At 45.4% G+C, this 114,930-nt stretch overlaps 2 protein-coding genes across 2 annotated transcripts; one reads left to right on the top strand and one right to left on the bottom strand.

Annotated features, from left to right (window-relative positions):
• The first annotated feature begins 18,581 nt into the window (after positions 1-18,581).
• On the top strand, positions 18,582-113,286 carry SYN1 (synapsin I). Its single transcript, XM_066613960.1, has 13 exons — positions 18,582-18,949; positions 41,400-41,457; positions 44,973-45,064; positions 45,942-46,098; positions 46,562-46,651; positions 91,263-91,325; positions 94,618-94,760; positions 99,804-99,878; positions 100,071-100,173; positions 103,271-103,420; positions 109,651-109,714; positions 110,485-111,139; positions 112,805-113,286. The coding sequence occupies exons 1-13, from the start codon at positions 18,582-18,584 to the stop codon at positions 112,938-112,940; spliced, it is 2,154 nt and encodes a 717-aa protein (XP_066470057.1). The 3' UTR covers positions 112,941-113,286.
• On the bottom strand, positions 49,673-57,938 carry TIMP1 (TIMP metallopeptidase inhibitor 1). Its single transcript, XM_066613961.1, has 6 exons — positions 57,851-57,938; positions 57,017-57,188; positions 54,837-54,910; positions 53,524-53,641; positions 51,150-51,271; positions 49,673-49,989 (listed from the first exon to the last, which is right to left on the bottom strand). Exons 2-6 carry the CDS (start codon positions 57,147-57,149, stop codon positions 49,780-49,782), a joined length of 657 nt encoding a protein of 218 aa, XP_066470058.1. The 5' UTR covers positions 57,150-57,188; positions 57,851-57,938; the 3' UTR covers positions 49,673-49,779.
• Positions 113,287-114,930: the final 1,644 nt, after the last annotated feature.

Raw genomic sequence — 114,930 nt, 5'->3', positions numbered from 1 at the left:
CTTTAAATAAAAAAAACAAAAACCCTACATTTTTATTGCCAGTCCTTCAGGATTGGCCTGGAGCTTCCAGGACACAGAATCAGTTTCTGAAAGCAACCCTGGATATTTTAATAGGTCCTCCAGCAAACCCTGTTAGAAAATGTCCAGGAATAGCTTCAGCCAGAGTTGGCCACCTTAGGTTGGAGAGGTAGGGCCAGGAAGGTGGACTCTTGCCTCTGTCACGAACCCGCAAAATGAACTTAAGAGTCACTCCTTCCTCTCAACCTCAGCCCCCTGCCAGCTGCAATGGGCAGATAATAATATTGACCTCTAGGAGTAAGAATTAACATTCCATATTGTAGGTGAAGCAATTTAAACTCTCTCTCCCCAAATGCCATATAAACACACTCAGGGTGCAATCCTAACCACTTTCCAGCACAGCGGTAAGGGCAATGCAGCTCCAAGGTAAGGGGACTAACATTGCCTTACCTTGAGGAGGCCTCCATGACTGCTCCCCAACTGCAGGATGCAACACACATCCCATTGCCACAGCTATGTCAGTGCTGGAAAAGTTGGTTAGGATTTGGACTTCAGTCATCCTGCAGTGCCCAAATGCAGCTCCTCACAGCACAGCGTTTTCTCCTAATTCCACAGTGCCCCCTAGCAAACCCTAGGGTTACTCACACAGCTACAGGTCCATATGATGGTCGCCTGATCTTTGACGCCTTCTGGCCCCCCAAGCCTCGGTCGGGGCTTCTGATATCGGTGCTGAGCTTGCGTTTGATTGAATAGACTGGCAGCCGGTGGGCTGGGAGGCGATGGAACCTCTGCTCGTTCTCGAAAGACGGCTGCCCTGGAAAGGAAAGAGAAACTCTGATAAAACCTCTTGGCACCCTGGCAGCTGGGGGTGGGAGGGGCAGGTGCTTGAGGTGACATGGGTGTATTTTGGTTATGGGAAATGGCACGGCTTAGACCTGAGCATTAGAGTTAGGATGGAGGTGCGGGAAATCTGATTGTGATCTTCACCTGATTGCTACCATTCTCTCCCGAGTTATGGATGCTGTTTGGAGGAGGAAACCAAGCTTGTCCAGTTACTATATTCTTGCCCTAAAGTGTGATCCAAACAGGGTGAACCAGATGTCATAACCGCAAAAGAGGACAAGGCATCCCAAATTATAAGACATCCAAGAAAAATGTACAACATGACAAAATAAAAGATAAATTTCATGTGGTTTCATTGATTTCATGTGGTTAATTTAAACGCTAATTTACTTATTAGTAAATTTAAAACTACATTACATAATTTTTTAATTACAAGAAGGCTATGCACTGCCTGCAGGGGCCTGCTCACAGAGAAAAAGGAAGACATTTAAGTTTTTGCCAGGGCACAAGGCTGAAAAAAAGGATGTCTGGTCAACCTGGATCCAAAATAGATGTACACGTTTGAAAGAAAATAGCCTCCCAAGCTGGCTTTCTCAGCCATCTGAAAAAGCTCACTGTTCCAAACATTTCATTCGAGTTCTGGACTGTAGATACATTTTTACACTTGTGGAACGTTTCATTTGAGCTCTGTTATCACAAGGGGTTTTGTCCCACAAAGGGCTCCTTCCTGCCCTTGCTTCTCTGCAGCGTAAAACTGGATTCCAGGACAGAAATTTGGGAAAACAGGAAGGAAGACAAAAGGAGCAATACCATTTACCTATTCCTATTTACCAGGGAAAGTTCTTTATTTTACCCCATTCTGTTAAATCACAATGTTTGTCAGGTAGGGGTCACCCCCAAACCTGAAATTCAGAAGGCTTCTAAATCAGTGGAATCTGCTGCATAGCAAATGCATACAGTATAGAGTAGAACTTTCAGTAAGATGTAATAACAGACAGTGGAGATGGTTGAGGCAGTGACCCTTGTTATGGAAACAGAAGCAATTACACAAGTATTTTGTAATTTCTTCCTTGACATGTTAGAGGATCTGTAGTTCCATAGGGAGTCCCACCAATAGCCATAGCTGTGTTCATGTGCCACAATGCTACAAAGAGTACAGAGCAGCTTTGGGTGCAGAATTCAGCTTTCTCTAAGCTGTCACTTAAAAAGCAAGTTTCCACCCATGTGACTGTGAAGATATGCTTGAAAATATGCAGGCAACACCTGCTGAAATCTCTAAAGCTGGGGGCGAGGGGAGCTTGAATTAGATTTCCAGTGCCTGGCAGGTGGGGTTTCAGTCGCCTGCATAGCTCCTTGGCTAATCCTCCCTGTGATGAGCAAAACCAGAATAAATTGTGCAAAAGAAAAGTGGTTGGCTACCTTCAGTCTCGAAAGACTATGGTATAAGCCTGGAGCACCAGGTGGTCTCCCATCCAAATACTAACCAGGCCTGACCTTGCTTAGCTTCTGAGATCAAACAAGATCAGGCATCTGCAGAACATTTAAACATTTACTCAATTTGACTCTACTGTAATGGGAGCATTTCGTGACTTGAACTGCCTGGCCCCAGAATTTGATTTCATATTATTCAGAACTGTACAGAGGACATGCAGCCCTTTCAAAGGGTCATCTGCCTTTCCAACCCTCAAGGAAGTTAGGGCAGTTGTGTATCAGATGCTTTCTGAAGCAAGACTTCTTTGCCCACGGGGTTCAGGAGCCATTCAGGAACTTGCTTGTTCATTTTATACAATTTTGGCCCCTTTATGTAGCTTTAACCAGAGGCACCAAGGACTGAACCTTGAGACTTCATTCATTCATTCTGTTCTGCTGCATGCCAAGGTTCAAGACTAACTCAAAATACAAAATAAATGTAATCAGAGGATTGTGCCAAATGTTCGCCTGAGCCACTGCTTCTTTCTCTCATGTGCAGCTTTGGAGACATTTTTAAAAATGGGGGGGGGAGGGGGGTTTGCTCTTCCTTAAGCCATCCCAATCAATCAGGGATCATGCAGGAATCATGATTCTGAGTAGGGGCCCAATCCTATCCAACTTTCCAGCACTGGTGCAGCCGCAACGCAGCCCCAAGGTAAGGGAACAAACATTCCCTACCTTGAGGAGGCCTCTGTGGCTGCCTTTCCACCACAGGATGCAGTGAAGGCCCCATTGGCATAGTTGCACCAGCATTGGAAAATTGGTTAGGATTTGGCCCTGGGTCTCCTGACAATGCTACACAGCCAATGATTTGATGGCATGATTATGTCACAGTGACTGACCAGAGAGAGGGTAATGCTTCCTGCCTCACCCTGAAGATTTTCTTCCAGTGTCACAATTTCCTTCTTCCAAATGGCTAAAAAAAGGGGTGGGTGTGCATTGCACAGGGTGCCAATAGAGTTTTTGTGAAACTTCAGCTCCACTTTTTTCAGCTGAAACATTTTTCAACTCAATTCTGAATAAAAACAAACGTATACCTAAAATGAAGAAACAAAAATCTCCCCACCTGCATAAAATAAGCAGAAGTGTTTGTTTCCTGTGAGTAAGATAGGATTACAGCCTTACTGAACATAGTGGGCTTACTTCTGAGTAAAATAAGTAACACCATTTTCAAACACCTCTAGTTATAAGATAACCCAAATGCTTAATACAGAGGGACTGCAAGAAAGACAGACCTGTGAACCAGGAAGTGTTATGTTCAAGTCTTGTCTCCGCCATGAGAAGTGATCTCAGGCAAGCCAATCTTTCCACCTCAACCCCCACTCCAGTAATCTGGGGATAATAATATTGACCAGCCTTACAGGGATTTTGGTAAGGTTAACTAAAATGCAATATGCAAAGCCATTTGAGCAATCATAAAACAACTTGCCTTATTAACATCAAATGTTGGAAGGCATATAAAAGCTTAGCCTTGGGTGAACCTCTAAGGGAATTTGACAGCCATGGGGCTTCTATCTGCAAAGCCTCACTTTGCTGAGCCACAGAACCTCAGCTGGGGGCCAAGGGAGATGTGAACAACAGCACAGTTCCACTGCACCCATGTGCCCGCCACGTGGACAAGATAAGTTGTCTGGATGGGGCACGTGGCTTGTAAGGTTTGCTAGCTCACTGAAGGCCTGTCACTTTAAACTTCACTTTACACAGCTCACTTTAGGCTCTTGTAGAAATATGACGTGGTCAGGGCCGGCCCACCCATGAGACCAATTGAAGCCTTTGCCTCAGGCAACAGATTGGTGGGGGCATCCATCTCTGTCCACCTGTTCGTTCGTTCATTCATTCATTCATTCATTCAAAACACCACTTTTCTGGTACTCAAAGTGATCTTGCTGTCACTATTCCTCTTTCTCTTTCCACTCCCTAGACTGGAGAAGGAAGAGTGGGATAGAGAGGAAGAGGAAATGGGGAGGGGAGGAAAGTGCTGAGCTGGAACGGCTGGCAAATCATTGGGTGAGGGGGCAGCTTTTGGTATGCTATCTCAGGCATCTGGAGTGTTGGCTCTGCACATGGTATAGTCCTTCTATGATTATACCACTTCACAATGGGGGGGGGGTAGCCTATTCTGAATGCTCCCTATGCATTAACAAATGTGTATGTAAGAGTTTGTGCCTAGCCATCTGTGCTGAGGAAGTTATCGTTTGTTTCTTTTTAATAAGGGGAAGCATTCAAAGGTGCAGCTTCCCCACCCACATTCTGAAGCGGTGCAGTTCTAGGATGGCTGTGCTGTATATATTTCCGAGCACATCCATTGGCCCTTAGGCCAAGGCCTGCTTTCCTGCGCTTGCTGATGTGGGTGGCAGAATGGGATTGACTAATGGTTCCTGTTCAGACAGGCATGGTGTGGCAGATGCAACACTTTCTGTGTCATAGACGCACATCTGGACCTGCATTTGTAAGTTGTCGTGCTGGATTAGCTCATTAGTGGTGAATCTTGTCTCATATTCACTCCAGCTCTGACTAGTTTGCTTGTTCCAGACAGACAGCACGGTTCATCTGTTGCACCAAAAACAAAGAGTCTTTCAGCACTTCAGAAGGCCAACAAGACTTATTGTGGTGTACGCATTTGTGGACTCGAGCCCACTTCATAAGATTCCTGAACCAAGTGAGGATAACACTGTGTGCATCTGAGGAAGTAGGCTGAAAGCCATGCAAGTTTATGCCACAATAAATCTGCTAGTCTTAAAGTGCCACATGACTCTTGGTTGTTTTAGTGCCCCTGTGTGTTATTTTATTCACACTTCTGAGATCAGTTAATCCTTAGTTTCCTTGCTGTTCTCCCTCTCTCTGTTGGAAGGGTAGGAAGAAGTTGGCTCATAGCTCCTGGAAAAACAAGGGAGAATTGATACAGGAAGGGCACTCCTATCCTTAAATTTCTGTCGTGACAGATCAATTAACCTTCATTGTAGTACAGTACTCACAAACATTATGGGGGGGGGGAACGACACACACACTAGGCTGCAGTAGAGAAGAAAAAGCACTTTGATTGTCCATACCAATTTCACCCAACCATTCAGTCCACACAAATTCATGATGCTTTACAGAACAACATTCAGAAATTCTGAAAAGAAAAACCGCTGCCCTGAGGAGCTTACAGTTCACCTTCAACAATGGGATGGGGACAGTGCAGGGAGGACAGAGACAAGAAAGACCTAAGAGCAACAAAGGACAAATGTGAACAAATCCAACAGGATCCATGATGGTGAATGTTGAATAGTAATAATTGGAATAATGCACATTTGAAATTTTGCAAGCAAATTCAGATGAGGACAATGTGGTTGAGAATTTTCTGTCCCCAAATTTGTGTCAGTGCTAAAATGCACTCATTGGTGGAGAAAGGTGGGCAGGTATTGTGGGAGAGGGGTGGTGAGAAGGTAGGAAGCTGGCTCTCTGTGCACAGCTGGAGCCTACAGTTGCTTTTCATGCCCTGGGGATATTACAAACAAGTTTTTATAGGTGTGTTATGGCAGGCGCTGCAGCTGCTGCAAGAACAGGGAACTGTACATGACTCTTCCATTCAAACCAGACTTTCCAGAGTTGATTTAGCCAGCATAGATTAAAGGAAACACGCTCACTTTAACCGTTACACCACACAGCCCTCCAGCTCCCACTGAAGATGTTGGAAAGGGGAACCCAGTGGTTCTTGTAGCTCCTCCATTAGACATGCCTGCTAGATGCACACAGAACCTTGACAGGCAGTTGCTAACCACTAGATGGGGGGGGGGGGTTCAAATTCCAACCTCTCCAAATAAAATGCTGACATTTCGCAACTAGCATTGCAGGCAGTAAGAGAAACAATTCAATAGCTGGGACTCACCTTCCAAGATGTAGACCTTGAAACCACTGCTTATGCCTGTGGTGTAGTGAAAATCAGCCAAGGCCATCTCTGCTGATGCTGTCTGGTTGGGAGAAGATTAAACGGTGTTGCTGAATTTTGGGTCCCAAAGAGACACCCAGAATCTAAGTGTGGGAGTTCTCTTTGTGCTCAGGATATGGGATCCAGTGGGGTGGGTGCTCTGAGAGTCCCCCCAGATCCTTTCTTCTTCTCCAGAGACAAGAAAGGGGCTCCCAATTCCCTGAACCCAACAGGTCGTTCTTGGAAAAGTTTAACTCTCCTGCGTGCAGCATCACTTCTTGAACTTTTGGGATTGTGCCTCTGGGGGTGGGGCTACAATTGGCCAGTCCCAACAGGCCTGACACCCTCCTCTCTCTCTCCTGTTAGCCCCCTGTGTGTGCGTGTGCACTGTATCACACCCCTCTGAGGGGACGGGTGCAGATGGCAAAGGGAAGGGAAAGCACTGAGGCTGAGAGGTGACATAGGAAGGAACTCAGGGAGATGATTTGCATTTAGGGGTCCCACTGAGGTAGATGACTAGGGCAGAAGGCAGCAGTCAGAGGGTTAAATTTTCATAATGTGGCAGGGCACATCAACTATACTGTATAACTATATACTATACTCTCAACTATACTGTTTTGTGCTATTGTTTAAATTGACTTTATTGCTGATTGGTATGTCACATTGGGTAATTGATTGAAGCAATCTACTCCCCCCCAATTATCTGTGTGTATGTATGAATGATGGATAAGGATGAAAGTATTAGATATACACCCAGTAATTGGGATGAATGAGGAACTGGAGAGGGCTTTGGGTTAAGGGATGGGGGATATTCAAAATACAGGCATGTGAGAATGTGATGGAAATCTTGCAGGGTGGGGAAAGGTATGAGGATTGCACAATTAAACTTTGTAAAGCTCTGAAGTATGTCTGGAGTAAGGAATAGTGTATTGCCTTAAAGGGACATGGTCATCCAGGCAATGCCCACAGAGCAGAGGTGAATTCTGGGGTAAAGGTTAGGATGGGATTGTTTAGGGCAGAGTTTCTCAAACTGTGGGTTGGGACCCACTAGGTGGGTCGCGAGCCAATTTCAGTGGGTCCCCATTCATTTCAATATTTTATTTTTAATATATTACACTTCATGCTACCATGGTATGTGACTGCATTTGAGCAAATGTTATAGATCCATACTTTTAACAAGCTGCTATGTATATTCTTTTAACAATGACAGTCAATGGAACTTACTCCTGGGCAAGTGTGGGTAGGATTGCAGCCTAGGATTGTTAAAAATTTTCCTGCTTGATGATGTCACTTCCAGTCATGATATCACTTCTGGTGGGTCCTGACAGATTCTCATTCTAAAAAGTGGGACCCAGTGCTAAATGTGTGAGAACCACTGGTTTAGGGGATAGTGGTGAGTGTGTGTGTGTGGAGACAATAGAAACTGGATATGGACTTGTGAAAAGCTTGAGGGCAAAAGAACATTTTCGGGAGGTCTGTGAGAATGACTGAATTTGCTGAAAGACTTTCTTAGCAGTGGCATGTACTTTAGAGCACTTCACTGATTTTATTTTGTTGTGATCCTTACAACAACCCTGTAAAGAAGGTCAGTGTTGCAGTTATCCCCCATTACAGCTGAAGAGCTGAGATTGAGAAATGATGGCTTGCTGAAGGCCACTGAGGGCCCAATCCTATCCAACTTTCCAGCTCCAGTGCAACCCCAAGGTAAGGGAACAAATGACTGCCTCCCCTCCACAGGATGCAGTGCATGCCCCATTGGCATGGCTGCACTGGCACTGGAAAATTGGATAGGATTGGGCCCTGAGTGAGTTCTTGGCAAAGGTGAGATTTGAACACAGGATTTCCTGATTCATAGTTCACTCGGTTAGCCACAAAACTACATGGGCTCTTAAAGAAAAGTTGGTGGCTAACTAATGGACGGGGTGGGGAGGAGTGTCAGCTTAAAGCTGAGGTCCCTTTACTTAGATACCTTAACTGAAACTTGCTCACTTATAAAACTTCTGCTTTTGGCCCCTATTTTAAGCTGTGAATTCTAAGAAACTGGAAAGATCTGGTACCTCAGAGGTTAAAGGGAGTGGCCCCACACAGTCCTGGCGTGAGGGGAGCCACGAGCCAAGTGACTGGGGGCGCGTGTCAGGGCTGGCTCTCCCCACACCCTGAAAAGCAGTTGAGCTGCATTCCACAGGTCTTCCCCACCCCAAATGCCTGAGGGAGGGAAGATCCCTAGCACAGCAAGGCTGGTAGGCCTGGGTTGGACCAGTGGGCCTGTCTCGCCCAATGCCTAGCACGCCCCGTCCTGCCTCAGAGGCAGCTGTTTTGGAGAAAGACATGGAGTCTAGTTGGTGAGGGCAAGGAGTCTGGAAGTCTGGACTTCTGAGTGGACTGGGAATGGGACCTGGCAAGTTCAAGCATAGGCAGAGCTGCGAGGTGGGATTCCTGGACTTGCCCAAGTCTGCCCCACAGTCAGTGTTCATACATTTTCTTCATCCAGCTTCCCTCCATGTGCACAATAATTTTCCTTTCTCTCACAAAATTTCCCTCCAGACATAGATGGCTAATAGCAAACCAGTGTTAGGGACCTAAGTGCACAACGAAAGCACATAAAGTGACCAGTGTGGCCCTCACCTCCAGCCAGCAATTATGCTAACCTGCTTGCCCTGCTAGTCAGAAGTGCCAACGTATTAGTCCCTGTACTATGATCTGCCAACAATAGCAGTTTACAATGGACCAGACTGAATGATGCCTCTCCTATAGAAAACTATATCAAGCTGTACATTATGACTTACATGCCAATCCAGCATGCGGGGCCTATGTCACATGATCTATTCCTGGATGATAAAATCTGGCAATCAACTGCACAATCTGGGCCTTTGGAGTGTACACAAATAAGCTTTGTTTAAACATTATACTTGTGTGGGATGTTAGAAAGGAGGCAGGTGTGCTAGTGGGGTAGGTGGGCAGACATGGTTGTACCTCCTTTTATGCATAAAGGCTGGATCCAGGAGAAATATTACCCCATGTTTATCACCACACTATGAAAAGCTTCATCTGCTGATTTCTCTACACCATAAAGAACAGACCAGGGACAGACTGCACTTGCTCCCAGTGTGGAAGGGATTGTCACTCCCGAATCGGCCTTTTCAGCCACACTAGACACTGTTCCAGAACCACCTTTCAGAGCGCGATACCATAGTCTTTCGAGACTGAAGGTTGCCAACAACAAAAAGAACAGGGAGGCTGGTTTTTTCTCTTATCAGTTGGTGCTGGGGTTGCCAGTTTGCGCAGAATGACTGCTTCTCCAGTGTTTTTCCTTCTTTCTCACATGGACAGGTGGCAAAGAGTGCCGTAATCTCATTTTGGGAGCTGCTCCTTTGCAGCTGGACTTTGCCCCTTTATCACTGTAGGTTCACCCCTTTACTGCTAAACTCCATGCCAGTACCTGATGTCCCTCCATTTTTCAAGTTTTAGTAGTCTTGTGACATCACTATGCTCCACCTCAGAAATCTCAGCTTTTTGGACAAATCTGACTTGGCAAATACAGTTGGCAATCCTATATTGTTACTAGATTAGTTGAAGAGTTCTCTGGTGCGGCATGGAGAAGTGAAAAGGAAAAATAATGTTTTGTCCATTGCAAATGCTTTTTGGAACCACTAGGAACAGACTCAGGAACAGGAAACACAGCTATACAGAACAGCAGAATTGGGTTGCCATCCACTTATTGTTCCATATGATCAAGAAAATCACTTCTTTCTCTCCTAATGAAATTTCACTCCATCTACAAACACTGCCCAGGGGCTGCTGCATTTCTTTTTCTTTTTGCACACCAGCTGGTGCTGGGATGTGCCTTTGAGCCACCTGGTGAGTCCTTGGTGTGTCTAGGCCAGGAGTTCATGCCAGGCCTGTTGGAACCTGCTGCTGTACTTTGTGTTCAGGCCTGCCTTGGCTCAGCCCAGGTAGAGCGACAATATAGGTGGAAGCTGGAAAAAAAAAGAAAAGACCTGCCTCTTTTGAGCTAAGTGTTTGGATTGCTTGTGGTAATGGTGGTTTTATCAACACTTGGATGGTGTCCCTTCAAGAGCTAATTTTCACATATTTTTACCCCCTCAATGTTTCACACATGAAAACAGGGAAATTCTTCTGTATTGATAACATGCCTATAATCTCAGTAACTTGGATTATGGCTAGAGTCCCTCCCCCTTTATACACTGCAGAAGGGTTTTTTTTTCCCACAGGCAGTACCTTGTTTTAATTGACTCTGCAGTAACTTGACCTTAATTGGATTCTGAAGCAATGAACATTGCTCAACAGAACATTGATTTTCTTTTTCAAAAATTAAGGCTTGGTCTATACATCCAGAATGAGGTTGTAGAATCCTGAGCTGGTAGGATGGACTGTATACTTCACACTTTAGGTGAGGGGAATCACATTTTTGTCAGAAAATCCTTGCAGTTGGAAAACTAGCATAAGGAGAGAAAAAATGGCAACTGTTCTCCCTGATTATTACCATGTTTTTACACAGAAGAACATTCAAAAACAGTTTGCAGCTGAACCTAGACCAAAAGTTTTTCTGGTAGGGCTCCTATGCCTTAAAAAGCTGCTGTGATGAGGACAGCTGGTGACATTCAGCAGGTCTTTCCCTGGCATGGAAATGTCCTGTCTAAGATCTGTTAAAGGTACAAACTAACAGTAAAGAAGGTGCCAAATTACCACTGAAATCACTGTGCTCCTTTTTCTACAGACCTGCCCCATTTAAACTGTTTTTCCTTGGATCTGGTTTAAACTGGTGTGAGTTTCCTAATTTGAAGTTGCCTAAGGGCACATTCCTATATATACTTGTATGGCAGCATGCCTAAGGGTGCAATCCTAACCAACTTTCCAGCACTGGCATAGTTATGCCAGTGGGGCATGTGCTGCATCCTGCAGTTGGGGGGCAGTTATGGAGGCCTCCTCAAGGTAGTACAATGTTTGTTCCCTTACCTTGGAGTTGCATTGCCCTTATGTCAGTGCTGGAAAATTGGTTAGGATTGTGGCCTAAGTAATGTTACTGACAGTTATGTAAGATAAGCTTTGTAAGAGAGGAACTGCTAAAATAAAGAGATCGCATTGCAAGAATTTCCCAATGGGTTGTCAAAAAAAGCTTGCATTGACTGCAGTCTTGTCAGTGCATTAAAAACTGACAAATATATTGTAGCAAAAACTTTCATGAACTAGAGCTTGATTGAATGAAGCGTGCAATGTTAACCTCAGGTGCAGATAGATGGGTATAGATGAAAAGATATAAACAGTCTACTCAGAAGTAAGTCCCATTATAGTCAATGGGGCTTACTCTCAGGAAAGCGTGGATAGGATTGTGGCCCAACACCCCTCCTCTGAAAGGCAAAGCAGGGAGGGTTGCTTTGGGGAGCTGCTGGCAACTGTGGCAAGGAAAAGGGACTTTCGTGGATCCTCAGCCAGCCCATTGGGGCTGGTGACCTCAGCAGACTCCCTGGCTTCCTACCTGCTTGCCTGCCCCTGACTTCCTCATTCTCACTCCACTTAGACCTCATCCAGGCTTTTCTGGTTGCCCAATCAGCAGGCAGGGCAGACAAGGGGCTTGATACCCAATCCTAAGCATGTCTACTCAGAAGTAAGCCCCATAATAGTCAATGGGGCTTTCTCCTAGGTAAAGGAGGATAGGGTTGCAGCCTTCCTCTTGCTCACAGCAGGAGATGCAAAGCAGCCAAGGCTGCTCCTTTTTCCGCTGCTGCCTCGTGAGGGTCAAAACAGTCGCTTCGCCCACCCATGGCTGCTGCCTGCCTCCTTTGGCCCCGTGGCCACAGCACAGAGGTTGAAAACCACTATAGACGATATAACCATTGTATAGAACCATTTTGGCAGGTGCAGCTCAGCATGGAAATGTTTAAAAAGCTGCACCTGCCAAAATTCCCTCTTCTGTACAATGGTTAGGCACTCTGTCCTCCAATGTATCTGGTCACCCTGGCAATATGGGACAAGTCTATTCATTTGACATCCTGTTGTAGGGAAATGAGATTTTGGAAATGGGCTATGTCAGAATGCCAGATGCAAGGGAGGGCACCAGGATGAGGTCTCTTGTTATCTGGTGTGCTCCCTGGGGCATTTGGTGGGCCGCTGTGAGATACAGGAAGCTGGACTAGATGGCCCTATGGCCTGATCCAGTGGGGCTGTTCTTATGTTCTTATGTATTCACAGACACACAAAGCCGAATTCAAAGCAGATTTGAATTAGGAATTTTCTGGTTCACAGTTTAACCTCTGTCCCAACAGCATTGATCTTTATTTTTTCATCTCAGATTGGAGAGAGAGGAGGAAAGTTAGGGGTTGGGGTTGGGGGAGAGAGAAAGTAAAAGGACAATGGGTGTGTGTGGAATTATAGTCACAGCAAAAGCATAAAACACGGCAAATATACCTGGTCAGTTTGCCACCTTTCTTTCTGATGAGATGGGCTGGAAAAAGCTGTACCTGGTTAATGTCTGTCACCTGGATGTGTCAGGCACAAACCCTGTCACAAAATGGTAGAGGTTGCAATAGCAGAGGAGGTGCTTGTGGATGGCTGGAGGGCTCCTGCTTATTTTCAGTATCTCTGTTTGATTCTAATGGAAAGGATTAACTGAGTACCAGCAGGGTATTTCCCCTCCTTGCCAGCTGAGTGCAATGTACAATTAAGACGGCAGCGACACCTAGTGGCCCACACTAATTAAATTGTTAGTACCAGAGTACTGGAGGGGAAATATACCCTCTCACCCCCTGCCTCCCACCTTTGTCCTGGCTGTCCCCTTGGGGACTGGAATAGCAAGAGTCATTGGTCCTTCTGTGTTTCCTTCATCACTACGCACTCTCTCCCCACTGCTGGGAAAAGCCTAGATTAGAGAATGGGATTTCTAGGGTTTCTTTCAGTGCTGTTGTCATGGTGATGCCTGAGCAGAAAATCCTCTCCCATTTCCATCCTCTTCCCCCCCCCCCCCCCGCACTGCAGCAGTATCCCTTAGTTTGTGAAGCAGCACATTTGGTCATATCCCCTATTGCCCCTAGTAGGAAGATGTGAGTGCAAAAGGCAGGGGCCCACGCAAACTAACACCCACATTCCTATGCAATTTTGTGTAGGTACCTATTTGCATAAATATACCAGTACACAGACCATGGGACCACATGCAGAAGTGTACAGTCATGCATACTGATGCACGCCTAAATGACGCATGACATGGTACAAAGTCACACATGCACTCTGCCTGGTGAAACATTGATCTGTCTATATTGACTTCATAGAGAGTTTATGTACCCCATCGACCACACTATGTGCACTTTCATGTGTACATCAAGGTGTTCATGTGTACATTCATGTCATGTACATTCATGTACAGAGTTATGCATTGAATGGCATGCGTGTGCATGGATACACACACACACACAGCACCATAGGATTTTGTTTTCTAAGCAACATAATTCAGTTCGCTGAGTCTATAACAGCATGATGAGGTGTAATTTAAAACACAGCCAGGCCCAGCAGACACACAACCAGCCAAGTGTGTTATTAACACCTAAAGGATCTCTGGTAGGTCTGGAACAGAGGCAGCCAATTACTGCACTTAGCATGGAGGGAGGAGACAATGCAAGAACAAGAGACTAATCCCACAGAGCCTGTGGGAAATGCAGTCAGATTTACTGACAACATGCACTTTCTTTTAGACACAAAACCGCAGTAGGTTCAGACACTTTATGACCCAGGCTTTTCACACTCTGTGCCTTTTAAAGAAAACGCAACAAAACAAAAACCCTCAATATTTGGGGTTGAGAAATTCACTATGCAGGACATCATGGGGAAATTTGTTCTTTTTAAAGCATGTCCTTTCTCCCCAAAGCAACCAAGAAGTGAAGGACTGATCTGGAATTTCAGTCAGGATCTGGTGTGATCAGCATGAACTGCTCCTCAGATATATGCTGAAAAAGAAGCTGGAGTGAATGGAAAATTTGAGGGAGTGAAAGCTAAATTTCTGCAATGGTGCTTTCTAAGTCACAGTCCAATTAGTCAGTAGCAAAGAGAGACAAAAAGATGCAAGTCTCCCCCTCCCCCACACAGGGGGGAGGGCACAGCCAGCTTATATTTGATGTCTCTGAGCTTAAACGGATCTCAGGGAAATGAGACATGAATAAGCATGATGAGGTGCATAGGTGTGAATGATCTTATGTATGGTGATCTCTGGTGCTTATATCTTAATAAGCAATGTTTTGGTGGATGGCATAATTTGCACAACACTGTGAAGTCTGTATGTGAAAACAGGGCCCCAAACAGTCAACCTTCTCCTGCTATACCCAGGATCATAATGCTGTATGGGGATCACCAAGTTTCAGGGATGGGCAAGATCTGGATTCTGGGAACCAACTTCCTAGGATCTTACATTTCTTTCTTGGAAACCCACTCCTACAAAGTTTTGTATACAAAGCATTCTCTGAACCTGCAAAGAGGACCAGTCTCAGCCTGGTTTGTTACACTAGTGTAGGAAAGTGTCACTGTTAGAGACTGGTACAGAGAAAAGGCATGGCTTGTCTGTTTTTCTGAACAAAGTAGAGTTTCTCTTGATTGTTGTGCTCAGTGCCATAGCTAGAGGGGTTGCAAAGCACTAAGTTTTGCAGGGAGCCTGACTGCAGTGTGCAAAGCACTAAGTTTTACAGGGAGCCTCACCGCAGTCAGGCTCCCTGCAAAACTTAGTGCTTTGCACCCCCTCTAGCTACGCCACTGGTTGTGCTGCTGACCAAAGAGTGTGGAGAGGAAGAGTATGGTTTAATCAGCACCATGGACAATGACACCAATATTTTCAGCACTACTAACAGCACAACCATCATCATCATAAGGTTGGCTGACTGGATCGAACAAACTTGTAGTTTATATCATTATCGTGACTCCAGTGGTGCACAATTCAGAGTAACTGAAGGAAAACCTACAACATTGTGATGTTGTTGAAACCCTCTGTTTTACTCCAGCAGCCCAATCCTATTCTCCCCCCTGCCAAAATGGCTACTGCTGCATCCTGCAGGGTTGCAGAGATCTCCTCTGGGTAAGGGAACATTTGTTGTGCAACATTTGTTCCCTTACCTGGGGGTAAACCACTGCAGTGCAGCGTGGCCTACTCATAAGCACACCTGTGAATTTGTTGGCACAGGTCCATATGAACCCACACCATGGGATTTTGCTGAGGAAGGGAGTTAAGATTGGGCAGCACCACTGCTGCTGAACCCACCTCCTTCCTGGGCCTGATCTGTCCCTCCTGTGCCCCAGTTGACATCAATTTTGATCAGTTGTTTAACTGAAGATCCTTCAGCACGTGTTCATTGCCAAATTAATGCATCCCAAATGGAACCTCTTCCCTGAAGAAAAGAAATTACTGTAACTGCCAGCTGCAGTTGTGGAAGAGAGAATTTGGAGGTTCAGACACTTTATATTGCCCCCCTCTCTCTGTGTGTGAATGTTGGTGTGTATATTTGCAAGTGTGTGTTTGCATGAGACATGCTACTGTGTGTTTTCCTGTGAAGTGCTGTTGTACATGTTTGTGTATGTGACAGGTGCTGCTGTGTGTGCAATGCTGGTGTTCAGGACCCTGGGGCAAATGGCTCCTCAATAATGGTGTTACCCACCCACCACCTGAAGGAATACTGGGTGTTACCACTGCCACCAGGATTAAGGGTTGGTCTAGCCAAATGGGTCCTCTGAAGGGTATGGGACATTGGCAGTGCCTAGTTGTCCCAACTCCTTGATGCCACACTCTGTGTGTGTGTGTGTGTCTGTGTGTGTGTGTGTGTGTGTGTGTGAGAGAGAGAGAGAGAGAGAGAGAGTCTTTGATTAGCTCGCTTCCTCTACTGAGCTGCTCTTTTTAGATCTCTACCATATTCACTTGATTTGCACCCTTGTGATCACAGTGGAAGAATACATTACAGGGTTGTTGGAAGCCACTATGCTTCAACTTTAGTTTTCTCCCTTTGTTGCAGTATCGGAATTACAACAATGCATGATATTGTATACCTAATATATTTCTTGAACCATGTCAGAGAAACCATGATGATGATAATAAAAACAAGAATCACACTGGACATTAATAAGCATGGCCTACCATCAGATTGATGAAAACAATATATGTAAAGTGTTTTGAACACCTTGAAGCTCAGAATAAATGCTACAGTTGCAGAATCTCAGTGAAGTTAAATGTTAGTGTTGTCCGATCTCCAATCCAAGAGAACTCACGTCATTAATATGTGAATTTCATTTTTAGAAAAACAGAAAACAAAATTTTTTGATTTAAGAGAAAAGTTAAGGCAGTTTCATTCATGCACCTATATGCACAGAAATTGTATGTTCAGGGGCCTGCCCTCATTTTCAGGCCTTATCAGTAGACACATTCTACAGTCCTTCATATTGTGCTTGCATACACTTTAGCACCCATGCATGCACTGTTTTCTTTGCGCTCTCTCTCTTCTCTCTCTCTCTCTCTCTCTCTCTCTCTGTGTGTAAATGACACATTGTTCTCTTTGACTCTACAATTCATGTCTCTAGTTTTCCTCTAGGGCTGTTTCATACATATACACACATTTTTTTTAGTATTTTGATCCCACATCTTTGTTGTAAAAATAAAAAAAATTCATGTCCATGTAACCTTCTTGTGTGCTGCTTATGCATGTCTCTGTTTTGCCACTTATATGCACTGTGCAAAGTTATTGCCAACCTCATTTTCCAAACATGCATGCCCAAGATAAAACAGAAACTGCACATTCTTCATGCGCAGTAGTGCAGACTTAAATTGCAAGCTACTTGGAGCTGAGATTTTTTTTTCGTTTACACTGTGCTGTAAAGCACCATGGATATTGACTGCATTAAATAAACATAGAATGATCTACACAGACAAATACCTTCCCACCATACTTTTGAATACTGTTGTCACATATAATGCACTTTCTCTCTCTCTCTGTCTGTCTGTCTCTCTCTGTGTGTGTGTAAATGACACATTGTTCTCTTTGACTCTACAATTCATGTCTCTAGTTTTCCTCTAGGGCTGTTTCATACATATACACACATTTTTTTTTTTAGTATTTTGATCCCACATCTTTGTTGTAAAAATAATTTTATTTTTATTTTTGCTGCACCTCTTTACACTTCTGCAGATAAAATGCTTTGTGCAAAGCAGAGCCCTCTTTCTTTGCTTTCTAAGGGATGAAGGCAGAGCTTGTGCCTATCCTGGTGACTGCCTCAGGAGCCCTGCTCTCATTTTGAGAGTCATTTAACATGCATCACAGTGCAACCTGTGGGTGTATCCCATGAAATACATATATTTATATATACACTGTATATTATATACAGTATATATGAAATATCCTTCAACCCAGCTCCATGAACTCATGACATCACTGTCATGACGTCAATATCAGCATTACGGGCAGTGGCACCACCAGCATCAATTCCAAGAGAGAACACAGCATCATGAGCGTCACCAGCATCCTTCTGTCTCTGTCCCTGCATCTCTGCTGCTGGGTACCAGGCTGTACCATTCTCACCTATCGGGGAGGGGAAGCTGAGGAAAGGGATGCTGAGTCTCACCCCTCCTGCTTTGGCTAATGGTACAGCTCTGAATTGGCTTTGCCGAGAACAAGGATCCACCACTGCAGCAGGAAGGGGGAGAAGGGAGAGAATTCAGAGAGTCCAAATGGGGAAACTGCTTAACTGGGTAGGGCAGCTTGCTGGTGATTGCAGAAGGCTTTGAGACTTGGGAGGAGCAGTGCCAGGCTAGCTCCTTCTCCTAGAAAGATTTCCACTTCCCAAAGCGAAGTGGTACAAGGGCACCTTCGCTCCTGTAGCCTCGCCCCATAGGAGACAGGCACTCCAATGAGCAGAATCTGCCAGAGTAGGGAAGGCAGAGCAAGGCAGACCCTTACAGGAACCTTGCCTTGCTGAGAGATTCCTTCTAAAATCCATCCCCTTCAGAAAGAGTCTCCCTTTCGTGGAGAGGACCCCGATAGAAGCCTCTGTCTGGCATCTTCAAGAGAACAGCCTCCTGCTGGAAGACCTGCTGTAGGAAGCCTTCCCTGTTAGAAAGCTGGGGAGCTGGATCCTCTTTTAGGCAGCAGCTCCCTGTAGGGCAAACCTTTCTAGAAGAAGAGACCTTCTTCAGCAGATCAGCCAGAGGAAGGCACCAGGGGGTGGGGGGGATCCCCTCTGGAAAATCGAGATCCTCCCGGAAACAGACTCCCCATAGGGGAATACCACATCCCTCAAGCGACATCCAAAGTCAAAGGTCTCATCAGTAGGAACCCCTCCCTGAAACTCACACCTTGTAGCCAAGATGAATTACCTGCGCAGACGACTCTCCGACAGCAACTTCATGGCCAACCTGCCCAACGGCTACATGACTGATCTTCAGCGCCCACAGCCACCGCCGCCACCCCCGAGTGCCACCTCGCCATCACCTGGCAGCATCTCACCGGCAGAAAGGCCACCGGCTGCCCCCAGCCCTGGGGCCGGAGGAGGTGGTGGTGGAGGAGGCAGTGGTGGAGCTGGAGGGTTTTTCTCTTCCCTCTCCAATGCTGTGAAGCAGACCACAGCAGCAGCAGCAGCCACCTTCAGTGAGCAAGTTGGGGGGGTCGCTGGCTCTGGAGGGTCCTCAGGGCGCACCAAAGTGTTACTGGTGGTTGATGAACCAGGGACAGACTGGTAAGGAGCCGGGAAGGGGAGCTGGTCACCCCATTCATTCATCCATGCTTAGATATCAATCCACTCACCCTTCCTTCCTTCCTTCCTTCCTTCCTTCCTTCCTTCCTTCACCTAAGCCCACATGTCTGCCTATGATTCCACTGCTCTCTCCGTTCACCCCATTATTGTCTCCTTTTTCTGTTGCACTCTAGGTTTCCCGCATATTCCATAAGTATCTCTGTTAAGTATCTGTTGCCTCTTGTGAGGAGGCTAAGAGAAGGGGCATGGACGGTATGGTGTTTAGAGGTTCTGATATTGATGACCCATCAGGTGATGGTTTTTGTCATTGGGTTGTACTGGGGCTCAGTTCAGCACAGGAACATGACATATCAGCGCATCATTAAGAAGCAAAATGTATTGGGGATTATTCCTGGGTGCATAAGGCTGGAAGGGATTGTAGCTATGGGAGGGCAGTATGAGATCCAAGGGTTTTGAAAGAAAAGGGTTTAGTAACTTAAGGGGCTTACAGAATTGCTAGCAGCTCAAAGCAGTGACAGGCTGAAAAGTCAAAATACCAGCTAGGTTGTTAATGGCAATTTGGCACTCCTCCCAGTACACATATTGGGCCTGCCTGCTTTCCTGTTTTCCTCTGGGGTACTGGGTAGTTTTAATAATTGAACAGTTGGTTTGGCAATTTGTTTGGGCAAAATGGAAGATTCCTTCCCCCTATTCATGAATGCTTGGGTTTGTTTTCTAGTTTATTGGTGTTCTAGTTTATTTGACTTCATTATTCAAATTGGTGGGGGAAGGCAAATCCTCCAGAAATGGTCAGCAACCAAAACCAGGGATTATTTGTGCACTGCATGGTAATACTTTGCTCTGAAACCTTCTGACTCCTTGGGATATCAAATTCTCCCTACCTCATATTTGCTAGAAATCCCAGTCTCTTCTTCTTGCTCTGATACACCTCAACCAGGTCCTCATCCTGTGTTGTCCCCACAACAGGCATGTGGGTCTCTGTGAGCCCAGGGTTCTTTTCCTTCTTTTGCCTCCTCTTCCAACATTTTTTTAATGCTGGCTCTCCTCCTCTCATATCTGTTGGGCTGTTCTGGCCTGCAAACTCATTGGTGTTTGGTCCCAGTTTCCCAGAAGTCAGACTTGTGGCTTCTTCATTGGAGGAATGAGAACTACCAATTAGGGAGCACAGATCTATAAGCATAAGTCCATCTCCTAATGCTGAAATCCTAGACTGGACAAGAAGTGGGGAAAGGCATGCTTAGATGGCAGGTAGCTAAATTGAGTAGATCAGCCTCATATCTCCTAGGTGAAGTGTGGTTCCCCATCTAGAAGGATCTTTCTCTTCTCTGTACGTGATGTCTCTGCCAGGACAACTGTACAGAGTGAGAAAAGAAGGCATGTGAATGTATCAAAGATGAGATCAAAGTGTAAGGATGCCTTGATGGCCTGGCATAACATGGCACATGTAATGGGGTAACAGAAGATGGGGACCTCAGACCCTCACCATTAATGGGATCAGCCTTTGTGTGTGGGATCTGATCTTCCTCTTTGATGAAATGAACACACACATAACATGCAATTCCCTTTGGAATTGAATGCCTCAGAATGTGGTAATGGCCAACTGTATAACTAGATTAGAAATTGAGCTAAACATTTATGGAAAGCGAGAACGTCAGGGACTATTAGCACAGCATCATTTCATTTTTTTAAATGCGGGGAAATCAACATGAACGGATTGAGCTAAGTCGTATGAGCTCAGCCTATCCCAAAACATTGATGAGGCCTGCCACTGAAGCAAAATCCCCTGAAAAAGGAGTCAGTTCATTGTGACTGAGAATTAAAGAATAATTGTGAGTCAGCACATCCTTCCACTGTACCACTCTGGTCACTGCCAGAGACAGGATACCAGACTAAAATGAATTATGTCTCTGGGGTCACTAAGTGTAAGGGTTGATTATTCACCATATTCATGTCCCAGTGGCATGCTTAAAGCTGTTTCTTCCCAGATCAGGCAACATTTCTCAGCTATTAATGCCTTTGAATGACAGATTGGGCTTGATTCACATGCTAGGGAAGAGACTAGGATCAGTCCCTATTGCTCTTCCTTCCCAGCAGTTGTGGGGCCACTCTGGCCTACAAACTCAGTGGTGCATAGCCCTCTATTATTGCAACAATCCCTAGACTGAGCAGATGCTACCTCTTTAGAGCTAGTTGCTGCCTGTTTGTGGATTTTATGGACTTTTCATGTTTTAAGAGCTCTGCCTATAATAAATAGCTTGCCTATCTGAGATGAAGTGCATTTGGGGTTTTTTTGGTGAAGGCAGAATTGGATATTCTAACCAGCTTCAATCGGTCCTACCTTCAGTTTCATAATCTGAGAGGAAAATAGGGCTTCTACATAAAAGTAGTCAAGACTAATAATGAATATATTTTAAAAAGTCCCTTTGAGTCCTTTTGGGGAGAAAGGCGGGGTAAAAATAAAGTATAATAATAATAATAATAATAATAATAATAATAATAATAATAATAATAATAAACCCAGACATTAAAGCTGTTTTATTAAATAAATAGGAGTCTTGTTTGTTTTTTCAACTTTGAAACTGAAATTGCTTTGAAAAAGTTTATTGTGTCTGTTAGATATTTTAAATCTGAGTTGTCCCCCCACATTTATTTTGACCAAGAAACAAAATTCAGGATGGGGTCAAAATCCAGGAGGAGGCATGATTTTTAATGGCTGTGATTACCAGAAGCAGGGAATAGGATTAACCTCCCCACTGCTACTGATGTTGCCTGCATCCCTTCCTTGCTTTCTTTTTTTCTCACATAAATGAATGAATGTAATTTGTATCTTTGAAGAAGTGAAGCACTGTACACTGGTGGGCGGGTGGGGGACAATGTTCTGGTGAGGGCAAAAACCTGCTTAGCACCCCAGACCCTGTAGTCACTATGGACAGGAATACCACTGAGAAGGGATGTCCTACTTCCTGCTTCTGAAGGCAAATTCAGGGTTGCGGAGAAGATGATCTTCCAGGCTCTGCCAGCTTTAGGATTAAGTTAGGACTGCCACTTTCTTTTCCTGACAGGACGCCTCTGCTTTTAACAACTACATCTCAGGTGGAAATTCAACAGGATATCTTTTTCTGGCATGGAAATACAATCATGTAGGGAAAAGCTTCAAGGACTGAGATTCTGCCTCTTATGGAGGATGCAGGGCTAAGTTGGGGGAAGCGATATCTGGAATCAGATCTGCTTCCTCACTTGGGGCTTTTTGCAGCTACTTGTTAGAGCCTGAAGCCTGGTAGAAGGGGCTCTGCTCTGTTGACCTATGAGGACAGTAGGCCAACCTCCAGATGTTTGTGCCTGGCCTGACCAATCTAGAAGCCTGCCATCATACTGCCTACCAATCACAGTACAGTTGATGTGGCACAGACCTTCTGTTCCCCTCTGTGGCCTCAGATGTCCTAGGTAGGCGGCAGGGTTCTAGCGGAGCTGGAGCGGGGGGGGGGGCAGGCGCCACCTACAGTGGGAGTGCTGATGTCATCAGCTGGAGCATGATGAAATGCTCTTCCATGCCCTCCATGTGCCCTGCATGTGAAAAACTTGATGGGAGAACTGTTCTGACCTAGCCTTCTACTAGCATGCTAGATTTCTATGTGGATGGATTTATATATGTATTATTATGGTGCAACCCAGATGCATCTGGGCCATGAAGCTTTCTGAGCTCAGATTTAGTGCTTCTGAGTCTGCACCTGTGTTCGGCTACAGCGATGCAGTATCTGCTCATGAGACCGTTCCAGGTGTAAACCTGGAGCCATCAGTGTCACTGTTTGCGTACATTTGTTCTCCTTAGTGGTTGATCTGCAGGTGCTTGTTTGGCTCTTTGAACTTAAGTACAAACTAGCTAGAGAGCTGAGCTCTTTAAAATTTTGGTTTTAATGGCACCAACAGAAGAACAACTCCCTTTTAACCATTTGGTTTCTAGGAGGAGGGTTTGGCTCCCATTGCAGATGAAATATGAGACACTATGTTATTACCAGATAGTGAGGATAGTACTTTCATGAATGGCTGTGGACTCCATCTGATTTCATGTCCAGCTCTGCCTTTTATAACACTCACAATAGGACTTTCATGGTTTGCTATCCATCTGTGACATTATGCTAGATTCAACATTGGCCCCTGTGCTTTGTAATTTATGTATGTGTGGAGGCCAGGATATGCAGTTACTTGCACTTGTTCCCCCTCTCTTCTCATCATGGTATAGTCCCACCCACTTGCTCTGTGGTTCCACTCCGCACCTTCTGTTCTCAGTCGGCTCAGGACCAAAAAATCCTTCACCCCAGCACTACACAGTTTGTACCAACTGCCACCCTGTAGTTCTTGGCATAGGGACACTAGCCCCTGAGTGGGTGGATGTGGAAGGCAATTGAGATGTGGGGACCGCCAAAGTGGCAGGTACTGGGGACTGCTGATTGTTGCTGAGAAACAGGGCGTCTATGAACGGGGGACCAGGAGATTGGATGCAGAGGACTATTAAAATGCATGTTGGCCAAGTTTATTCTGTAAATTAGCATGATGCAATTTCTCCAGCCTGCGTGTGTCAAATCCTGGCAAGCACTGCCAAGGTTGAAATTGTGACAGTTACAATTGGCCATCTGTTGTGGATATCCTTCCTTCCTTCCTTCCTTCCATCCATCCCTCCCTCCCTCCCTCTCACACACACTTGTGTCTCTAAACTTCAGAGCATTTATGATTAATCTAGTAATCCTTCAATTTAAATTCATCACAATATTCAGAATCCAATTGCCATAAAATGTGGTGATGGGTTCTCGCTTTGATGGCCTGGGGGGGAAAAAAGGTGTGAGGCAAATAAATGGAGGATAGATGTATCACTTGCCATGATAGCTAAATAGTATCTCCATGGCCCAAAACAGTGTACTTATAAATGGCAGGTGCTGGGAAAAGGTAACAGGGGAGAGGTGTTGTTTTCATTTCCTGCTTGTCAGGTTCCCAGAGGCATCAGGCTGCCTGCTGTTGGAAAACAGTCTGTTGGATGGAGATGGACTTTTGTCAGATTTAGCAGAGCTAATATTCTTAATGAATATATATCAAATTTGGGGTTGGATATGATTGAATTTGGTACCTGATTATCCAAACTCTTTTCACCTCGAGAGTCCTTAATCAAAGCAGAGAAGAGCATTCTGCCTTGTTGGAATGCCTTGTCCTCAGAGAGGCTCCCTGAATCTGTGGTTTGTGACTATACAGAGTGACTCAGAAACATCCCGCTGGCATCACCAGGGTTATAATAATAACACAAAGCTAAGTACATCAGCTTGGATTCAACTCCCAGTTGGACTGAGCGAGCTGGTGTGGTAGCCATAGGCACTGGGGGGGGGATGGAATTCAGGGATAACTCCTCTCTTGGGCACATCTGTGTAAAGAAGCAAGTGTGCCTGAGTGAGGCAGGGACAGTGTGCTGTGGTAGCATTGTGCCCCCAAAGTGCCTGCTTTGCCCCTCCACTTTATATTTCCCAGTGTTGCTCCTCCCCCATGTCCCCAAATGTGAGCACAGGGAATCTTGCTTTGTCCTGGAGACTGCAGCGCCTGGATGATTGCGCTACAGGGAGTGAGAAATGCCAGCATTTGTCACAGACGGCTTTGGATCCCTGCTGGGGATGATGTGTCAGGAAGCAAAGGCTGTTGTTTTACAGCAGGGCAAGACGGCGGGTGTCAGTGTCTTGAGGCAGCCCTGAGGAGGTGCAGCCAAGGCCTCTCTTCCCTGCGGTGTCCTGTTGGCTGTGCAGTGCTGTGTGGAACAGCAGATGATCAAAAGGCTGCCTTGTATGCCTTGGGGTCTCCCCTGCCTTTCCTGGGCCATACAGCCTTCACTGAATCATTTGGAGGGATTTGCCCAGCATTCCTGTGACCACTGGATTGCATCTTGGTTCTTGGGTAATAACAATTATCTTGCTCTAACTAGAATGTTGCCCTTTTTAGCCTTTTGCTAGATTGGAAGCTGTAAAACAATGAAAGGAAAATCCATCCAAGCCATTCATGCTGCCATAGTATATGCAATAAAGCAACACTTGGGATGGTGATAGTTGCATTAGTGCACATGTGTAGTGTGCAGGTATATGCTCTGACTACTGAGTCCTATGAATGTTCTAAACATGCATACCTCACTGAGCCACCAAATGGAGGTGTTGTGCTGTCTGGCACAGAAGCTTCAGCTGATACTGTTTACCAGGGACAGTCCTTCCTTTCTGGTGCCCATCCCAGGTAAATTACTGTCCCTATATTTGTGCCTTTTGGAGATCCTGCTTGAACTGTTCGTCTGTGTGAGATGCTATTAGGGTGAGCATTTTCCAGAGTTCATTGTCCTCTCTGGGGTCTCTAGAGGCAAAATGTCTGAGTGAGGATGGATGAATCTCATCTTAGTGCACAGACATGCGCATGAAGACTAAGGCACCATTCAGCATACAGCCTGCCATTTCACATACTGCAGCTGCTTAGGTGTATTTTGAACTGTGGATGACAGATTGTAGGACAATTATGTTGTTCTTGCGCATCTTTCACTGAAAGAACAAACACCATCTTGGCATTTAACAAGATGCCTCCTCTCTTCATCTAGGCAAGAGAGGAGAAGCCACTGCAGAGAAAACGAATATGTGTATAGTGGGCAGAGTAGAGCTTCTAGGGGTGTGTAATATTGGCATGGGGAGAGGGCTGAGTAGTGATTCATGTTTTGACAACTGGGGTGCTATACGCATGTTCCTGTCTTATCTGCACAGTGTTGGAATGTATGTTGACACCATTTAGCTGGAGACATTTGACCTTACCTGTAATTACAAATGTCTGTATTTTGGTCACCCAAGAGTAGAACCTGAGCTTCTCTCAGCAGAATGACTATCTTGATCTTACACTAGTAAGATCTCAGGCTGTGCTATGTCTTTGGGGTAAATTCTCCTGCCGTACAAGTATACTGGGACCCCAGATTCCTCAGAACACCCACACCAAATTTCAAAGGAAAGACACTCTGTATGTACCTAGGAGCAAATGATTCTTAGGCCATTTTTAACACAATTTTTTCAGGAGAAATTCTGCACATGCTCAAAGGCACTCAGATCTAGTCTAGTTGCCAGAATTTTTGTATGTAAAATGTAGCAACTCTGTTTTGTGGAACCTGATGCATGGATGGCCTTGCCTTTGAATACAAGCTGCCTTTGGGGTTGCTTGTCCATAATTATTGATCATCACACTGAGGAGTCACTGAGAAACTTTGAAGGAGTCCCATAAGAACACAGTTTGGAAACTGCTGGACTAGAGGGCTATGGGATTCTCGAACTTGCAAGTTATTTCCTTACACTTGATTGCAAATTCATTCTTTGAGAATATGTATAATCAGTGCATATCCCCCTGAATACATAGGAATACAAATACAGCGCATATTCCCATGATAGCACTTTGGGTGTGTACTGTTGGTTGTGTGGAAAAGGACCCCTGAGCTGCATTCCAGGAACTTGTGGTTTGTAGTGAGGGGGTCACCATGCATTACCAATTCTTGCCACATGCAGGATTTGGCTATCAGCATGCATTGGGGTTTAGGAGGTGCTGGAAAAATGATGCTTCCCAGAGCATACAAACTATTAGATCCTGCGTGTGTTGGCTTTCCAAAGGCTGGAAACTAACATGACTTTTCACATGCTGAAATAGTTGTGTGAACAGTCTTGACTATAAGGACGCTTAGAATGCTTGAGGAAACAAAGCAAAGGCACTGGGTCAGAAAGAGAAGAGATGGGGAGGTTGTGAGCCGTGCTTGAAATATGGGGGGCATTCATAAGTCCCACTCCTGACTCCCCCCCAATTTTAGTCAAATTATGGCTAAATTATTTTAGGTGTCACCTCCTAAAAATAATAGATAAGGGGCTGAGCCCCACAGGGACCCTTGTAATTTAAGCATTGGCTGCAAAAAAGAAAAAAAAGAAAACAAGGAACGTTGGGGATTTTATCGTCTGGTGTGCTCAAAAAGAAATCAGAGCTTCTAATGGTCATCCAGGTAGGGCGGTTGACTTTTTATTTCAATAGTTCTTGTGCCTGGGCAGTACTAGGGGGTGGAGCCTGATGGAAAATACTAGCTAATATCAAACATTTTCTTTTTACTCCTCTGGCTCATGGCAGCAAATGTAGTGGGTTGAACTTATACGATAATGCACAGTAACAGAACTGTGCAGGGAAGTGGCTGTAAGAACAATCTGCACAGTTGCAAAGTTGCCATCTTGTCCTGTGTCCACAACCCACCTGGTCTGTCTTGGCTGAACAGAACCACTGAAGGGTGTTTATGGGATAAAGAGGAAGCACACCTGGGCTTACCTGAGACATGTGTGTGAAATGGTGTACTGAGTTGAGCTCAGCAAACTTGCTCCCTTCATGCGCTTACATGGGCTACACGTTAATTTTTACTAAACAATACAGAGATTCTGGCAACTAACTTTAGACTTGGGCTGTGATGCATAACATTCTGGCAACTGACCCAGAGTTAAATAAATACTCTAAATAAAAACAATAATAATACAGCAAGACCAGTTTTTCCCCCCTTCTTTCTGACACCTGACCCTTTTGAGATCCCAGAAGCCCCCTCAAGTAGCCCCGCCGACTCCCACTGTGCTTCCTCTATCTCCTTCCTTCTCCTGCTGGAAAAGGCATTAGGAAGAATCACCTGTTGCCAGTTGATAATTTCTGAAAATAGAAGTTGTTGGGACTCAGACCAGTATCAGAAACTGGCAGGCCCAAATGGGCAGATATCAGAAGGATTTTCGGAGTGTGCGGGGAATGCACTTTGCACATGCTCAAAGGCACTGTCCTTGTTATTGGTATACAAATTCCATAGTTGAACGTGGCACTGGAAAATCCTTTTGAGGTCAACCATATGGAATTCGGACCATAATTAAGCCTCAGCAGAATGATTTGTGACAGACAACTTTGTGTTTTATTTTAAGGTGTGTGCACAGAGGAGTTTCTCGCTCTTCACAATCTGTTGTTCTGGCCTTGTCTGTACATTAAGCAGAGAAATGTGGTGTAAATATGATCGAGCCGATGGAGTAGAACCGCGGTTCTCAAACTTTTCAGTCTCTGGAGCCCTTTATACTCTCAAATGGAGTTTTGGGGAGCTCTGCTGGTGCACTCGTGGAGTCTTGGGGAACCCCAGATCACTGGCACATGTGCAGAGTGGCACAGTGCTGAGCTCAGTGCCAAATACTGGCGAAGAAAAAGATCAGGAGGGGAATGAGGAAGGAGAGTCACTAACAGAAGAGGGAGGGATGGACGAGGAAACTAGGCAGAGTGCAGATAGTGGCCAGTGCCATTATAGTGTGCTTGTTGAGCCCCCAGAGGGGTCTCAGGAAGCCCCAGGGCTCCTAGGAGCACACTTTGAGAAATGCTGGAGTACACTCTCCTGCAGGTGAGAGGAATTTCATTTTTGAATGTTCCCCCACATGATCCCCCCCTCAACTTCCTGCAACTAAAAAGCTAGCACAGCAGGGAAAACTATGCTGGCACAGCAGGTTCTAGCCTTGCCTTCTTGCTGCTGTGCTAGTTTTCTACTTGCAAGGACATTTTCATCTGTAAGAAATTAAAAATGACATCATCCACCTTTAAATGGAGCCATTTCCGTGTTATTCCCACCCCACTTTGCTGTATGTGTCATTGATGAATGTAAACCAGAAGGGTGAGAATCGACAATTCAAAAAGCAAAGCACCACACTCACAGCATTTGGTCATTGCACTCTGCTCTGCTTATATAGTATAGAGATACATATGTATTTTTTTTTTGACGGAGGTACTTCCTGTTTGACAGGCAAAAATAACAAGTGAACCTGGCAAGAAAAAATAAGATGAAGCAAGTTATTAGACCTGCAAAAAGACCCCTAGCAGAAGTGGTGTGTGTCTTAAACAAGAGCAGGGAGTGTGCTGAATTTTATGGGCTTCATCTGGTGCAGCATGGCCTGACAGGCCTGGCATGGCCTGACCTGGTCACCTGTGCCATCACCAGGGCCACCATTTGGAAAGAAAAAGAAAGAAGAGGAAAGTAATAAGTCTGCTGTCTGAATCAATTTAATCAGTAGATTCATCAGCTAGTGATATGCAGTACAAGTGTATAATTCATAAGTTTATTCATAAGTCAGTCTCACTTTATGAAGTGAGGCTTACTCCCAGGAAAGTATGTTTAGGAATGCATCCTGAGTTGATTAATTTGTGTGTGTTTGTCTGTGCATGTGTATCAATTTTAATTGGTGATGCAAAGAGTTAAAGGCATACAGGTGGGGCCTCTATATCTGCGGATTCTGCATCTGCGGATCTGGCTCAATTTGGGCCTCCTGGACCGGCATGGAGCCTGACTTGGCCCTACCTGAGCCCTCCCGAGGCTCTGGTTGCCTCCGGAGGGTTTTCAGATACCTGTAGCAGCAGCAAGTGTCCACCCACTGCCTCTGCAGGCTTCAGAATGGTCATTTCAGCCAAAAGAATGCAATTTCCAGTTTCCTCAAAATGCCTCATATGGTACAAAAACGTCACTTCCGGTTTCCCTCAGGAAACCAGACGTGTTCTTTTGGCCAAAACAGCCATTCTGAAGCCCACAGAGGCAGTGGGTGAACACATGCTGCCTTTGTGGGCTTCAGAAAGCCCTCTGGAGGGGACCGGAGCACAGCTTCAGTTCCCTTCTGAGGGCTTAAAGGGGCTGATCATGGTCTGAGAACAGATCCCCATTGGATACCAAAGCCCTACATGTACATTTATTTTTTCAAAGCCATTTTTGTTCAGGAATGTTACTGTAGTAGAGGGCTAAAAAATTTAAGTTCAACCTTTTCTTTTACAATGAAAGTAAAAAAGTGGTAAACCAAGTGGTAGCTTTGATTTATGAAATGATCTTTCATAACATTTTTTAAAGATTTGACAGCTGCATCATGCATTACTGTCTGCTTTGGTCCTATATATCTCTTTGTCTATTGTTCTCCTCCCTTCTCCTTTCTAAGCAGCCAATTAAATAATTTTTAGTTGTCTAATCTTCTGCCTAAATGACTAATCAATTCATTACTTGTAACTCATTAGTTGCATATCAACAAAACTTTATTAACCTTGTCAATATGCAACTTTTAAAAATGTCATTGAGTAATGAATTGATTAGTCACTTAAGAGGCAGATGATTAGTCAACTAAAAATTATTTAATTGGTCACTTAGAAAGGGAGGGGAGGAGAACTTTAATTCCCTTTATTAGTGAAAGGAAAAAATACATCAAAACACAATACAAACACAATTGACCAAACAAAAGAGAGACAGAAAAGGAAAAAAATAGTAATAATAAGATACATAATAGTACAAAAAATTTCAGGAATCTATACTATAAACCAGTAGTTCTTACCTCTGTGACCCACTTTGTCATCTGTGGTGGTTTGTGAGTCAGTGTTGGCTGTTGCACCACAAGACATTATGGGCCATTACACGGAAGCTGCTTCTGGGTACACGATCTGCTTCATTGCCATGTTGCACCCCAGAAGGCCTTGCAGCAAGGCCTTCTGAGGTGCGACGCAGTGTGATGCAGCCAATGAAGTGGGTCACGTGCCAGCGCTACACAGAAATCACAAGGCATTCTGGGGCGCATTCTTGCAACTTCCTTTCATGGTAGGCTCACAACCCATCAGAAATCAGGTTGCAACCACAGACTGAGAAATGCTGCTATAAACCATAATCCATAATCAACTATACCTATAGATCTAAAAAAGTTTCCAAATATCAAACAATACGTCAATTTGTCATTTTTGTCTGTAAGCCATTCGTTCAAATGTTGATCATGCAAAAATTTAATGCTTAATTTCTAAAAAGTAGGAAGGCCCTTTTCCTTCCAGAAGGAAGGAGAATGATGAAGAGGTAGAGGGCCAAAACAGATGTAATATGATGCAGGCTCCAGGTGTTTTTGTTTAACTGTAAAGAAGGTACAGGAGACTGCATCTTTAAATGTTGGTGAATATTTTGTTTTTCTTCTCAAAATTGAAATGTAGGACATTTTCAAATGTTAGGATTCAGCATTCAGTAACATACTTTGTGATGTCTAAACACTAGCACCCTAGTAAATTTCTAAAAAGAAAGGTGCTGTGTTCTACATCCTCAGTCCTGAGAGACTTTCCTTCTAGTTGCAGCTGTTAATACTCACAGTAAGATGGGAGCTTGATTCTGCACATGCACAGAGACTCTTTATTATTGCTCCCTGTGTTTCCAGGACAAGCTGTGACATTCAAGCTGCTGTCAGGACTGAAGTATCCTGTAGTATTGCTCTAAATACACCCTAAGCAGAGGGTTGATGTGTGTGTGCTTGTGACCATCTCCAGTCTCTCTTTTCCAAGGACAGTAAAATGCAGTGTGATATTGAGAATGCAAGGAAGTGGCATTTAGGAAGCCATTTGCTGCATTGTAAGCAGGCATGTGGTAATCCAGAAGGTGTTGATTTCCCTTCTTCTCTTTGGGGATGATGGATTATGCTCCCACAGCATCAGAGAGTATAGAATGACAGCCGTGGAGAATACAGGCTCCTTACAGTGAGGGAATGCTAGAAGGCAGAGCATTGACAGTAAGCTTGTAGGGTTGCCCCATTGAGCAGAAGCTGCCTTATATACCAAGGGCACAGTCCTAGAATGTATTTGGGCCGACACAAGTCCCTTTTGCTGGTGTGGAAGTGTCACAAAAGTGTTGTAAAGCACTTTTGCACCATTTGTTGGGGAGATAGGATGGCGCATGAATGTGCAGTGGCCTCCCTGCACTGCCGCGGGCCCTGGGGAGAAGTTGAGTTGAGTCAGCCAAGCTTGGGCGATGTAGCTGTATGGGGGGGCATGGGAAGGGCAGAGAAGAGGTGGGAGAAAGGCATTTTGGGGCAGGGAAGGGCAGGTGGTGGGTGTTCCCAGGGGGCGGGCAGGGAGTGGGAGGTGGGGCCAGAATCCTGCAGTTATGTCGGATCTGGACCCGGTTCCTAGGCAGCATGGCATGACTATGGGCAGCTTGGATCTGCACCACCTTATCATGTGGTGCAAATGCAAGAAGACCCATTGGGGCCGCTGCAGCGTGACACAGAGTAAGGGGAAATGTTTTCCCTTGCTTCAGGTTGCACTGCTTTTGGCCCCAAACTTGCACTGGCTGCAGCGCAGTTCTGGTGGCCTGCCTGCTTCCAGCACAAGTTAGGACTGTGCCCCAAGTTACACAATAGGTCCATTTAGGTTCATATTGCCTATACTGAATGACTCTAGGCCAGTGGTTCCCAAACTTTTTAGCACCAGGATCCACTTTTTAAAATACACTCTATCAGGACGCATCTAGGTTTACCAGACTTTTAAAAAGGGGATCTAGAAAGAAATATTTTATTTATTTATATTTAAGCAAAAAGACTTTCAAACTTTTATCGCCCTATATGTACGTATGCTTGCAAACTGCAGGAGCTGAGCTCTTTGCAGTGTAATTAGCAGCTATACTATCTGATTTTTGAATATCCTCAGGGCTTGAGGCAATTAGCTGTTGTCTTGTGTGCTCCCTGAAGCATTTGGTGGGCCACTGTGAGATACAGGAAGCTGGACTAAATGGGCTTTTGGCCTGATCCAGTTCTTATGCTTTTTCCATCACCCTTTGGCGACCTACCAAAAAAACAGGTCATGACCCACCAATGGGAGTTTTCCTGCACTCTGCCTGAATCTGCCAGGGCTTGAATTTGGGACTTTCTGAATGCAAAGTAGGTGTTCGTACATTGAGCTACAGCTGTATTCTAAGTAAAATGATGACAAAAATGAACCTAGTCTAGGTGTCTGTGCATGTGTCTTCAAAAGCAACTTGATCAGCAGGTGAAGTGTTTCACAGAATTGAGATAAGTGTTATCACCAACTAAAGTCTGCAACCCATAAAGTCTGCTGCTCAGTGGTAACCTTAGTGAAGGCAGCATCCTGCAGGAGATGATAGAAGCTGGCTTGAAGTCTTGCCTGTTGGTAGAGAACTTAATGAAAGTGGACCAGGGTGTTCTGTTGCTTGCTCATCACAGTGATAAAACAATGCAAGGGATTGCCTGACTTAGAGGATGGGGCTTGTAGGATCAGAGCGTAGGTGGGCCTTGGTGAAGCGGAGTTGCTCTTCAAAGACAACATATTCTGCAGAATCACATGGTAAAGTCTATGCTGGACTGTGCCATTGCAGGCAGGAGGATTTGTTTGTTTGCATGTTCCCCATAAAAAAAATAAGCTCTCAGCACATAGAAAACTAGTATATCAGGGCAATGGTGAACACTTTTTCTGAATAGCTGTTTTTCTATATGAAGGTAGGTTTTCCGCATGGAAGACCATATAAACATGTGACTCTCCCCCCACCCCGACTGAAGTGATATGATCCTTTATTCTTTGATTCAGATTCAGTTGACACAGAGTGCACTGTGAAGCAATAGCTTTGGTATTGCAGGGGGATAGTGTGCGGTTGCAGGTTTTTATGCTGTAGGAAGGCTGGTTCCTGGCTGCAAGCTAGGGAGTGCCTTCACTTTACTGGAGCAGGGCATCTTTTGAACTAAGAAAACCCTAATACCTTTTTGGGAGCCTCTGTACAGGAGATGTGGATGTGTAATCTCCTGGATTCCAGGCCAAGTTGTGGATTTAGGGGAGCACAGAAATGTTGCATTCTGTTGTGTAGGTGGTAGGCATGATAAGGTGTGTTGGAACTAAGGGAAATCTGGTTTGCAGCAATGCAGAAGCAAAGTCCAGTCTAATAGGAAAGTATTCGGTACGTGTTGTGCAGTGGATTCATGTACTGTATAAGTACAAGACTGCAGGGACAGTGTGGTGCATTGCAGAGGGCATTGGTCTCTAGCAAGTACAAATTGTTTAAAAAGAAGAAAGAAAAAGCAGTTGTATCATAGAAACTCAGGTTTGATAAACATATCAGGATAACTGCAGGGGAGGTTGCTTTGCAATTCTTTTCTTGAAGCTAGTTATTAATCGTTTCTCTTTTGCTGCAGAACTGCAGTAGCAAGGCAAGCAAGGAGTGTGTTTGAGTTTGAAAGTAAACACTGCTTATTGGCAGTGTGAAGTGCAGTGCCTTTCAGCAAGAAATCAGAGAGCACTGGGGTTGGTTTGCTGAAGCAGAAAAACCAAAGGCCCATGCCATGCCAGCCTGGGCAGGCCAACCTCTCAGCCTTCAGCATTGGTCACAGTGGTAGCACCCACTGTGTCATCAGGGGCATGGTGGGGGTGTTCAGAATAGGGCATCCAGAGCTTCCAGCAACCTGGTGGGGCTGTGCAGAAGAGCTGGGGGTTGCCGATCACTAGTAATCTTACTGGTCCTTCTGCAATGATCGCTTCTGGGCTAGTTGCCAGAACAGGAAGATAGGAAACCAAGGGAAAAATAAAACATTATGTAGTTAAGTGCTTTCTCTATTTTTGTACTTTGTATCAATTTTTTTTTGAATGAAGAAAAGATGGTACCCTTCAGCGCAGATGCTCTGACCTTGCATTGATTAAAAAAAGAGAAAACCTTCTTGTCCTAAGAGAACTTTGTGCATGTTTGAAGGGACTTTCTTCTCCCTTAAAAACAAAACCTATACACATCCTTTTTCTGTACAGGAAAGCATGTGGAAGGAAAGCATTCTACTCAGGTTCACAGGCATCCAACCTGTGGTGCCAGACTCATGTTGCTCTGTGTGGACCCAGTCCTATCCAAATTTTCAGGGTTGGTGTAGCTGTGCCAATGGAGCTGCATCCTTCAGTGGGGAGGCTGCATTGCTGCTGCACTGGTGCTGGAAAGTTGGATAGGATTGGGCCCTGTGTATGTTTCCAATTTAAAGCAGTGTTTCTCAAACTGTGGGTCGGGACCCACCAGGTGGGTTGCAAGCCAATTTCAGGTGGGTCCCCATTTAGTTCAATATTTTATTTTTAATATATTAGATTTGATGCTACAATGGGATGTGACTGCATCTGGGGAAATGTTACAGACCTGCACATTTAACAGGCTACTATGTATATTCTTTTAACAACGCTAGCCAATGGGACTTACTCCTGGGTAAGTGTTGGTAGGATTGCAGCCAAGGATTTTCTTGCTTGATGATGTCACTTCTGGTCATGACATCACTTTCTGTGGGCCCTGACAGATTCTCATTCTAGAAAGTGGGTCCCTGCGCGAGAACCACTGATTTAAAGGAAGGCTCCATACAGTCTGAAGTTCCAAGCAATGATGCTATCTTGAGGACTAGTTGGTCGGTGGCAGTGGAAGCAGCAGTACACATTGTGTGACAGTGCAGGGGCTTTTGATTTTGAGTAGCCCCCAAACTGCAGCCTGTGGAAGTGTGTTGCATTGCAGTAGGAGTAGCAACGCAAAGGGGGCAGATCTATAGCACAATGGTCTGCTGCATTCTGTAAGCAAACCATGTCCTATACAGGCAGGGAGGGATGCTCTAGGCTAGCGGAAGAACAGGGGTCACTGTCCTGCAGGGTAAAAATAGAATTGCATTTTAGGGTTTTGCAGAAATTCGAGGCAAAGGCTGCAGTGCTGTGCATGTTTACTTGGGAGTAAGCCGTACTGAACGCAGCGGGACCTACTTCTGAGTAAACGTGCAGGAGTGCACTGGAAAGGAACTGCAGTGCAGCTTGGGCTTCTGCAGTCTGCGAAGAGAATACTTGGCAGTGCCAAAAGGCTTTGCAGGGAGCCCCGCAAGCCTGGAGAATTCAGTTGTTCTCTCTCTGCAAATTTTTTTGAACGACGATGGCCAGCTCAGCAGGACAGACTGCAGTAGCTTTCTTCAAGAGGCTTGTATAGGCAGCGGATAGGCTGCGAAATCCGGAAGGGGCTTAAGTGGATTAGAAGGGCCGCAAAGAGAAGATTGCAGAAAATTGCAATATGCAGGGAAGGGCGGAGATCTGTAGCCCCAGGGCTGCAAAATCCGGAAGGTCCAAGCCCGCGCGAGGAGGTCTTTGAAATAAATCAACAATCAATAGGGAGACGGGCCTTTCGTGGCAGAGTCATTGCTAGAGAAGCGGCTGCGGAAATGCGGATCTGCTTCGCAGTGGCAGACCAGGCTGACTGTTCGCGTCGAAGACTTCGATCTTGCGATGCGGGGAACTGGTTGCTCTCAGCTGCAGCAATTGGCGATGATGGGCGGGCGAGGGAGGGTGGCAGTGCGGACTTTGGGCTTAAGAAGGAACCATTATTACAGCAGCAGAGCGGCCGCCTGGTTTGCAAACGCCCTGCGGGGAATGCCTTTCCACCCATTGCGATGCTCTCGCTTTTCTTTTAGCGGCCGTTTCAGGCTTCAGCTTAGGCTGCAATCCTATCCGCGTTTACCTGGGAGTAAGCCCCCTTGATTATAATGAGACTTACTTCTGAGTAGACGTTGCATAGCATTGGGCTCTTCGAGCCCGATCCTGTGCCTGTCTACTCAGAAGTAAGTTCTATTACAGTCAATGGAGCTTACTCTCAGGAAAGTGTGGATTGGATTGCAGCCTAAGGCTGCAATTCTATCCACAATTATGGGAGAGTAAGCCCCATTGATTATTATGGGGCTTACTTCTGAGTAGACATGCATGAGATTGGGCTGCCAGCTCGCTGTGGGTTTGCACCAGTCTGTGTGTGTGTGTGTGGGGGGGGAATCCAGAATCTTGTGACCCGCATTCCGCAGAGAGGAAGAAGCACTTAGCAACCCGCCTCCCTCCCCCAATTCTGCCGCATGGCTAAAGCATCCTTTTCTCCCCCCCCCCCCATTTATAAACGGATCCAAGTGAGTCAGAAGGTTGCGGGGGCGTCTCGGTGATGCTCTTGCACAGCAACGCAAAGCGGGGTGGGGGGGGACGCGGGCCGATAGCACCATCTAGTCAACACCATAGCATCGCAGCACGTGATGGGGTACCCTTATTATAACCCCCTCTGCAGATGGTTGCGAAGAGAAGAATATCATAAGGTTGAACCGCTAGAGCAGCGATTTTCAACCTTTTTCATCTCAGGGCACACTGAAAAGGCATTAAAATTCTCAAGGCACACCGTCAGTTTTTTAAACAAATGACAAGGCACACGGGACCGACTGCAGGGGCTCGTATCCCCCATGACCCTACTAACAAAAGATTCTCCCCCAAACTCCCGTGGCTCACCTGCAGTCCATCCGTGGCACACCAGTGTGCCACAGCACAGCGGCTGAAAATGGCTGCTCTAGAATCCCGCTCTTTACGAGGTGGTGGATCATTTCACTGCCTGCTCATTCAGAGACCCTGTTGTTGCCCCAAGGAGATATGTGAAGCTTTAGTTTTGTACAAATCTTTAATTTGTAATTAATTAAAAAGACATCCCTGGGCCAAGTTCTTCTGCAAGACCCCTAAACGTTCCCCCCTAAAACATTTGGGGGGGATGATGATCGCTATAGGCACCCTCTGGTGAGGACAAGTCTATCAGTATATGTTCTGAGGCATTGTCTTCTGTTTTAATGTGTCATGCATTACAGAGCTGACTCCTGGCACTGAAAAGAGGTTCTGGGACAGAGCCCAGGTAGGGGGCTGAAATACAGTATACGGAACATGCACAATGACACCCTTAACCAGGGCCATAGCTAGAGGGAGGCCAGGGTGGGCATTGCCAGTTTGCCAACCCTCATATTTACCGGTCACTGATGTTTCTCCATAACTTATCCTTTAATTTTGCACACCAATATATATACCTGACATAATTGTCCACCCTAAAAAAATTGTTGCCCACCCATCTCTAGAATCCTGACTATGGGCCTGCCCCTAACTGCTACATTTTCTAGGCAGAGCGATAGGGTGGAGCGGCTGGAGGAGTGGGGAAGTGTTTGTAGTGGGGCGAGGGGGATTCTTAAATCCCTCTCAGTGGTCCAGAGACACTTGGCGAACTTCCAGCTTTTGAAGCCCTTAGTCATGAAAATTTTGATTCTACAAAAAAAGTGTTTAAACAAAAAAAAGTGTTTAAATGTGAGCCCCCTATGAGCTTGAGGCACAGGCCAAATGGCCCTCACTGCTTTTGCCTGCAAAAGGTTGTAGCGGTGCATTTCTGAAGTAAAAATCACATGAAATACTGTGCAAGGAAAAGCAGCTGTGTGTGAGTCCTACTGGAAGAGCTTCTTCCCTGCAAAATGGCCCCTTTCTAAAGCTGCTTTGCCGAAAAGAATTAGCATTTTTGGGTTTATTATGTGCGTTTGTGTATAATACATAATCAGGTCCTAGATGCAGTCCTGCAAGTACTGGCTGCATGGGGGAACTGATATGCTCAGATTCTCTTCCAGATTGCCTGGGTCTTCCCTCCCCCACCCTCAGGCAGTTGGTGTGTGTGTGGGGGGGGGGGGAGGAGAGAATCTGTTTTGGTTTTGCCTTGTTCCTGTTAGGGGGGAATAAAATGAGGACCTGTGACTTAGAAAAGTGGATGAGAGGAGCAAGGACTGTGGGTTCAGCCTCCACTTCTGGGTGTTAAGGGCTAGAGGAGGGTTGTCAAACATAAGGCCCGAATGTGCCCCCAGAAGCATTTTATCCAGCCCCTGTTATAATTGGGTTCTCCCAGCGTGATAATGGGGCTTTCTCATATCTTGAAAATATGAAGATTTGCACATTTTCTCTTCTGCAGGTAATGAGTTTCTGTGTGAAAACAAAGTGCTTATTTCTGGCCATCATCTACTTCATGATGTCAATTTCTGCTTCATGATGTCACTTCTTGCCCTCAGCAGGCACCATTAATGCTTTGTCCCCCTGTATGAAACAAGTTTGACACTCCTGGGCTAGAGGAAAAGAGTGAAGGACTTCTGACTTCTGTCAGAAGAATTGAGGATGGGAGAGGAACTTGGAAGTAAGGATTCCTGGGTTTTCTTCCCAGTTTTGACTGAGGTGTGAGACCCAGTGCAGATGCTGGGGGACACAATCCTGGGGTCTCCCAAATTCTGACTATGGTGTGGGGCTTTGGGGTAAATGAACAGTGAGGGGAGCTAAACAGTGAGCCCCAATTACCTGGCCATGAGTGTTGGCCAAAAGATGAGTCCCTTGCTTCTCTGCAATTGTGTCAGGAATTCTGCAATTGCTTCTCTGCAATTGTGTCAGGAATTCTGCAATTGCTTCTCTGCAATTGTGTCAGGAATTCAGTGACAGAAACTTGTGGTTTGAGGAGCTGTCAGAGGGAGCTGAGAGGCAAGCTTTCTGAGGTTCTCTTTCTCCAATCTTGAAAAGGAAAGTGGAGTTAGTGAATTGAAGATTAGGGGAACTGTACTCCTGAGTTCTCCACTAATAGTGTCGGGGACGTGGGGTCTACTGGTTGATGTGGATGAAGAAATGGGCAACAATTCATTCAGTTCTTACTGGCATCACAGGTATACAGGTGTTGCTGGACTATATAGGGGAGATAAATCTCAGAAGTGTATGCTAGGGAATGTGTATAGGTGCCATCTTGCTTTAAAGCTGCCCTAACCCCTCAGCTGTGCTCTCATTCCCCTGCTGACACCTTGCCTTGGGTTCTTTCCTTAACTGTGTCTCTGCCTTGTCCTCTCTTTTTATGTCTCTCTTTGCTGCTGCAGCCAGTTTGTGCCTGTCCCTGCTGGGCATTTGGTTGCTGAGCTGAGTGAATTATAAATGGAGGAAACAACTCATTATTTTTATCTGCGATGTCTAGACTTCCTCAGGAAGCAGAATCCCAAACTGCCTGCCTGACTGACCTGCCTGCTCTGCACTGAGCTTGTGTGTCACCAGGGGGCACTGTCTTACAAGTATTGGAGTGTTTGCCAGAGGACATTATGTTTCAGTGAAAGGGATGAGAAGAATTGGCTGTCTGTGGGGCATTGTGTCCTGAAACCTGCCAGCAATTGAGAATTTAAAAGAGAGATGTAGTTAGTCTCCAAGGCAACCGCCACTGCCGTGACTTCACCTGTTTGCCGCATCATATAGGCTCAAGAGCATCTCATGACACACTTGCTTGTGGAATCCACATGCTTGTGGAATCACACCAATGCTCAAGGTGTGACTGATGGGCCAGTGGCTTCTTAGATGTCTTGAAAAGAAGATCAAGCAAATTCATAGTGGAAGGATCTATGGATCAAGGTGATCTATGTTCACCTTGATAGCTAAATACAGAGGAAGCTTGCCTCTGTATGGCAGGTGCTGGGGACCAGCAATGGGGAATAGCTCCTGATTTCACACTTTGCTTAAGAACTTCTCAGTTAATCTTCTGGCTCCTCTTGGAAATGGAAGATGAGACTGATTTGACTTTGGTCTGATCCAGCATGGCTGTTCTTATCATATAATGTTTTTAATTTTACTGTTGGAAGGCCAATAGGAGGAGGGATAGTGGACGGTGATGGTGGTTGATCTGAAAGGAAAATAGGACAAGGAAAGAGCACTGCGAAAACTGGTATTCTTTCCAGAATTGGCTGGTCTGTGACCTTTAAATGTGAGAGGATTTCCTTTAACTCCCACTTCCGTCCCCACATTCCAACACCCATGATGAACCTGACAGGTAGTGTAACTTGAAACTTCTTCATCACCCTTCCCCAAATACAAATCTTTATTTATTGACACTCTTCCAGCAACTAAACATTGAGATTTGACTTGTGGTAGGAAAATGCAACAATATCCTTATGACATAAGTGTTCCCTAAAGGTAAGGTGTATGGCTCCCTAAGCAAACAGCTATGGATTTCTTGCACCCAACCCTTGGAAGAGTCTGGAAAAGTCCTCTTTCCTTTGAAAGGGAGGACTACAGAGATGGAGGCTGTGTTAGATGTGTTTCACGGTTGGGGAACTAATCTGGTGGATAGACAGAAAAATTTAAATGGTAGTAAAATGCTATAAAGCAGGCAGGTAGGTATATTTGGGTTCAGAAATGGTACTGACCAGGGACAGGATATTCTTTGCTAAGGTGCAAGTGATATCCACACAAATTCCATGTTGCATGCTGGTTTGGCTTAGTTTAAATCCTGTGTCCAGGACTCGGGTTGTACAAGGAAGTGGAATCTATTTGGGAAAAATGGGTAGAGAACTGTAGAGTGCTGTTGGGCAAAGTGATATTTATTGACTGCCCAGCCCTGCTCAAATTAATCGTGCTTTTCTGGGCTGTGGTTTATACATGTGCATTTTTATTGACTCTTAATATGTATCATATCCTCAAAGATTAATCTGATCTTTGGATTCTCTAAGGGCCCAATTCTATCCAACTTTTAAGCACCGATGCAGCCGCAATGCAGTCCTGAATTAAGAGAACAAACATTCCCTTACCTTGAGGAGGCCTCCATGATTGCACCCCCATTGCAGGAAGCAGTGCATGCCCCATTGGCACAGCTGCATCAGCACTGGAAAGTTGGATAGATTGGGCCCTAAAGCTATTTCTAAGGAGACAGGGAATAGTACAGCAACTGTCAAATATTGTGCTGTTATAAACAGGGGAGTAAGACAATACGATTTCTAACTTCTTGTCTTCTTAGGGCAAAATATTTCAAGGGGAAGAAACTTCATGGAGAGATGGACATCAAAGTAGAACAGGTAAGTCTGTGCTTGGGTATAAGGGATTCAAAGCAGGAGGTGTATGGGCTGAGTCTAGCCTAGTGAGCTACTTACAGGCCAAATTATATGTGATTTAAAGCTATCATTAGAGCTGATGGGCTTATTTTTAATGGACTAAATAACAGCCAGATTGCTTCTACTCATAGATTGGGACTGTAGCAGAGGTATAGGGAAATTTTAGCCCTATCCTCAGACGTTACCCCAGTATAATCTGAATCTGAGTTGGCCTTTCCACACATAACAACTGAATCTGAGTTGGACTCTCCACTACATAGCAACTTTGTTAATTACCATAGCAGTCTGAGGTGAGTGGATCTGTTTTGGGGCGATGGTTGAAGGTAAGATGCAAGTTCTGCTATAGTTGTGAGAGGTGATCTGCTGCAGCTGTTAGTTAAAAACAAACCTGTCAGCCATAATCAATGGCTTAATGTAGTTTGGCCCTAAGACTATAGCTGTTCAGGACCTAGAATCCTCTTCAGGCTCTGAAAAGAACAGGTGTGTACAATATTATATGACTGACAGGCAGTTTCAAACTACTGAATGTGCCAGGCTCAGCAGCATCTGTCCTGAGAACCTTGCTTCTTGCCTTTGCCTAGTTGGCAGGGCAGAGTAGTCTGCTCACTGCAGTTCAGGCTCTGGTTTCTTCATTCAAAGGATATTGAGCAGCACACATCTCTGAGAATGGACTTTGGTTAGGTGTGGCTGCCCATGGTCTCAGCCTGTCCCCAGGGTTCATCATCTTTTACGCACACAGGCTTACACATACTCAGCCAATATTTGTCACTCAGGAAACTCAAATTCAGAACAACCCTGGAAATGCAAATTCTGCCTACAAAATTGTGAAAGATGCCACATAATTGCATTGCACTTTTGCCATGATGTTTATGGGGGAAATCCTGCCCTCAGGGTCACCTCAGCGTTGGCAAAAATTGCCATCACTTTCTCCTTTGACTTGTTGCTGAGCACAGGACAAGGTCATAAGGTGATTTTTGGGATTGAGGAGTTAGTACAAACCCTTCTGTGACTTGGGAACAGAATTTTGAGTAGTCCGCAAAATGGATACAACAGCAGCAGCAAAATTGGGAAATACAACTGAAAATAGAGCTAATAACTTAGGACGCAATCCTATCCTGCGCTGGAACAGGCAAACCAAGAGGCTTGCGCTGTATCCATCACAGGATAGGGGCCATAAGTGGCTCAGCCAGAGGCAAGGGGAAACATTTCCCCTTACCTCTGGGTAAGGGCCGCTGGCCCCTATGGGTCTCCTCGGACTTGTGCCACCTCTTGAGGATGCTTGGAACTGTTTTCCCCAGGAACAGGGGTTGGGATCCAGCATAATTGTGCCCCTAGGTTATCTTAATCACTTTTGGGCCTAGTCCTATCCAACTTCCCAGTCCTGAGATATGGGAACAATGTTCCTTTACCTTGAGAAAACTCTGTGACTGCCACCCCCACCACAGGACGCAGTGTGTTCCCCATTGACACAGCTGCATCAGTGCTGGAAAGGTGGATAGGACTGATCCATATACTTAAAAATGTAGTTTCCGAACTGTTTTCCAGACAAGTTGTGATGGCCTGACTCAAGGATGTTGACCATTTTTTCCTCTGTGACTGGCCAACAAATCAAGGTCTGTCCTGTAAGTTGTGTGGAAAAAGTGTAAATTTTGCCCCAAGTAAACTCTGTGTTCAAAATAATATATGGAGATCAGTAGTATCAGTATGCAAATGTTGTACATGCTCATGGATTATTTTGAGTTAACACAAAAATGTGAAATGTGTAGGTAATCATGGGTTAATATGAGGGTGAGTAGATTATCTGGTAAGGTTATACTATGGCTGGAGACAGGAAACAAACAGAGCAATGCATTTGGTGCAGATGTATCTCTTTCAGTAGAATATTTTATTGAAATATGCTGAAATATTCTTTGCTGAAATATTGCTTGTATATTTCCATACTTCCCTCTCCATTAGTGAGGGCTAGGAATATGTTTTTAAATGAGAGCCCAGTTCCTAGGGAATCCATTTTTTCATTGCATACTGTTTATTGGAATCTCAGAAGATTTGCTGATATTGTGACCCACCTTTCGGAAACTTTATAGTGGTATACATGTTTCATCGCGCTTCTTTCCCCAAACACACACTTTGTCATCACAGTCACTGGCGTTCCTGAAGGGGGGCAAAATGCTAAGTTTCTTCAGGCTCTTGACCACAGATGTAAAGTGGCCGCTCTCCCTTGCCTTTAGAGCCAGTTGCAAAAGCTTTTGCAGCCACAACTGGCTCTGAAGATGAGAGGGTGGGGCTGCTTTACAGCTGTGGTCAGAAGCCTGAAGAAACTTAAGTGTTTTGCCCCCCTCCCCCAGGAATGTCAGTGATCACAGCAACCTTGTAAGATTAGGCTGAATGTTTACAATAGGCTGTTCATGAGTTTCCTTCATATCTGAGTGAGGATTTGAGTCCGCTCCAGAACTCTGTTCACTGAACCAGTGAATTTTTTTCAGTTTTCTTCTTTAGGAAATACTTTTCTTATTGACTTAAGATGAGTTTAGGGCACTCTCAGGGCATTGGCCAGAGCAGTTACCTTGTGTGAACTGAAGGTATGCTCTACCAGTGGTACTCAGACTGATGGGTCGCAACCCCTCAGTTCATGTAAAGGTTCCCCCATCCCTTTAAGGGTCATAGGAGGGGCGAGGGCAGTGACATGATCCATTGCATCACTAAGAGGGACGAGGGGGTACTTTTACTCACTTAGGGCTACAGCAGGCTCCAGAAGGTGCAGGGAGCCCCTCGCAGCCCTCCTCAGGGCTCCCCGAGGCTTGGAATATTAAGAAAAAAGCAAGTACAAACTACTTCCAGTTTGCAAACGCAAGCAAGAGGTGGTTTGCACTTGCTTTTTTTCTCCAAGCTTCAGGGAGTCCTGTAGAGGGCTCTGTGGGGCTCCCCGCATCTTCTGGAGCCTGCTGCAGCTCCAAGTGAGTAAAAGCACCCCCCTTAGAGACACAATCCTGAGGATTGCATTGCTGCCCTTGCCCCTCCCCCGCAAAGTCTTACTTAGGGAGTAAATTTCCCAAAAAGATTGAGAAACACTGCTCTAGACTATACCTAGCATTCTCCTGTATTTACATGTTGCAGACATGTAAATACAGGTTGTATGTACAACCTGTAAATGCAGGTTGATAGTGGGTAGTCAAACTCTTTCCAGGAAGCTTATCTACCTTTGCTCATCTTCTCATTGATAAGCTTCTAAGGAACCCCAGGATTCCTACAAACACAAAAGTTTTGTATTGCAAAAGTTTGAAAAAAGTTGCACTGCATCAATCTCATTTCTACCTATGTTTTCAGGCAGGAAACTTGCTAATTGGATGAAGCATTCTTTCTGGGTACTCAGATCTCCTTCTGACTGCCTTAAGCAGAGTTTGTATGGTGTTGGCTAGTGGCTGTGTGATAGCTGAATGCTCATTCCACATGCATTTATTTGTCTTATTGGTGTCTCCTAGGCAGAGTTCGCTGACCTTAATTTGGTGGCTCATGCTAATGGTAACTTCTCTGTTGACATGGAGGTTATGCGCAATGGCGTCAAGGTGGTCAGGTGAGTAGCAACATATCAGTAATTCATTGTGATGGTTTTAATCAGGCCTATGTGTGCTCTGCCTGTTCATGTCTCAGTGGGTTGTGAGGCAAAATAAACTCTGTGTCCTGGAGTGCTGTCTGGAGGAGGTCCCTGAGAACACAGTAGTTGGCTGTGCTTGAACTAGGCCAGGGAGTACAAAACTCCTAGGGAATCTGGGGGAAAATACCGTTTTACTTTATATATGGATAGCTAGGAACAGAACAGCTCAATCTGTATCAATAATGGTGACAGTTAATAACCTAATCCAGTGGTTCCCAAACTTTTTTGACTGGCGGCCCCCTTGACCTACTGGGCCATTGGCTGTGGCTCCCCATTAGGGCTACAATTCTATACATAATATAGGGTGGCAGATTTTTTTGCAAGGATTCCGCGACCCCCCCAGCTGCTTTCTGTAGCTCCCTGGGAAACCACAGCTCACAGTTTGGGAACCACTGATCTAATCTAACAATAATTTTTTAAAAATTGTTCATAGTTTAAGTCCCATACTTCCACCATTTGGTTCCCATACCCCTAAGATGAATGGATTCCCCTGGTTAAGAGTCCCTGCTCTAGATGGTGCCCTGGGGTAATTTTTGCCTCATCTGGTTACTTGTTTAGTATTATGGTTGATTCAGCCCAGTGTGGAATGGAGGAGGGAGATAAGGAGTAAAGTGAAGACTTGAAGCAACAGGATTCCTGGGTTCTGTTTCTGTGATCTAATGGATTGGAAACTCTGTAAATGGGAGCCAAGACTCTGGGGAATGCTGGGGAGCAGGTTCTGCTCTCTGGGTGAGAAGCAGGAGATGGATTTCTTTGGCCTTCTCTGCTCTTCACTCTCATGTCTCTCCCCTCCTAGGAGCCTGAAACCTGACTTTGTGCTGATCCGCCAGCATGCCTACAGCATGGCTCGTGGTGGAGATCATCGTGGCATTGTGATTGGACTGCAGTACTCAGGGGTGCCTAGTGTCAACTCCCTGCACTCTGTGTACAACTTTTGCGACAAGCCTTGGGTGGTGAGTGGCAGGAACCTATGGTTAGAGGAAGAATCAGACCTAAGTAACGGTAGACTTTGGACTGAGCTGGGGGATGCATAAGCTGGAGGACTTATAAACCAGAGGACTAATTTGTTAGACAGCCTTCTTTAAGAAGGGACACAGAGCAGTGCTTCTGCCGGTGACGTGAGGGAATGGGAGAGTCATATGTTGAACCTAGAGGTTGGACAGGGCTTTTCAGGTAATTGCCACCATTTTGAATTGAGACCTAACAGGCAGTTGGTGCAGCTGTGCCAAAATGGGACTCCTGACAGTAGCTGGGCTGCAGCATTCTGCACCATTTGGAATTCCTGACCCATCTTCGAAAGCAGCTCCAAGAAGGGAAGGGTGGTGGGCAGCAAGGAAGCAGGTAGCAGATGGGTCAGGGCAGAAACCAATGAGAACTGCTTTAGATGGCTCTTCCTTGTTTCTCTCTTACCAACAGTTTGCCCAAATGGTTCGACTCCATCGCAAGCTTGGACCAGAAGAATTTCCACTCATTGACCAGACCTATTACCCCAATCACAAGGAGATGGTAAGCCAGGTTGAAGCATGGAGGGATTGGACTTCCTTTCCTCTCCCTCTTTGTGCAGGATCTTGTGCCTTTTCATTTGTCAGGTACCTTGATGATTCGAGGGTCTTGTTGCCATCTCTGAATGGGGCTCTTTGTTTGCGAGTTAGTGTGGGTATGCAACTCAAGCTCTGGATTAAATGATATGGGGTGAGATCCCATGGCTTTCAGGCTTGAATATATCTCACCCCTCCTCAGTTGACAGTCCCACAGGCAATCATTTCCTTCAGAGTAGACTATGCCAAGGCAGGGTTGGGGCTGTGGGCAACTGTATCTGCCCTTGGACTTGATTGGTGTTCTCCATCCCACAGCGAGTGTCTTCTGTTGTTGGCAATGAGGTTGTGTTCTGGGGCTGGACTCTGAAGTGCTTGGCAGAAGATTCTGCTCAGTTGACCAGGCAGGGCCAGAAGGCCAGGCCCCTGGGACAGCCAGAGTAGAGGCATCATCCAGCCTACCAGTTGCAGCACTGCTGATGTTGCACATTCCTTTTTCCTCCAGCAGCTGAAGACAGCTCTGAGGCCTCAGCATCCATACAGCAATGCCTCATCCTTATTGGATAAGATACTTTCTAACTCAAGGGTAAACATTAGGTGTCATTAACCTACTGAGCTACATCAAGGGTGATGTAGCCTAATGTACCCTTATATCGAAATTATTTAAAAGACAGTGAAATGGTGAGCAGAACAGTGATCTCAATTATTCCAAGAAGATGATAACAACCCTCAAATCATAGGCCGATTAAGGGTACGATCCTACCTTGTGCTGGAACAGGCAAGCCAGGAGGCTTGCACTGTGTCTAGCGTGAGATAGGACTGCAAAGTGGCTCAGTCAAAGGTAAAGGGAAACTCTTCCCCTTACTCCCAGGTAAACCATTGCAGCCCCTATGGGTGTCCTCGGACTTGTGCTACCTCAGGAGGTGGTGCAAGTCCGAGGAGAGTGGAGCAGCTTGAAGCCACTCTGCGCTGCTCGGGAACGGGTGTTGGGATCCAGCATAACAGCCGAGTACCAACTCCACCTTCCTCTCTCTGCCCACCCACCTCTTCCCTGCCCACCCCAGAGCTTTGTGTTGTCCAAGCTTGGCCAACGCATGACTCTCCCCGCAAGCCACCGCAGAGGCTGAATTCAGCCTCTGTATGCCAGCACACCTATGTGCATTGGCATGGCTTGCTCCCGAGGAAACACAAACATGTTTTATGGCACATTTGCCACCCTCCTAGGGTCAGGACTCATTTTTAGGACTGTGCTGTTTAGTTTGATTGGTGTAGTTGCTAAGCTATATGTACAGCTTTGCTAAACAGTGTGAGGTCTGAATTTATTTCAGTCAGTAGTTGTTAACCTTTCAGACTTGGAACTGCTTTTTCATTCCAACTTGTAATATGAATCGTTACACATTTGTTTTCAGTACTTAGAATGTTTGTGTTCCATGCTTCCTACATGAGTTTGCCACTCTCTGCCTTTCAAGATCTGACACCTTATTTTTTTTGCTTTTATGTTTTCTCCTTAGCATCTCCTGGAAATTAATTTGCTCTTGTCATCTAGCAGCCAGTGAATTATTTTGGGTGAAAAATGCCCTTGTTTTCCTAATCTCCCTTCCATTCTTATTTTCTTTCTGCATCTACGCTTCTCTTTTTAAGACTGCAGGCTGCCTGCAGGCAGGGAGTTTTATTTTAAGCTCCTTGCACAATGTCTAATTTTTAGGTTCTTGGTGAAAATAAAAAAAGATACAACTGCTGAACAGTAATTGCTCTTTTCCTTCCTTCTCAAGCATAGTCTGCAATCTCCAGAAATGATATTTTCCTTCGTCCTGTTGCCATTTTAGACTGGCTCTACCACTACTGTTTTCTTCCTCTGTAAGGTCCCCTTCCTATCCAGTTTTCCAGTGCCAATGCAGCCTTGAGCTATGGGGACAAACATTGTGACTGCCCCCCCACAGGATGCAGTATATGCCCTGTTGGCATAACTGTATCAGTGCTGTAGAAAGTTGGATAGGATTGGGCCCTCACCCTCACATTTGGTTGGAGATGGAGGAGAGACCAAGGGCAGATCTGTTCCTTATCCTCTAAGCTTTCATGTGCTTCTGTCTGTTTTCTTGAACCACGCAGGAGTCAACATCTGAAGTGCTTGAAAGCTACGGGTCACTAATAGCTACTGTCCAAACAGAGAGAGGCTAAGGCTCAATTTTGTATTTTAGAAAGGTTGGCCAAGAAGACTTTGGTGGGATTAGAGTAAGGTTTATAGCAAGATTCAGAGATCTGCTCTTGGAAGTATTTAAGATTATAGTGTAAACCCCCTCCCCCTGAAAGATGCACTTTAAGGCTGCAATCCTATATACTGCAATTCTATGCACTTTCCTGGGTGTAAGCCCCACTGAACACAATGGGACATATCTGAGTAGCATATGTAGGATTGTGCTCTAAGAATATGTTATTGTTATTTCATAATACCACTATATCTGAACAGTAATAACATTATCAAACATTTTGGGATAAGAGGTGGCACCCACCCTAACTGAATGGCACCAGTATCAGAAATATAAGCAGAAAGCCCTCTCCCTCCCCCCCCCCCACAAAATTTTTCCTGTGGATATCTATAGTTACTCAGCGGTGAGGAAAAAGACACTCTGCATGTGCATAGAACTGTGAATTACGATTTCACATGTTCTAGGGCTAGACTTTGCCATTCAACACAGTCCCTGCAATTGGGGTGGAGCACAGGCTCCAGTTAAACCAGCTAGACAGCTTCTGAGATGCTTTGGCCATTCCAACACAGGATATCGATGATGAGTCATCAGACACAGAGGGTGAAGAACCAGATTCAGGATCATGTGGGAAGGACCTGGTTTCCCATATCGAAGAGAGAAGACTCCCTATGACTGCAGGAAGCCCTTTTTCCCCCCCCCCTTCATTCTTACTATCAGTCTTTAGCAGATTGATAGTACTTTGGTATCTTGATTTTCCTACTTATAAAGAACTAGAATGCTTGCTCTTAATAATAAAATGGTGTTTATTGTAAAAAGTGACCATTCAGAAGGAAGGGTGAGTGGAGCATATTCACAGAGAGGAGCACCAGCCCTGTCAGAGTCCATGAAGATGTCACTGCCTCAGACGAGCCTTGCGAAGGAATCCAGACTTTTCGCTCTTCAGTGATTGCCAAGTGCAGAGACCAGGATTTCCAGACTTAGGCAGGCAAGCTGCGCTTTTGTCCTGGCTGCCACCATTCCACATCTGGTTTACAATTCCATCTGTCCATAGGCACTGGGAATTGGAGTCAACGGAGCATGGCATGGAATAGCATGGCACAATCTGTTGAAGAAAGAACAGAGATCTGTCAGGACAGGCAGGAAGATGAGAGCCATCCCTCTCATCCTGCATACAAGATTCCATTCCCACATCTGTTGATGCTTCTCTTCTGTCTTTCCCTAATCTAATGATAAGCTACTGGAAACTGGGGGGGGGGCATAAAATGGCCCCCAGTGGTCTCTCACCTGGCACCTGTAATCTCTGATATGAATTCTGGTCCCTATTTATTTGAGGTGCCTAACTAAGAAAAACTATGGCAAAGAACTCCTTGAACTTCTTCGGGTGCAATCCTAACCCCTTATGTCAGTATTTTCCACCACTGGCATAGCAGTGCCAATGGTATGTGTGCTGCATCCTACAGTTGGGTGTCACTCACAGAGGCCTCCTCAAAGGAAGGGAATGTTTGTTCCCTTACCTCAGAGCTGCATTGCCCTTAAGTCAGTGCTGGAAAGCACTGACAGAAGGGGTTAGGATTGTGCCCTTCCTTGCACAATATGGAAAGCAACAGTTGTTGCTCAGCTGCATCAGCTAAGATGCAGGCAAATGTGTTGAGTGACAAGGAGGAAGGAGACATTGCCTAAGCCTCTGTCATTGTTCACACCAGAGAGGAGAGGGTTAAAGCGTCCTTGGCCTGTGTCTTGGCTCACATAGGAGGAAGCCAGTAAACAGAACCAGTGTTGCTGACCATTCAGCTCTTGCCCAGTTTAAAATTTTTAGCTCCTGTTAAAAATTAGGGCTCTGATTGTTACGATGCAGCACCCGTTTCCTAGACCCTCCTCAGTTAATTTCCACCTTGCAGCAGTGCTTTTGTGACCTGCTGTCACTAGCCATTGAGTAGCAGGGTGCTCTGGCACCACCAAGTAGCAAGGCTACTTCCTTGCATCTTGATTCCTTTCCTTCATTTTCTGTTCAGGATCGGCTGCAATATCTGGGTTGTCCCTTTGACTTAACTTTAGGTAAGGTGATTTATCTCTGGTTGGAAGATTTTTTGTTGTTATAGGTCGATGTGAGCTTTCAAGCTACACAGAATTCTTCAGGGTACAGCTGATGCTTCTTGTTGGGCCCTACCAGCCCCCCTGTGGTATTTTCCCTTAAAGCTGATGATCTTTAATTGCTGTTGCCTTTCCCTGTGACACAGTGTCTCCTAGTGGCTGGACACTCACTTGACAACTGCAACCCTTGCTGTAGTCCAGACTTAGGCCTCGTCTCTGTTCAGGAGTCAGCTGAGCCCATGGCTGAATGAAGGAACAGGCAGAGATCCTGACAAGATTGTTGTCTAGCATTCCTGGATGGAGGTGAAAGAGAGAAGCAAATGTGAGGAAACATATCTAAAGCTGTGGTTCTCACACATTTAGCACCAGGACCCACTTTTTAGAATGAGAATCTGTCAGGACCAGAAGTGAACTATTCTAGGCTGCACTCCTGCCCACACTTACTCAGGAGTAAGTCCTATTTACTATCATTGTTAAAAGAATATACATAGTAGCTTGTTTAAAGTACAAGACTGTAACATTTTCCCCAAATACAGCCATGGTAGTATCAAATCCAGCATATTAAAAATAAAATATTGAAATGAATGGGGACCCACCTGAAATTGGCTTGCGACCCACCTAGTGGGTCCCGACTCACAGTTTGAGAAACAGTGATCTAAAGGCTTGTTCTCCATGTCTTGTTGTGATCAATATACAAAGGATATGTCTGGTGACTGCAGCATATTTTGTTTTTACAACTGGCATTCAGCTTCTTGATGTCTAAGAAGCTTATCTTCACAAGTGTCAGCAGTGCTGCAGCTACTTCAGGCTTAGGAAAAAATCTCCTCCAACATTGAAGCTGAACCTGAGGAGGGCAGATTCTGCACCAAGGCCTGCTGAATTCTATGAGGGGTATCAATTATGACACTAGAGCAGATTGGCAGTGTTTGTTAGTTTGCATAAATCTACTGCAATTTGACTTATTCTGTATTCTTTATTCTGCTTTTATTGATCATGGTGGGGGTGTAAGGCATTATGTAAGATGTTGAAGTGCTACCCCGCAAGACCCCTCCAGATATCCACTTGTGCTTTCAAGTGAGGCATTAAGAGCTAGAAACTTGCATTTTTTTGAAAAATAAAGCCTTTCGCCATCTTGTGCAACTCTTTGAAGTTTGCTCCAAGTTACCTAATCCCTTTGTCAGCTTTGGGGGCCCAGTGGGGTCAATGGCATGAGGGGTGAGAAGAGGGGCCCAGGCACCAGTTCCACAAGTTCATCAGGCCTATCCTGGTAGAGGAAAGCTATCCCACACAGGCCTCAGACATTGGCCAGGCAGGTGTTTAAATTAGCCCCTCAGTAACTCTCCCTCTGGTCTTTGCCCAAATAATGCTCCCTTCTAATCCCTGGCTCCCTCCCCCACCCTCAGCCCGGCTTCTCCCAGTCTAAGCAGAATACCCCCCACCCTTTGGTGCTGTGGCCTGGTTGCAAATGCAGCGCCCAAGTAAGGGCAACTCACTAGGAGTCGACTGCAGCCAAACACAAGTGGGGATGGTGACAGCGCAGGAGCTGTCCTGGGGGCTTGCTCCAGCATGCCGCGTGCTGTCCAGGCTGGTGAGCAAACTTGCCTGTAACACAGCTGGGGTTGTCTGTGTGGGCTGCAGGGGGCTCTGGTTGCCCTCTAAAGACACCAGGAGAGTGACTTAGCTAGCTGGGAGGCGGGTAAGACCAGGAGACCCCAGTCGCCCTTCTAAAACGGAGGACTTGCATAGCCTACTGCTGATTTCCTATTCCAAACCAGAGGCCCTTCTGGATGATGGCTTTTGTGGGTGACTCACCCGATACCCAGAATACACTTGCCAGCTCCTGGGCTGACCGTTAGTATATAGTCCAAAGAGACTGCAGAGCAAAACCAATGATACAGCATGGTTTGACTTCTTCCCTGAAGTAGGTTTTCCTCTCATTGCTGGTTTTTTCCCCCCATCAATGCTGGCCATATTTGGGTCAAGATACATTCACACCAGCGGTAGAAAGGCCAACTTCTCCAATAAGAATTTGAGAAGTGTACAGACTCAAAATTTGCTGCATTTTAGGGAAATGAACTTTGTTGTGGTAGGACTGGCCTGGCACCAATGGAAGCATCCATTCTGTTCTAATATTATCTGGGATAGTTTTTCCTTGCAAGTGTTATTTGTCAGGAGAGTGCTCTAAGCATGCACAGTGTCCTTTTCCCTTATCACTCAGAAACTGAGGGCCAAGTTCTATCCAATTTTCCAGTGCTGGTGCAGTTGTGCCAATGGGGTGTGCACTGCATCTTATGGTGAAAAGGCAGTCACAGTGGCCTCCTCAAGGTATGGGAATATTTGTTCCCTTACTTCAGGGCTGCATTGCGGTTGCACCGGTATTGGAAAGTTGGATGGGATTAGGCCCTGACAGCATCTCACTTCTGTGCAGTTCTGCTCCTATGAACATAGAGTTCATTGCCCCACTTTTGTTCAGAGGCAAAACACAGAAGTATGTATGAATTGCAACTGCATCAAATCTTCTGTGGCAGTAGAGGATGCTCTTTACCTGCAATGACATATTCTTCTCCTTGGTGGTTTTCCTTGTGTTCATATCCGCAGACGCTTGCCATGGCAGGAGTATGAAGGAAACGAAGTTCTTGCATTGCTTCAGATCCCTTGTACACCTGCGGAGAGTGTGAATGAGTGTCAGCATAAGGGAAGGGGGCTAGTGTAAGAAGGGACTCAGGGGCTTTTGCTCATGGATGTTTCTATTCTATCAAAACCACAGCCATTATTGGCATTAATTGTTTCTTTGTCTGGACCTGGAGACTCAAGTTCAGATTTCAGTTCTAGCTTAAAGTGTCTAAACAAGTTATTGCTCAGAGTCCTCTCCTATTTAAAATGGGAATAATAGTGACTTGGTTGTTTTGGGCACAAACAAGAGAAGAAATATTTGCCTGCTGAATAGATAATGAATACAGTGTTCTGGAACCTCAGTCTTAAGGGACTTCCAATATACTCTGTGGGCTGGTAATGTTCTTTTGACATTCATTTTGGGATCTTATTGCTGGCTTGTTCCTTTGATCTGATGTATATGTTCACAAAAAAGGCTTGCTAATCCTCTTCTGGGCTGTACCACTTCATAAAGCAGGTGAGAAAATTATATGCTTCCAAATATGCTATGTGGACATAGAAGGTATCACATCAGAGAGAAAGCTTCCGTTTTTATTATGGTGTACTGAGTCCTGCAGGCCCACATCTGCATTACCAAGGGATTCATTCCTAGAAGTATTTTACCATGTACTTAAAAAATTAATAGATTGTATCATTTGATAGATCGTAGATTGAACTTTTGTCTGCAACAAACTTAATTATAGGCAAGAGCACTTGCAAAGGAAGTCATGAACTCTTGCCTGACCTTCCCATCTAAGTTCAGATTTGGTCTATACCTTGATTGGAAGACTCTAAAAGAGGGCAACAGCATGAAACACCAGTTCAGAGCGCTGTAAAAAGGGTATCAAATTTATTCATCTGAAGAAGTAATAAAGAAATCTCAATATGTTCCAGGCTAAAGCAGGTGAATAATGCATGCTTAAATATAAGGCAGGTATGCCTCATCTGTCACCAGAGTTACAGGCAACATAGCAGAAATGCCAGCTTTGTGGGGAATTTCTAGCAACTGCAGTCTCAGCAAAGGCTGCACCTTTGGGAAACATAGAAGGAGTTATGGATGAAGAGGAGCATTTGGTTGCTTTATTTGAGCATTGTAGTATGAGGAGAAATTTCCACCTTTTTGGGCCACCCGTCATCACTTCCTATCTGAGGCAACTGGGATGGGGTAAGGGGAGCTTTCAGCATGTTTCAGTGAGAAGTGCTTACCTTAGTGGTTTTGATCTCATACTGCACCGACAATCCTGACCGTGTGCCGTTACCTACAAACTTGCACCTGATAACTGTAAAAAGAGATAGTGGGTCACATCTTGCTGTTTTCAGCTCTCCCAACCTTCCAGCATCAATTTGGTTTTGAATGCTCTGCATCAGTAGCATCACTGGGGGGGAGGAGGGACTGGGGCAGACTTCCCTGGGTGCAACACTCTGGAGGTGGTGACAGATGTGCTGGCCGAGTCCCCACTGAGCAGAGATCTGGCAGCAAAAGGGTCCTCCTCTCTGCCCCAGTCCAATTGGCTGCGAATTGCAGCACTCCAGAAGTAGTTCAGCAGTCATCACATCACCACCAAACTACTTTTGGGTGCTGCGCCAAGTGCCATGGATGCTTTTTATGGTGTTGCAAAATCATGAGCGAGAGGGATTTGTCATATGGCAGGGGTGTTGTATGGCGGGGGGGGGGTGACACCCACCCCAGGTGCACAATGTGCTGGCAACACCACTGCTCTGCATTCTGTTCCAGTAAGAAGGGACAATGAATTATCTTTGGAATTTATCTTACTGCAGGTACAATTCCTGCCCCGATTCTTTTGTTTTCCCACCTGTACATACACATGTATGTACACACTCTCTCTCCCCCTCAGGGGCCTGAACACTGAAATCAAGCTACTAAAAGCTTTAATTCCCATGAACAGCCCATTTGTATACATAACTATATTGGTCATGGACATACTGGTGAAAGAATCAAAACACAAATCAAAATGTGAAAAGAAATAAGAAAAAACAAAGCAAGTTGGGGCCTACATGGCAGGATTTTTATCTCTCTGGATGTGCGTGTGGGGGGGGGGAGAAGGGAACCCTTAGTCAAATTAGAAGCGAATATATAAATGAATGATGTCTATTTCAGCAGCAGGCTTTGCATGTTCAGGTGTTAGCTTTTTTGACATTTAAATTAAGGCTGCAATTCTAACCACACTTTCCTGAGGGTAAGCCCCATTGAACAAAATAGGACTTGCTTCCAAGTAGACCAGGTCAGGATTGTGCCCTAAATTGTTGAATTCTAGAGCACCACAGAGTACCAGCAGAAGGCAGTGTAGGGTATGTTAACTTTTTAGTATAGTATATACAGTAAATACTGCAAGACTTAGAATGATTTTGAAGAGATTTTAAGGGAGAGCTAGCAAGCATACAGGATGGAAACACTTCCAGAAGTGGCCAGAGATAGTAGCCTCAGTATGCCATGATACATGAACTACTTTCCATTTGGCTCGCCAGCTCTCCCCAACCACCCGCCTGGTTTCTTTACAGTTGCCTGACTTGCAGAAATTTAGCACATGAAGCTTTTCCTAGCATGGAAATTAAGTGATGAGGAAAGATTCACTTGCCAAATTTGTCCAGCAGCTGTTGAAAATGCAGGAGCTCTACCCCAAAAAGAAGTTGGCAACTCTGGCTTTAACTTCTATAGGCATATTGAGATCTTACTAAATCCTCCTTTAGGGTGGCTACTTTTCCCTGTCTCTTCAGCTGGATTCATTAGGCAATGAACACTCCACCCTAGCACAGCTGGCTCTGGTTCTAAGTATTTACCTTTGGGTCATCATCTAGAGTAAACTAATGCACTGATAGTTTAAAAGGACACAGATGCATGCATCAAAAGCCATCATTGGACATTTACATACTTAATTGCCATTACACTAGGTTACATATTACAAAGTATGTAATACATTTACAAAAATCTCTTTACAAAATAGCAAAACACCTTAAAATAGTTTAACTGATGGAGTGTGAACACACTATGAATGAGTATGTGATGCCAAGATGGGGGGGAAGGGAGAGGCACCAAATCTGTATCTGCTCTCACAAGTAGTTTCTGCTAGCCTGACCCTTCTATCATTCAGACCCTTCTGCTGCTTGAGAGGAATTTAAGTATCAACATCCTTTTGTTTTATGGGGGGGGGGGCGGACGGGGACACAGGCTGTTGCTACCTGGAGGTGCTGATCTTTCCATGGACAACCAGGCAGCTGCTCATTTACCAGGCTGGGAGCATAGTTGGGAGGTTGTTATGGGGAAGGAATAAAGGGACTGTGGGGGGGGGGGGTTCAGAGAGAATGGTATGTCTATAGGGCATTGTGAGAGACTTCCGGGAAGGTGACAATTCAATGAGGAGACTCACCAACATCAGCATTGCAGTATGCAGTCTGGGGGTGGCTGGGGGCACAGGAGCAGGCTTCAGTTGGATCTCCCAGCAGAGTTAGGAGAAGGACGCAGCTGGTTGCCAGGAATCCACACATCTTGGCAGAGTCCATTTTTTTCTTCTCAGAGAAGTAGAGTGACTCAGATATGACCTGGAAGGCAGATACAGTACAGTGTTATTTCAAGGCAGGAAGTAGCAGGAATAGGGAAGGAACGTTCCCTGTAGAGAACTAGCAAAGGGCATCAGATTAGGTGAGCCACTGATGGTTTTGTTTCTGGCAGGGAGAGAGAGGCAGAGAAGTGTGCTGTGGACTGAATGGGGCTTTTTGTATCCTAGTCTTGTTGGACAGGGAGAAGGATCCAAAATGAGTGCTGGATGAAGAGAGGAATGAATTGGAGTCACATTGGAGGGTCTCAAGATTTCCACTCTGCAAAGGTGCAGTGAAAGCTTTACCATGGGTCCCCATTCATATGGGGACACCCTAGACTGAGCCAGCACAAGGACATGGGTTGAAAAGGAGAAAGCTTAGCAGGGCTTGGGACGCTAAAAAAGAATCATAGGTCAGGCCCAATAAGAATGTTGGTTTCAGAGTTAGTTTAAAACCTTCCAGGGTTACCAAGGGTTCTATAATGAAGAAGATGACCAAGTTGGGGCAGTAGAGAGGCTGAATCAGAACTCTTCTGAAAGTCCCTGGATGACCAGTGTTGAAACCTCAGAGAACATTATGGCAAGTGAGTTCCCCTCCCAGGTTGGAAACAGCAGGATCTGTCAGAGCTGGTTTTCTGCAAAAGAAGAGGTAGGGTTTCTACTCACCTTGCTGTCTGTAGTTCTCTAGGTGTCTCCTGCTAATTCAGGCTGTAGCTCTCAGCCCATCTGGCTGGTATTTAAAGCTCCCCCTACTTCCCCCTCTGCTCCCCCTGCTTTTCCTGTCCTGATTGCCAAAGAGGCGTGACAGACATAGTTTGTGGTTTAAGCCCAGAGCTAGCTGTGCTAGGGTGGAGTGTTCATTGCCTGATGAATCCAGCTGAAGAGACAGCGAAAAGTAGCCGCCCCAGAGGAGGCTTTAGCGGGAAGTTTTGGATTACTCAGTTGAAGAAAAGTGACGCTGGTGGTTGTTTTGAAAGCTGACTTCTAAGGAGGGAAGCAGGTTGAAATTCAGAAGGTTCTCACAGGGTGGCACCATATTGGTGATCATCACCAGAAAGTTCCCTCATCTCTGTTTCTATAGCTCTAGTTTTCAGCAACATAACTTGATTGCTTTTTTTCAGAGTGCAATCCAAAGGAACTGCTTGGTCAAAGGAAGTCCCTTGCAATGGCCTGGGAGTGTCAGAAATGTGTCATAAAGTACATTTGTAACTACTCCGGAGTTGGGGAGGCTGATATAAGGTTCACTGGCTTTCCTGGAGGGGGGAAATACTAAGTTTCTTCAGACACCGGGACACCCATGCAAAGTGCCCTATCCCCTTTGGCTTCCAAGCCATTCAGGAAGGTGGGAGCAAAGCAGAGGTGTCTCCAGTACCCAGAAAGGGGGAGGGGAGTGGGACCGGCCTCTGGCATGTAGGCTGGATCCTGTCCTTCTTCCCATGTAGCCTTGCATTACATCAGGCTGTACTACATCAGCAAAATGGCTGACACAGATCTGAATAGCCCCATTTAAGTGGCTGGGACATTACTCAGGATAAGGGGACATAAATCCATTTACTCAAAGTTGCTCTCCTCTCACTTCCTAACCTGCCCTGGATCTGGCACAGGCCACTTGTCCAGTCTATTCCAGCGCAGGTTAGGACTGGGCTGTCAGTCATGTTATTATGGTGCTCTGTCCCTGCTCACTCTCTTTTAAAACTGAAGGTCTCTCCACTGTAGCAGATATCAGTGTGTTGAGATGCCCATAGTCATGCCCATAGTCAGGTATATGAAAGTGATTTAGTCTGCAATCCTAACCTCACTTTCCTGGGAGTAAGTTCCATTGAACACAATAGGACTTACTTCTGAGTAGACCTGGTTAGCATTGTGCCCACAGGGTGCAATCCTAGTCAACTTTCCAGCATTGGCATACAGCCGCGGACCTCTGCAGCCCTGCTCCTGGGGCAAAGCTCTGTGATGGCGCCCCCTGCGGGCAGTCACCGCTGCCCTCGGACAGAAATCTGCCCCCCCTACTTACCAGAGGCTCACGGAGCCTTGCGCGACCTCCCACGCTGGGGAAACCTCTGTGAGGTTCCCCAGCGCTATAAATTGTGTTTCCAGCAAACCAGAAGACAGTTTCCACCCCCATCTGGAGCCTCAGAGAGGCTTCTGTGGGGCCCTAGAGGCTGGCGCTCAGGGCATTTGCCCCAGGTCAGCCTATGGTAGGCACGCAACAGCTGGCATAGCTGTGCCAGTGAGGCATGTGCTGCATCCTGCAGTTGGGGGGCAGTCACTGAGGCCTCCTCAAGGTAAGGCAATGTTCGTTCCCTTACCTTGGAGTTGCATTGCCCTTACGTCAGTACTGGAAAGTTGGTTAGGATTGCAGCCTAAGTATCTCTTATTAAACCAGCTCATAATGTTAAGATAGTGCAAGCTTCTGATTTCAGAGAACTCTCCATCTAGGAAAATGAGTCTTCAGAAAATGAAAGATTGGAATAAAATTTCATAGGAGGCATAAGATATTTCACCTTTGGAGCTCTGAACACTTCTTTTGCTTGATTAAGAGTTCTGTAAAATGCCAACGCTCCTTTGAACAGCTAGGTTGGTTCAGTGCAAGTTATCTCACCAATTATATGTTTGGCAGAAAATTCATTCCGAGAGAGTTCTGAGCTATAGTTTGTACATAAGTATACGTAAGGTTGCAGAGTGATGCTTTAAGGCAGTGATTTTCAACCAATGTGCTGCGGCACATTGGTGTGCCATGAATGGTGTACAGTGGGAGTTTGGGGGAAGATTAGTAGGGCCACTGGGAGAATATTATCCTTCCACTGGCAGCACAGGGTGCCTCACCAGTATTCAAAACACTTATGACGTGCCTTCACAATTTTTGTGCCTTGTCAGTGTGTTGTGAGATGAAAAAGGTTGAAAGTAGCTGCTTGAAGGGGAGTCCTGTCTTGAAGGGCCCAACACAGGATGCTTGGCTGAACTGTTGGCCTTGTTACCCACCAGGCCAACAAATAAGCTGTTTGGTTTCTTTTGCTTGCCCGTGGTGCAAAATAAGGGGGTTGTCAAGCTGCAGTAGGACATGGATGGTGGGCTCTGCATGGGGCTTGGTGAGACACAGCTTGCTCCCCCTGGTGGAACATGTTCTGCTGTGATGCTTATGCAAGTACTGCTGGTTTTTGTCTGACCCCAGCAGTGGTGCAAGACCTCATGTGCAGACTGTCCCTGCACGTGTGCAGCTGCTGCTGCTGCTTCCTCATTTCCCTCATTACCAAGTTCATGAAACATGCTGAGCCCAGGAAAGTATCACAGAGTGGGTCTTGCCACCAAATGACTTGGGATTCTGGTCTTTCCTCTGAAACTGATCAGGAAAAACAACTCAGCAAAGCCAATGAGTCTTGGCCTGAGTCATGGAGAGACTCTGGTGTCCTGCTGATGAGAGGTTCCTCAAGTCACTCCTTCAGAGCATGGTTTCTGTTCATGTTTCTGTCCTGGCTCTGAAGCCAAGAATTCACTTCCCAGCCTTGCCTGCTTTCTGGTTCTAGGAAAACTAAACGGGCAGGTCTGGGCAAGTGAGCCTTGCAACACTTTCCCTTGCAGGTGTAGTTATTCCTGTTGCAAGCATTGCGGCTCCTTTCAGACTGAAAGCTGCCCAGCCTTTTAACCATGGTAAGAGATTGGGAGAACCCTATGGGATAATATAAACCACAGTTAGCTATGGAAATGAAAGGAAGAGTAGAATGTGGGGAGAGGAGGTGTATCAAGCCCATGGGATGCTACTTATGTTCAAACCATGGTTTAAGACATCTGGCAGCATTATGCCAGTACCAAATTCAAGTGTGTGACTTTCTTGTTCAGGATAGATTAACCACTTTATTACTGGAGACAGGTACAGCCAAGACTGCTAGCTGGCATGTACCCAGCAGCTTCTCTTTTTAGGTGCTGCAGCTTACAAGGAGGGACTCTGTGAAGGTATTTCTAGACTGGCTTAATTACACATGTCTTAGGCCTGGAAATACATCATAGCGTTTGTCATCATACCTTTAGCAAAACACAAGAGAGAAACTGTTGTGGGCATACTCAGGTATCCTGCAGAAATGCAGGTACAGTATCTTTTCCTGCATGCTGCTCCTGAGCTCATACTGAGAAGCTAATACAGGTTGAACATCCCTTACCCTTCAGAATTCTGAAATCCACAATATTCTAAAAACCACATTTTTTTTGAGCCGCTGACATGATTCCCCAAATGGAAAATTCCACACTTGACCTCATGTCATGGGTCGCACAAAATAATTAAAAATATTATATAAAATTATCTTCAGGCTATGTGTATAAGGTGTATATGAGACATATAAATGAATTTCATGTTTAGACTTGGACCCCATCCCCAAGATATCTCATTGGATATATGCAAATATTCCAAAATACAGAAAAAAATTCAATATCCAAAACGCTTCTGGTTCCAAGCCCTTCAGATAAGGGATGCCCAACCTGTAGTGAGAACTTTGCAGACCATGTGGGCTGGTTTGGCCTCAGTCAAATGCCATGGGGGTTTCAGGCCCTTTAAGGGAAGATTCACTGCTGACTCTGCACATAGCCTTCCTTCCCTAACCCCAGAGAGCTCTTGCCTTGTTTCCTAGAGCAGCCTACTGGAAGTTACAGATAACACAGCCTGTGTTACATTGTGCTTGTGATGTTGAAGCTTGTTCTATTGTGCATGTGAATTGGCTGGCTGGTGTGATTGCACATAATCCTGAATATTTGAGCTACTCAGGGAATAAAGCAAAGACAGTGTTTGCAGTCCAGCTTCTGTGAGGGAATGAGAATCTGTTAGTCTGGCTACAATTCAAATGAGTCCAACTGTTCTTTGGCAAAAGGCTTCTAGTCAGTAATTATCAGCAACCCTGAAGAGTTTAATGTGCCAAAGCAGTTTGGATGAGAGTTGAGAGCACCTGTGTACTATTTCTGTCCGTAAGTAAGAAGTGCTGCTTGGTGGGTCTTGGGCCTGTGGAAAGAAATGTCAGGAAGCAGCCTGGGATGAAGAAGGCATATGTGAAGAAGGAATGTTAAGGTTTTCCATTCATTGACAATAGGAAATCAGTCAGTATGTTTGTGTTTGTTTTGTTTTTGTTTGTACTATTCAAGGATGAGTAAAAGTTGAAATGTTGAGAAAGTGGTACAGGGAGGGCCCTAAGGGATGGAGATCACCCAGTGTCATCTACTCCCTCTTTGCCTTCCCTCTAGGGCTTCCCTATGTAGCAACTGCAGTTTTTATGCATCTCTCTTTCTCTTGCAAAACCCTTCAGGATGTCAGGAGTCAGGGAGAAGCTGTGACGTAAGGGATAAGGAATGGGAACCAAAAGGTGATGCTAAAAGAAAGGTATGAGTCCACCTTGGTATGATGAAAGAATACATGTGGGGAGTGCTCAGTGATATGTGCGTGGTGCCGCAGTCCAAATGGAACAGTCTTGCAATTCTCTGGGTTTTCCATCAGTCTCTGGGACGGATTTCATATATGAGTGTTTAATATATGAAACATATCATTATTATATACTCACCATTTGTCGAGTGTTGACAGCACTTTCCGTATTTTATCTGAGTAGGCTTTATAACCCTAAATAGGCTTTTTCATCAGTGAGAAGGAAACTGAGGCTGAAGGGACAGTGTCTTGTTCAAAAGCCCCTATTAGTTTCTGGCTGATGTGAGGTTTGAACAAGAATGTAGCTGTAGTCCACAGGGCTGGTGTTGCAGGTCAGGGTTGTTTGGGCATATGTCAGGATTCACTTCTGTGCCTGGTCATGCCGACTGCTGCTCCCCACCCCATGGCTTGGTAATCACTCACATCACTTTGTGGGTGCTGGAGGATAGATCAGCAGCAACAGTGATTTCATGAATTTCTGAGCATCTTTACATGGTGCCTGGAAAGACCAAAGATTTCTGCTGTGACTGAGTCAATAACACTCTGTTGGAACATTAGAGTCAAGTAGAAGAATGGGCAGAATGGTGAAAAATTTAGAGAACAAAATTTGCTGATAGGTTTGGTGACAGGTTTATTGGTGGTTGGTGGCAGCTGCAGCGTTCCATGTGGCTACCAGCTGATAGTTGCCTTTATGTCTTTCTTGTTTGTTTCTTCAGCAGTGGTCTTTCTCAGCAGCAGCCACCACTGCTCTTTTGTATGTGCAGCTTATAGGAGTCCGGATAGCAAAGACATCCAAACTGACTTGTCCAAGCTAGCACATGTTACATGCACACAGGGATGGTTTTTTTAAGGTGAAGAATCCCTATCCCCCCACATCTTGAAAAGATGGTGCATCATGATATAGCTTTCCAAGGGACCTTCAAGCAGAGAATATGGCAGCTAACATTAATGGGCACCCCCCATAATTTGTTTTAGCATGGTCATGGGGGGGAAAGAGATTGTGTTGCTGCTTTGAGGCTGCTGACAATCACAAGTTAGTTCCCACCCCTAAAATTTGTTCTCTGACCAATTCCCGAAATGGTCTCCTCAAAGCAAACCATGAAATTCTCTCTCTTTCTCCACCCCCCCCCCCCCCGTGTGTGTATTGTACTTGGGTTACTCTCTTGGTATGGAAAATAAAGGGTAATTAAAATGACCTTTTAAAAAAAACCCATGACATCACCCAGTAGGGATATGTAAGGTTTCAGGACTCAGAGAACATTGAGGCTTTCAAATGGGGAAAAAAGTGACTTCTTCCAGCTTAGTTTTTACATCAATCTGTTTCAGAGTGCCTACCAAGTTGACAGGCTGCATCAGTATCTTCATGACTGACAGAGCCCCTGATGCATTTATCTTCTTTAGGTCCCTACTACTGTCAGGGAAGCAGGGATAGTGAATGGCCTTTGCTCTACCAGGCTACTGATGTGGGATGCGTGAAGGATGAGCCTGAGATGGCCTAGTCTTCTTTTTCCCTTGGTAGTATGGGATGGTTGTGGCTGTGTCTCCACCGGTATGGATCTTGGAAGAGCAGGAAGCATTGGCTCCCCCCCCCACTTCCTGGACATTCTGGGCCATCAGGTGTGTCATTTTTACAGCGGTTCACCATGACCCACCCAAATACTGTTTTATATATTATTTTTAAAATCTCATTTAGCCTCACAATAACTTTTTGCCAGGGTTCTCAATGTTCAGATGGGGAACTGAGGGTGACTGAGAGACTTATCAAGACCATCACATGAACTTTGTAGCTGAGGGGTTGTCATGGTGTTGAGCAGGGCTATGCGGTCAGGGGAGGAAAAGCCTTGCCTTTCATACTCCAATGAAAATAGTTGTTACGAAAAGAAAGAAAATAAAAATTTTCCACTGTTCTGTGTTATGAATATTTCTGTATGATTCCAATCAATTTTTTAATAGTTAAAATAGCCAAATTTGTGGAGTTCAGCTGGAAATACAGGGAGAGACGAGCTCAGTTCCCCTCTGAAGGTGCAACCCCTGAGAAACTGGATGGAGCATGAGCAATAAGCATATGCCTGTTACTATCTCTCTGTATGTCACCAATGTAATGTTTGTAGACCCTTTCATTGCATGTATTTTCTTTTTCTAGTCTAGGTAGCTTAGGACCCAATCCTGTACTTACTTTGCACCAATGCTGAGCCCTAGCTCTGGCGCTGAGTACCGTAAACCTGCTGTAAAGCATGTTTACAGTACCCAGAGAGTAGGTACCAGTCAGATGCTGGGCCCAGTGCTGGTAAGAGGAGGACACGCTGCTGCTGGGGGTAAGTGAGACCATTGGGTGGCCTTGGGAGGGTGGGTGGGGCTGGGGAAGGAACTGGGGTGGGAGGGCTCTGCCAGATCCTGAACTCTGAGTTGGGCCAGAAGGCCCAACACAGACACTCTTGCGTCTGTGCAGGATAGCCAGCACAGATGCAAAGAGACTCATTGCTGAGGCCGGGGCTTTCTTTGGGGGAAGGGGACAAAAGCCCCCTTCCATTGGGGAGACTCCTGGCAGCTTTCCAGCGTTTCTGGATACAGTGGTAGCTGTTTTGGCACTGCTGCTCCAGCAGGCACCGGGAACCATAGAATTGGGCTGTTATTTCATGTATATGTGTAAAGATCATTAGGCTTCCTGGACTCATCATACAACTGCAATGAAAAAGAACCAGGGAGGCAGCTGTCACATCTGCTGCACTGATTGGGGCATGTTTTGGACCCAATGCCAATGTGTTGAGCCCACATGTCTTGAGCCCCGTGCCTCCCCAGCCATTGACCTTGCTGCATGTCACTGGTGTTGATATACCTGTTCTTTTAATTTCCAACCCCATCAGCTTTGCCTGTGGGGCAAGTGTATACTGCTACACTACCTGTTACAGTCCCAACAGAACAATTGACTAGAAGGCTGTGTTTACATCATTGGCTGTGTTTACATCATTGGATGACCCAAAGGCCTTGAGGATGCCAGACCAATGAGTCGCCTCCATTCCTGCTCTCATTGTGTCCCACCATGTCCTTCCACATTATGCCCTTTCTGTGTCCATATAAGAACACAAAATGAGTCCTGCTGGATCACACCACCTTCCTGTATTCAATAATGGTGATGCTTTTGGGAAACTTTCATGCAGCACATGAAGGGCAAGATCCCTCTGCTGCTGTTGCTCCCCAGTTGCTGGTATTCAGTGGTGTACAGGGGGTCCCCTTTATAAGTCCAGGTTAAGGACTATGAAACTTGGACTTACACTGTAACAATATATAAAGGGAAATTTCCCCCTATTAGAAATAAGTGGTTGTACATAGGGTTTACCTGAGATTAGCAGCTAAGATAGTGACAAGCCATGATGTGTACGTGCAACCTCTTGATTTTAAAAATGGGCTACATCAAGATGTCAGATGCAAGGGAGGGCACCAGGATGCAGGTCTCTTGTTGTCTTGTGTGCTCCCTGGGGCATTTGGTGGGCCACTGTGAGATACAGGAAGCTGGACTAGTTGGGCTTATGGCCTGATCCAGTGGGGCTATTCTTATGACTTATGTTCTTATGGCATATAGAAAATTCAAATATCCATGGAGAGCAGGACACAAAAGCTGCACTCCTATACTCACTTACCTGGGAATAAATTCTGTTGAATTTAGTGGGGATTATTCTTGAATAGGCATGGATAGGATTGCACTGAAAGACACTCACATTGCTGCTCCAGTTGATGACACACAAACCAAAACACAGCAAATGCCAAAACTGACACTATAGAACTGTAATACTGTAAATAATTATGTCTTTTTAAAAAAGAGGGTGGGGAAAGGAGAAAGAAGAGCACACAGGCATGGCATCTGCAAAATGTAAATTCTCCACTGCCCCTTTAAAATAAGAGAACAAAATCTGCAGGCATAATGAGGACAAAATCCAGGACTGTTCCTTTAAAAGCTTTTAGGGGAAAGAAGACAATATAAGTACAGGGAATTTAATGTCCAGGTCTTCAAAAATCAGAGAACTTAAATGCAGGGAACTATAGGATGGGAAGACATAATTGGGTCTTCCTGTACTGCCTCTGAACATAGAGACTCCTTGTTACCTTGATGATGTTTGGAAGTCCTCTCCTTCATGAGTTTTTTCTTCTTTTGAAACCGTATTTGGCCATCACCATATCTTGTGGTAGCAAATGCCCTGGATTAATTATGTTCAGTTTGTCTTTTTTTAAAAACTGTATGTGGCCATCAGCATATTTTATGGTAGAAAATGCCCTATATTAATTATGTGCAGTGTGAAGAAGTTCTTCCTTTTGTCTGTCCTTAATCTACTAGCCATACGCTTCACTGGGCCACCCCAAGTGGGAGTATTTTGAGAGAGGGTGACAAATATCTCTCTGTCCATTTTTTCTACACCTTGTAAACTTCTGTGTTGTCTTTCCTTACAGCCCAATCCTATGCATGTCTACTCAGAAGTAAGTCCCATTAGAGTCAATGGGGCTTACTCCCAGGAAAGTGTGGATAGGATTGGGCTGTTAGTCATTTATTCCTTTAAAAAAAAATACCTAGATGCTTTTGCCTATCCTTATAGTCTTTCCTAAAGGCTCTGATAATGGCCTTTTGAACATTTTTTTTTTTTCAAATTCTTCAATATCCTTTTGAAATCCAGAGTATCCAGAACTGGTTCACAGTGGTTCAGATGCAGCTATTTAGTAGATTTCTAGAAAAACACTACAGTACTGCCCAGTCTATAAATGTGTGGAATGCACATTTCCCTGAATGCAGTGACATTTCTGCTTCTGTACATGGATGCTCTTGCTGATGCAGTGCTGCTAATACACAAGAGGCTGATGTACTGAACACAGTGCAGATGGTGCAAGCTGTGACTGTGCATTGGTACGACTGTCCTTACTCCTAATCCTTCCTTTTTGGATAGCAGTCCAGAGAACCATGCCATCAATTCTGTGTGCCCAAAGGGACCTTGAATTTTTGACCCCTGAACAGCAGTCCCATGGCAAAGCAAAGTGCAGTTGGAAATCTGGGAGGAGAATTCCAATCAAAGTCCGGTGATTTGCCATGGAAGTAGGGTTACCAATGGAAGACATTGTGCCTATACCTTTAACCATTGTATAGAAGAGGGAATTTTGGCAGGTGCAGCTTTTTAAACCCTCCCATGTTGAGCTATACCTGTCAAAATTTCTTCTTCTATACTAAGGGTGGGCAAACCCCAGCCCAGGGGCCATTTGCGGTCTTCAGGGACCCCAATCTCACCCGCAGAGAACCCCCGTCTCCAATGAGCCTCTGACCTGTTGGAAACTGTTGAACCTGTGCTGGCCCATGACTGCTGGTCACAACTACCAGACTCAAGCTGCTGGCTGAGTTAGAGCAAGGCCTTTTATATTCTCCATGTGTTGTCTGCATTTCCCTGGGCATTATTTTACACCCCCCCCCCCCACCTCTGAACAACTTATGTCTCCATGTGTTTCTGGCTTGGTCTATATGTTTTCACTGTGCAAGAGGTAAGTGTGTGGTAAACAGTTCATAGTTCTCATGTGGTTCTGCATGTCTTTATTATAGTTCTCATGTGTATTATAAACAAGCTCAGTAAAATTCATTCATTCATATAAGCTTCCTCTCTAATATATTCATTTATGTAAATTTATTTGAATTTGAAATTTAAATTAGGCCGCAATCCTAACCAACTTTCCAGCACTGACATAAGGACAATGCAACTCTGAGGTAAGGGAACGAACATTGCTTTAACCTTGAGGGGGCCTCTGACTGCCCCCCAAATGCAGGTTGCAGCACATGCCCCACTGGCACAGCTATCCCAGTGCTGGAAAGTTGGTTAGGATTGTGTCCTTAATTCTTCTTTTCCCTGGCCCCTGATGCAGTGTCAGAGAGATGATGTGGCCCTCCTGCCAAAATGTTTGCCCACCCCTGTTCAATGCAGTGGTTAAAGGTATAGGCACTCTATTCCTGTTTGTATCTGGTAACCCAAATGGAGGAAGGTATCTGCTGCTAAGAGGTGGGAAACTCATGGGATCCTGCCAGGTGTCTTCTGATTGATCTGGAGGCTTAGCAGAACTGGCAAGAGCCATTCATCATCCTGTGTGCAAAAAAGCCTTTGTGGGTGGGGTTGTTCCTTTTTTTTCTTTTTCTTAAATGCATCCAAAAGCAGGCCTTTGAACTTTGCTTTGATTCTGGCTGCTGGTTACTGTAGTTTCTTTTCCTTTCCCCGTTGCTGCCATCCTATCCCTTTTTCTCTGGAACTGACATCATTCATTTACCGAGGTTTCTTGGAAAATCTTGAGGATATTGCTGCCAAACTGTTGTGTTCCAGTATTTCCTGTGGTATTCTCCCATCTTTTTAAAGATCCGTGAAGGCAATTTTTCTGACTTTCAGCATAACTGCAGTGCTAGTTTTCATGTCTGGATTTGGCAAATCCACAATGATATTTCTGTTGCCTCTGCAGAGTCTGAACTGCTTGCTTTTCCTAGTTTTATATTTGCATAAAATGGTGCGTGCTGTAATAAAATGTTAAAAATGTTTGCCAGAAAATATTCAGATGTTTTTGTTTAGGATACTGTGACTGGCACAATAATGCAGCAGGCCATTTTTGTCTTTGCTTTTGGGATGGAAATTGCAGCACTTCCTTCTGAGCAGGCATACACTCTGGAGCATCCTGTCCACGTCCTCAAGCTGTATAAACTGAAAAGAAACGCAAATAACAGACAGACTGTTGCCTGAGAGACATCTATAGACACTGTCTATAGAGTGTTGAGTTGAATCTGAGCAACTTTATTTGCAAAGAACCTTGTGAAGGCATCGCAGCGGGCACTGGGAGAATCTCATTGATTCTCCTGCAGTGTTGCGTGTAACAAGCCCCACTCAGTGAGGAAACGGCTCCACTGGATGAGATTCTGTAGCAGCAATGGAGGTTGGGAAGAAATCCTTCTTCACCACCACAACTGCCATTGAGTAGGCACTTAGATGTACTCTTGCCTGAGTTCGGTCAGATTCATCCCTGATTTTGGCAATGGCATAGCTTGTTTCTTGAGCTTTGTTAGTTGTGATTTTGGCAGATAGTTAAGCCTGACATGTTTGATCAGCCATAAGCCTTTTAAAATAATCAATTGGTTTCTCACACGTATGTTTGTGCTTTGTGTGACAGCGACTTTTCAGCTTACTTGGAGCCGTAGCTTGGTTTGCCAGTTTCTCACTTCAAACAGCACACTTAGGATGTGGCACTTCTTCTCCAGGTAAAATGAATCTGAAGAACTAATAGTCTCCATTATACTGGTGCTTGACTGTTTTAGCACTAACACTGAAGGCACTATATGCATTACTCCCTGAATTAGTGCCAGTCATACCAAATTCATTGTCATAATCTAATTTCCATTTTTTAATTAAACATCTACCCATGTCGAGTAAGCCCAGGTGTCCCCTCAGGGATGTTATTCATTCCCTTTGCTTCTGGCCTGTTTGCTAGCTCCCGCATGAGATAAATGCAATAGTGATTCAGCCCCTAGGAGTGTGCACATGCAGGCACTCTATTCTTCACTATGCGTCTCTTTATGAGGCTGCTTCTGGCCCCTCCTTCTGTTTGCACCACCATGTGAGGCGCTGCTACCTCACATGTTGGCAGAGGGATGAGAGAGGCCTTTGCTCCCCTGTTTGGCCCCAAAGAAACAGCTACACTAAAAACTGGCTAGACGAAGCAAAGAACATGCAGTCCCCTTGATGATGAAGCTCATGGCCTGCCAGTGCTCTTGGAATATTTTCCTATTTGATGGAAAGCCACAAGAACCAAAAAAGGCAACAAGCAGAGTAAAAAGAGACTAAAGGGTCTCACCACAGGAAGCTGAATGGAAGGGTCTGTTTAGAAGGAACTTTCTTGCGTGACACACAGACTCTTGCAAATTCAGCATCCAGGGCATACAAAGGAAGACGAGCAGGTGACTCTTTCTCATTTGTAACAGGCTGTTTCTTCAGTTTGCACTGCCGCATGAGGTGCAAAGCAACTACTTCCTGAAACTGGTCGGGCAGCTTCTGTTTTTGCTGCTGCGTGGAGTGCAAAGCAACTGCTTTTTATTAGCTGCTTCTTCCTCCCACATCACTGTCTCCTCTGGCCCTGTGGCACACCTGAGAATTAGCTGCAGCACACCTGTTGAAAATTGCTGTTCTAGGCTGAATAACCAAGTTCCTTTAAGTTTTCCATAAAGCTCTGTATCCAAAATATTTTTTTCCTTTTTTGCAATTTTTCTACAACTTTCCCAGAACATGACATCAAAAGTATTAACACTGAATTGTTAATGACAGCATGTAGTTTTCATTTCCCTTAATTTCAGTACCACACTCTTAATAAAATCCAAAACTGTATTCAGAGCATGTGCACAAACCATATACACTCATGCAGAAGTAGAAAAATTAATGAACTTGAAAGAGTGGGTAGACTTATGCATGGGTCAATGCAGTGGATGATGCTTCTATGGGAGCATCTGCTTGGAAGGGTGGGGGTGAGACTGGGCTGAGAAGCTTTTACTTACCATTAATTAATCAGAGGCAGCAACAAATAAAGGTAGCCGTTTTAGCTTATTTTCCAGATAGGAAGGGAAGTGAAGGTGCTTATGGGAACTGTAGTCTGTATGAGGGCTGCTGCTATGGAAGTGCAGCACCGTACTCCTCACAAAGCCTCCTCACAACTGCCATAAGCACCTTCAACTCCCTTCCTGTTTGGAGAAGAGGTAGAGTGGCTCTTTTTTCTCCTTTTTGCTGCTGCCACAGAACAATTCTTGGTAAGTCGTTTTCAAAGAATTTCACACACCCCTAAGTTTTACGCTCCCCCGACTTACCCGAGGGTCATAGAGAATTCCATGATTTTTTGCTCAAAAGCTGCCCTCAACTTATTTATGAGATTGACATAGGCGAGTATCTATGGTATGTGTGTTCTGCTACAGCATTATTTTGCTGAATCATACAATTTTTATGACCCGCTACTGGAGATAGGGCCAAACTTGAATTTTACATTTTTTAGGAGTCCACAATGCCTCCTACAACACTACTTCTTATAACATATATCAGTGCTTCCTACAACACTGTTTCCTATACGACAATAGCATTCTTGTCCCAAGTGTAATTTTTACAGTGTGATTTAAAAAAGAAAAAATTTAAAATCCATACAACTTTGGACAGAAAAGTTCAGTGTGGAAAAGTATACCTATGACCTCCTAGGCAGTAGAAGCTGCATATTCTGAATAGTGCTTTGCCAACAAGAGCAGTGTGTTCTGCCTAGAATGGCACCAATCACTTGCTTTCAGGAAAAGCTGCCAGTAGGAAAGGGGGGACTCAGTGGATAAGGCAGTCTAGCCTAGATTCCTCCTTCAACAAGAAGACTGAAGCTCCCAAGAATGAACTACAACCTGTCTCATCCTCCTGGGAGTGGCTGCTCCCATCATCTTCCACCACTGCCATATAGGAAGAATGGCAGCAGCAGTAGTTGATTACACTAATACATCAATCAGTACAGTACTGTGAACACATCTACATTAGAATACGATTATAATTACCACCCACATTACTGATTCACACAGCACTCTGTTTTCCAGGAGGTGGTATTATAGTACAAATGTTTATTAAGAGTTCAAGAGAAAGCGAGGTTTGTTTTCCTTACATGTGTCCACAGTTTGGGGGAAAACTCCACATGTGGTTTCCCGCACAAAGATGCAGGGCTACATCTGAAATGATGCAATAAGAAAACAGCTGTGGATCAATCCTTTGTCCAGATCAGAAATGCAGCCAGCTCTAGGGTGGGGTAGTTTAGAACACGCACACAAGAATGTCACAATGATGGCTCATCCAGTACTAAGGGTCAACTCTATGTCAATAGCAGCAGCAGCAGCAGCAATAGTAATAGCAGTAGAAGACTTTAATTATTATTTTAGCGCTGCTACTGTTGCAAGCCCTGATACTATTGATATTTTATTACTATGATCGCCATTTTACTACTGCCTCAGCTGCTGCTATTACTATTGTATTGCACCACACCTTTGATAAATATAGCCCAGTCTGCCTCTGTTCCCTCAAATAGCTACTCTGAAGGTTGATGATCCTGATTAGAGGAGATAAATCAAAGAGCAAGTGGGGACATAATACAAGGTTTCTCAGCTTTCATCCTAGAAAGACTCTCTAGTGCAATATTTCTTAACCAGCAGGAGGAGGGGCTGGGATCCAGCAGTTATGCGGGATCCCAACCCCTGTTCCTGAGGAGTTTAGAGCAGCTTCAAGCCGCTCCACTCTCCTTGGGCTTGTGTCACCCCAGGAGGTGGTGCAAGTCTGAGGAGACCCATGGGGCAAAGGTGCCTTACCTGGAGGTAAGGGGAAAAGTTTCCCCTTGCCTCTGGCTGAGCCACTTTGGGTCCCCTCTTGGCTTGCCTGTTCCAGCACAGGGTAGGATTGCACCCTTTGATGATTTAGCATTTGTGATGCAATGCAGAATGCTGCCCAATGCCGCCTCAGGTCCACTGATGATTTGGCATTAGTGATGCAACCCAGATTGCTGCCCAGTGCCGCCCTCAGGTTCAAAGCAGTCATTGATTGCACCCCTTGCATGGTTTCTTCAGTTGCAGAAGTGCAGGACTTTGATGTTTGATTTCAAAGGACTGCACAAATGAAGCAATTCCTTTGTGCACTTAGCCCCTGTAAATCAAACTGGAAGACATGTTTGAAAAAACTGTGTGAGGAGGCGGGTGTTCTACTTTGCGCTCTCTTTTAGTGAACAGAAAGTGGATCAATGCAGGTTGCATCTGTGGCAGATTGGAGGGAGGCAGTAGCAGTGGCAGACTCTGGGTGAAGGGCAGCCCAAATCTTCCACCCTGTTGTCCCTATGGAATCTGATGCAACACACCTCACCTAATGGATGGGATGCCCCATCTGGCATTTACAGCCTTGTTCATTCTCGAATGGAAATACTTCAGTGGGGCTTAATTTGGATTATACTGTATATCCAATGTCAGTGAGGCTAATGTAAAACCCACTGCTGTGAGGTCCATCAGGACACCTTGGTGCTAGAAAGCAAGGTTATAGAGTTGTCTTCTCAGCTCTGTGAGGAAGGTAAACTACACTGTTCCTATGTAGGAACTACTCTGATCCTGTTTTGGGGTGGGTATGTGTGTTAAAGTCAGGGTACAATTTTTAAATAAGTGAGGGATTGGTCACAGTGAGAGTCTTGGAGCTAGGACTCCTGGGTTCTATTCTTAACTTCTGTGGGGTAGACCTGGTTGGGTTTGAAACCAGGAATTCTGGACTCTAATCTTGGCACTGAGTGGGCAGTGAGGTTAGGCAGCTGTGTCTGGTGTCAGACGAACCCACTGCTCTGTGGGGGTTGGGGATTTGCTGCATCAAGGCAGTAGTGGAAAATTGGTGTGTGTATTTGTATGGGGGTGGATCACTTTCCCTGAACAGTTTCCATTGTTCCTGGAACTGCTGCCCAGGATGGAGGGGCTGGGTCTGGTAGAGCTCTGGCTGGATGGGAAAAGCTAACTGGGCTAAGAGCCAGGCCTCAGCTAGAAACAGATGCTGCTTGCCCCTCTGAGAAGGAATGGTGGAGAGCCTGTGTGTGTGGAGTGGGGGGGGAGTGTCAGAGTTAAGGTTGCAACAGAGAAACAAAGCGGAGCAAGAAGATGGGGAACGGAATTTGGAGGTGGGGTGATGTACGTGCCAAATAAAGGATAATGGTACATGATGGTAGACTGATCAGCAGGACTTTTGTGTAAATATTTTGGCTCAGCCCTGGCTGATTGTGTCGGGGCAGTGGACTGGTGTGATGCAGCAGCAAGGACCTTTCACACTCTCCCTGCAATCCTGGCTTCGCCACTCTGAACTTCTGTCTGCTGGAAGATTGCTCACCATTTCCCCTGTTCCTGCCTTAGCCAATATTGTACTTTAGCATAGAGGCAGGAGCACACTGACTGCTACAGACCAACACCATCCTCAGCCAAGCATGTGTGCTGGAAGCAGGAGTTATGTGGGACGCCAATACCCTCCTCTACAATAGTTGGTCTGCATGCCTCTTTAAGCCTCCCAAGCCTCTTCAAGCATTCTCCTGTGCGTCTTCCTCTTTCCCTTCCATGACCTGTCTTCCCAGGCCACACTTTTTCCTCTGATGGTCTCAGTGGTTATACCTGTACATGTATTTCAACAGAAGTTAACATGGTAGTCTGGGTTGGACATCATCAGCCAAAGTGAGTAGTGGTTGCTCGTGGCAGGTTGTGAGTCCAGAAGATGGCAGGTCAGGGGAAGGGGAGAAACTCTGACCTGCTACCAGCCATCCCTGCAGGATGCCTGCTCCAGTACGCAGACCTGGTAGCGATTTTCAACCAGTGTGCTTCTAGGTTAGTAATTTTCAACCACTGTGTTGCAGCACACTGGTGTGCTTCGAATGGTCTGCAGGTTTGGAGGAGGGTCATTAATTAGTAGGGCCATTGAGGATGTGAGCCTCCTGTCAGCAGCGTGGTGTAATGTGTTAATCGTCAAAAAACCGATGGTATGCCTTGACCTTGTCAATGTGCCATGAGATGAAAATGTTGAAAATCGCTGCTCTAAGCAGAGGCTTCAAGGCTGTGGCACAACCCTTGCCACCAGAAACCTCAACTTTCTTCTTCCAGACCTGCTCAGCCCTGGACCCAGCCCAAGCCCTGCTTGGGAAATATAGATTTTGGGGGGGGGGGGGGGATATAGTTTTTTATTTAAAAAGTTTCATACTACAATAAATAATACAAAGGAAAGAGATCACATTTTACATTTTCAACTACAGTCACATTACATCAACTATTTAATTAGAACACAGATACGTCACGTTATTGGTGGATTCAGCCCATCTAACCACTCCCACCATTTTTTCCACCTGTCTCTACCGGTTCTCACCCTTTTGTAAGCCGTGACACCGTAGACTCTGGAGACCACAAAGCGGACCCATCCCTACGTGTTGGTGGACTTTTTCTCCTTTATTTCTTTGCCCCTTTGGATGCCCAGCGCAAAACAGGACATACAGATTTATCAATCTTACCGTAGACCACGGCACCTCCCACCTATCGTCTCCCCTCCATTGTCCCGCATTACTCGTCCTCTTGGGTCCCCTCATACCTCCCGCTGGCTCCTTCCCAGAGACGATAGTCTCCCAGGCCTGTTGAGCCGATTCGGGCCACTTAAAGGCCCTCGCTACGTCCCTCCACAACTCCTTCGCCGGCGTACACACTTGGACGAAATGGGCTACCGTTTCTATCAGCGGCCTACCGATCTAGAGGGTCCTGACCCCAAACAGGTCGGCCTCTTGCACCTCTTCTGATCTTCTTGCAACCATGGGTTTGCCGCTCCCACCCTGAGGACCTGATGGAAAGCCCTCCACCTTAATTCCCATAAATTAAAGGGGATTCTCTTCTTGCTAAAGGCACTGTGCGCCACCTCCTCCTGCAAGAGGTACGCGGAAAGGTGCGTCTTACTTTGCTGTTTGTCTTGGTGAGGCCTCATGATAAACTCCTGTACCATCGTTGCATACACGTAATGCTTGAGTTGTTTCCCTTCCAGCCCGCTGGTTTTATACAGCTTGGCCGAGAGCCCCATCTCCTTCATCAGAGTCACCGCCTCCCTCACGTACTCCGGCAAAGACCGTTTTATCGCCTGAGTCAGTACGTATCCCGTCTCTTCTTTCGCCCACCATTTCTGTCCCCAGGTCATCTTTTCCCAAGTGTCTCCAAATTGGGCCCATACAGATGCAAATGCTCCCCTTTCCTGCGGCCTCTGCCTCCATTTCGCTCAGCTGCCAAAGTTATAGGAGACAAAGGTCACCAAGAACAAAGGTCCCAGGGCCCAAACCCCTAGTCCTCCTTCTTTCACTTTCTTATATGCCATCGCTCGGGCAAGAGGGAAGAAGGCAGTGCCCCACAAGAAAACAAAAACCTGATGGGTAACCTTGTCCACCTCCTGTTTTGGCTGGGGATAGATCGCCGCCAAATTGGACGCCATCGGAACGCAATACACGTTGATGTAACGCGCCCTCTGGTACAGGTTCAAGTTCCATTTTTTTCCACCTCTTCAGTTTTTCCTCCACCTTAGAGCCCTGCTTGGGGTGCTGTAGCTTGGTACTGCAGATCCCTAAACCTGGTCCGCACCAACCAGTGTGGAGAAGCTCTATCTAAAAGGAGATACAGGGAGGAAGCCCAAGAAGAAAGGACGAATGAAGGAACGGTGGCATAAGGAGAAGTATTCAGGGGCACAAGAGACAGCAAATACATAAATAGAGGTTTATTTATGTATACATAAATACATAAATAAACAGAGGAGAATGCTTCTGAGGAGCATTTTCATGCAGTACGTCCGTTATTTTTGCAGTCACTGAGGCAAGGCCTTCCCAGACATGTCCTTCCCTAACCCATGTGAAGTTTAGTTGCCTCCATGGAAAGAGTGGGACATTCTACAAGGAGTAGGGGGATGAGGGAGATCTTCCATCGTTAAGGCTGGAGCAGCAGCAAGGTAAGTGGGCAAGTGGGTGAAAGGGATGATGGACAGTTGATATGGGGGCATTATGTTTGCCTTGTATCTGAGGTGGGCATCACAAGCAGTTGGAGTTTGCAGTCTGAGCCTGGAGATTTGGTGAGAGTGAGGGAAGAGTTGAGTTCTCTTGATTGTGATTAAAATTCAAACTCAAGCTTAATATCTTGTAATTGCCATATGAAGAGCAGGGAAGAATCAAATCCCATTGTACCCTACTCAGGTTGACTTTTCAGATTGGCTCAGTGAACCAAGTTCCATTTGGGGTAATTTCAAAATCATCTAGGTTTCCTAGCAACTGCCAGCATCCTGGAAGGGAGGGCAGGAATTGGGTAGGAAAGAACCACAAAATTAACCCTGCCCATGTGGTTTTATTATTTACTCACAAACCACAGCTCTGCTGGATCATGCCATGGGGAAGCAACTTCCATGGTGCTGTGGGTGTTTGCAAAGGGTGGTTTAGATAAAACTTTAGTGGTTTTATTTAAAGGAGGCCTAAATGCACCCCAAATGGAAAAGAAAACAAAGGAGCTGATGTAGTTGCAGTTAGAGTTTTGTCTCAAGTGAAATTTGGAGTGAATTTTCAGGATCCTCCTCAGGCAAAACATCTGAGGCATTTCCTAGAAAGCGAAAAGAATTTTGCCAAGTCTATTGGGAGTGTGTTGGGTCCTGGGGCCAAGTGTGTTGGGAGTATCACATATGAGGAGGATGTATTGCTATATGTTGCAATAGCACATATACAACAACACAGCAGAACATTATCTGAAGGACAACAAAAGGCAGTGTCTTAATAAACCACATGTCAAGGACTGTAAGGAAAGAATGCTGGGATTCGATTTCTGGTACCTAGGCATGGTACCAGAGGTTTTCTGTCTCTTACTTGGCACTCACAGATTGAGAAGTATGTTCCTGCCATGTGGTCTTAGCTGACTTGGCACTGGTTTTCTAGCTCCTGATTTGAGGCAGAGCAAGGAAGTATTTGGCACTGATTGTTTTTTAAAGCAACACTGATAAAGGAATGTCTCAGTTACAGTAGAGAAGGCATGTTAGAGCCTGTGCAGTACTGAAGACTGAAGACTGGACAGCAACTTGTTGAGAATGATAAGGAATTGGCCTCAGCATCATCGTTTTGAATGGAAACGGAGGCAGGGAGTGACCCCCTGCATTCTGCAAAGTGATGCTGTTCAGTAGTGTGGCTGCCGGGAGGCACTGCTGAGATAATGTCTTGTTTCACTTCCTGTTACAATTTGGGCCGCTGGAATTGCCTCCAGCGATTTCCACATCAAACCAATTAAACGTAATATGACTACAGCATAACCTTCCAAGGCTTCCTGTCAGGGTTTGATGGTCAGTAGGATTCAGTGTGGGAGTTTTAAAACAATGGGCCAGGCTCCATTACAGGGACACTGTGATGCTAAGATCTACTCTTGCTATTTGACTGAACTCAGTGGAGGCCCAAAATTTGCTGTCTTGTTCAGTCCTCCAGGCTGTTTTGTGTCCACTGTCATTTCCCCTCTGGCACCTGTTCACTTGGCTGACCCACGACATAACCATCCTTTTGTCTAAAGATTAAACAAATGAATGGAGGCTGGCTAATAAACAAATGAATCAGTGGCTAATAAGCATGATAATGGAGTACAGAACATGTTCAGAGGCACTAGTGTCTAGGGAGCTGGTTCAGTGGTAGTGAAACAAAGTGGTGACTGAAGGAGAAGGGGTCTCCACTTCATCTTTGCAGCTTGGTGGAGGAAGGGGTGGGTGGGACAGCATTTGTAGATGTGTAGGTGGGGTAGCCTGTTGGTGGTGGACCACGTGACATCATTGGTACATGTCTGTACAGGGTGCTTCTTGCCAGCCAGCAGCCACATGCTGTGCACAGTGCTGCCTCTACTTCTGACACCTGTCAGTAAGACTGTGAGTCCCTCTTTTTTTTTTTTTTTGAAGATACCTTGGTGGGGGCAGCTTCTTTCTACTCTCTGCATTGCCGCACCAGCAACCAGTACCTTGGAATATAGAGCTGTATCACAACTTTGCTCTTACTGCTTCCTACCTACTCTGAGCAATGTAAGACTCAGATGGACTTGTCTGACCCTCTCCTGCCTGACACCTTGATCTAATCTGTTATCTTCTCAGAGCTGCACCAGCCTGTGCTGCTTTGCCCTTCCCCAGGTTCTGGATCTATTGAGGGCAGGGAATCATACTTTCCTTGAACATTAATGTTATTTTAACATGTGGGTTTCAAAATTGCAGCCCTTGGAGGAATGTCTGGTCTTGATGGGAAATTCCTCATTTCTCTGAGCCGTCTCTGTGGTTAATCCCTCTCCTTGTTCAAAACACTGCAATTTGTCTCTTGAGTTGGAATGTGCCCCACTTTAACCTTCAAGATCAGACACCCTTCCCTCTTTTTTGCTAAAGAATTCCTTGAGTGCCTGGCCCTTTCCTCTCATCAAGAATCTTTGCTTCAGGATATCACTACTAGAAAGATAGCTTCTGAAACAGGGAAATAACTCACTCAAGAAGCACTTTCTGCTTCAGGGAATTTGAGCAGAGCAGAAGTGAGTTTGCCTCATAAAAAACTGATGCTCTGTACATCTTGAATTGTGAACAGTCTTCAAATGTTTGTAGATACTCGGCAAATATTTTATATTCAGCATTGACATTTGACACCCACCGACAGATCTGTATTTGACAGTATCTGAAAAATCTAACATGAAAACAGTCAGACCTTGAATAGTTTGTGGCAGCGGACTTGCAATCACTCAGGTAATCCTAAACTGCATTGCGTCCCACTGATCCCACCCCCCCGGTCCTCCACCTTTCTGCCTCCAGAACACCCTCCTGTCACCTTTTCCCAGCCCCTCCAAAACTCACCTCTGTCGGTGGCCCTGGGAATGAACGCAGTGCTAGCAGGCCTTTCCGCCAGTGCTATTGACTCTAGAGTAGTCACAAACATGCTTTACAGCACCTTGGCAACACGCTAAGCCAGCAGAGCGGTGGTTGTACTGATGGAATAGTTAATTAGGATTGCACTCTGAGTCAGTTTTATACAAACTTCATTCATTCAACCAATCAAGAAACGTTCCCCTGAATAAAAAATCACATTGTTAAATGCCACATTTTCATTGTCCAGTTTTCATTCTGAAATTTGTCAGGTGTTGGTATCAAAGACTGAAATTAAAGATCCAAAGTGTGAGATATGAAAATCCATCACATTATAAAATTTTTAAGGCATGTCTCAAACCTATTTTAGAGGTACCCTTGCTCTTGAGGTGTAACAATAGCCTTGCCCCTTCTGTTGATCCTTATGGCCCTTGTGGGTACCAGACTTGCAAGTGTTTGGTCCTTTCATTCAGACTGCTGATCAACCACAGATTTGTAAGGAAATCTTTGTAAGATTTGTAACAGGTTTGTAAATTGCTAAATTGTTTGAGCTACATTAATTCACTAATTCCTAAACTATGTGATCGGACATACTAGTGTGTCACTATGGCTAGCACCGTAAACACTGTGCTCATTTGATGATTAAAGGCTCCTGCAAAACCAAAGTGCCCACCTACAGAGAGGGGCTGCCCAATGCCTCTCTGTGTGGTTTGGTCTTACTTCCTTTGAATCACCACCCACCGAGGGCAGGGAATTCTACTGTGCACTGAATACAAATGGATTATTCAATCATTCCGGATGCAGAAATGCCACATCATTGCCTATCCTCACAAGAGGTTACTTGTCATGACTGAGAACAAGTTGCTGCTCTGGGCCCACCTCTTTCAATTCACAAAGCACTCCCAGATCAGTGACAGGGGTTGGGTGTGACAGTGTCACTGTGTCAGTGACAGTGGCAAAGGGGTTGGGTTCTTGGGCAATTATTACTTGCAGAGTAAATATTTTGGGGTGTATGAATGAGGTGTGCCTCTGAATTTAATTCAGAAAAAAATTTCTTGTCCTAGCTAACAGAAATTTAAGAATCACCGAATGTATTTCTCCCCGTAAGGTTTTTCCCCATCTATCTATGTCACAAGTGCATACAATTTGATAAAACTATGAGGCTGTTGTGGAAATATTTCAATGTTTCTAGAGCCCTTCAAACATTCTAAGAGCCCAATCCTATCAAACTTTTCCAGTGCTGATGCAGCTGCAATGCAGCCCTGAGATAAAAGAATAAATGTTTTGTTGAGGAGGCCTCTGTGATTGCCTCCCCACTGTGGAATGGAGCTCGTGACTTGTTGGCATGACTGCACAAGTGCGTGAAAGTTGGATAGGATTGGGCCCTATGTTTAAGATTTCCCCCCTTTGCAGTTTGTAGTGATACAGTCCATTCTTCCACCTCGAGACTCGACTACCTCATTCTGCACTTGCTTTCCATGGTTTTCCATGAAACTTAGGTCATAGCTAGTTTTAGCTGGACTGGAACCTGTATGAACAATGTTCCCTCTTCCTCTGACAGTTTTTTTAAATGCTTGGTTTTTATCTGCAACTTTCTTCTCTCTCTGAGGTAAAGTTACAGCCCAATCCTATCATCTCCCCCCCCCCCCCACACACACACTAATGCCACAGTGCCAAAAAGGCTTGCACTGCATCCCATGGGTGGGGCAGATTGGGAGGTTTGTGAGTGATATGGGAAAACTTTTTCCTTTATCTCCCCATAAGCCCCTCAACTGCCATTGGGTTTCCTCAGACCTGCCACAACTCTTTAGCTGGCACAGGCCTAAGGAGAGAAAGGGGGCGTGCTGGCTGCTATTGAAGAGAATAACATCTGGAGCAAGTCGCCTGCACTGGGTACCACCCTTGCTTACCTACCTAACGGGTACTCTATCTTCTGCCACTGTGCGCAGGACTGCTCTGGCCTGGCCACTGACAGGCCAGTAGCACACAGCTTCAAGCACTGCTGGCAGGTTATTTGTGATGGACATAAAGTGCATTCCACCACTGGAATGCTAGTTCCAACGGTGGCCCATGCAAGTAAGATTGGGTCATAAAGCACATTATTTTCCATTCTCTCTTTTCCGATTAGCATCCTTCTGATTCTAAAGATAAGCATCGCCATACATGCCCATAAGGAAGGTTCATACAAAACTTTCCAGCATGGATGTCAATTTCCTGTTGAAAATCACTTTTGCTCCTTGTTTGAGATCTATGCAGTTTTCTGTTTTCACCCACAGGTACATGTCAAACGAACCTGCAGCTGTTCAGGCTTTCTTGTGTATGTGTGTGGCAAAGGAGAAGCATTCATGCTTATCAGATGTGATGTTGTGCAGGGGATTCAAGCCCATACTGGCTCTTTAACTGATGGGTAGAAATTTAGCCTGACCTGGCCACTGGAATGAACTGCAGGGAGACCAAGACCAGCCTGGGCCCTAGGCTGCCCAGGAACTGGAGGTAACAGCAGAGTGCACCCAGTTTCCTACTAGAAATTAAAGACACGTAGGAAAGTCCACTTGCAGAGAGTGGTCCATAGAGTGACTACGGGGGGAGTAAAGTCAGTTTTCCCTGCTATATTGTGCATCAGGACCAAGACTCATCTCCCTGCTGAGTGAAGTTGCTACATACCAGCCAGGCATAGGTGGCTAGAATACCTGTAGGATTCTCTTCCACATAGATGATTCCCACATGTGCCACAACGGTTCCTCTTTCTCTGCCAATTCCTGCACCATGTAACATCTTTCCACGATGTGCAAAAAAACCACATTTAATTGTTCAAGCTTAAATGTCATTCTAATCCACAGGCTTTGATAATAATGGCTAAGTTGGCTGGCTGTGGACTGTGCAATCAGATGTACTGACCTGATTTCTGGGTTGGCTTCTAACACCATCATACTGTAATTTGTTGTTGTCAGCGTTCATACAAATTTCACTGGTATTTTCTAGATTGCAGAGTAATTCTCTCAGGCATCTCTAACAACTTGGAGTGAGAGGCTATTGGTAAGTCTATTTAACGCAAGGAGAACTGAGACTGAATGGTTAGTTCATAGATATGTAGTGCTCAGCCCACAACTATGCTCTACAACTCTAGTTAGTTGTGCTAATGTCAGTATGGTAGTAATTATCTTATTCCAACGCTCCAATCTCAAGCAGGGACAGGCAGTCTGCAGACAGTGAAACTAATGAAACTGATTGGTGGTTGTTTTTAGATGGACAAAATGAAGAACATCTTCCATCACGTGCATAAATAGTTTGTGGAATTTTTTACCACAGATATGCTGATGGCCTATAGCTTAGATCAGTGATTCTCAAACTTTTAGGGAGATTTACTCCCTAAGCAAGTCTCTGTAGGGGAGGGGCAAGGGCATCGACGTGATTCCCAGGATCACCTTGCTAAGGGTGGCAAAGGAGGGGTGCTTTTACTCACAGATGGCCAGCATGAGGTCCAGGAGGTGTGGAGAGTGCAACCCTCTGCAGGGCTCCTTGATGCTTAGAATGTTCAAATGGAGCGATCGAAAAGCGATTCCAGTTTCCAGGAGGTGCTTTTCAGTTGCTCTGTTTGAACATTCTAAGCATCGGGGAGTCCTGCAGAGGGCTGCATGGGGCTCCCCACACCTCCTGGACCTCGTGCTGGCCATCTGAGAGTAAAAGCGCCACCCTTAGCTGCCCTCTCCCCTTTCCCCACCTCTTAAAGGGAAAGGGGAAGCTTTATACAACCTGGTGGGTCTTGATCCACCAGTTTGAGAATCACTGGTTTAGATAGCTTTAAAAGGAGTTAGACAATATATGGAGGACACATTTATCACTGGTTACTAATCTTATTATGGCCATGTGCTACCTACCTATGTGCTTGTTGCTGTTAAGAAACCTAGGAATTAGAAACCTTTGTTGAGCTATTTCGTATCATCTAAAAAGATCTATCAATGGATCCTGATCAGCTTTTACTCATCCCAGTTCTAAATGTTTGTTTGCAGGTGCCAGTGGATTTTGAAACTGAGCTGAAAAATATATCTGTTTTGACTAGTTAACTCTTTTATACTTATATATTCCTTTAAAAAAAAAAAGTCCATAAAAAGTCCATATAACTAAATAAATGGATCCCTGTCACAATAGGACTGACTATATAAAAAGATGCAGAAAAAACGCCTTTAAACAACCAAGGGAAAAGAAGGTGCTGAGGTGAAAAGGGACAATTGCCCTCCCCTTACTAAATATAAAAAGTGGTGCTTTCCATCTTTTATTTTTATTGTGTAACAACACAAGAGGTATAACTTTATTTCAGTTTCTGTGGTGAAGTGACTTTAGAATGGTTAGGCTTGGTTCAGTTTCACTCCAGAATCAGCCTTCCAGATTTGGGGTCAGGAAGTGAAATTGATGTGAGATTGACCACACATGTTTAAGAGAGTCATTGGACCAGTTCACATGTGACAATTTAGGTGATCAATTCAGTTTTATATGCCTGAAAATATAAAGTATTAAATTTCTTGCATATTTGGAAATACGAGTGTTATACAGCTAAGGATGCAATCCTAACCCCTTATGTCAGTGCTTTCCAGCACTGGCATAGTGATGCCAGTGGGGCATGTGCTGCATCCTGCAGTTGGGGGGCACTCACAAAGGCCTCTTCAAAGTAAGGGAACGTTTGTTCTCTTACCTCAGAGCTGCATTGCCCTTATGTCAGTGCTGGAAAGCACTGAAATAAGGGGTTAAGATTGCGCCCTAAGTGTGTCAGTGAGCTAGGATCAGTTTCTTGCTCTGTTTCACATATTACCCCACAAATCCAGTTTGTCACTGAATGTACACTTAATAGGAAGTCACAGTCAATCCCAGCTTTCTATTTGCTAATGCGTGCATTTTACATCAGAACTGCATTTTTCTGGACTGCCTCATATTACAAAATTCCTATGGAGAAGCATGAAACGCACATGCAGGATTGTCTCATCTGATGATCTCACTCATGGGGATTTTGCAGAATGTATATGTAGCATATTGTGCACGCCAAGGAACTGCAGCCAGTCATGACCTTCTCACTGCATCAACTACTATGAATCCCCATATTGTGTAAGGCTGTCAAAGCATGATGATCTTCAAGTAAGTTCCATGTTGATGAGCCTTTAGTTTAGGAATCTGGTAACAGGTGAAGCCTTGAGGCCATACTTGAACCAAAGGCTGCAAAAATTCCAGGCGCCTGGTTATCTTGATATTTGATACTGTCATAACTTGTTGGTATTGCACTGAAACTAAGCAGCTGTGCTGCAAAGCAGAAAGCCCTTAGTCTGAATCTTGCCTCTGTTATGAACTTACTTGGTGACTTTTGTCTTTCAGCCCCCACCCCCAATTGGGGTCAGCCCACTTATGAGGCTGGGTGAAGTGCCTGCTTTGAATGTGGGCTGTGGGGAGTGATGAACTGGCAGTTCCCTTATCTGCATGCACAGCATACACACTGTGACAGCATGTCCTCCACCTAGCTGGCTGCTCCCTCTGTGGACTAGCCCTCATCCTGCTGTTCTCTTTTGTGCAGGCTTAGGCTGTGCTAGTTGTGTATAGTTGCCACTACCTCAGTCTTCTTCCTTTTGGAAAGGAAGGTAAATGGGAAGAGGATTTCTGTGGCAATGGCAGCCCCCTACCTCAGCTTCCATGTCCCACTGCTGAAGTGTTCTTCTTCCCCACTTACTCTACTTTTGGACAGGCAGACAGCAAGTGGAAGAGGCCACTTCTGTCTTCTCTACAGCCTTTCTCTTTCCCTTGCTGCCTGTTCACCCTGTCTAAAAGCAGAGTGAGTAGGGATGAGGATGAAGCAGGGGTGATGCAGGCCATATAGGCACTCATGAGCCAAAAAAGGGCGGGCCAGAAAACAAACCTTATTAGGTTGTTTTCAGGATTGCTGTTCACACACGCACAGGCAACATTGGGGTAATGAAACCCACCTGACTGAGGAGAGGCTCTGACTCAGGAGAGGGCTCTGAATGCCCCCCCCCGAACATCCTCTGCCACTACTTCATTTCAGGGGAGTAGAGCCTGGAGCCACTGAACCTGATACCCATTGACAGTGCCAGGTCTTCCGGATCTGTCATTCTGAGAACAATATTATCTGCTTAGTATTTATTTTTTTATTTATTTGAAAAATGTATATCCCACCTTTCCCATGCCAAAGCAAGTGCAGCTTACAAAGCTCCATAATAAAAATACTATGTATTAAAATAGTATGTAGAAAACATCAAAACAAAGCAGCACCCAACCATATCCTCGAGTCATTGGGGGAGAAACAAATTCGTCCAGGGAAGCAGTCAAGCAAAAGCACTATTAAAGAGGCACGGAGGGCAAACATCCACAGAGGGCAAACATTCTCAATTTGATTTTATTATTGCAATCCTCCTTGAGAGCTATTACTGTTGAAAAAGCATATACAAATATTGTAATAATTATAAAATAAAACACTGACATGTAGAATATCTCTCTTCCTTACAACTTTAAAAAAAAATTCTTTTCCCGATAATGACAGTTCCTGCAAACTTTTTGCCACATTTTGGTTAAAGATAACATGCGGAGTAGCTTGCTCCAGAGGGAGAGTTATGCTGGATGCCATCTTAAGTCTCAGAGAATGGCTTGGGGACCAGTTTTGTTTTTATTAGTGATTAGGATGGTGGGGAAGATCTGGAGAGAGTGGTAGAATTCCACAGAGAGGTCAAATGTATGCTTTTTTATGAATTCAAGATTAACTTGCCCCAGAGCAACACAGTGTAAGAGCATTTGCTGCATTTTTTCATGTAGCCTGAAACGAAAGGGGAAACCTTACTCTTCCCTCATGACACCTCTTGAATATGGTCTGGAGACAGATATGCTGTCACAATGTTAAAAGGTTAAAATTAAGCATAGGTCAGTCTGCTCAGCTTCTAGATGGGAGACTTGCAGCCCAATCTTATGCATTATGGGAGGCCACCTGGAAGCAGGTGGAGCCGAAGGCTTCCAGGCTGCTAGTGCAGGCATTGGGAAGGCCTTTGCATACAGCTGTAAAGAAGGGGAGCCTTGCCAATGCCGTAAGTTGGTGGGGGTGCAATAGGGCAAGGGGGTGGAAGAATTGGGACAGGTCTTGGGGCAGGTTGGAGGCGGGAGGGGGTGGCACTTAGCACAGGCAGCTTGCGACAGATGATATTCCCTCTGAAGTGAGCTGACATGCCCCCTTTGTTTCCTTGGACTTGTACCTGCTAAAGAGCTGGTGCATGACTGAGGAGATCCACTGGCAGTTGAGGAGTTATGGGGGGAGTAAAGAAAAATATTTTCCAGGCCTCCTGGTTGCCCCCCCCCCATGTAGCATGCAGTGCATCCTGTTTGGGCACAGCTTCATGCTGTGACAGATAGGATTGGGCTGTGGGAGTGTTGTAAACCTAGGGGGGTTGGGGTGCTCAGAGTTCTTGGTTCTTGAACCCTAAAGCCCTCAAGCCCCCCCCCCCCCATCCAGTAGTACTGCCACCACCCTGTTTGTGCCAGTGCCTCAGTCCAGGGACACTGAGACCCTAGGCTTAACTCTATCCCTTGCAGGCACTGAGCTCTTTCTCCAATTAAAGCTTCAGTCCTCAAGTTACTAGACCTCAGTGAGCACTTGGTAGCTTGCTAGGCAGGATTCTGAACCTTTGTCCCCAACAGACAACGAAACAACTTGGTAAAAGAGATTTTCGTTTATAAAGTACATAAGGTTACATAAGGAAGCAAATGCTGGAGGCATAAACATCTAGAAAACATATCAGCAATAAAATAATAAAGCTAGCTGGGTATCTCTATTAATACCTATCTCTCACCTGGGTCAGTTACTCTTGTAGATCTCTTAGCTTCAGGCTACCTGTGAGGCCAGATGCCCATGGTGGACAATAGAGCTCACAGCATGCAGGATGTTACACCCAAAAACTCTACCCAAGAAGAACCGGACACACCCCTTGGGGCACTCATTATTATACTTCTCATGCTAATAGTACTGAGGTGACTTCATGCTTATTTAGACTGTCCAACCAGAAACTTTTGAGGACAGAACCTTCTCGGAGTGGGTCTGGTTGCTAGTCCTCCTAGTTCTTACCCCTCCCAACCGGAGTTCTATAGCTGCATTCCATTCCGCTTGATCAGGCGCCCCTCAGTCTACTGGGGTGTTAAACATTCCAGTGGGTTGTAATTCTTGTTATCTGTCCTTTCTGGCCAGCAAAGGAGAGACAACAATCTTTTTGTTTGTTTACTCACATTCTTGCAGCTAGGAACTGCTAGCCACTTCTCCGTTACTGACTTAATTTGGTTCAGGCTTCACATGCTAACCTAGGCCTAAACTGTACCTATTCATGACAGGGAGTTGCTGTGGAAGCCATTTCCAGCTTCTTGAAAGAAGAGTAGAAGTGCAACAAAGAAATACAACTTGGTAGGTTTCTTGGGGGCCAGGCATAAAACTGGTGACTTCAGCTAGCCCATGGGCTGTTGGGTAACCATCTCTGATATTAGCATTTAAGTATTGGAAAGGGCAACTCTAGGGTATTACTAATGTCCTTCTTCCAAAAGTAAGAATTTACAGTAAGAGATCCCCATTTTCACATTGCTGGCAATTCAGTTTTTACATGCAAGCTCTCATCAGTGTGCACTGGGGGTGGGTGCTGAATTTTCCTAGAGGGGTATTTGCGTAGTTTGTTTACATCATCATCCTTCTGGGCCTTTCTTCTTTAAAATGCCATAATGACAATTGGGCAATTTTGGAGAATAGTTGCACTTCCCCCTTTTATGTTGCTGAAGTTACTTCACATTTACTGTGAGTCAGTGATTGGTGGAGCTGAATTTGCACAAAGAAATGAAAGGTCATCAGGACACTATGGCTTTGCACTCGCTACTTCCCCAAATGGAGGAGGGTTCACTGTGTCCCTTTGTAGTTTCCTTATACTGGAGACGCACGTTGTTTTTGTAATGTCTGTTTATTTACAAATATATAAATTGAGCAAGATGCTGATGGATGCAGATAGTCAGGCAGTCCTAATCTTGAAACTGTATCTGTTCCTCAAAAGCAACAGCACTCCCTTGCATTTCTCCAAGGCATCTTCCTGCCAAGTAGCTGCAAGCCTCAGGGGCCAGGCTGGAATGCAAAGCTGTTTCCTTCAATCTCTGTCCAGGAGATGGAGTAATCACAAACCAGTGACCAAGGACTGTCAGCTATTAAGCTGTCCAAAAATCTAAAGATACTATTTTTTCACTTTGCATAATAGAATATAATGTGCCATAACAATATGTGTTCTATGAAACTGCAACGTTCATCTTGTTTTGAGCCAAAGGACAAGACTGAGTTGTGATTTGCATTTTGTGAGATTGTGATCTATGTACATATGTGCAATGTAAGCTCCAGGGTTTGGAGTAAGGCATCCTCAGCAGCGCCTTTTAACCTAGAAGAGCTCTGGGGAAGACAAAATCAGATTTTCTCAGGATGCACTTTGGTTACAAAGTGAGATTGGAAGTGCCGCAGGGGCAGTGAACCTTCAGTCAGTTTTTGTTCTGTTGCAAAAGACCCACTTGCCACTCTCTGGAGCCAACCTTGCATATTAACATTCTGATAAACTGGGGGAAACTTCCCTCTGTTCAAGTCCATGCAGTGCAGCGAACACCAGGCCAGATCAAACTCTTGTGCTAAATCTCCTGTTGTCAGTAAAGGCAAACTGTCAAGAAGTTGGCAGAGAGAGTTGTATGGAGAATAGTTAGTGGAGATGCTCCCTCCTCTTTTTACATGGTCTCAAGAATCTTTTTCTTCCTCTTTCCTTATGCTTTGTAATTGTGTCCAGAATAGACAGACTACTTCTAATTAGCCTTTCTCTCTGCTGAACCCTTTTCACTTTGTCAGCAAAGTCATGGGTGCCTGGAACGTAATGTGGTACAGTACTCCAGATCTTAGCAGTGCTGCATAGAGGGGGACTATTGAGTGACATAGAGTGGGACATAGCGTGGTTCCATGCCATACAGTTACATTGGTGTTACAACATTTCCCACAGCAAGCATGACAAGAGTGAATGGTGGCTATGTGTCCCTAAATATGTTGGAGAACCAGAGCCCAATCAGGGCTCCCAGATATGTTTAAAGATGAATATATTTATATTTATATTTATACAGGTATTTATATACTGCCTTTCTTTGATCGTCAAATTTCTCCTCAGACTTTAATCCAAGGTGGTTTACATAGGCAGGCTGTTCTAAACCCCCGTAGGGATTTTTACAATTGAATAGTTCTAGTCTTTCATAGAACTCCTCTTTCCAACTGGATTCCTTCCCGGTCTGGCTTCTTTCTGGCCCTTTGCCTCCCATGCTCCACTTGACGGCAACTCCTCTCTGCCACCGAGGGTCAGCTCATCAGTATATCAGCGTGTCGTCAGTTCTCGGGTACTTCCGGTTGTTTCGAACTGGCAGCCTCAGATCTTCAGGCATACAAGGCGGCAGCTCTACCAACTGAGCCAGACCTCCTGCCATATCTGTAATTCTGTGTTTGATGGCAGGAAGCAGCCATGTAGAAGAATATTTAAAAATACATATAGTCTTTAAATCTCCCTTGGACAGGCTATAGTATATTTATCTCTGTCTTGGGGCTGATTTGTGCACATACAAGTTCATCAGTAGTTGACTGCCAAATCAAGTGATTTCTTACCTATATAAATAAGCCAAAACAGGTAAAAGTCACAGTAGAAGTTTTGTATATGCCATTCTGCTTTTTAATGGAGGCAGTTCACCTGTTCAGCTTACCTGCTATCATATAGTAAGAGGTCAAGATGCAGAGGCAAGGGACCAGATGCAAGGGAGGGCACCAGGATGAGGTCTCTTGTTATCTGGTGTGCTCCCTGGGGCATTTGGTGGGCCGCTGTGAGATACAGGAAGCTGGACTAGATGGACCTATGGCCTGATCCAGTGGGGCTGTTCTTATGTTCTTATCTCAAGCCATGTACTTGGCTATGTGAATTTGACCTTATGCTTGAGAATTTGTTTCTGCTTTCTCATGCACAACACTGGAGTACTCATATTTTTTCATGATCTCTATTTAAGATAGTTTTAAATGACTTATAGCTTGTCCTCTGTAGCATTCTCAGTACTTGGTTTTGTGTCACCTGTAATTTCCCTTCTAGCATTGAAGTGTCCTGGGCACTACAGTAACCCCTGTGGACTCTTGTTATCCCTATCACAGGGATAGCCACTGTTTTCCGACTATTCTTTCTCCTCTTTCCAGCTCACAACTTCCAAGTATCCAGTGGTAGTGAAGATGGGACATGCTCACTCAGGAATGGGCAAGGTGAGTGGCATGATTTCTTTTCACCAGGTTGAGGGTCTCCTTCCACACCTGTAGAACACAGATTTTATTTCAGACAGTGTTACTGCAGCTCTGCACTGCAGATAGAAGTTGTATCCATATTGAAATTTGTAAATGACTTGTGTTCCTTTTCGTAGTCCAGGTGGAAAAAATAAGCCCCAAGTCGCTGGAGCTCTTTAGGAATACATAAATGTGCACTTTTGTGGTGAAAGACACCAATTAGGGCCCTATCCTATCCAACTTTCCAGTGCTGATGTAGCTGCAATGCAGTCCCTCAGTAAGGGAACAAGCATCCCCTTACTTTGAGGAGGCCTCTGTAACTCCCCCCCCCCCCCAGGATGTAGTGCATGTCCCATTGGCATGGCTGCATCAGTGCTGGAAAGTTGGATAGGATTGGGCCCTTAGTCCCCTACTTACAGAGAGGTCATTGGAAATGGGATCTGTGCAACCTGTGAAGCAAAGTTTAACAAAGATAAATTCAGTGAGTATCCCATGTTTAATTGGTTTTTAAGTATCTAGAACAGTGAAAGGCGTATGCATACCCCTTGGAGGTATGGCACCAAATGATGAGGGTATGGGATTCAATCTAATTCAATCTCTGAACAATCTAAAAAAATTTTTTAGATTAAGTATCATGAGAGGTGTTCGAAAACAGTGTTTTTTATTTTACTCAGAAGTAAGCCCATTGTGTTCAGTAAGACTAAGGCTGTAACCCTATCTTACGCACAAGAAACAAATACCTCTATCACCATTATCAATACAGATTGAGGCATTCTGTTCCTATCTATCCATATGTAAAGTAAAACCAAGCTGTTACCCTGCACATGCCCAACCTTGTCTGATCTCGGAAGCTAAGCAGGGTCAGGCCTGGTTAGTACTTGGATGGGAGACCGCCTGAGAATACCAGGTGCTGTAGGCTTATACCATAGTCTTTTGGGACTGAAGGTTGCCAACCATTTAACATCTTTTGAAGTCAGGATAGAAGTTTGAGAAATAAAAACCTAACTATGCAGGTTTACTTGTGATTAGCTCCAGTGACTTCAGGAACGATTACCAGAGTGCCTCCCGGGTGATTTGCAAACTCTCATAGGTATACCATTTCCATTCACTGTCTGCTGGTAGCCGGACATGAAGCAGTCTTTACATGACATTCCTGTGCCAGAAGAAGTCACCCTGCCCTCCTGTCCAGCCCCACCGTTGTGCTAATTTCTAGTCTGCCCCATTCAGCAATACATGTTTAAGGCCAGCCCAGTGCTTTTGCCAGCTTGGATTAATCAGCTTTAACTGTTGTGTCATAGAATCATAGAGTTGGAAGGGACCTACTAGGTCATCTAGTCCAACCCCCTGCCTTAGGCAGTGTCTTAGCACTTCTTGAGTTCTGAGACACCAGAGTGTTGGGATTGGGCTGACCCTGCCTGAAATGCAAAGTAACCAACCAGCCAAAAGCTCCTGAGCTGCTTCTGTACATTTCAGTGCTGCTCTGTCTCAAAGATATCAGCCTAGCTGTGGTTCGTGCCCTTATGACTTTTGTGCCCAAACCAGGCTTTGCCTGGGTTGCCTCTATGCTTGCACTTGCTTTTCAAGGAGGTGATGTAGTTGAGGAAAGAATTAGCCTACCTTTCACCCTTCCGCCGGCCTAAACTCTCAACACTGTAGACCTGTTGCCCCACAGCTACTGCTGCAACTCACACTGAACTTTGTTTTTTTTTTAGACTGGAAACAGAGAACAGTTTTTAAGATGGTAGAAGTAGTTTGAGAGTAGCTTTACTTCCCCTGGTATATTCACACAATACAAAAGCCTGCCAAACATGTTGACCAAAGGCAACAGTGGGATGAACATGCAGACCATGACCAATAATCCCTCAACTAACTATCCAGCTATTTGCTTGCAACAGCCCAGCATTGGTGCTTCTCTTCGAGAGCTGATTCAAGAAAGCTTGGACAAAACAGTGAACTATGAACGGTTACGAGAAAATTCAACTCCCCCCACCCCCATTTTATTGTATTTCTGGTTATGCTACTTTGATATCAAGAAACATTTCACAGGCCTTCATATATGGATACCAGCATGCAAGATAAACTATTCTCCCAGAAACGCTGGCATACAAGGCCTCATTTCCACTTTGGTCAAGCTCAGACTCTTGGTTGTTTGTTTGCATTCCCTCCCTTCCACAATCACACATCCTGGAAAGGAAATGATAATCTTACTTTGTATCTCTAGCTGAATACAATTTGGTAATCCTGTCATGCATATTTTCATTTTCATTGTGTTTACAGTTTGCGTTTGCTCTCCTGAATATAATTCCAGTAACTTCTGTATGTTTGTACCAAAACATCAAATTATACCTGTATTTTGCATTAATTTATGTAAACATTTTAAGTAGCCAGACATCCTCTGACACCAGGGGGCTAATCTGTACTTTAGCTGCCAACCCTGCTTAGTCATTGTAAAGTTCCCCCTTCCAGGATGCCAGTCATCGACCTTCTGATGACATTTGCATTCTGAACTGATACCGACATCCTGAGCGCCATTCAAACTTCAAGTTACACATTTATCCCCAAACATTCTGCTTACACACAACCAGCTTTCCAAAATCCTTAAATGCTTAGGGGGTTTGACTAGCAAATGGTCACTCTCCTGAGTGTCCAGACACGGCGTCACTCCCCCACTGTCCAGACATGCTGCTCACAGAACCTGCTGCTCACAGAGCAGACACCCAGACAGGTAGTGCTTTGAACTCTTTCACTTCTCACCCCCCCATTTTTCCTTTCTCTCCCCATCTTTAGCTAGCAGCTGGGGTTGGCAGAGCAGGGACCCCTGAAATCCTTCATTACAACCCTTCCTTTTTCTGATTTCTTTGGGTGCACAAAGTACACTCACACGACACTGCACTCACCACTATAGGACACTCTGGTTAGGGCAGTACAATGGTCCTTTACTCTTTTGGATAAATATTTTTGTGTCCTTTTTAACAAAGCTGTAATCATTTGTTGAAATACTCTCTCTTCTTTAAGTACAAGGAATTTCTGCGGAACACTGGTTTTCATCCAGTCTTAAGGTCCCATGTTCCAATAGGGCTGTGTATTAATTCCCCTAAAACCCGGTTCTTTTGGTAACAGAGCCTGGGACAGGAGACTCTTTTTTTTGAGGCTCATAAGTGCCAAGAATTTTTGGGGGGTGAAAGTAGGGTGGGAACAGCTATGGCTGATGGCAGCTGAGTTTGGTTTGCATTGAGCACAGTGAACAAGGAAATCCCTATGTATTTGCTTGCAGGTGAAGGTGGAGAACCAATATGATTTCCAGGACATTGCCAGTGTGGTAGCCCTCACTAAAACCTATGCCACTTCTGAGCCCTTCATTGATGCCAAATATGATATCCGTATCCAGAAAATTGGTACCAACTACAAGGCCTACATGTGAGTGTGGGGTAATGCTCCTTAAGCATGTCTGAAAACATATCTCTTTCTTTTCACCCTGACACATGCAGCCCCACTCCAAGCTATTTGCCTTGATCTTTGCAGCTCAGTCACTTTCCCTGATCTTGCTTTCCGTCCTTGCTGCAGCACAATGCCCCTTCCAGAACACCCATCCAGTCATACTGTTCCTGATCACAATTTCCAAATTGGTTTCTAAGTGGTAAGGCCTGAGCACTCCCTGCTTTCATCACTATTCGTTTGTTCACATTTTTACAAGTTCGTTTCTCCAAATCTCCCAGAGGGCATTCATAAATCTGTCTTTTTCAGGGTGGCTCCTTCTCTTGGGCCAGTAGGCAGCGCCACAAGTATTGCAGTGTCTTCTCCCAAGGGAAAGGTGTTCATGTTCTAGGGCAGTGCTTCTCAAACATTTTGGCATCAGAACCCACTTTTAAAAATGAAAATCTATTCTGACCCACAAGACAAAAAATTAATCTAGAAAAAATTTTTTATTATTAAAAATAATTACTATAGATACTCGTTGATCTGGCGAGAAATTTCTGCCAATAAGTCAAGCTTAGATTATCACCTTGCCTTATCTCCGAAGTCACTCAGGGGTCAGGGCTTTTCTAGCAATTTCTGGAAGCAAAACTGCAGAAGCAATGCAGAGATAATTAGAGGGCTGTTAGTCTCTAAGACAACTCCTCCAGGGTTGCAACTATGTGCGGCTGCACATGCTCACGGTTATTCCTTGTTGCTTGTCTCTCCACTGTGAATTGAATTGCACACTCCCAGTTATGTGTTATAAGAACACTGGTTTGTGCCTTTTCACTGTTTGTACCAGAAATGTCCTGATAAATTCTTATTGATTGATCATTTTCCATACTATGTTGCAGCTTTTTAACTGTGCTGGTTTTCAATCATTGATTCATACATGAATTGATGACCAAAAACCTGCTACTGGTGGGGCTTTCACAGCCAACTAGCTACCTCCCTTGCTGGCCCTGCAAGGCATTCTGGAGCACTACCTGCCTTTTTTTGCCATTATTCAATTCTTTTTCAAGGACCCCTAAAGGTCCTGTCAAGTGCCCTTGGGGGTACATGTACCCCAGGTTGACAACCACTGTTCTACTGGTATATTGTTTACAGTGCACTTAATCTAATAGTGTTTACAGAAACGTTGTGAAGACCAGAATTTAAAAAGTTAAAGAATGTATGATGATTGGGGTCCTTTGCTCCCAAGGCTTCTAGAGATCTTACATATAGTAAGCGTGTGTAGACATTTGCTGGAGTCTCCCTAAAAATGTTCAAGGACTGTTCCCGCAAACCTTTACAGTCATTCTAGAGTACCCAGAAGGCTGATCTGGACAGCAGATGCTGTTAGGGATTTCCAGGCCAAAGGCTGAAACTGGGTTCACACGTGACCTATGGCCTGCTAATTACTAGAGAAAATTCAAAAATTTGGGTGTATGAAGATCATATCACAGGTTAGTCTTGCAGCTAACAATTTTCTTCTGCAAACCAGGCACAGATGCTTGCAATTTTTTTGTTTTGTTTCAGAAACTTTTCATGACCCACCAAAAATTTGCTCTCGACCCATTGATGGGTCCAAACCCACAGTTTGGTTAGTGCCTAGTTTCAGAGAAGCAAAGTAGCTTTGGAGCACCTTCATAGTGGAAGGAGGGGAAAACTTGCTAACCTTGCTGCCTCCTCAATGACAATGGGGCAATTCAAAGCTTTTTGCTTTGCCAATGGGTGTTCAATTCTCTCTCCCTTCCAGTGGCAAAGAGAGAGGTGCAAGGCATCGTGCCTGTTTTGATGCCCTGCCTATGGAAAACAAGAGCTGAAGGGATCTGGGGGGTTGGATGGTAGCATACTTGTTCTCCTCCCCCAGTGGAGTGGCAGAGGCATATCTGCAGGAGACATGCCACCAGCAACTGTGCTGGGATAGAGGCTTCCACTTGGGAAAGGCCAGTTCTACCTGTGACACTTCTTCCTACCACCTCCCCTCTGTTCAGGGCAGGCAGGGAATGCCTGGACACACATGACCAAGGCTCTTCTCCTGAAAACAGAGGGATGGATGGAGTTGTTCTGGAACGTAGAAAAGTCAGCTGCCATATTAGAGCTTGACCCAGTCACAACAGTGACTCAGATGCTCTTCTGGGGCCATGTCAGGAAGGAGTGAGCAGTTCAGCCTCATCACTTCTTTTACCATTGCTCAACCTTGGGGTGAGTGTATGGCCTGTTCCTAGTTTCTACATAAGGTTCAGAACCTAGGTGAAGGAAATAAAGGTGCCAATGGCTTTGGGGTCGGGAAGCATGCAGCAAGTTGTTTCTGCTCCCAATCACATAATTGGGGAGAAAGACCCCTAAGGGCAAAACAATGCAGAAAGAGTTGCTCCAGGGTCAGATCCAGGAACAAGCACAAGACGGGATTCTGAATAATCTTGCAGTTCTTCCTCTAGTCTAGCCCATCCAATAACAGGGCTTCACCCTCAGATTCTGGGGCCTTGTTTAGCAGAGTTAAGGGACAGGAAACCACAAGCAGGGCCAGTTCTCTCTTGAAGGGGCCAAAATCACCCTGATGATGCATCCATTTCTGCTTCTCCTGGTGAGGTGGGGACCCAATAGCGTGTAGTCTGTGTAATTAGCTTGCTGTTTTAGGTTTCTGACTTAACTGTGCATATGGAGAACATCTGGAACCACCCCCAGAATTCCCCAACTACCACTTTTGGGGATAGTTCCAGATGTCAAATGGTTCTTCTACATATTCTCTCCATTCTGTTTTGCTCCAGTGGAGTTCATGGAGGTTTTGTTCTAGTATAACGTTTCTAGTCTTAGGTGTTGTCATTCTGGGTCTGTTTTCATGCTTTTGTCCATTTGGTTTTGCTTGAGGGGTTTTATTGCTTTCTCGTTTGGTCTGGGAAACATGAACAGCCCTCTCCCAGAAGAAGATGCTACAAAGTTGTGTCCTGGGTCCAGGAGTAGGGGCTATCCTGCAGAATAAAGAACTATGAAAGCCCCATAAGTGTCCTGGAAAATAGAAAGTCATGGTAAAAATTTCACTTTTCCCTATCTCAGTTTCAGCTGGGGGAAGTGTATTTTTTAAAAAGCCAATTTCAGATTGATAGTATTCACATAAAACAGTTCCATGTCTAAGTTAGTTTTTTTCAAAAGCCACATTCCGATTGACCACATTCAGGCAAAGGACATCTCTGTCCTCACGAGTCAGGCTAGAACCCTTTATCTTTTCCAGAAATCAACCTCTTGCGGTCCAGGAACTCATTCCCTAAAGGAGGATTTCACACAACTGCTGCCATTTTTTAATGTTTAATTTTTTTTAATTTTTTGCTTTTTAAACTTGTCCCCTTGGCTTGAATCATATAGGGCAAGAGAACAAACATATGGGGCAAGAGAACATTTGAGAACAAAACAGCTAATGTTATAATGCCGTGGTACAAATCTATGGTAAGGCCACACCTGGAGTATTGTGTCCAGTTCTGGTCGCCATATCTCGAGAAGGATATAGTGGAAATGGAAAAGGTGCAAAAGAGGGCAACTAAGATGATTGCTGGGCTGGGGCACCTTCCTTATGTGGAAAGGCTATGGCGATTGGGCCTCTTCAGCCTAGAAAAGAGATGCCTGAGGGGGGACATGATTGAGACATACAAAATTATACATGGGAAGGATAAAGTGGATAGAGAGATGCTCTTTACACTCTCACATAACACCAGAACCAGGGGACATCCACTAAAATTGAGTGTTGGGAGAGTTAGGACAGACAAAAGAAAATCTTTCTTTACTCAGTGTGTGGCTGGTCTGTGGAACTCCTTGCCACAGGATGTGGTGATGGCATTTGGCCTGGACGCCTTTAAAAGGGGATTGGACAAGTTTCTGGAGGAAAAATCCATTCTGGGTTACAAGCCATGATGTGTATGCGCAACCTCCTGATTTTAGAAATGGGTTATGTCAGATGCAAGGGAGGGCAGCAGGATGCAGGTCTCTTGTTATCTGGTGTACTCGCTGGGGCATTTGGTGGGGCCACTGTGAGATACAGGAAGCTGGACTAGATGGGTCTATGGCCTGATCCAGTGGGGCTGTTCTTATGTTCTTAGGGCAGATTCACACAATAATCAAAACCATGGTTTAGAGCAGTGATTTTCAACCAGTGTGCTGTGGCACATTGGTGTGCCACAAATGGTCTGCAGGTAAGCCGTGGGAGTTTGAGGGAGTGTCACTTATTAGTAGGGCCATTGGGGGTATGAGAGCCCTCCATTGGCAGTGCAGGGTACCTCATCAATTGTCAAAAAACCAACCTTGATGATTTTAGCACCTTGTCAGTATGCCATGAAATGAAAAAGGTTGAGAATCTCTGGTTTGGAGGATTGAAATGAGCCTGGGAGAGCTATGGGCTTGCACACATCCCTCTCCTCCTTGGTTGACTAAAGAAGGATATCAACAGTGTCTGCTTTCAATTTTAAATTAACCACAACTCCATCTGTGATTCATGTTTGTTCACACACCAGAATCTTACATCACAGTTTGATCCTGGTTTTTTTGAATGAACCATTGTAAAAGCTAGCCATAGTTTCCCAATTTTGGATGACATGAGGTAGAGCTATGGTTAATTAAAAATCAGAAGTAGTAGTTTCCATCTCTTCCTCTGGCATGCTGGGGAGGGAAAGGGAAGCATGCAAGCCCACCTTCCTTCCAGATTCCTGTGCAGTAATCTAAACTGTGGTTTTAGATGATTGTCTGAACCCACCCATAAAATGACAGGTAAAGCTTATCAAATGATAATCTCCATGCTAGGACTATCTGTACCAGCTCCATGTATCTGTATCAGGTTGCTCTAAGAGGGACACAATCTTTTTAAATTACTTCATTATGCACTATCAGGCACATGAGTCAACAAAAGAGAGAGCAATCTGCTCACCCCTCAGAACCTGTTCTTAGCTTCCATTCCTGCTCCTCCCCCCTTTTCTCTATTGCTTCCTCCCCCTCCCCCCCATTTCCAGCACTTATGACTTCTTTTTCCTATGGCAGGAGAACTTCCGTATCAGGGAACTGGAAAACCAATACAGGTTCTGCCATGTTGGAGCAAATTGCTATGTCAGACAGGTGAGTGAAAAGGGAGAGGGTGAAAATGATGGGAGAGTGATGGGTGGATTACATCCCAGTGGCAAACAAGGGGAAGAGCCCCTGTCACCATAGCTTCTCCTTCTCTCCTCCTGGCTAAAAATGTCAGCGCAAAAGACTGCAGGAGGCACTTCCTGTAATGTGTCAGTCATCTCAACGTTCCTCCCTTGGCAGGTACAAGCTATGGGTGGACACTTGTTCAGAAATCTTTGGTGGTCTGGATATCTGTGCTGTGGAGGCTCTGCATGGCAAAGACGGACGAGACCACATCATTGAGGTGAGGTGCTGGCTGCATGAGTTTGCACGTGTTTGTGTGTGTGGTTCTCTCCTTCAGTCTCCCTAAATATGAGGGCACTCAAAATCTAGAAGGTTCTCTGGGAACAGGTGAGGCCAACACATATGCTTCAGGACCAATTTTTAAATTAGGATTGCCAACTGATTATAAACTGTTCAGTAAATTGTAATCCCTTTCATCAGTTAATGGATAATTGTAAATCAGTGACCAGTATGGCCTGTTTTTAGAGCCAGAGTGATGCTGGAGACGACCCGGGAGACCCACATCCGTATCCCAGTTCAGCCATGAAGTTTCCGGATTGCATTTGGTCCATCACCCTCTCTCAGCCAAATGACAGGGTGGTGATTGTGGGGTCGCTCTGCATGCTCTGCCTTGAGCTCCTTGGAGGAAGGGTGGGATACAAATGGAATGTATAAAACAGCTATCTGAGATACTAAAAACTTACAGTATATTAAGGGAAGCTACTACTCATTGTTGAAAGGAAAAGCCAACTCTAACACTCTCTTGCTAGGAATATACCAGCCCTAAAATACAGTAATCTCAAAAAAATAAACAAGCCTGCTCTTAATTTTCAGCCTCAGTGATTAATTATGCATGTCTTTGTCACCAGTTGAAATGGGGACTCACTGATTAATCAGCGAAATCTTTTGTTGGTTAATGTAATTCTTAAGCCCACTGAAGCTTGTAGACCTGTTTTTTGTCTGGTGGGTTCAACAGTAAAATGTTTGTCATGCTGAACTGGCATTTGTGGAAATGTTCTGACCTTTGTGGAGATTGCAGCTCATTGGATCCCAGGAAAATGAACCAGGACTGAATGAAATTGTGACTTTTGTCATCATATGTCAGGAAGGGTAACGTGTTCAGTTTAACAATTCCTTGTTAGAGTTTGCTGTACATACATCCTCGTTTTGCAAGCAGATACACGTCACTCTGCTCGTATTGCACTTCTGTGTATCTTTCAGTGCCTGTAATACATGCTCACCCTTGTTTTCCAAAAGGAACATGAGAGGGGAGCCTCCTTAGCAAAGTTAAAGCTGGTGTGGCTAACGTCCAACTGCTTTCTGGCTTTGTAGATCAGACGGCATGCCTGAGTCAGTCACCACCCCATTGCCCTCCCCTCTGTGGTTTGTTAATACTACTGCTTAGCAGCAGTTATATACAAAGCAGGGCATATCATCATGATTATCCTCATACTGTAGATTGGGGGGATGAATGGACTGAGGCCACCTACTGAGATCATGGGAAATATGATATTTGTACTGGGGAGCTCCTTGAGCAACAGCTCAGCTGCCCTGCCACATAAGCTCTTGCCAAGGTTGGAGCCCTTCATTCCTTATCTCCTAAAAACATAAGAAGAGCCCCACTGGATCAGGCCAAAGATACAGCTTCCTTTATTTCACAGTGGCTCACCAAATGCTTCAGGGAGCACACAATACAACAGACACAACCTGCATCCTGCCCTCCCCTGCATCTGGCGATCAGAGGCAGCCTATCTCTAAAACCAGGAGCTTGGACTGACCTGCTATGACTTGTAACCCGTTATGAACTTTTCCTCCAGAAATTTGTCCAATCCCCTCTTAAAGGCATCTAGGCAAGATGCCATCTCTACTTCCTGTGGCAACGAGTTCTACAGACTAATTACATGCTGGGTGAAGAAATATTTTCTTTTGTCTGTCCTGACTCTCCCAACACTTAACTTTAGTGGATGTCTCCTGGTTCTGGTGTTATGTGAGAGGGAAAAGAGCATCTCTCTATCTGCTCTATCCAGTCCCTGCATAATTTTGTATGTCTCCGTCATGTCCCCCCTCAGGTGCCTCTTTTCTAGACTGAACAGCCCCAAACGCTGTAGCCTTTCCTCATAAGGAAGTAAAGCCCCTGCCCAGTAATCATTTTGGTTGCTCTCTGCACCTTTTCCATTTCTATTATATCCTTTTTGAGCTGTGGTGACCAGAAATGGCCATAATACTTCAGGTGTGACCTTGCCATCGATTTGTACAATGGCATTATAATATTAGCCGTCTTATTCTCAATACCTTTTCTAATGATCCCAAGCATGGAATTAGCCTTCTTCACTGCTACCGCACATTGGGTCGACACTTTCATCGAGCTATTCACAAGCAGCCCAAGATCTCTCTCCTGATCTTTCACAGACAGCTCAGAACCCATTAGCCTATATGTAAAGTTTTGATTTTTTGCCCCTAAGGTGACCTTCATTCCAAAGGTTCCTGATTGCCTTCATTCCCAAGGTTGGCTTTCAGCTTATGAGAGGCCTCTGACTGTTTGCTTGGTTTATTTTATACATTCATGTAAAAACAGTAACAAAATAATCAGTGTTTCTCCTTTATGCCCTCAGCAGCTTACATAGACAACATTGTATTGTATTGGCAACCTTCAGTCTCGAAAGACTATGGTATCGCGCTCTGAAAGGTGGTTCTGGAACAGCGTCTAGTGTGGCTGAAAAGGCCAATCCGGGAGTGACAATCCCTTCCACACCGGGAGCAAGTGCAGTCTGTCCCTGGTCTGTCTCCCTGGCTATGGGCCTTCCTTCTTTGCCTCTTAGCCTCAGACTGTTGGCAAAGTGTCTCTTCAAACTGGGAAAGGCCATGCTGCACAGCCTGCCTCCAAGCGGGCCGCTCAGAGGCCAGGGTTTCCCACTTGTTGAGGTCCATCCCTAAGGCCTTCAGATCCCTCTTGCAGATGTCCTTGTATCGCAGCTGTGGTCTACCTGTAGGGCGCTTTCCTTGCACGAGTTCTCCATAGAGGAGATCCTTTGGGATCCGGCCATCATCCATTCTCACGACATGACCAAGCCAACGCAGGCGTCTCTGTTTCAGCAGTGAATACATGCTAGGGATTCCAGCACGTTCCAGGACTGTGTTTGGAACTTTGTCCTGCCAGGTGATGCCGAGGATGCGTCGGAGGCAGCGCATGTGGAAAGTGCTCAGTTTCCTCTCCTGTTGTGAGCGAAGAGTCCATGACTCGCTGCAGTACAGAAGTGTACTCAGGACGAAAGGGTATAATAGACAACATAGAGTTTAGGAAATGGGCTCACCCTCTGCTTTTTGTTTCCATCCCCCAGGTTGTGGGATCATCCATGCCACTCATTGGAGACCACCAGGATGAAGACAAACATCTGATTGTGGAACTGGTGTTGACCCGCATGGCCCAGGCCATCCCACGCACGCCAGTGCCCTCCCCTGTGCGCTCTGCCTCAGGGCAGCATGCCCAGGTATTGCATATTTGCCACTGTCAAGGCTGCATGGAATGATTCTGTCAGCCTCACGCACTGGTTGGGACTGTGGGCATCTCTCTTCCTTTTGTTTTATGATTAGTCCTTGTTTGTTGACAAGTGAAGGAGAAGAGCAATAGGTGGTGGGATGGAGGGGTATGGAGGTATGGGCGGCAGGAGGTAGGGACCAGTTGTGGGGAAGGTTACATTATTGCTCTTAGGGAAGGGTATAATTGTGTGAAATCGGACATGCTTTGCATTTCTGAGTTCTGGGTTTAGTCTGTGACATCTGCAGTTAAAGGTGATGCTGGGTCAGGAAAGTATGAGACCTGGAGAAGTCTTGAAGACCCAGGGTCAGGCAGAGTCTGCAACAACAGAAAGACTGCTTTCCGGATCAGTCCATTAGTTCCAGAATTGTGCTTTCCACAGTGGCCAACCAGGTTCTTACAGTCAGAGCACGAAGGTAGCACCTCTCCCTTTGATAGTGCTGTAACTGATAATGGAGGTTCCATTAGCCATGGGAGCAATACTGTGACTGCTAACAGTTGCTGGAGTTACCCTCTATGAATTCCTTGAAGCCCCTGTTTTAAAGCCACATTGTCATGTCTTGCATTATCTTCCACCTTGGGCACCCACAACATGGCAGAAAGGCGAGAAATAATTGGAGAAAATAATATTGAATTGCAGAAGTTAGTAGTAAATTGTGTGTGGAAGGACTTTCTTTCTGTTCCAAATCTATTGCAAAAAACTTTCATTGGATTCCCCCTATTTCAGTATTATGAGGGAGAACAATTTCTCTTTGCCCACTCCTTCTGCTCTGCTTGTGATGGACTGTTGATCTGCATGTTTCCCATTAGCTGATGGGTCCACCTTATAGCTCCAGGAGAGCAGTTCCTCTGTGCAACTCACTGTCCCATTTGTTTGGGAAGAGTTACTGTCAGGGGAAGGGGAGAGAAGTGAGTCCTGGGAGAAGGCAGGCTGACTGAGTGGAGTAGTACCTTGTGGTTAATGTGCATGCACCCCTTTTGGCTCCCTGCTTTCCCTTTACTGGACCAGTAGCGGAATGGAGAAAAAATCTGGGTAATTTGTATCTGCTGCCACCATCCCAGGCTACAAAGATCAGCTTGAGTGGGGCTATATAGGAAAAACTTCCTGGAGAGCATTATATCCCAGGGGTTCTTATGAAAAATCAAACCCACAGTAGTGTCTGCCAGGCAATGAGATGAAACAATCCAATCCAACAATCCAATCTTATTCAGGAACATGAGTTGGGCGGACAAAGGGTCAAAATGTAGCTAGTTTATTAATAGTCTAGTTGAAAAGGGCGGGGCTTCCCTAACTGGGGTGTTGCAGTGCTCCAGCCAGGGGAAGCCATGTCTCTTTAAGGGGTGGGGGAAGGGGGAAGGCAGCAACACGATCAACAGGATCACACTGCTACTGGGGACAGGAGGGTTTTGTTTTATTTTTTTACCTATCAGTCTCCAGCCCCAGTGCTCTGGGGGGTCTGGGGAGCCCTCTGCAGAGCTCTCTGCACCTCCAAATATCTAAAAATAGAAAAAAGGGCATTTCCGGTTTTCATCACAAAACCGGAAGTGCCTGTTCACTCCCCTCCACTTTTAAACATTTGGAGGTGCAGGAAGCCCTGCAGAGGGCTCCCCAGACCCCTTAGATCCCCCGTATGCTGGCACTGGGATAAGTTTAAAAAAAACACAACTTCTCTCCGTGGCAGCAGCATGATCCTGGGGATCGCATTGCTGGCTTACCCCTCCTCCACCCCTCCTCCAGTTTGAGTTGTTTCTCAAACTCCCAAGGAGTATGAGAATCTTGGGAAAAGGGAAATGAACAATATAGAGAAAGGGCTTTAATCAAAGTACAAGCAGCCTGAGAAAAATGTCTGCGCTTGACTGGAAAACACAAGGAAAAGGTTTTATCAAATGGATGCACTAACCAGCAACAGCCAACAGATGGCGCAAGGATGCTACGTAAAGAAGTCAGCCCACAGACACACACACACCCAATGCATTCTCCTATAGCTGGGGTCGGCAACCTGTGTTTTTAGAGCCGCATGCGGCTCTTTCAGTCCTCTGATGCGGCTCCCCAGTGGGGTATGGAAGCGGGGCGCCTTCCCCTTGGCCTCCGCCCAGCCAGCCCAGCCCCAGGGCGCCTCACTCCGGCGCGATGTGCTGCGGGTGGCTGCTGGTGAGTGCGGGGTGCCGTTCCTCCCTCCAAAGCTGCAGCTCCTTCCCTGCAGCTCTTTCCATGCAAAGCGCCCCCCCCCCCCCCGCTCGTGCACAGCAGCTACTTCCTTGGCAGGCAGGGGCAGCTGCCGCTGTCCTGGACCTGCTCTCCTCGCCCCACTGCGAGCAGGTGCCTGCAGGCGCCCCACTGTGAGTAGGTGTGGGGGGGGCAGCCGGGCACCTCTTCCCTGCGCTCTTCCTTCCTTCGCCCTGCAGTGGGCAGCTGGCTGAACGGAAGAGGCGAGGCTGGTCGGAGAAGCGCGGGAGACGCAATGGGCAGGAAGGAGTGAGGTGAGCTGCATTCCTGTCCACACTTCCCTGGGAGGAAGCCCCGTTCACTGTACTGGGGCTGACTTCTGAGTAGACAGGAAGAGGAGCCTGTCCACACTTCCCTGGGAGGAAGCCCGTTCACTGTACTGGGGCTGACTTCTGAGGAGACAGGCAGAGGATGTCCCCTGGTTCTGGTGTTATGTGAGAGTGTAAAGAGCATCTCTCTATCCACTCTGTCCACCCCCTGCATAATTTTGTATGTCTCAATCATATCCCCCCTTAGGCGCCTCTTTTCTAGGCTGAAGAGGCCCAAACGCCTTTCCTCATAAGGAAGGTGCCCCAGCACCTATAAGGGAGCTACAAGAAGGGGCTACATTATAAAAATGGGACCTGTGAGAGGGGAGCGCATTATAAAAGTTGCATATACAAGAGGGGAGTGCATTATAAATTGGGACATACAAGGGGGAGTAATAACTATAAATCTCTTTATTGTATTGAAAAAATACTAGTCATTAGATTTTGTATTTCATTGTACCTCTTTTACATTACTGTGGAAAAGACACAAAGATGACTATTTACTGTTGGTCAGGATTTTCTGCTAGGGAGGGCACCAGCCCAAGTCTTGCCTATAGCACCAAATTGGCTAGGGCAGGCCCTGGGAAAATAAATTAGTATTTAATTTAAATGTATTTTAGCTCTTTCGTTTTTTATATGTAATTCTAAATTTAAGATTATGGTGATCTTGTAACATTAAAATATGTTACATATTGTTTTCTCTGTAGCAGTTCATTCATTTCAAAAATGCAACACACTATAGTTTTTTTTATACATAGCATAAAGGTAAAAAAAAAACTATATATGCAGTGTTATCTTCATTTTAGATGTCAAAAGGGTTTTGTGGCTCCTGAGGTTTTCTTTTCTCCAGAAAACGGGTCCAAATGGCTCTTTGAATGTTTAAGGTTGCCGACCCCTGCCCTATAGTAAACCCAGGGAAGCTTGCATGCTGGCTGGGGTCAGCTAGTACCCAAGAAATAAACTAATTCCTTAACACAGTGATTCCCAAACTGGTAGGTCACGACCCATCAGCTGTGTAAAGCTCTCCCAGTCCCTTTAAGGGGCGGGGCAGGGGGTGAGGGCAGTGATGCAATCCCAGAATGGTGTTGCTAACGGGGGGTGGAAGAGGGGTGCTTTTACCTACTGATGTGTGCAGGACATTGCAGGAGGAACGGGGAGCCCCATGCAGCCCTCTGCAAGACTCCACGAGTCTTAGAACATTGGAAAATCATGAGTGCCAAACACTTCCTCATTGAGAACGCAAGGAGGAAGTGCTTTGCGCTTACATTTTTCCAACGTTCTAAGACTTGGGAAACCCTGCAGAGCACTGCCTGTCCCCTCTCCTCTTGCAACGTCTTGCACACATCAGTAGGTAAAAGCACCCCTCTTCCACCTCCATTAGTGACACGATCCTGGGATCATGTTGCTGCCCTCCCCCGCAAAGACTTACCTCTGGAGTAAACCTCCTGGTAAGTTTAAGAACCACTGATTAACAGAATCTAGCTAGATGGTCTCTAGATTAAGCCGTTGCTCTACATTGCTCAAGGAAGCCCCAGTCTTGCCATGGGTGAACAAGTGGGTGCTCCTTTCTGAGTTCCCAACAAATGGGTCACTCAGGAACTGGCAAAAGATGATGGGTTTCCTTCGGGTTTAGACCTACTGTAGACACTCGCCTATAGGGCGAGTAATTTCTGCCAGTAAATCAAGCTTGGACCATCACCTCGCTTTATCTGTGAAGTCACTCAGGGGTCAGGGGTCAGGGTTTTTTCAGGCAAGTCCTGGCACCTAAGAAGCAATGCAGAGATAGTTAGAGGACTGTTAATCTCCAAAACAACCCCTCCAGGGCAATGTTGCAGCCAAAGTGAACCTTTATTTTCCTCCTGAGAAGAAAAGCAAGGCTTCCATTGAAATCAAGCAAGCCTCCTTCCCTTTAGCAGACCATGCTGCAGCCTCTTTCCATTTTGCAAATGCTTGGCAGGGGTTTGTTTTTTTAAGCACTAGGATGTAATCCTCATTTCCATTTGAAACAAAGTCCCGGGCTACAGTTCAGTGCAATGTTAGTGAAGAATAGCACCCATGGAAAACAATGGGTTTACTTCTGAATAAATAGGGTTGCAACTATGTGCAGCTGCACATGCTTGCAGTTATTCCTTGTTGCTTGTCTCTCCGCTATGAATTGAATTGCACACTCCCAGTTATGTGTTATAAGTTGTATGTTATATGTAGAGCTTCTGGCTTAACAAACCAGGCATCTTAAAGAAGGATTTGGTTATGGTTCTCCTGCAATGGTTCCCAACCTTTTTTTTTACTTGCATACTGCTTGGCAACCCATTTCCATAAATTGTGCCTCTCATATTAGCAAAATGTTTGTAATTAATATGAATAATATAAGCCCTCATCTCTTCATGTATTCATCACAGTATTTTCTCTTTTTATCTGTTTGAAGAACTGAACACTGTGCCTTTTCATTGGTTGCACCAGAAGTGTCCTGAGAAATTCTTGATGATTGATCACTTTCCATATGTTTCAGCTTTTTAACTGTACTGGTTTTCAACCACTGATTCATAGATGATTGAGGACCAAAAACTAGCTATTGGTGGGGCTTTGCTGGCCCTGCAAGGCATTCTGAAGCACCACCTGCCTTTTCCTGCCATTATTCAATTCTTTTTCAAGGACACCTAAGGGTCCTATCGAGTGCCCCTGGGGGTACATGTATGCCAGATTGGGAACCACTGTACTATTGGTATGTTGTTTACGGTGCACTTACTCTGATAGTGTTTACAAAAAGGTTGTGAAGACCAGAATTTAAAAAGTTAAAGAATAAAAATGTATCTTATCATCTTTTACTACATTTTTAATAAATTAGAAACTGTACAGTTCTTAGGTAACAATTACTGGTAAGTTATTTTTCAGGATCTGGCCTCAGGTAAAATCAGACAAAACTATAGTCAGACACCACCCTAAGGTTTACCCCCAACTTAACTGTGGGTCACAGAACATTCCATGATTTTTGGCTCAAAACCTGCCCTCGACTTATCTGTGAAATGACCTTATAGGTGAGTGTCTGCGGTAATAACTTGGTTAGATGATGACATCGTGTTACCTGATTGGAGGAGTGGAACCCACTTGGCTTCTCCATCCTTCCCCTTGGACCTAGCCAGACAGTTTTCCACCCAGTGGGCAAGGTAGTTCTATAGCTAAACTGAACTGCTGCATCAGACAGTAAGAAGGACCCTAAATCCTCATCTAGCACACAGCTGTCTGGAAATGGATTTGTCAGATGAAGTCTGCTTGCAAAATAATGCCTTTGCAGCTTTTAGCTGTTGAACTTGCACAGGAGCTACTGGGGGGTTAAAAGTGCCCCAAACAGGCAAACAAACAACAAAATAAAACAGGAATTCACCATAGTTACATTGGGCTGAGAATGCGGCCCTGGACTGGGCAGGCATCAAGTAGCAGTGCAGTCTTTGGGTGGCATCATGGCCCCCCTTTCTGGGATTGGTGGGAAAAGAACATGCCGCAGATATACTGATGTTTGGAGCCTTGTGAAATATGGTAGGGATGATATAGGAAATGGGCAGCGTGTGTGGAAAGTTCTGGGTGGAGCTGAGGGAGACAAATTCTGACCTACCCACCACCAATGATTTTGTTGGTTTGTTTTGTTTCCAGATTCAATCAGCGCAGGCTGGACAGCGACAAGGCCCTCCAGCCCAGCAGAGACCCCCACCCCAGGGTAAATATCAGATTTCAAGTAGGTCAGATCACAAGGGAGAGTATTGGGGGGGGGACTGGATCTTATGAAAAGGCGGCAGGAGAGCTTGATGTGGGTGCCTTTTTGCAAAAAGCAGTCTGAAGCAGGGTGGATACCTGCAAGGGGAATCTGCACATGCATTTGCTATACAGGTTGAACCTTATTATTCGAGTGGGTTCCGTTCCAAGCACTCAGGTGGATGGCAAAAAACGCACTATAGCAAATCAATTTAAAAAATAAAGTTTCTTTGCTTTAAAGCTTCAAGGCTTTAAAAACAGCCTTGATGACCTTTGTGATGTAAGATAAGAGTCATTAAGAAGACGATTAATCAATCAGTTGTCCTCCAAATGCTTCACTCAGTCCCTCCCTTCACCAATGCGAAGTGATCACCTTTCCTTCACTGCTCAGGGGGAAGGGAAGGGTCACCTGGAGAAAGAAGGATTGATGGATTGTCAGCCAGTTGCCTTCTCTCTCTCACATTAAGGAGGCTATTTTTAAAGGACTGTTCAGATTTTTTAAACATTTTAAAGGGATGCATTTTTCCCCTTCTCCAGGGATCAGCACATTCCTTCTTATTTGCAGTGGCCATTCGTGTTGAGTCAAATCCGTGTATAAAAAATCCGTGTATAACGAGGCTGGACCTGTATTAATTATAGGGAACAATTTAGAATTCAGTAGGCTGGCTGGAGCAGAACTCTCTTTAGTCATCATGGCTCTCTCTCTCTCTCTCTCTCTCTCCTTCTGTCTGCTAGGAGGTCCACAGCAGCCACCTCCAGGGTCCCAGCGCCCCCCTTCTCAACAGCGCCCCCCTCCACAAGGTCAGCAGCTTCCAGGCCTCTCCCCACAACCAGGTGGTCCTCAGATGGCTCAGCGTCTGCCAAGCCCCACCACTCAGCAGCCCCCTCCACAGGCACAACAGCAGCGTCCAGTAGGACAACGCCAGCCAGGACCTGGAGCCCAGCAGCCCCGCCAGCAGGGCCCACCTTCTGCTCCCCAGTCCCCACAGCCTCAGAGAGGGCCTAGCCCTAGTGGTGGGGGACAGCAGCAGTGGCAACAAGGGTCCCCTCAGCAGCAGCGACCTGCAGGAGCAGGCCCACCCAAACCAGCTTCTGGGGGCTTACCAGGGCAACAGCAGCAGCCACAACGCCCTCCAGCAGCAGGAGGTCAACCGCGGCAGCATCCACGGCAGGGCAGCCAAGGGGGTCCACCTCAGCAGCGCCCAGCAGGGGCAGGAGCACAGCAGCAGCGCCCAGCCCCACCTACAACCCAGCAGCCGAGGCCCAGCACTCAGGGGCAAGGGCCTGGGGGCCCCGGGCAACAAGGCAGCCGCCCGCCACCAAGCCAAGGAAAACCACAAGTGGCCCAGAAACCCAGCCAGGACCTGCCTCCACCCCAGCCCCAACTGAAGTAAGCGTTGGACTTCTGGGCTGTTTGTGAAGGGAGTGGGATTTAGCAGGTTCTAGAACTTGGGGGTCACAACTCCTAGGTTCTGTCCCCTGCCCAGGAGGGCTTGGCAGGTGTTGGTAGCCTTGTAGATTTTTTTCAGTCTGCCCACACCTGTATGTCCTCTGCCTCCCCATTCCAAGTCATGGTTAAGTTTCTAAGTCTATTATGCAAAGTAAGTGTGTTTACAAATAGCTGTTCTGCATCATTTCTGCTTTTCACACATTTTCAGTGAATTGGGCCGAGTTCTGTGATGGCAGAGGGAGGGAATGCACAAGAAGTGCGATAGGCTTGAGAGAGGTTCAGAGAATTACAATCGGATGCCCACAGGAATCCTGCACATGCTTCTGCATGTTTACAAGCTTTTGTTTGCAGCCATGGGGGCTAGAAACTTAAGTTACTTGATTCGGCATACTTGAGTTGTCAGTCTGCAAAAGGAAATACACTCATTATTTTATTAAATTATTATTTATTAAATATAGGCAGTAAATGGCATAGCATGAACAAAATGTTTTTTTTTTCATTTAAAACGTTTTTTTTTCATTTAAGGCTGAATATAGCCTCTTCACATTCAGCTCACAAAATTTCAGAATTCAAAGTGATATGCTGGACTTCAGATTTTGCTTTTGAAACTGATTTTGAGGGAGACTTAGAAAAAGAAACCAGTGTCCTAAGTTTACTTGATTAACTTTAAACCACAGTGTTAGTATTAGAGCTAAGCTGAAACCACAGCATATTTCACAAACACTTTTTGCACTCTGCAAAAAGTGCCCCTTTCTGATAATTTGAGGGAGGGGATGCAAACAGTGATTGTCCATTCCAAATGAGGGCAGAAAGCATTACCCTCGCTTTGAATTTGCTTCAAGTAGCCAAATTGGCTATATGGCATCATGTCTTCATTATACTGGCTTTGCTATCCTGATTGGCTGAGATATCTAAAGACAAAGCATTTAAAAAACAAAAAACAATGGAGCAGAAGCAGCTGCTGTAAGGGAAAGGAGACAGGCACAAAGAAGGTGAGCATTTAGAGGTTTTCAGGTTGTTTCCCCTTACCAAAAAAGCAACCTTTGTTCTAAAATTTTATCTGCAAGCATGTGCAGCTATAGTTAGCATCAACTTGCCAAATTCTGTGCTCCTTGCTTTTTTCCTCCCTAAATCCAACACATTCAACCATAATGGGGAGGGCTGAAAATGTCAATTTAATGAATTGGAGAATACTTGATCTGAATTAGAAAAAACGTTCCTTGAGAATTTTCCTCCTCGAATCATTTCATCTCTAGGAGAACTTTTCATCCTGTTTTACTGCTGCAGTACATTTTCTTGCTCTCTTCTTCTCTCTACTGGACAAACCATCCATTGCATCTTTAGGGTAGGGGGTAAGGGCAAGGACAACATTTTCTATCCTTATTTGTCTTGCTCCCTTCCCTGCTCTGTGCTTGCCACCTGCCACTGTCCTAGGAAGGTGGGGGGTTGCTTCCCAAATTCAATCCTCTCCTTCTCCCCCTCACAGCATTTCAGAAAAAGCAGGTTCTCTTGCCTGGCCTAATATTAATAGTGTGTTTCTCATCTCTCCTTTCCGCCTCCCTTCCCCTCTTTCCTGCCTCTTGTCCCTTCCTCACTGTCCCTTAGCAAATCCCAGTCTCTGACCAATACCTTCCCCCTTGCAGAGGCGCCGGTGCCACGGGGCAGCCTTAGTCAGGATGAAGTGCGTGCTGAGAGCATCCGCAGCCTTCGACAGAGCTTCGCCAGCCTCTTCTCCGACTGAGAGACGCCCCCTCTGCGCTGGGACCCCTGACCCTTCACAACCTAGGAATCCCTCCCCACCTACTGGGACTCATCTCCCTGAACCCATGCTACCCTGGTCCACCTTGAACCCCACATCCGAGTACAGGGTCTTTCCCCAAATGTATGACGGGCTCCTTCTCAAAATTCACTCACTATATCTAGAGACAGTTCTGTGTAGGGGGAGATCCATAGTGGACCCCTTGAAATCCACCTCAAAAGCAACCTGCAGTCGTCAGGGCTATGCAAATGGTGGATGTTGGATCCTGTTCATGCCTAGAAATCTGATGTGGTGTTTTTGAATGTGGCTGTATTTAATCACAGGCCTATACAGGGCTAGCTTCTAAACATCTGAAATATGACTTAGGCCTGCCCTAAATCCATTTCAAGAGGTTCACCATTTATTGGGACGTATTCCAGGTGAAGGATCCTTCCTGCTTTTCATTTCTCCATAAAACTCCTTCTAAATTCTCAGACCCTTTCTTCCAGCTTCCCATTGCTCTCTTGGTTTTTTTAAAAAACCAGTTATCACTCTGCTTTGCTCCCTGCTCCTTCACTGACAATACCTGCCCCCCTACCCCACCAAAGTAACCCATCCCTACACCTAAAGGGCAGAGACCTTACCGTCCTGTCTTTGATTGCAAGGCTGCAGATTTCTCAAGTCCACGTCTCTTCTACAAGAATATGCAAAACTTGTGCCCGGCTCTCTTCTCCTGGCCCTGATGCTGGGGGTCCCCAGGGCTGGGGACAAGGGAGGGGAGAGGGGTCTCCGGGGATCTCTGTACATAGCACAAGGGAGGGGACCCCTCCCTGGGCCATGTCTGTGTTTGTGGCCACAAAGGTGTCTGTGTCGCTGTTTGTGAATAAGCCAATCGATTGCCACTCACCCTCTTAGCAACCACGTTTCCCTCTTGGTAGCAGTCCATGTCCAACCACCATCTCCTTGGCTACAGGTTCTGCCTTTTTTGCTCTCACTGTAGCAACTGGCAACTTCCTGTCTCCACCTCTTGGCAACAGTATCCTTGGCAAGCCTTAATCCTGGTATGTACCCTCTGCCCCCACCTCACACCATCTTTTCACCCTTAATGTGGCATTCCAGAAACTTCCTAGCATGTTTTCCAAACACAATTGTGTGTTTTGATGTTCACGGTGCCAAGAAGATGCCAGGCACTAGACAGGACAAACTACCCTCCATTCCCCACGCACTTGATGCTAGCTCCTGTTTCCAACCTCCTTTGGATGCAGGGCCAGCTGGCTGCAAATGAATCCAATTTTGGGCCCCAGGGCAGAACACAATTGCTCTTGATGACTCCATTATTTCCTCTCCCCCCAACTGAATCCAGTCATGCCTCATTCATGACCCAACCTTCTCAGATAACAGCCATACTACTGCCACTGTAGCCAAGGGATGAGTCTGACATCTTGGTCAGTGGGTGAAAAAAAGAAGCCTAGCACCCATGGACAACGTAGAGGGAGGGTTATGTTCAAATCCCAGAACTTGATCCCCCCCACGCCCCCTTGTATATATATGTAACTCAAGAGAGAAACTTCCCACTATATTTTTGTGATCTCCCATTCCCCTTAAAGCTGTGTCGCCTACTCCCCGTCCCCCTGGAAAACAACACTGGGACGGGGGGGAAACGCCACTTAATGCGTGATGGTCTGGTAGCTGCAAAGTCGCGTGTCGTAGCTGTGTTGTGACATGACGCTTTGAGCTGTGTTTGCAACATATTGTCAGGTTGGGGTGGGGAATACAATGGGGCCCAGTCCCTGTGTAACACATCCCCTTCCTTTCTCCAGCGTCTTCTCCCCAGAGAGACATTCCTTTCCCACAAAGGGATCTGGGGAGGGCAATTACAAGTGCTAACTTGATATCTTTGTTATTTATTCTTGTCTGGAAAGTGCACCCCCCTCCCCACACCCTTCTCATGGGGATAGAGGCCTTTCCTGTTGCTGTGATTCTGTCTATGTGT

Source organism: Tiliqua scincoides, chromosome 2, assembly GCF_035046505.1.
Source record: "Tiliqua scincoides isolate rTilSci1 chromosome 2, rTilSci1.hap2, whole genome shotgun sequence".
NCBI classification, from domain to species: domain Eukaryota; kingdom Metazoa; phylum Chordata; class Lepidosauria; order Squamata; family Scincidae; genus Tiliqua; species Tiliqua scincoides.
This window is presented reverse-complemented; position numbering and strand designations above follow the sequence as displayed.

Bases quoted from the DNA above. Each gene is read 5' to 3' on its own strand.
- TIMP1 (XM_066613961.1), bottom strand. From the start codon at position 57,149: ATGGACTCTGCCAAGATGTGTGGATTCCTGGCAACCAGCTGCGTCCTT. The intron at 54,911-57,016 runs GTGAGTCTCCTC...CTCTTTTTACAG, and splicing joins ATACTGCAATGCTGATGTTG to TTATCAGGTGCAAGTTTGTA. The intron at 49,990-51,149 runs GTGAGTGTCCAG...TTTCTTCAACAG, and splicing joins GCAAGGGTTGCAGTTGTCAA to ATTGTGCCATGCTATTCCAT.
- SYN1 (XM_066613960.1), top strand. From the start codon at position 18,582: ATGAATTACCTGCGCAGACGACTCTCCGACAGCAACTTCATGGCCAAC. The intron at 18,950-41,399 runs GTAAGGAGCCGG...TTGTCTTCTTAG, and splicing joins GATGAACCAGGGACAGACTG to GGCAAAATATTTCAAGGGGA. The intron at 103,421-109,650 runs GTATTGCATATT...TTTTGTTTCCAG, and splicing joins CCTCAGGGCAGCATGCCCAG to ATTCAATCAGCGCAGGCTGG.